The following is a 144179-nucleotide window of genomic DNA, read 5'->3' on the forward strand; positions in this document are numbered from 1 at the left end:
GGTTGGCTGTCTCCCATCTGCATCCCCTCCCATCTGCCGCCGCCGGGCTCCCTCCTCCCCTCCCCCTTCCCCCTTCCCCCCTCCCACTCCCTCCCTCCCTCCCCCTCCCTCCCTCCCTCTCTCCCAAACGCGGCCACCTTCACCGAGGGCGCGCGCGCTGATCCACGTGAGGATTCAATCCAGCGGCCGGGGCAGCAATGAGCGTTGAGCAAGCATGGCGCTGAGCAAACGTTAAAAAAAAATGTTTTGCGATTTCGTCATTGTCGTCGGTCATGATCTATCCGCGGTTGGAGGAATGCTTCCCCCAAAGCTGTCGCCGTGTCTCACGGTCTTTGCAATGCCACGATCCATCGAGCACAGATCCACGAGCCGACTTGCATCGCTCGATCTCTGCGGTGGTTCGTCCTCTCAGGCACGTTTTGTCCTTTGGCTGCTCTTGCCCTTGTTCGTGTCGGTCGCCAGAAATAATCTCTCTTCTGGCGATGTGTCCTGTCCAAGCCCACTTAGAGTTCTTAACAGTCGCAGTGATGTATCCAACTGCTCTGATGCACGCGCTCCTCTCTCTGTCCCCCGGTGTAATTACAAGCACTCACCTCTCCATGCCTCTTTGCTCACTTTTCTACTATTTGTGTGCCAGTGAATTCGATCATCAAAAGCCGCAGATCAATGTTCATGAACAAAAACGTTTGTAATCAGTGCGTTATTACCTGCGAAGGAACACGCGGATGAAGAATATGTAATTTTGCAATTTATAACGGTAATACATGAAAGCTGTTCACAATATGTGTGCGTTCATTACTGAGTGACTGAGTCATCTCAGTCAACCTTGGTCCGTCCCATGACCTCGTGCAAGCAGCGAGCTTTCCAAACTGAACATGACCTCGACGTGCACCGAGCCTGGCACAAACGCCATGGGGACGTCACCACCACTCAGTGGCAAACGGCGGCCGTAGTGTCGCGGTTAGGCCACTGCGCTCCGAAGCTGGCCAATTGAATAGAATCTCCGCTCACGACCACGATCAGGTGGAGGGCTTCACTATTCTGGCAAATCGCCCGATGATGCTGGATGCAATTAACAGCGAAACGTCGTACTAAAAAAATAGTAAATGTTGTGGATTCACTCTTCAACACACTGGTGGGCTAAAGTAGTGAACTTTTGTCTTTTATATTCTTGGTTCTTTCGGTAAAGTCACGTAGAAGGGAAAATAGTAAAATAATACAAATATAAAACAATACAATTCTCACGACGTTTCGACTGCAACACAAGCAATCATCAACGTGACACATGTTTTACTGATTGGCCGTGTCGGGTGGTGGAGGGTTGCGACACGTTTATAAATAACGCGATCTAACCCAAAAACCTTTATTATTATGAACAGTGGCGAATATTTGAACCGGTCCTGTGCCTCTCCTAGGTCGATTCAGCCATCATTACGTAGCTGGTACGATGTGTAAACACCAGCACTGGGGAGACAAAGGTGACCAGGCGTGGTGTTGTCAACCCTCCCCCATTCGTGTGCCGTGCCAGCCTTACAATGTGCTCGTTTCCAGCACTCGCCCCCACAGTCTGTTTAAGGCTATAGGGCGGATCTCTGTCTTTGTTGTTAGGTAGTGTTTGAGAGTTGTGGAGAACATTGCCATGTGGGGACAGTTTCCAGTTATTTTATTGCCTTTTTGTCGAGATGTGAACAAAAGCTGCCGCAGCTTTTGTGCCTCTGCGGCTGCAGTGGAGTCGAGCCGTGCGCAATAGCCTTGATGGACTAAAATGTAAATGTATTCCGACTCGCATTTTTTTTGTAAGTGCCACTAAGCGGTCGTGAATATGAAGATGGAGCGCGTGCTGCAATGTTTGCGTCCGAGTCGATAAAACTTACAACCTGGAACAGGAGCAAAGCATTGCAAGATTTCAAGTGCACGACTGCATGTAAATTAAGTTGTATTCGCATCCCCCCCGCCCCCCACGGCTGTGGCGTTTGCGCGCTGGGACGAATTTGCGACTGTTCCGTTTGAGTGATGCCCAATTGCACACGCAAGGGGTGGGGGGGGGGCAGGAAAACTTGAATGGACCCGGCTACAAGAGAGAAAAACGAATTCAATTAATTCCACAGGCCCACGCGTGACACGGCAACGGTGGTCGTGGGCCTGCGCTAACGCTTGGAGAAAGAGCCACGGTCCCCTCCGAGGCTGCGCCATGAACTGATGAAGGTCTCCAGAGCCTCGCCGAGGAAGGAATGCCATCGGAACTTATCTCGCCCGAGGATGCGAATCGTTCGAGCGTCCGGGCGCTCCAAAGGATTCCCGTGGACGTATCGTCGAGTTTCAGCCGATACGGACATCCTCGGACGTATTGTTGGTGTTACCCCGACTGCTCCGGCTGTCCCTGGCACTCGCTGTTGTTGATGTTGTCGGTGCTGAGTCCCACCCAGTAAACATGCCAACGTTGAGCTAACGTTGGCACGTGTTTGGAACCGTTGTACCAATGTTGTTGGCCCAACGTTCCATCTTTACTGGGCACTTGCTTCTTCTCAGGCTGTGCTGTGATGCTGTTGTTGTTTTGGCTGTGGTGGTACAACGGTTGGAATGCGTCATGTGCCAGCCGTTTGTCGGAGGGTGGGTGGGGGGCCTGGCCTTTTTTTAAAGTACATCTCTCCGCGCTCCCCCTTAACGCTGTCACCCCTGCCACGAAAACGTGGAGTGGACGAGTCTGTTGTTTTCAGATGCCCTCCCCCCCCCCAAAAAAAAAGCGCGTCACCACTGAGGCCGCCGCGGACCAGACAAACGAGAACCGAAAGAGCCAAACCGAAACACCGGAGGCACTTTTGTGTCGGCTGTTTTCCTGCAACATGAAGTGCATTTGTTATTTATGGAACGGCGCAAGAGAACGGCCCGAGGCACAATGCATTACGCACTTACTGGCCCGCTCGCGAAAGAGAACCCTGCTGGAGATTCCTCCGGGGGCTCTCTTTGTGCTCTGGGATGTCCTCAATCCCAGGGGGACATTTGGCTTCAAATTGGGAACACATGCTTTGAAAGCGGAAAAACAGGAAACCGTGAAGAGAGTCATTCATCGTCGGGGCAGATGAACTGCGTGAGGTTAGTATATATGTTTTGGTGCCTACGCAACAGGCGGAGAGGAGAAGTGAAACTTTTGTAGTCGCGGTCAAAAGCGATTGTCTGCTGATCAAATGATCCGTATTGGGGAATTAGTGCTAGTGTCCTGATTAGAGCCCTGCAGAGCCAGTGGTGGAAATTCCACATTCCCATGGTGGGGGAGAATCTCTCTCCATAGGACAACCGCTGTTGAATTCCGCGCATAGCGGTATCTATTTTGTATTGAGCACGCAGGGCTGACGGGCTGCGTCAAATCCCGAACCAGGATTTTAACTCGTAACCTTTCGACTGCAGAGCCGCTCGCGCTGACGGGGGAAGCCAGCTGGCCGGGGAACTCTTGTGGCGTGAATAAATTGTGAATTTGGAAAATTACAGACGTAATTGAATAAGTAAATTTCCGAAGGTTAAATCGCGAACAATAAAAATTGAAAAACAAAGTTATTTCTCCCCTTGCTTAGTTCATGAACATAATTTTGTTTCATGGCGTTACTATATTAATTCCCGCAAGCAATAATGTAAGCCAAATTTGCATTTCAATAAGCTTTCTCATTAAAACTACGCTTTCCACAGAGCAATAAACAATGACTCGTATTTTCTTTCCGCGCACACATTGCAATGCATACATTGTTCGGGATCTCAATTCAACTGTATCTCAAAATGTTACAAGGAAAGAGTGGGGAAATGTTCATCTTACAAAGAGCCCGTCACAATTACAGGGAGAAGAAGACAGCCTTGAGCCAGACAGCACGGACGGCTGGAGGAGGGTGGTTCCGAGTGGAGAGTGCGTGGAGGTGGAGTAGAATGAGATGAGTGGGGAGAGGTAGAAAAGTGTGTAGATGGGAGTAGAGCGAGATGAGAGGGGAGAGGTTTGAGAGTGTGTGGAGGGGAGTAGATTGAGATGAGAGGGGAGAGGTGAGAGAGTGCGTGGAAGGGAGTAGAGTGAGATGAGAGGAGAGGGGACAGGAAGGATAGTGCGTGGAGGGGAGTAGAGTGAGATGAGAGGGGAGAGGTAGGACGGTGCGTGGAGGGGAGTAGAGAGAGATGAGAGGGAGGAGAGTGCGTGAAGGTGGGTAGGGTAAGATGAGAGGGGAGAGGTTTGAGAGTGTGTGGAGGGGAGTAGATTGAGATGAGAGGGGAGAGGTGAGAGAGTGCGTGGAGGGGAGTAGAGTGAAATGAGAGGAGAGGGGACAGGAAGGATAGTGCTTGGAGAGGAATAAAGTGAGCTGAGAGGGGCGATTTCCTGAAGTATCTGAAGACAGCGAAGAGTGCGATCTTGAAATTGATCCGGGGTCGGATTGGGAGCCATTGGAGGGATTGCGGATATGGGTTAACGTGTTCTTGTTTTCAGATGCAGGTGAGGAGTCCTTCAGATGCATGTTGACAGAGAGTCGCAAGAGTAGGGATCGTGTACGAGAGTCTCAGCGGCACCTAGAACACGTCAGTGTCAGGTGGGGTGGGGGGGCACGTTGCACGAGTTCCTGCAGAGTTGAGGTCACGGGGGCAAAAAAAGGAGCAGCGCCAAGGAGTGTTTTCTCAAACGATTCTTGCGTAAGGAGTGTTTTCTCAAACACTCCTTCCTTAAGGAGTGTTTTCTCAAACGCTTCTTGCGTAAGGAGTGTTTTCTGAAACACTCCTTCCTTAAGGAGTGTTTTCTCAAACGCTTCTTGCGTAAGGAGTGTTTTCTCAAACACTCCTTCCTTAAGGAGTGTTTTCTCAAACGCTTCTTGCGTAAGGAGTGTTTTCTCAAACGCTTCTTGCGTAAGGAGTGTTTTCTCAAACACTCCTTCCTTAAGGAGTGTTTTCTCAAACGCTCCTTGCGTAAGGAGTGTTTTCTCAAACGCTCCTTGTATAAGGAGTGTTTTCTCAAACGCTCCTTGCGTAAGGAGTGTTTTCTCAAACGCTCCTTGTATAAGGAGTGTTTTCTCAAACGCTCCTTGTATAAGGAGTGTTTTCTCAAACGCTCCTTGTGTAAGGAGTGTTTTCTCAAACGCTCCTTGCGTAAGGAGTGTTTTCTCAAACGCTCCTTGTGTAAGGAGTGTTTTCTCAAACACTCCTTGTGTAAGGAGTGTTTTCTCAAACGCTCCTTGCGTAAGGAGTGTTTTCTCAAACGCTCCTTGTATAAGGAGTGTTTTCTCAAACGCTCCTTGTATAAGGAGTGTTTTCTCAAACGCTCCTTGCGTAAGGAGTGTTTTCTCAAACGCTCCTTGCATAAGGAGTGTTTTCTCAAACGCTCCTTGTGTAAGGAGTGTTTTCTCAAACGCTCCTTGTGTAAGGAGTGTTTTCTCAAACGCTCCTTGTGTAAGGAGTGTTTTCTCAAACGCTCCTTGTGTAAGGCGTCTTTTCTCAAACGCTCCTTGCGTAAGGAGTGTTTTCTCAAACGCTCCTTGTGTAAGGAGTCTTTTCTCAAATGCTTCTTGCGTAAGGAGTCTTTTCTCAAACGCTTCTTGCGTAAGGAGTCTTTTCTCAAACGCTTCTTGCGTAAGGAGTCTTTTCTCAAACGCTTCTTGCGTAAGGAGTCTTTTCTCAAACGCTTCTTGCGTAAGGAGTCTTTTCTCAAACGCTCCTTGCGTAAGGAGTCTTTTCTCAAACGCTCCTTGCGTAAGGAGTCTTTTCTCAAACGCTCCTTGCGTAAGGAGTGTTTTCTCAAACGCTCCTTGCGTAAGGAGTGTTTTCTCAAACGCTCCTTGTGTAAGGAGTGTTTTCTTAAACGCTCCTTGTGTAAGGAGTCTTTTCTCAAACACTCCTTGTGTAAGGAGTCTTTTCTCAAACGCTCCTTGTGTAAAGAGTCTTTTCTCAAACGCTCCTTGCGTAAGGAGTGTTTTCTCAAACGCTCCTTGGCAGCGCCAATTCGGGACTTTTTGTTGTTGTCAGTGAGCACTTGGGAGTGGAGGAATGGAGGAGGAGGAGGAGGAAACGCCGCGTGATTTCCGACACGACGAGAACACTACGTGAGTTTGGATAAATGTGGAGCGGACGTACGGAGTTATTTATCTCCGGCGACGTGTAAGAAATGTTATCGGATCCGTGGGGCCCGCTGAGAAGGAGGCTATCAAGGTGGTTATGCTGGGGCCCGCTGCTCTCAGATACACCTCCCCCCCCCCCCCCCATCAATTAATCTATGGATTATTGCAAAGGAAGCAACAATAAAATCCTCGGCATTATATAAAAGGCGGAGGCTCCTACTTGGGTCGTTTGATGCCTCGGCGCTAAGTACCCACCGTGCCCACCTTTTTTGTTTGTTTGCTATCCCGAGCGGTACGAAAGAGAGGTCGATTACAACCCGCTACAGGAATATTTCCTTCCAACGCGGGAACGAGGCTAATGCGCCCCCCCCCGCCCTACCCGCCCTCTCCTCGACGCGATCACGTCTCTCGTGTTACGGCAGAGAGACTTAAGTGCCTAAAGCAGGCGGGCCGAACACGCGCCGCCGTTAGCCGTGCGCCCCGAACGGCTCGTACAGAACGAGCCTTGCGTGTAAATTGTAGCCGAGATGCCTCTCGGCGAGAGCGGAGCAACCCTCATTACAGAGGTAAGGAACTATCGGCGGCTGCCGCAGAACTTTCCCCCCGCCGCAGATAAATCTTTATTATCTGTCTGGAAATGAGCGGAAATAAGGCGCGCGAAAGGCAAGCAAACAGATGCAGGCAATGAGGGCTCCGGTGGTTTCATTACGCGCGTCCCCCCTTCCCTGCGTAGTGGGCAATGAAGGGGATAATTACGAGGAGGGTTTTTATTTTTTTGCTAACGCGTGCGAGGGATCGCCTTGCCGTAGGATTCCGCACACCCCTCGAAACGGATTGCAAAGTACACTTTGGGGGGGGGGGGGTGGGTGGGGTTGGGTATTGGGGAAAATAGAACCGCTGCACGGTAGATGAATACGAGTAGAATACTCGCCAAATGAGCGGGCAGCATCCCCAATGCCTTGTTCGATGCGCTACGCCGAGGCTGCCGTACGACCGCGTATTCCTACTCGCGCGACGTAGTTTGCGTGAGAGCCAATTCGCGTTATGAAAACCGCGCGCGCTATAGGAGAGGAGACTGCGCCTATTACGCCCGCGCCTTGTAGGGGACACTGTGAGGGTTGGCTGCGGCTGATTCTTGTCAACTCCGTGTCCCCTGTTCAAGTCCAGCCTTGTGACCTTCCTCCTTGTTCCCTCCCCTCTGTCGATTCTTCTCCTCCTACCACCCCTCCTCCTCCTCCTCTTTCTCCCGTATGGTGGGGAGTTGCGACGTTCACAGGTCGTCGTGTCCTCTGCTTGTGATTGTCTCTCTCTCTCTCTCCTCGCGCGACATTGAGCACGTCCCTCGATTCCGTTGAGCGTCGTGAGTCGCGCGTCGCGATTGAACGCTCATATATATGCATACAAATCGCATCGCGATTGCCACGTGGGATGTGAGGCACTCCTTGTTGCAGTCGCAGTGCAAGACGATGAAGAAGTTGGCGTCCACTCGTGACACTGGGCGAGTGCGGACAGCATCCAAGGTAGCCGTGACGATTGATGACTCGGCGCTCGCTGATCCACTAAAGCGGGTCACTCTGCTCACCGTCGGTCAGTCACCTCCTCCTCAACGCTCTCATTTCTTCCGTCGCTACGGCCGTGCGCACGTGTGTATGTTGCCCTTCTTTCGCACCGTACGTAGCCAAGGGTGCTAACCGGAGGAGCGAGTGGTTATGTACTGTTCCCGCGAAACAGCACCCCATTAATACACTCACGCCCAAAATAACAGGAGTCGATCAACCAGATTGACTGTTTGGTCTCATCCACGGCGTGTTCAACCACCCCCACGCTGCGGGTCATCTCGCTCCTCTCTCTCTCTTTGCTTCGTCCCTCATGCTGCACCACCGTTGAATTCCCCGGCCGTCCCCAACTCTCATTTGTCTGCGAATGAAACAATCCATTGAGCACTGCGCAGCTTGTTTTGCACGGTTGGGCTGCGGTAGCCCAGAAACTGATGAAGCTCCCAGCAAGGCGAGCGAAACGTCGGACAACGCGCCGGCCAATATGCGGCTCAACCAGGAGGGCTGAATTCGTTCAGCACGCGAGCGCGAGCCAGTTCAGTCGCTCCAACTCCCCCGGTGGATTTTTTCTTCGTGGGCGAGGTTGCCACCTTTGGCTGCCACTCCGTCATTAGTCTCGAACGCCGGCCATCATCGTCCGCCTAAACCCGCCACCCACTGGTTCACACCCTGCTGAGACTCGAGGAGTAAATGCACGTTGCGCTTCTCCCGTAAGGCTGATGTAGATGCAGACCAATTGCTACAATTTCACATTGAAGTGGTCAAGCCAAATAACCGCGCCGGGACCAGCGGAGTGTAATCGCTTTGGTGTCTCATTCGTGTTTGTGGATTGAGCATTGCGTCGTGATGCGTTGTACGGTCTGTTCTGGATGGCCACAGTCGCACACGACTAGAGAGTTTTCCATTTTACATTTGTGCATCAGCTGTCATCCGCATCTGCTGCTATGGTTTTGCGCCGTGGATGCGGTTTAGGGTGGACCACGAGCGTCGCCGAAGATCAAACCCAGGGTTCTTCTGCGTTGGGTCTTTCACAACAAGGCGCATTCTTCTTTTAAACCCCATCCACAATTGCACTGCAATCTTGCTGGTTGCCTGGTCCTTCCGCCGCATTGACAGCGCGGTTTTATTGAGAGCCGCGTTAATTCCGCGGGGGCTGCGATGATCGAGGTGGAGATGCACCATCACTCGCGCGGCGCCACTGTCGGCGCGTCACGTAGGCGTCGCTTCGCAGATCGCCCCTCGCGGTGTCTGGCCACGCTCACGCAGTGCCGGGTAACGAGGGCCACACACAGCACCCCAGCTGCACCGCCTCCCGCCCGCCCGCCCGCCCGCCTACCTACCTACCACCACCTCTCACCCTATCAGTTGCTGCTAATGAAAATGAACCGCCCGGCACGCTCTGTTCTAGATAAGGTAAGGCGGGTCACCATGTTAATCACTCGAATACCACGCTCGATTCACTTTAAAAAAACTAAATAAGGAGAGAGAAAACTTCGTTGGCCGGGGGACAAAATTGGCTAACAGAGCGGCGTTGTGCACACGCCTGAGGTGGTAGAGGCAGATGCGAAATAAAGAGACACACGAGAGTCAGGTTGCGAGTGCTATTGGAAAAGTTGAACTTGATAATGAAAAGCAATTTAGTAATGCTCGGAAAAATTAAAACTTTAATTCGTCGCGCGCTACTTACTGCCGCGCCTCGTGTTTCAGAAACACGGTGATGTGTGAAACATATGGAACAAAAGGAAGCGAAGTGTGCACAGAAAAGTGGAGAGACGCATGCTTGGAATCACAATGAGAGAAAAGGGAGAGAGACGCGTTCATTAACGAACACACGCAAGGTCCGCGGAATCGTTCAAACTTCCACGGGACGTGAGTGGTGCTCGGACAGAATGCGTCAGAGAGAGAAGGGCCGATGGTCGGTGGTCGAGACAAATAATGGAATGGCAGCCAAGGAATGGAACGCGTCTGAGTGCACGTCCGCTGAAGAGACGGAACGATGGGATAAGTTCGTGTGCAGGTGCTGGGTGGATTGGCGGTTTGGTAGGGAGGACTTCATCTAGCAGTGGATTGACCATGGCTGATGATGTTGTTGTGTGCTTATACAATTAAGTTTCAGAATTTGTCTACGGGAGGTTGGTGTGGTTGCTTGCTTCTGAGCCGTGCAAATTTAGAGGCTGCAGATGTTGTTCGCGTATGCGCAGACATCAGCGTTTGTTTAATAGGATGCAATTTGTTCTCTAATGGCTTGGGGAAATTTCCATTACAGTTGTAAAAATGTTAGTCTAACGGTTGTTTCGAGCCATTGAGTTAAATAATTGTATTTAAAGCGATGCTAAAACGAAGATGTTGTTTTTGTTTTAAGCGGGAGGAAATTAATTATCGAAGGTCAGATTGTACACGTTTGTAATAAGCGTCTCCTCCTTTCCACCATAGGGGTGAGCATTTGCCGTGAGCTCAGTTCGTGTACTGTTCCCCTATCGAGGTGTGCGTGGAGAGCGGTAGTGCAGTGGTAAGCGCGCTGCGATATGAACTCGGGGACCCGAACAACCCCAGATCAGTCCCCGATCACGACCAGCAACAGTTACATTTTGATGCTGTGCGAATTGAATTTCAATTCCGCTGCAGTCTATCGCTGTGCACAAATTTTACTCTATTATGATTTGAGACAATGTAGGGCTGCCTACAAAGTAAAGATCACAAGTAAAGTGTCCTCATGCCCCACTGCGGAAAGCAACACTACCAGTGTTCAGGATATTAAATCTATTAATAGTTCTGCAGTGCTCTTCTCTTGGCACGAATTAATCAAGGTGGCACAGGATCATAATTATTAAATATAACCGGCAAGTACGATTCCCGTTGTGGTGCTTTTTGCAAAGGGCTTCTGAACAATAATACTTTCAAACGGCGTGTTTGTACCTCAGAAACGTGGGGCATTGACAGAGAAATGTGAAACAATAGCTGAATAATGCACCAAGAAAGCGTGGAAGAGATGCATTATTTTAAAAAAAGGGCAGAGAAAGGGACACAAGACACCCAAAAGGGTTGAACGCTCCCAAGAGGATGCCTGCTACAGAAACGGAGCAACGGATTTGGCCCATGTGCAACGGTCCCCGATTAATGCTTGTGAAGAGGAGTCATAGAATGGCTTAAGCACTTCTTTATTCCACCAACGCACAGCAACACTCGTTCCAAGACCAACCCCTAACACGCGTCCCACAGCCCCTTTTAACCCCTCATTCTCCGCTCCCAATACACATCTGCGTCAAGCACACCTGGTCCGGGTGACGTCACTGCCCTTTAACCCCTGACCCCCCGTCCAGCGCATCCCCGCGCGTGATTGGTGCGTGTTGTCGTGAGAGCGGAGTTGTCGTGTCTGCGTGATGCGTGTGCGTGAGGGTGGCTCGCAGATCCCTTACACTTGCATCGCGAGCCCGTGAGAATGGAGGTGGCCTTCATCCAGCTGGAGATAGATCACGTCTCGTGATGATGATGGTGACGTCTCTTGGGATGTTTCTAGAGAGAGAAAAGGGGTTGGTGGTTCCATGCACATTGCCCCACTTACTGCAAGTTTTCTTTTTTTTATTTCTCAAGAGCTTTAATTCAGAGCGTGTTGTGCGCTCAGAGCAGTGAGCACTACGTATGTCAGGCGTTGCCACTGCGGATCAATGCACGGGGGAAGCATGGCAAAGGCTAAGCCTAGTTGTGTCTGTACACATATAAAAGGTTTCACATTTTTCTAAAAGTAACTTCCCTGTATTGGGTTGTCACAGGCTCGGAATTGAAACACACACACACACACCGTATGCACAGCGCACACACGCACAGCTTAAATGTACGAGATGTAAAGAGTTTCATTCCGCCTTTGCCTTCCCCCGGGGGAGCGCAAATGGCTCGCACTTTCCTTTGCCGAGATCTGGGCCAGTCGATCTGGAGCCACCGACTCGTGCGGCTGTACCCAGAGAACGGGGCGGCCGCTTTCAAAAGTTACGCAGCGCGATGGGCAGGCAGGATAAAAACACACATCCCCCCCTGCCTGCTAACCCTCCCCCCCCCCCCACACGGTGCCAGAGCTGTAACCTTAATACGCGTATTGCTTCACGGCGTCCTGATTGTTTGTTTTATAGGTGTAATTTTAGTTTTTAATATTTTGGCATCGCGCACCGACCGCATTTGGGGATGCGACACCCCAATCTGCATCGCGATCCCACTGTCGGTTTCACGGATTTCCTTAAGTCGTAACTTGTTTTGGGTTTTTTTTTCTTTCCGTAAATGCTGCGAGTCTTTGCCAACATTTATGGCGCATGCGGCGGCCAGATGTTAACTACCTCGCCTGGTATACAGGAGGTCGTGGGTTCGATCCCGACCCTGATATCTGCTGTACATTTGGAGTTTGCTTGTGTCTCTCTCCGTGGTCGCGTGTATTTTTCTCCAAGTCGTCTGGTTTTCCCCTCCACCTTTAGAATCAATATCACGCGTTTAGAGTACGTGGATGCTGCGTTACGTTTCCACGTGGTAACCCGCTTCGTTGGGCTATACTTTGTGGCCAGGTCGCTCCTGAAAGCGAAGCAATATTGCATCGGTGGGCCCGTGACTGGCAAAAAATACAAACAGTTAGTTAGCTTCCGCTTGCACTTCTGTTTTGTTGTCCCACGTGAATTCTGAACTCGACCGGCGAGAGTTCGTGCCTGCACATTGTCTTCCCTGCAGATGAGCTTCATTATCTGCTCTTCCGCATCCCCCCCGCCCGTTCCCCGCAATGGCCGCACGCCGCCTGCTCTCAGCGACAGATAAATAAAAGAGTCGTTGGCTTTCCATGCCCCAGAGAGGAGCAGTGCATAATGCGGCGTAATTTATTTGCTTCCTGGGGAAGTGACAGCTGAGATATAATCGCCTTGCAGTGTTATTAAATTATTCAGATGACTACATTCCGCGCAATCACGGACAATTGCTGTCATCTAATTCCACAAATTTCATGCGTCCGTGGACCGAATTGTTATTCCGTTTGCTATTTACATGACGCATAAATGTCAACGGCGTACAGTAATTTTTTTTCCCTAAAGCTGAAAAATGTAATTGTGAAAAAATTAATACGGGGCATTTTGTCTCCTGCATTACCCTCCAGGGTTTTTTGAAGCGAATTTAAATTGGTTTTACGCATTCTTCGTGAATAAATAATACACAACAAAACTCAATGTGCTTTCTTCTGAGTCTCAGGATTCATTCCAGGTTTGTTATATTTCTTAAAGAGCTACGGCCGGTGGGGGGGGAGGGCGGAAGGTCGAGGTGGATTAATCCACCATCGTGTTTGTTGAGGAGGCCTACTGGGATTTGTTGGAACAGCACGTGTCTAATGAGCCATGTGTACAGTGCACTCCGTGTCTATTGTTGTGTTAATTGTTACACAGGCTCATTGGTCCCCCCCCCACCCCCCTGTTCCTACGTGCCGATGAAGTCCTCTCAAAAATCCATGCTGACGAGATGGCGGGTGGCTCAGAGGTCAGAGCGCTTGGGCTGGCACCGCTGAGAGCCTGAATTTGAATCCGAATTTCAGCCGCCCGTGTTAAAAACTGGGTTAACAAGCGTAGCGAGTTAAAGGTCTTCGTCCGGTCACCATCGTCATCGGCAATGATCAATCCACTGCTGGCTGAAGGCCTCCCTTCCGAAGCGCTCCCCACTCTCTCGTTCCGTCTGGCAGCGGCGCAACAAGCTGATTTCATCACGCGGTCTTTGTGGCGGGTGTCCTCCTCCGCTGTGTTGCCCCTCCGTCGTTTTTCTCGAGCAAGGTCGCGTCGCTGCGGTGACCCCGTCACCTCGGGGCACCCGAGGCCTTGGCAGTAGAGGTGTCGTCTCGTACGCGCGGTGTTCAGCCACCAGACTGCAGGTCACAGTGATGCAGGTCACCCACTCACACACTCGCCCACCCACTCAATTACTCACTCACTCATGTACACACCCACCCACTCACCGACTCAGTTACTCGTTCCCTCATCCACTCACTAACCTACTCACTCGTGCACTCACTCACCCTCTCACTCACGCCCATTCACCCACACTCACTCAACCACCCACTCACCCAGTCAGCTCAGCCACCACGCCGCCTTTTCCTCCCTTTTGGAATTCTCTCCAATTATCTCTTGTTTCCCAAGTTCCTGACAACCTTGATCGGCTCATGAAATGCGATAACTCTTATCGATTACAATTTGTTCACGGTGCTGTTTGTTGCTGACTGCTTGACGTTTTGGCTCTTGGGGCCTGTGTTCGACGACCTTTATCTATAATGTACATATATTCAACAGAAAGAAAAACACTGGAAAAAAACGTCGGGCATAGCCGATGGGTTGGTTTAATGAATGTGAGTCGGCAACCAATATGACAAGAAGAGCCATTTGTTCCGAATTCGGATAAAAAAAAATATATTTCAAGAGCCGCGTGCGGCTCTGAAACCGCAGGCAGCCGACCCCCTTGGTTTTCAATGTTCTGGCCGCGGCAAAACAAAAATAACCACGTGGTCTATTATTGAGTGACGTGGTTTTGGGGGGGGTACAGCGGACTGACGCGAGGTAGGAAGGATCGCGATCACTGTGCCAGGCGCCGTGCGCTCGAGACGAAGAGGAGGTCCCAGTTTGTGGATGAGGTCAGCGGCGTCTCACTCCGGCGGGGAGCCGCCGAGATGAATGGCTCTTCACTCTCAAAAGTTTTGACTGCCCTCCTGGGATTCCTAGAGGCAGGAGTGAATATGGGAGGGACGACGGGGAGGAAAGAGGGGTCTTGTACGCGGATAATGATACTGCAGACCCCCGCTCTCCCCAACAAAAATGCTTAGCCCCAAGCCTCCCGTTAAGAAACGAAAAGGAAGTTTAAATTGCCAGCGTGTGTTGTTCAAACGTTGTTGGCTTGGCGGACGAGTGGTTGGTGCACGCGTGTGCTTTGTCATCGCGGTTGTGTTTCGGAGATGGTGAAGAGGATGAGTGCGTGGGTTTCATTGTTTGGATGTGAGTGCGCTGTGATAATTCCACCGTAACTTTGGATCAAATTCAACCGTATGCTGTGTTTACGGATTATTGTTGTGCGCTGTTTATCTCGTCGTCGTCGTCGTCATTATCGAGATGTGATCAGTCCACTGCCGGATCAAACCCTCCCACCAAATGGTGTTGCCGTTCCTCATGTGATTCCGCGATCCATCTCACTCCATCTCATTCCCTGTCACTCCATCCCATTCCATATCATTCCCTGTCACTCCATCTCACTCCATCTCATTCCCTGTCACTCCATCTCACTCCATCTCACTCTTGCACATCAGCGAATGTCACTGTTCCATCTCTGCCGTGCAGTGCGCATCTTTGGCTGCCGTTTTGCCACCGGTCTTGTCCATTAGCACGCATACCTTCCGGCGACGTGTCCTACCCAAATCATTTGGCAATGGTCCGTCAGTAGTGGAGCACAAGCACAATTGCTTGACAATCGACAAATGTGTTGAGGTTGTTGTTGTTGTTGTTGTTAATATACCCAAGTTCACGTACATTCCGTACAGTCAATGCGACGTCTCGGCTGAATGCTTAACCGGTAAAAAAAAAAAAACAATTCTGCTCCGAACTCCATCTCTTGCACAAAAGCGCGTGTCATCTTCAGTTTGCGTTTCCCATTCGTGTTTCCACAAAATGACGTTTTAAACAAGTCATAACTGCTAATAAAGCATGATCGTTGGCATTTCCTTCATACATTTGTCTGGAGATGCTAAAGACATGTGACACATCTGTAACATTCGTGTCAGAGTCCGTGATATTCGTTGGCATCCGAGACATCGCCTGCTCTCCTCTGCTGCCCCCATAGTCTGGAAGTCCCTTACCCCAACCGCCCGTGACGTTGACGCCGGGCTCCTGTTCCAGTCTCAAGACCATCCTCTTGCCTTTTCCCCGGACTAACTAGCGAACTAACTGCCTCGATAAGCTACAAATGCCCCGCCGTGCCTCGATGGCATGTTGAGATATGGCCACGTGTATACATCATGTCGAGAAATTGTTGTACGAGACGGTTTAGTTTTGTAGGAGATGCAACGTCTCAGCAACCGGAACAGGGAAAGACACCGAGCATCCCCGCAAAGTTGAAGTCAAGGCACCCCCCCCCCCCAACACACCCCCAACCCCTCGCCCCCCCCCCTCGCCGCCATGTGAGAACCAAACTCGGTTTAAATTCCTTCCGTGTGGCGGCCCCTAATCTCTGGAATAACCGAGCAAAACATTTTCGTATCAAATCCTTACCATGCGCGTCCTACTTTACATCACTTTTGGACCTGACATTTCCTTTCCAGTCGACATGCAGTTGATCGATCTGCCTTGCAGACTTTAAGTTCTAAATGCTTTTGCGTGTGTGTGTTTGTGTGAAGCATTCTATTAGACTTTCTTTCTGTGTGCTGGTTGTGCCATGATGTTGATGCAATACCTTGCCATTTCTATACTTGACCGTGTGCATATGTTGTTGGATTGGTTTGTTCATGTTTGTTTGTTTTTTGTGCTGTAACCGGTTTCACTAACCGAGTCCCCATTGAAAATGAGTCTTAATTTATTTACCCGCACCACAATACATCTAACCCCTCTCATAAACCTAGTTGGCCACAGCCTGCATCCCCCCCCGCCCTCCATTCTTGTCTCTCGCTCATTGCAATTCCTGTTTCTTGCTCGCGTGCAAGGGGCCCGGATGGTACCGTTACAGCTCTCGCTCGCCAAGGTAGCTGCGGGCTAGCAGATTTTCTGGACCGGAATTAGTTCTGTCTTGTGCACACAATACAATAAAAAATACATTCCGAGCGCCGACTAGCCCCGGGGCCTTGTTTCCTCAGACAGGCTCTGTCACTGCAATGGATCGTTTATGATTGCAGCATGTAAGACGGAAAGTGATTTTTGATCACCGAAGTCATTAATTAACGAGCAATCTCTGTTTTGCTCTCAGCAATCACTTTTTGCCGGCTAATAGATGTGCTGGGTATCATGTGTAATTTTTAGCCCGGCAAGATTAAAGGTTTATTAATAGCGTGTCACTGCTTTTGGGATATAATTTGGAAGATTTATTAAACCACTGCGAAGATTTTATTTTTTGAAAGAAAAATGGCGAACCTAAGTGGCACATTGCTTAATGTGCTGTGGCTTCGGTTCCACTTTGCAAAACCAGAATGAATCACGTTAACAGTAATCGACCTTCTATTGATGGCTATTTAAACATTTAAATAAAATGCAATGACAGACATTGAAACACATATAATGGACAGTGGCAATAATGACAATAAAAACAACCCGTAAAATGCTGCTCCATTGTTAAGCCAGCGCTGGAAGAAATCCTCCTCTCTATGCTGTGCCGTATCGGTCGTAAGGATCATACTTCACCGTGCTGGACAATGTGGGTCGGGTTAAGAGGGGGGGGGGGCAGGACCAGTTCAGGGCGAGATGTTAACTCCCTCACCCGGTATGCAAGAGGTCGTGCGTTCGATCCCGATCCTGACGCCTGCGCATTTAGAGATTGCATGTCTCTCTCCCCGTGGTCGCGTGAATTTTTCTCCGGGTCATCCGGTTTTTCCCTCCACACTTAGAAACTCGCGATTAAAGAACGTTGCTGATATAAATTTCCACGTGATAAGCCACTTCGTTGAGCTATAATTTGCGATTGCCAGGTCGCTTTTCAAAAGTAAGTTAATAACTTAATGGGCCTTACCTGGTAAAATAAAAAATAAAAATGCTTGTTGTTTTCGGTTAGCCATGGCCTTAAATCTAACCCAGATCAACGGATTTCATCATGCAGTGCGCAAATCACCCCTGTCACCCACTTCATAATCACATTGGCATTGTTTGTATTTTCTCCTTGTTCATTTCTACAAATGCTCTATTGAATTCCGTCGCATTGCTACAAGGGCAGTGCGTTTAACCGCCGCAGCATGTCTATTTAATGATCTCAGCATTCTTTCCTCTTTGGAAAATAAATTAATTTGAGGTCGCACAGGAAGGAGGACATATCTAAGCCGAGCAAATACAAAGAAATATGAGCTGGCAAAATTGTCCTTAGGGGACAAAGTACGGCATTTAAAAAAAAAAAAACATTTACAAACATCGGAATCTGCGCACGAAATGAAATATCAGGGGTTCAAGGTACCCTTGTGTGGCGCCTCGTGGCTATAATAGAAATATTAATACTTTGCGATGACGATAACAATGGTCTTCTCCAATCCACATGATTCTCTATATCTCACTGTGCAATTTTGAGTGCGTACCTCTCCGCGTTTCTTCCTGCACTTTTAAGCTTTTCATTTTGTTAAATTATGTTTTTCCCCCAATGACAATGCTTCCGATTCACATTATTGTAGGTAATACGTTTCGAGATTTCAGGGTTGTGACTCGATTCGAGCAACGAATTTCCTTTTGCACAGTGGCTTCCATTTCGTTTTCTTTTGCGCGGATGGCCTGAACATGATTTGACAAAGTATATCTCTCGTGCGAGCTTATGCTCATAGCACGTGGAGCGAAACGTCGGACAACGCGGCCGTGATAAACTTACGCAGGACGCGCCCTCTCTGTTGGGTGTCAAAAAAAATCAGGGTTCGTCCTGGCAGATTCGCGTTGTTTGCAAGTCACCGTGCGACAGCCCAGAGGACCCATTCTCCAAACCACCGACACCGCGCGGTTCTCCGGTGTTTTTTTTTGGTGGGTGATGCAAACACTTTCGTTTGGGGGATTTTCTTTTTTACTGGCCAAGGTTTCATTTGGAGTGTGCGCGCGCGTGTCGGGTCATGATGTCACGTTTCCCCTCGCTGTCCCGTGTCAAGGCATTGTTCACCAAGCTGTGCAGCGCACACACGCGGCACGACACACCACATCCAGTATTATTAGTATTATCATTATTCACGTGCTACCTACTCCAGTCTAACCAGCGACCTGGGCATGATTCGGTGCGAAAGGAAGCCCTGAACGAACACAAGAGATTCGTACACTCTGGCACAAAAGCGACACCTAGACTCACCGCAGATTCCTCACGGATTCGTTGCGACCCGTGTACTACTTGCACAGGGCTGAGCTCGACCAAGATCCGTATGGGGTCGGCAAATCGGCAAAATATTTCCGCACCCTGCACGAACGCAAGTTTGTTGCACACGCCGCCATAGCCAGCCTTTGTCACTGCCATCTGAGAGTGGGGGAGTTGGGAGGGGGGATTAAATTATTTAAAGCGTATAATTAGTTTGCGTAATGCCACGTTTGGATGCAGGCAATTAAGTGCCTGATTTTTTTCTTTGCCCCCCACTCCCCCCTCCAACCATCCACTAAACCGTGCAAGTGAGCAGATGTAGCGATGTGAAAATGTTCATCTTGGAACATTTCTCACACCCACCCATGCGCCGAACACACACACACACAGACACAAACAGCGCTCTCCAGCAGCGGCGCGTCAACGCACTGCGGTGGTAATTGCGCATCCAGTCAAGGAGCCCGTTGCGTAGGGATTTAGCTCGAACGTGCAATGCGAAGAGTGGAAATTAAATATTTGGCCTACTCTTCCACGCTCGCCAGACGTCTCGGGAGAGATGCGAGTCTACTCAGACTTTACCCCACTACCACACACGAACCTGTTGATCGATTGACTCTAGCTGTGGTGGGGGGAAGGATTATACGTTATGTATGTAGAACTTCTTTCGCACCGTACGTAGCCAACCGAAAATTACAGAAACCTTCCCCATTGTTTCAACTGGCGTGCCGGGAGATCGAGTCCAACCGGTGCCACCGCCTACCATCACAGCCGGGCAACATCAGCGAGCGTGACAGTAAAAATAAAATAAAAATGTTCGTTCTTTCGGTAAAGTCAGAGGCAGACCACGCTTTCACACCTGATGACGGACGCTTGTGTTGCGCCCGAAACGTCGTGATTCATTTTATTTTCTACCTACGTGACTTTACCGAAAGAACCAAAGAGTATGGATTCCTGCAGTCACGAAAGCTTCAAATCAAGATCAAATTATATTTATTTACCTCTGCCTGTGTCCCAACAGAAACCTGTGCCCCCCACCCCCTCCACCCCCCCCACGGATACGACGACAAAAAAGGCCCTCTCTGATTTTCGATATCGATTAATTTCACTCGCGGAGGCAGCTTCCGCGCGACAGCTGTGACGGACGCTTGCTCAATTTTTAATGCTGTTTTTTTTTTTGTTTGTTTGTCCCCGGCAGCATTCGCTCGCCTGGCAAGGGGTCCCCGATCGTCGCGGGGTCCCCGCGGAGTGGGGTGAGGGGGGGTCGAGTCGTGGGCAGGTTATGACGGGTGAGGCTGCAAGCGATCAGGTTCCACCTCCGGTTCAGAAGACAATACAATTGTGCCTGGCCATGTGGCCCCCTTCTAAAATGTTTAGTGTGGGACATCGCCCTCACCACCCCAAACCCAGTTTAACACGTAGGCTTTCGCGACCAATATCATCCATAATAGAGGTTTTTTGGGGGGTTAGATCGCGTAAATATATTAATGTGTCGTCAAAACCCGGCACCACCCGACACAGCCAACCAGTAATACAGCACATCGATGCATTGGACAGCCAATCCACAACATCTACAATCTGAGAACGACGTTTCGCCAGTAATTACAACAAGCTTCAACAGGCGACAGCTAGTTGTAATTTCTTGCAAAACGTCGCACCCCAAACCCGTCTGTGTTTGTCTCTCTCTCTACCTCTGTGTCCCTGTGTCTCTCGGGCTTTTCTTCTCTCCATCTGCACAGGTCCCCCCAGTACGTGTTGAGACGACCCTGGGTGTAGCGAGACATCATCCCCTCCAATCCCATCCCATAAGGCCTCCCTACTCCCCTCCGGCACCGCTCCACAGCCCCCACCACCCCTTACAGCCCCCACCCCCCTGAACAATTTTAATTGTTCCGTGACCTCTGAGTGTGACCCGGCCGTCCGTGCTCGTTCGTGAACTGTGTGGTCAATACCTCCAGCACAGCGACGTCCACTGGGATTAACGGGACGAAGCAGCGGTTTATATTTTGCTATGGGGCGGCTGTGTGTGGAAACCTCCCCGTGTCCGGTTGCGATCACGAAATCTACGAGGAATGGAGCAGAGTGGATTGGAGCGAATGGTCCGGAAGAATATGTAAAATGAAAGCGTGGTCTTATGGCAGTGACGTTCGCTCATCTCCTTCCATGTCCCCTCCTCTTGTCCTCTCCGTTCCCAATATTATCTCTGTCTCTCTTTGTCCCTCCTTCTCTCTGTGCCCAATTAACTTTCCGACCTTTCTCCCTTCTTGTACCCCTCCGCTGGAATCAACTCCGCCTGTACATTGAGCTGCACTGCCCATGGACTCAACACTGCACCATATACTCAATACTGCCCATTGACTCAACACTACCCCTGTACATTAAGCCGTCCCCTCCTTAACCTCCCTCCGTTCCTCTCTTTAAGCCTCACAACTTCTCCGTTGTCCATTCTCTTCCTCTTCCCTCCCCTTGCCCCTCCACTCCTTCCTGTACCTCCCCTGCCCTTCCGTGATCCCTCTATCGCTGTCTCCCATTCCTCACTCCTTCTACGGCCCCTGCCAACTGCATCATTCCATTCTGTCGCCGGTAATGTAAGAAGCCGTGTCAAGCACCTCGAGTGAAGGTCCTCTATAGGTATTAATTAGATCATGATTGAACCTTTGTTTCACGTGGCGACGATCCATCCCTGAAATGCCTTGCTCACACCACGGCAAGTGGAAGGCTCTCCACGAGATGCGACGCCTGGAAAGTGTATCGGCCTTCTGCTTCCACGTCTCGGAAGAGGTGGGAGTTGCCCACACTTTACCCCGCTACGCGCGACCTGTGGATCGACTAACCGCTGTGTGTCCAGAAGCGGCGGCGGTGCCAAGGGACGATTCGAGAAGCTTGCCTCCAATCGATTCAACTGCGCCGCACCGGGCGGCAGATCACACCGAAACCCGGCGACCTCTGCGTTGGCAAGTTGGGTGGTGTGCGGACTAATTCCATCACGGCTGCATACCAGGCTTTTGTTTAGAACGATTTAAGTAAAACAAACAAACAAACAAAATCTACAAACATTATCGTAAGTAAGCGGAAAGTAAGTGTCTTCGGATCTTCATCTGCTTGATGCTGGCACGGTCCCGTGGTCACAATCTGCGCGGGTGGGCGGTGTGACCCGCATTCAAGAAAGGGAATATTTCAAATGCCAGTGTCTCTTGAAAGCCACCACTGCCCCCCCCCACTCCCCACCTGTAATTATTGTGCCTGAGCCTTATTTTGCATCGCCTCGATGGGATGTTTTTTGGAATGCAGCATTTTTGTTTTTTTTGCGGCAGGGATTGAATTTATATTGCTGGTTTGCAGCAACGGCGAGCGTGGCACAGCGGGCCTCAATCGCAGGCCACGTCAGCCCTCTCGGGGTGCATGGAAATGCCAAGTTTTATGGGGAAATCATTCCGGTCGAAATGAAAAAATATAAATACGTTTGTTTATGGATTTAGCGGAAAAATATTGAAGAGTAGTGCGTAGTTTATGGGAGGGAGGTCGGAAGGGGGGGAATCAAATTTAGAAAAGAGGAATTGCAATGCCATAATTTGCATCGGTGGTAGGTTGTACACAACAATTGAATATGCTTTAAGGAAAAAGAAGAAAAACATTGCAGAGCATTTACACGTTTTATACTTTGGAAATGTTAACACGTTACGTGCCTGTACTCCAGAAGTCACAAGTTCAAAGTTTAATTTCCCGGCGCGGCAGTTGAAACGATGGTGCGAGTTTCTTAAATACCCCCCCCCCACCCCCACCACACACACACACACACCGCTGTCCGCCCAGCGGTATAAATGGGGTCATCAAAGGTTTGCATTCGGCGGGGTTAAAGTATGCGCTCTCCCACCTCATCCGAGACATCTGGCCGGGGAGTGTGGAAAGTAAAGTAGTCGAATACCCTCCAGAGAGGCTCTACAGATATTCGGCAAGTGGAGGTCTCCTCTACTTGCAGTGGTGCGAGCGAGCAATTGCAGGGCTGCGCCTTTACCATTGTCGTTACTGAAGGACGGTGCGTAGCCTCGTGGAACGAACCCATATTTACGCAATGTAAATAGACCACCGTGCTGCAATAACCGTCACTTGCATTTTTTCCATGGTGCGCATTTCTGAATAACACATTTATTATCAAAATAAGATAAAGAAAAAAAACACCCGTTGCAAAAGCTGTTGGCAGTTGCTCCACAACGCCGGCGCGTCCAGTTGGGTGTTCAGTGGTTGAGTGCCGTGTGACGACGGCCCAATGGGGCGCTGGGGCCAGCGTCGTGCCACGGCTACAAAGCCACGTGATCCGCGCTCTCCCCTCGTGTCACCGTCTTCTTCACCCCCCCCCCTATCCACCCCCACCTCGCTTTGCGTCTTTTCCTTCCGCCTTCATTTTTTTCCCATCGAGACGACGAAGGCCAGACGGTGACACGTCTGCCCCTCGCTTAACGATAAAGCCACGCGTTCAAATCTGGCGGTACCCTAATTGACATACGTGATGTCCCCCTTGCGCTCGCGTGTGTGCGTGAGTCCGTGCGCGCGCGCGCGCGCGCGCCCTTCCCACCCATTCCTTACCTCTCGCTAACCCCGGCGTCTGCTCAAAGCCGCGCTCGCCGGAAATGTTATCGTCACTATTAGCGATAAAGCCATTGCAGTTTCGCTTTTTTGAGCGTTGCTCGAGGCGGGCACGCAAGGTGGACAGAAAGGGAGTTTTTGCGCGGGGAGAACGGGCCCGGAATGCCCAGGTGATTCCACGGCAAACCGCCGCGGGTCCACAGCACCGAGCGTCTGCTGTTAGTTTGCTTGGGAAATGTCAGTGTTTTCTGGAGCGTGTCCTTGCAAAGCACACGCGTGCTCATGTACGGAGAAACACGCGCGTGCGTGCGTACGCTCACAGACACACACACAAATACATGCCCATTTAATTCCGTTTCGCTGGGTTTGTCCCAGAACGGGGAGGCAAGTGGCTGCCTCTATTTACTGTAAACCAAATGAATGGATTGTGACACGTCCTGGGATTACCGCACGTTATTTGGGCACTCGGAAGGAAATACTTTTGTATGTTTGTGTGTGGCGCGCCGTGTTTTTAAGTAATTTCAAATAAAAATTTAATTAAAAATGTCCACTTCGCAGGTTTCTGTATTTACGTTTTTTTCATTTAGCCGCAAAATAATTCAGTGCTGTCGTCTGCTCGGCATCTTGTGAACGTTTTGACGGTCACTCGGATTGAAATGGCATCACGCTTTTTGCATCGCACGTATCTTAACCCCCTGCCCGCCCACCCGCCACTCTCCCCACGCACGGAAATCTACGTGTGTCTCCAGAGGAGAGGGCGTATCTCCTGCGCTCACTGGCTCTTTTCTAAAAAAACAAAATTTATCGTTTCCTCCCTCGGAAAATTATATTTTATATATCATGAGTGGAGTTCACATGCATGCGGTTTTATTGGGTAACAAAATCTTACGGCGTGATTTGTGATGTAACAATAATTTTTCACTGAATAGCAGCAGCAGAAGAAGACATTAATGTTTCCGCCCTTCTGTATGGATGCACTGAGGTCACCGGTGGAAACGATGGTGGGAGTTTCTCTTTTTAAATGCCCCACCACCACCTCTTTTCACCCAGCGCTATAAATGAGCTCACCACAGTTAAGTCGCGTGTGGTGGGATAAAGTGTGAGTACTCACCGCCACTTACAAAGTTTTTTTTTTAATATTAAACGCATATACATTGGGATACACGAAACTACTTGCTGTACGCTAAGTACAGCCAATGATTGGAACGAGCTCCCCCGTGACATAACGAAGGATTGTCCAACCGGCATAAACATTTTTTTGACAAAAGAACACGTGATGTAGAATAAGCCTAACCTGCGATAACCTTTGCTGTCCTTACATCCGATAGATTTGCATTACGTGCAACGTTGTTGTTTGTCACTGGACAACGGCTCAGCGTAGATGTCGTCAACAAGCTCAACAAAGTTCTGTCCAGCAGGGGAAGAGTAGGCCAACATACACTCAAGATGGCCCCTCTGGAGCTCCCTGTAGCGGAGATCCTTCGTCGAGCAGCGTCGTGAGTGGGCAATTGCAGGGCTGCGCCCTCTGCTGTCATCCGTGGCCTTGGCTGCACTTGGGGCCGTCGAAGCGATTTATCGAGCGTTGTCGATCGTGATTGGTCGAGCGTTGTCGACCGTGATTGGTCGAGCGTTGTCGACCATGATTGGTCGAGCGTTGTCGACCGTGATTGGTCGAGCTTTGTTGACGTGATTGGTCGAGCGTTGACGACAGTGATTGGTCGAGCGTTGTCGACTCGATTGGTTGAGTGCCTCTCGCTGTCCATCGCGCCGCTCGGTGAGTCCGTCTGCACCACCTGCCAGATCTCCCTCGCAGCCCTAATTGGTAACGCTGCCATGCGCGTGCAGGTGATTTATCGTCCATTAATATTTCATGCCACGTTCTCCGTGAATTACTATGAAATGTTTATTATCATTTTTTTGTTGTTGCAGAAACTCCATCCACCGCGCCCCCCTCTGCCTCGCAGCCCCCGCCTCCCGCAGAAAAACTGCACACACCTCACGCACTTCTCACAGTTGTTTATGTATTTAATTTCCCCGTCGAATCGCACATTTTCACACTTTGAAAAGTGTCCATTACCACCGCCCGAAGACATCGTTTGCGAAGAAACGCGCGGAGGCTGTAAAACAAAATGCATTCTCTCCATATTAATGCGCTGCATGAATCTATGCACACGCGTTGAAAACAACGCGTCGCGTGCTCAAGGTGACTTCGGCATCGACGGGATGCGTTTAGAGGTGATATGCTCGCCAGCCTACACATTTCCGATATGTAAATCTTGACCCAATTGCGCATTTGTGTGCGTTTACAAAAATCGTTCTCCTCGTGGGGAACGGCCACCATCGGTGCCACTGTGCGTGCCACTGTGTGCATGCCACTGTGTGCATGTCACTGTGCATGCCCGGTCCCCCGCGTTACCTTTACAGATTCCCACCGTCGCTATAAATTTCTTTATTTCTTTCCCATACTACTTTTTTGTTCACGCGCGTCCTTAAAATTGCTTTGTCTTTCTCTCCGTATGTGTATATATTTTTTTTCTTTTACTTCAAATTTCAATTTATATTACGGTGTCCTTCCATACGTTCTCGCCCATTCGTTGCTCTTTTCTGTGCGGCGTATTTCATTTTGCGACCCGACCCGTGGTTTTTTTGCGCAAAGACAATGGGGGTAAAATATGGTCCGTTCTGGAATAATTCATCTTTGTGCAATTTAATAAGTATTGCTCTCCGGGGACCGCAAGATTTATATGAGACCTGCCACCTGACGAGCATTGTAAACGACTCCCGCCATAATCCCGCGGCCAGCCCACGCCCACTAAATTTGCTGGTTGCCGTCTTTTCCTGCAGGAAATTTTCAGAAAAAAAGGAACTATTATCCACCGATTGTAGTTTTTTCTTTTTATTATATCTGATTTGAACTGTTCCAATCGATCTCTTCAACTTTTGTTTTCGCGCAAAAAGAAAAAACTTGAATGCGTGCCTTTTATTGCCGCAGGGAGTTAGAATGCACGTTTTAATATGTAGAGTAAGCGCACGGGGTTGAGTCTGGATAGTGCTTCGAAGGGGAACCACAGTGAATAACGCGTGCTGTAGGCAGCGCAGCAAACTCGAATTGTTGTACTGTACTACGCTTGCACGTCTCTACTGCCCTCTCCTTCTCCTTCTCCAACCCGCGCTAACCAACATGGTAGAGTGCTGTCAGATAACTGAAGTGGGGAGGCACATCACCCAGGATTGTATTTTAAAAGGGATATATATATTTAATGTTATATGTGCATGTGTACTCAAGCTAGAACTGAGACTGGCTGAAGAAACAATGGATAACCGTGCGCGTTTATGAATCCGAATATTACGACCTAGAAAAACACATTAATCCACCAGGCATCGTCTCAAAATCCACAACAAATTATTTAATTCTGATTTTCCTCCAGCAACTCTGTCGCGAGAGGGCTTCTGTAGAGCACCCCCTCCCCCAACGCCCCCTCTAGCGGGTGGAGGCCCTTCCACCAGCAGTGGCCTTAGCAAGGAAATTGCAGGGCTGCACCTTCACCCCTTCACCTCCAATGAAGCAATAATGCGCTCGGGACAAGTTGGGCACAATTTCCTCTTCGGAGGAAGAAAGAAAAAAACACACACACAAAGAGCCCCCTTTTTTCGTCGTCGCAATATATTGGTGTCACCAAACACGTGCCCCCTTTCTTTGTGAGAATCATTAAAATCGCGGTCTTGGCTTTGCAACATCCTTTCCCCTGCAGTGACCTTCATTGCCTGACCCCTGACACCAGCTTATTTAGACGAGCCACCCCCCCCCCAACTTCCCACCCCAACCCCCCCCACCCACCCCCCTTTGTCATTTGTTAATTGTGCACGTGCTGCGCTCCCGCTGTGCCCGCGCTGCAGATTGAGCCCGGCGTTATTTTTTAAAGGAGCGTCGTGCACTCCGGCACCAACGTTCCCTCCACCCCTTTCCCCCCCCCCACTACGGCGCGTCTCTGTGCGTCGTCAAACCTGCCCGCGGAGACACCCCGAGCGAGTCCTGTCGAGAGATTGATATATATATATCATCGGTGTTATCTATCCACTGCTGGATGAAGGTCGCACACAATTGCCGCCGCCGTCTGCCACCGTTCTGCGATGCGACAAAACCTTCCGGCGAGCTCCCGCGCACCAGCATATTTCATCGCTGCATCTCTGTGGTGGATTCTAGATTTGAAGCTTTCGTGACTGCAAGGAATCATCTTCTTAGGTTTTTTCGGTAAAGTCACGTAGAAAGTAAAATAAAATAAAAAACAAAAATCACGATGTGTTGCCTCCGAAACGTCGTGATTTTTGTTTTTTATTTTATTTTACTTTCTCTGTGGTGGATGTCAGTATTCGCCGTATTCTGTACTCGAGCTGACACTCCCTTGTTCGTCTCATAATCCCTACTCGCGACATGGCCTATGCAAGCTCCCTTAATAGTCAAATTATATTTTTAAATCTGCATGTGTTCTCTAAGCCAGGTGTTCCTCTTCCCGTCTTTCAGTGTAATTCTAAGAATGCATCTCCGCACGCTTTCTTTATCATCTCCACGGTATATCCACAGTTGGATGAAGATCAATGTCACGGCTCTAACTTGCGTGTGTTCTTTAATCCGTGTGTTGCTCTTTCTTTCTCTCAACGTGATTCAATGCATTTCATCTCCCAATGCTTGCAGAGTTGGGGTGCACATAGAGATGTGCGTGTGTGTTTATTTAGTTTTTTTTCCCTTGTATAGCGTCATTATTTACGCAAATAGCACATCACAATCGCTGAGGAACTACGGACACGCTGAAAGGCAGCCCAGCAGTGAGACGTATCCAAGCTATTTGGTCCTCTTTATATTAAGATGTTTTCGACCAATTCATTTGTGTATATACATTTGTGAGGATACCAAAGCACCCAAATAAAACCACATGCAATGCGAGGGAGCAACACACTATCCCGTGCATAAGGACACTATTATATTAGTCTGCATGCTCCTAACAAGCCAGGATATGGCTCCTCCTGGACACCCAGGGGAAGGGAATTTCGTAATATTTGCGTGGTGAGCCACCAACCCTCGCTGCCTCCAATGGCCAGGATCAGAGGCCGCGTGCGTAGCCACCGCCCGAGTTGCATGAGAGATGTGAACTGAACAGGAATCACCAACCACGTGGGTCGAGGATGTGTCGCCAGTTTCACGTCGATTTTTTTTTCCGTGCGTGATGCAGTTTCGACAGAATTCCACAGACCGCCGTGAGTGGGACACACAGAGAGAGCGAGAGATGGCACAGACACCCCCCCCCCCTCGCATGCCAACGTGAATGTCCCGGTAGCCATCAGAACGACGCGACGCACGCGGTACAAAGAACATCTACATGGGTAAACAAAACAACTCACGCACAACCTCGCTATGCACGGCAGCAAGATAAGTTTCCACGCACACTCCGTACCCGTCAGCTCGCGTGCCCGTAAGAGACTACATAGGCGGCAAGGTGGCACCCTGGTTGGAGATCTCGACACGCGGTATAGTCCTTTAAGGGGGTTATGAGTTCCAATTCTGGTCACGAGTCTGCTCGGCCAGATATTACGCAAGAAATGAGCACCGCTCTGATGATTGTCAACACTGGCCGTGCAATGAATGTGGCCGCCCATTTCAATAGAAATGTTGGGGTGGGGGGGGGGTCTGTGATTTGATTCAAGAATCGATTATATTTCTTTGACGTTGTGGTGAATGTAGCGGCCTCCAGTGTCTGCAGGGGGGCCACTCGAACGCATTGCGTACGTCGATTCCTGCGCGCGCGATTCGACGCACGTGCAGAACGAGCCCGAGCGTCATTGTCAATTGGTGAAATATTGCTCAATTCTTCTGACCAAAACAACAATTATGATGAGACAATCATAGATGCGGACCCCGTGAACCCTACCTTTGATTACTGTCGGGGAAATGCCTCCGCAGCAACTTCTCTGACCTCTGCACCGTGTTTACAAAAGGCACCGAGCTACGCACACCAACTGCTGGGGCTAGCCCAGCGGCGGTGGCGGCTGCACTGCACGTGGCCTGCATCCTAGCAGCCCTGTGGAGGCAGCAGCTAGGGTTGGGGGTGGATCAAAGACTGTATCTTTGCGAGCGACCGACCGAGCGAGTACTGTGCGACGACCGTGGCGCGGCGTTCCGAGTTTGAAATTCGCATTATTATTATTTAGAAGCGAACATCATCGCTGGACACAACATGTATCCGACACCGAGGGTTAATTCGAGTCAGGTTTTTTGTTGTTGTTGCTGCTGCTGCATCCAGCGTTATGCGTGCTCTCATCCTGCTTCTGATGTTTCGGCACTTGTACACGGACCTTGTACTCCAATGGGACAAGTCAAAGGTCAGATATTCTTCAGTAACAGGAGGATATTAGGAATGAAAGCCATATTTCATAGGGTTTTTTTTTCCGCAGCTCCCTCCCCCCACCGCCCGTCAATACACTACCCCGTGCATGTGTACAAAAAAACCCGTGACCACAAAATTTAATTACTTGTGCCGGAGGAATGAAGATGCAAAAGACAGATCGCCAATGAAGCCGCCTATTTGCACAGTCCCTTGAGGTATCCCCATGATTAATGGGGAGCAGATTGCTCCTGTTTTAATAAAAAATAATGAACATTATTCAGAAACTGCTGAGCTTTTGTCAACCTGCATTAGCATTTACCTCTCCGGAAACTTTTAGAGGCACCGGGGAAAACTTCGACACCGCATGCCGACGTATGTTGTTATATCTACATGTATGTTTAGTTGTGTGTTTTTTGCACCATTACCCCCCGCCCCCCTCCCCCCGCCAGCCTCACCCCCCGCTCCACGCCTCTGCCCCCCCCCCCCCACCGATTGTGCGCCTGTGTCCGTTCGTTTTGGGGATTAGGCAGTCTCCGTTAATCCCTGGGTAAACTCGGGGCCCTGCAGATAGTTGCTTATCTTCAGGGCTGCGCTGGCATTTCTCTCCCGCAGTAGACCGGGGGGAGGGGGGGGGCGCTGTGCAAATCAATCCCCGAGTCCCCTCTGATCGACAGTCACCTCTGACACTTTCTCCGCTTGCTTTCTCACTCTTTGTCAGGGATGAGCACAGCACGCCCGCACATCGGCTGACACCTCCGCTCCTTATCTGGCGCACCTCAGGTCTGCCCAGGTCTTTGTTTAATGTATTTTTGGATTTCTCTTTGAAAATGTTTGCCCATGGCACCACGTCCCCCCCCCCACCTCCGGCTACCCCCCCCCACCCCCCAACACAAGGCTCCCCACTCTCACTTGCGCTGGCGGTAGCGAGATGTTAACTACCTCGTCTAGTATATAGGAGGTCGTGGGTTCGGTGCGGACCCTAACGTCTGCTGTATATTTGGAATTGGTATGTTCTCCCCGTGGTCGCGTAGATTTTTCTCTGACTCCTCCGGGGTTTCCCTCCACATTTAGAAAGTGCGTCTAGAGTGTTTGGCTGCAATACAATCTCCACGTGATAAGTCACTTGGCTGAGCAATCATTTGTGGGGCCAAGTTGTTTATAAAAAAAAAAAGAGCTACAACGCTCAGTGAGCTTTACCTGGTAAAATACAATTTAAAAAAATGTCGGTCCCATTTTCCTCGTGCATTACCTCTGACCTGGCAAACAAACATTCTCACACTGGCTTCTTGCTGTAACGGTTGGCACGCCAGACTTACAATCTGGAGGTCGCCGCTTGCAATCGATCTCCCGCTGTCGCAGTCGAAAAAACGGTGCAAAGTTTATAAAACACCACCCGCCCTCTGCTCACACCCTCGACGACGAAACCAAAAGGTGGGAGACAAAATATACAGAAGCCGCTTCTCATTCAATGCAGGTGGTACACGGTGAACGAGAGGCAGGCATTTCCTGGTAGGTTCGCGAAAGCAACTTTGACGTTGTTTAAAGAAGGTGGCGAGAACGAATTTAAACAAAAAGAAATCGATTATTTAAACTGTACTTTATTTTTGCCAGGTAAGGCCCACTGAGCTATACAGATTTTTGTCCGAAGTGACCTGTTTGTCACAAATCATAGCTCATTAAAGTCGGCTTATCGCAGGGATATCTATAGCAGCCAAATGCTCTCTTCGCATTATTTCTTTATGTGGGGGTAAAAAACCGGAGGCCCCGGATAAAAATCAACGCGACCACGGGGAGAACATTCAAACTCCAAATATAGAGCAGGCACCAGGGTCAGTATCGAATCAACGACCTCCTGTAAACCAGGCGAAGTAGTTACCGTCTCGCAACCCGCCGGCGCCCATACATTCAATGCAGGTGATGCATTGAATGTGAGGGGGGGCATTTCATGGGGTGATGGTGCAAGCAACTTGGAAGTTGTTTACAGACGGTGGCGAGAAAGCATTGTAGGTGCAGTCAAGCAAATTAGGTTGGTTGTGGTAAGTGGAACACGTGCGCAGGGTGGTGTGGGAAAGGCAAGTTCCTCCAGACGGGCAATGGAGAGGCAACCCAAGAGGTCGGCGACCAGAGTGAAGACGGCGAGCCAGATGGCGGGGAGGCTTTTCGAGCCGTCCTTGGAAGGCAGCTGTTGACTTGCCAACAACGGTGAGATCTAGCAGAGGGAAGGGAGTGACGGCAACGAGCGGTGGCATTAAGGTCCACGGCCACGATGATCGCTTGACCTCACCGTCTTAATTAGTTTGAGCGATGTTAATGAGGACAAGAGGTGGAGCGGTGGTGCAGTGGTTAGTGCGCCTGGAACAAGGTGAGCCGGGTCCGAATCGAGCCACGGCTAACATCAGTGGCGAGCGATATCAGCCCCTGTCCTGCCCTGCCACTTTAACGAACCCACACTGACCATTGTGGTGAAGTATGACAGAGATGCCCATAACCACCATGGCATAGGGAGGCCCTTCATCCAAATGGTGGATTGCTAATGGCTGCATTCATGGGGGGGGGGGGGTATATTATGTTTAATTAAGAAAAGCAGATTCTATCTAGAATATGGTTCTCTCTCACAAAAAGTTGCATACAGTTCGAAGTAATGTTTGTTAACTGTTGTTGTTGTTGTCATCATTATGCAGGAAAACAAACACTGGCCAATTTGTTATCCTCTTTGCTGTAATCCCGAAAGTATGTTACCCCTTCTATCTCCGCAGGGAGGTCCCCCATAGCATGCGCGCGCGCGTGTGCGCGTGTGCGCGTGCGTGTGTGCGTGTGTGTGTGTGTGCGCGTGTGTGTGTGGGCGTGTGTGGGCGCGAGTGTGTGTGTGGGCGTGTGTGTGTGCGCGTGTGTGTGTTCGTGTTGGTGTGTGTGCATGTGTGTTGGTGCGCGTGTGTGCGTGTGTGTGTGCGCGCGTGTGTGTGCATGTGTGTTGGTGCGCGTGTGTGCGTGTGTGTGTGTGCGTGTGTGTGTGCAGTCATTGCGTTTCGTCGCACGCTGAGAAGGGGGGCCCAGACAAATGGGATACCGACGAGGAGATGTGGAATAGGTTCCTTTATTTCACCCCGGTGTGACGGTGTGCTTCCATTTGAGCCGTTGGGATTTTGTGCGCGTGTTTTTTTTAGTCGCTGCTTGTTTATATAACGGAGAGGTAAAGCATTCAACGGCTTAAAGCAGAGGTCGTGTTCGCCTCGTCGGTGGGTCTTTAATGCGACAAACTCGGCGCGCCGGCTTTCCACGTCTCGGCCGAGGCTAGCACGAAATCTCGCGAGCACCGGGCGGATTGTAACGCTCGCAAAGTCTCTCTGACGACACGAGTAGTGTTGAAATCGCGCTGCAAAGGCGCGATGAGAGATGCGAGCGGTGGATCGCTCGTCGGGTGCTCCTCTGCACCACGTGGCTTCGACATCTCCGGGACTGCGAGGGTAGACTTCCTATTGGACGCGGTTTTTCACTCTCGTCCCGTTTCCATCGCAACGTCCAGGCGCAAGGCAGGGACGATCAATCAACGATTAATCGATACATCGGGTAAATCAACCAATGTTGCAATCAACTAGGTTTTTTTTGTGGTCGACTAACTCGAGCCCCCACATTCTGGCTGTCGAAGGTGGGAAACCCCCTACAAGCCCCGCCCAGCGAGCGTGCTGATGTTGTCTATGGCGTCACGTAGCCACGCCCGCCACCTCCTGTCCAGCGGCACACGTGGGCATCCCCCCCCCCCCCAACTTATCTTAGTGCTATCAAAGTAATTGCAACTGACAATCAGTAGAGTAATCGTTTACTTAAATGCAAGTCCGATAGTCCATCCCAAATATTAACACGACTTCGGGCGGAGGTGAGCCGGTCCGCGTGTCAAACCGCGAGAAAATCAGCCCGCATCTCCACAGCACTGTTGCTCGGCATAGCCAAGTGAGCGTCAACTGCACAGCAAACTTAGTCTCTCAAGCCCGAGGGTTTCTCATTGAGAATATTATCCAGGTTGTATTCTTTCTTTTTTATTCACAAATGAAACAAAGACTCTGCACTGTACGGCAGCGGTACACATTAGTAACCCGTCCTTTAACAGTGCACGGCAGCTCTGGTTGTGAAACACACATTGGCACGCGTATATAATTACGCATTGTAAATGTTATTCATCAGCCATGATCAATCCACTGCTGGATGAAGGCCTCTTCCAAGCCACCTCTATTGTTGCCAGTCCTGCCACGTATCCGCCCACCTAGCACCTGCATACGAGCTGCATGTATCGCTCCATCTCCACGGTCGACGTTGTATTCAACATTCGTATTAGTATGTAGGTGTGTGTGCTTGCGCATCTTACCTGGTCACGTTGATTCAAGCTCTAGCCCGAGTCTGGCCAGGAAATACCTGGGCGTGGAATCAAGCAGTGGGATATTCGTCCAGTCTAGGCTGCGATGGCACATTGATTGTTCGAGTGGGGCAAGTGCATTGGGATTTTAGTTGGTGGCTTGAGCGAAATATTGAAAGGTTGAGTCGGCGAGATGAATCGGCCCAGGCGGACGGACGATGGACGGGCAGATGGGGGGGGGGGTTTGTGACCAGCGTTCTCATCTTTGGGTAAGAGCTTTGGATTTCGTCAGAGGGCGGCGTTCACAGCACCCACCCCACTCCACCCCACTCCCCCCACCCCACAACAGCTCCTGCTTTGGGCTTTTTTTTAAATCCTTTATATTAAGTTTGCTTGCTTGCGTGCTTGCTTGCGTGCTTGCTTGCGTGCTTGCTTGCGTGCTTGCTTACGACCGTGCAAATCTTTCGGTCGTTTTTTAACCCACTTCCCGTGATCCAATCGAGCTGACATTTTCCACACAGACTCGTTGTGCGAGACAATTAATGTTCGTGAAAACAAATTCCCAAAATTTTACACTTTTTAGGCAAAAAAAAATATTTTACATATATTCAAATAGAACTCATTCATGGCGTTGGCTGAACGTAACAGTGTAAGTGCCCAGAGCGTAACCCCTCCACAGGCCGTGGCGGAGTAGCGCAGTTGATAGCGCCCTTGCTTCCCATGCCAAAGGTCGCGGGATCGATCCCCGCGTCCTCCACAGGCGAATATATTTTTAAATCCTTTATATTAAGTTCGCTGCCACGCATATAAAGGAATTATAGTGAAAAACTTTGTTTTTACGGGTTATACTTATTTAGAATCTTTAAGCGAGCCACTTATTCGGGGGTTCAGGAGGGTTACGTTCAGGGGGAGGTGCAAGGCTATAAAAGAGAGTGGGAAGCAAAAAAAATGATAAAACTGCCTCGTATTTTTCTTTTGCTCATAGGAAAATTATCCTTGCTTGTGAAATGGAGGGCTCGTGAAAATGTTCGGTCAGATTTTCGCAAGATTGCGGGGGCAGTGGTGCTGAATTCTGCAACACATTGGGGGCACTTATAGCCGTCTGCAGGCCTAACCAAACGTTTTCACGAGCTCTAGAAAAATATATAATAATTGGCTATTCAAATAGAATTGGAGAAAAAAAAACAGACAGCTTTGCCAGACATTATGCATTCTTTCGTCACAGATAAAGGCCTATTCCAGCTGCTATACAGTAGATTGCAGTACGCTTGGTCTTTCTCTAACGCATGTTGACTTCCACAGTCACGTTTGTCACGGTATTAGTCGTCTCCACGCAAAGTGCACAACTGCTGCTCGAGATCTGTGGCGGTGGAATCCGGGGTGCGTCCAGGCGTCCTGCCCTCCTGGAAAGGCTTTCACCAATCTTGCGAATCCCTTCCCAACCTCCCCCACCCCACTACCTCCTCCAACCAATCACACACCAACGGGGATTTCAGGACCCGTGTTTACCACTGTAGAGTTTTTTTTGCCTTGACTAAAATTAGGCCTAACTACACGGCTGCCTCCCCAAACGCAATTCCCTTGGTGCGACGCGACCACCGCAGAGTCTTCCAATCCTCCCACCGCAGCCCCCTTTCATCCGTGACATTCCTCCTCCCACACGCCGAGCCACAACAGCGCCCAGGCTCCCTCGCCCGTGGCGAGGCCGGGACAGCCTTCCAATAACCTCTGTCCGGTTGGATTCCAATGCTGTTGGGTTGGCTGTTCTCTTAGATGGGGTGGCCAGGGCTTATACATTTTGTGGAGGATTCCTCTCCGTATATTCGATTATTTCGCTTGACTCTGTCACCACCTCCACCAACGCCAACGCCTCCCATGTCCGACGACACGCAACACTTCCATTGTTGTTCATCCTGGTTTGTTTTGTACGTGATACACGAATGATGGAGCTGAATCTAAGTGAAAAGGAACAATTACACATTTTCGTACGTGACTCGTAGTCCTACACACAGTGACGCTATGGCTCAAATTTCGCAATGACACCGCAGGAGCTTTCAGCACCACGTCTCGATCGTTCTAAAGCAGCCAACGAAGGCCCTGGGGGCTGCATCCCCCCCCCCCCCTAAAGCCCCCCGTGCTAATCCTGCCCCGAGTTCCGGTTGCGATTTCAGAACCCCGCCGAGCTTGCAGTCCGACGAGAAAGAAAGAACGCTGGGGCGTGACGACGGAGCGGCCTCGCACGACAGCGGCGGTGAGGAAGACGGATTGAGCAGAGCGCTAAAGCAGGAGCCGCGGATTTAGTTTTGTGCTTATCTGCGTGTGAATGCGCTGTGTCGGACGCACGCAGGAGCAACCCGGGGGGGGGGAGGGGTGGTGGGTGGGTGGGTGGGGGGCAGCTACCGCCCGGGCACACCGACGACGTGAACGCGGATCGAACAAGTGGCCATCTCGGCTGATGCTGTATCCATGGCAACGGAAAATTTGACGGCGGAGGAAGTGGTCGGGAGGTAAAGGGGACCACTCGCCGGGAGTCAAGGTTACGCGGTGCTTTTCGGCTGTCTGCGCGATTTCAGAGAGCCTGTGGGAAAAAAAATTGGCAAATCCCTGGAAAACGGCCGGTCAAACCGGTGCCCAACTGTGCATTGTTCGCATTTGTTGAGTAAAGTGGCCGAATTTGAGAGCACGGATTAGGAATCGGGTTAAAACTGTGCTGGTGGAAGTCTGGGTGGGGAAAATAAAAATAAAAACCTAGCGATGGCAAACAGAGCCCAAATATAAAATACAAAGCAAAACAACAATTACGTAGGGCTACAATAACAGGAGAAAGACATTCACACAGAGACATCAGCACACATGACATTTTCCACAAGAGTAAATGCTACCCTGATGCATATAAAATACGAATTCACCGAAACGTATCATTCCGTATTCCATACGTGGCGCGTTATTTGTGCGATGACGCTCTCGCGTGCAGTATCACAACACCGCTGTATTTGTAGCCGCTGTTCTTATTATTATGAATACTATTATGCATGTTTTTTTTTTCCCTCAGCAAAAACACACGAGGCGGCCTTTGTGTTTCGCTTTCACGGCGATGCCAGACTCAACAATGGCCGTGGAGCTGGCTAGATTTCCTTCCTTTCTTCGGGCTCGTCATGCCCGCGTGGCCGAAGGCGGGCAGGTGGAACTTGCAGATCGAAACAATTGTCAGCGTCCTTGTGGAGAAGATACATTTAAAAAACAAATAAAGACGCAGATGAATACCACTCCTTCACATTCCCGTCTGTTTCACGTAAACATATTGCGTTATTCATCGTTTCAGTAGCATTGGTTTATAGGCGTGCAAAACTCTGGACCGATTTTGACAGTGTCTCTCTCATCAGTCGAGTCAGGCTTGTTCGAAGCAAATCTTACATGCAAGGGGTCTCTCCGTGCGCTGCTGTGTCCGAGTTCAACGCAACAATAACAGAGTAATTCATAACTCAAAATGGTAATTCGCGTCGTTGTGGAGAATATATGAAAATAGCGAAGCATACATTGCGTCTCCTTCACACACCCATCTCTTCACGGCAGCTTTGAGTGAAGGTTCATCCTGCAGATGATAATTACTGGACACACAACCAGCCATCCGGCCAGCCGGCTGGGTTGAGCCATCCGGCTGAGTCTTTCCAAGTTTAATAAAAACATGAGCAGCGATTTAGCCACGGAAGTCCTAGCGATACAGTTGGCATTTTGTCAGTAATATTATCGCGCTGTGTAATTTTTCACATTCATAATTATTCTATTCATTCATGAAATCTTGATTAGGAAATGCAGCATCTACCATTGAAATGTCCGTGTTCTTTGTTCGTTTCTTTAATAGCCAACCATCCGGCTTTGCGTGGAGCCAGCCGGCCGCATCGAAGCAGCCGGGCAGCGTTGCGCCAGCCCACCTGCCCCCGACGGCATCGGCAGCGGTTGAATGCAGTGGCAGAGGGAAGTCAGCTGCAACAACAACAACAAAACAAGCCGCGGAGAGCAGGCAAATTCGTCGCGACGTTGTCAGCGCGATCGGCCCTTTTTTTCGTCGTGCGCAACGAGCCATCCATTCCGATGCGCTGGTTTGTCACGGCGGGACCCTCACGCGAGCCTAATACCGCAGCGCATGCGATTTCAGCAATTTCTCTGGGCAGCGACGTGAAGCCGCAGCGTCGCAGCGTTCGGGAGCAGCGCACGCGCGCGCACGCGCGCATAATGTAAGAGCATCTGTTCGTGCGATTCCTCCGACAGCAAGGGGTCACACGAAAAAGCACTCCTGGAATTCTCGCGCAGGAAACCTCAGCTGCGAACCCAACATAGCCCCTCAATTACTTTATCGGTCGGCTTTATCTGGGAGCACACGGACCGCTAATGCAAAGCGTAAGAATGAATATTGATTGGCGGCGCAGCCGGGGAGCCTTGGGAGAGGAAAACAAAATCTCACGAACTAAAGAACAAAGAAGACGAGTGGTGGTTGGGTTGGGGGTGGGGGGATCAACCCCTCCCCCCTCCCCAAAAAAAATAAAAGCTGTCTCCAAATATTTGGAGCTGGCATGCTCGTTGCGATTTGCCGTGGGGTGCTGTCGGGTGGTCAAATGTAGTTGCGTAAATTGCCGCGCCCTCCGCCGCAAAGCTTGCGAGAGTCGAGCGGCGGAAGGAGGCCGACAGACATTGCGCTAATGGTGGCGGACTTCATGGCCGGCGAGCACTTCTGCTGCAGTAGACAATCAAATGGGGGTGGGGGGGGGAGGCGACATTTATCCAGCGCCCGCTCTTTTGTGAAGGTCTTGTTGTGCGCCGGGCTTTAGCGACGCTCCGATACAGAGCAGTTGTCCTCTCCCTTTTCTCTTCTCTTGGGCGCGGAGTGATCTGCAAACAATGTGCGAGCAGAGGGGTCGCGGCTGTAAACACCGCTGACGAGAAGCCGCGGCATTGTTGACCGGCACACCACAGCAAAAAAACTGCGAGTTTTCGTTGGAATCGCTCGCAACTCCATCACTCCCCCCCCCACACCACCACCACCATCCCCCAACGCCAACCCCCTCCCCCCCACCCACCGCCGTCTCCAACCGTGCCCCGGCTTCTTTATCTCGCTTCTGGAGGGAAATGGAAAACGCGACACACGGGTTGAGCGGTGGGCGACACACATAGCCTTACAAGACGCAAGGGACTGTTTTTTTAGCATTATTTTTGTACACGGGGATTATTGTTGTAGGTACTGCGGTTTAGTGCAAAGTGGTAAAGGTTAGGGCTTTGACAAAAGGAGAGGGTTTTGAATGGGTTATTTTACCAGCGCTGTTCCGAAGGCTGATGAAAGTTCACCCGCTGTGCCCTCCCTCCCCCTGCAACACGAGCGAGGCCAACCTGAAGGACGGCTGGGGCCGAGGATACCAAGACGAACACACACACATGCACACACATACACACACACACCTACTAGTGCGTGCTCTTTCACCGGGATAATGGAGCGTTACTGGTGATGGGTTAGAGGTGGGGGTGTGCTTGTTTTGTTTTTACTTCCCTAGAAAAGAAAACGCATTTGCAACAAACGTTTTGTGAGTGAGTGCCGCTTCGAGTTTGAAAAGTTCGGAGTGTTGGCAGTGTCCGCGTGGGTTTCAAGCAGCCCCCCCCCCCAACTACCCCACCCCCAGCCATGTGTGTACTGCAAGCCGTCGACAGCTGAACATCCACAGAGAGCAGTCACCAGGAGTTGCCAACCTGCGGCTCTGTGAGCCGTCTTTGACTCTTTGGCTTCCGACTCACCCCCCCCCCTCTCTTGCTGGTAGCAGTTTTTTAAAAAAGACTTAAATTATTATAATTGTGACTTAAAGCGTTCGTGACTGTAGGAATTCATATTCTTTGGGTCTTTCGGTAAAGTCACGTAGGTAGGTTGAAAGAAAATAGCAAAAAATAGCAAAAAAATTCTTTAGTAGTTTTTGTTTAAAATAACAAAAGATAACAAAAAACTACTTTAGTAGTTTTTGTTTAAAATAACAACCTATCTACGTGACTTTACCGAAAGACCCAGACAATATTATTATAATTGATTAATTATATCGGGTATTTGGTCGCAATGGAATGTCTTGGTGACGACAAAATGTACAAGAGTCAAACTGCATTGTTCAACAATAACTAAGGGACGGGGAATAAACTAAATAGACGCGGATTATTCCACCGTCAATTTTGTCTACTTATGTCGGGATAAGTTTATCACCCGCTGTATACCTGCTGTATTTGTGTACAAGTAGCCCTGCGTGTGATGCGGCTGTCGAACAATGTTGCTCAAAGACAAAAACAAATTCATCTTCTCCGTCTTCAAAAGCTTCCCGACGACTCCTCGGTGCCCACTAATAACTGAAGGTGTCCCCTGCCAGGCTCGTCTGCGGTAGTTCGCAGCTCCGGCGTGCGTGGCGACAACGGCGGGCGGGCGGGCGGTAATTCATACACCGGGTCCACGTTTCGCAAGCGTAGAGAAGGGAGGGAATGACTGTGGCCGAGAAGACCTGAAGCTTCGAGCGGATCGATAGACCAGGTAGCTTCCACACAGCGTTACGCAACCGATGAAAATATATTGCCGCTCGACTGATTCGGAGTGAGACCTCTGCTGTTAAACTGGAGCCGGTCATAAGCACACTGCCCAGGTATGGGAAACTCTCCACTCTCTCCACAAGTGCCCCATCACCGATTGGGAGTTGTGGCAAACTGCCCTACCGATGGTTGTGCCCATGGCAACAGCCCGCCGATGATGATGATGATGATGCGATCGAGGCCATTTGTCATGGGGGTAATAGTCTCTCTCGAATGTGCAGGTGGCACAGGTGGCTTGGAAGCCATCAGCGCCGAGATGCTAAGGTCAACCATCGAGGTCTTCTCGATTATTTTGCCGGCGTACATTTCCTGCTCTGTCAAGCTATCATTTGTGGCCAGGTTACTTCTGAAAAATTAAGTTAATTGCTCAATGGGCTTTACCTGATAAGATGAACATTTGTTAAGTTTTGTGCATTTTTAAAGTGATTTGTTTACCTTCCCTATACTTTGCCCTCCTGTCGTGTTTTCGTATTGTTTGTTGTTGTAACGACCTCGTGCCCCTACTGGACAGCTGTGAAAAAAGAGCTTTTCAGCTCATCGGATTCCTCCAGAAAAAAAAATTCATAATTTGAGACAGCTGCCTGGGATTCAAAGCTGGGTTCTAGAGTAGAGTGAGTTGATGGTCACTTAATTTGGCGAAAATTCCAGGTCTGATAATCCATTAATGGAATTGGGTTGACCGTAACGCGACAAACATTTACTCTTTTGTGGCAGGGGCGGGTGGGAAAGAGGTGCCATCCACTTTGTGGATGGAACATTGGAAGGAACCTCAGAGGTCGCTCTGCGATGTCCACTTCTGTGGGCCGTTGTCGAGCACGATGGGTCGGGCTGCTCTGAGAGAGATGCTTTGTCTCGTGACGCGACGCAATTGGGATAAATTAGGAAAGAGAAAAAGTAATCTCAAATTGATGAGGCCCACGTGGAGGTAATAGACATTAAGAATGCATTTACATTCAATAAGTTCATTTGGACAAATGAGGAGCAAAATAAAGTCAGGCTGCAACATTAAACACGCCGGTAATTCTGTCTGCGGAGGGAGCTCCCACGTTGTTGGGGAATTTGACTGGAACAAGAGCAATATGCACATGGATCACACATTGTCTGCTGAATTACAATGTTATTATTGTACACACTTGTGAAGGAGCCCCGGGAGAGGGGGGGGCGAGCACAATACCCCCTTCCCTCCCCCCCACTCCTTTGAATAAAACCATCAGTTCAGTCAATCCGTGAACTCGCTAAAACCTATTCTGCACACATCGTAGAGCCGATGCCCATTTTCTTCCTCGGTGCACTGCAGTCTCCGATTAGGCCGCGTGGTTAAACTCCGCCTGCGTTTTCCTTCAGACCCGGCAACGTCGTCTCGTCACGGTCGTAGGTTGCACGCGAGTCCTTGATGGGCAGCAGCAGCAGTCGTACTCAAAGTCATCGTCATTGTCATCGTCGTCCTCATGGTCGCCATCGTCATCATAGTCGTCATTTTCATTATCATAGTTGACAGTTTTCATGGTCGTCATCATCATCGTCAGTCATTGTCGTAGTCGTCAACGTCGTCATCATCGTCATTGCCAAAGTCGTCGTCATAGTGGTCCTCATAGTCGTCGTAATCATCCTCATATTCATTGCCATAGTCATCATCGTCGTCATCATCGTCGTCATAGTCATCGTCACGATAAGTTTCGTCCACTCGCAGCAATCGTCGCCTAAAATCATAACAGCAGCGCACTGTCGACGCGAGGAGTATCCACGCCGATTCCGTCAACTAAATTAAAACTGCACAGCGGTTCCTGTGGGGTCGAGAGGCATGGGAGGCAGGGAAGGCGAAGTGGGGGGGAGGTGGAGGGGTGGGGGAGGTGGAGGGGTGGAGGGGTGGGGCTACCCTTGGCTGTTTCTCGCACGCATCTTCCCAGGCCGCAGGGAAGGCAGCGCTGCTGCATGGTGCCGGCGTGATGCGCGCGCGGGCGCCTCAGTCCCGTTGGGAAGTTGCAGGATTTTTTAATGTTTATTCAAAGTTTTTTTTTTGTTCTTCATTAACTCTGTTTGTTTCCAAATCTTGGGGTTCCATGGGGTTAGGTCTCCCCCCGCCCGCTGCGTTGGGCAACGCGCAGTGTCGCCCTTAATTGCAGCCGTGGCGAGATAACTGGCCGGCCACCCAATTAATCTAACCGCGGGAAGGTGGGTCCAATTAATGGCACAGCTATGCACCCCCAGCAGCCCTTCCGTGCTACAGGTGCAATGCACTGCTGAGCTCAATTATCGCTGTTAATTGGAACATGTTTGCACAGTTACCCACGGCTAGGCAGCGCCCCGTCCAAAGATGGATTAAACACTCGCAAGCGCTCCTATTGACTTTACCACTCGCTTATTGTTTTTATTGCTGCCCTCGACAGAAATACGGCGATTGTGAAATGATGCCCACGTCGCGACCCATTTCTTTCTGCTGCGCAAAAAAAAAACACAAGAAAGGGCCGCTCTTGTCAGCACGAATAAGTAACGGCCACGGACGTTTTAAACATAACCCCCCCCCCCTGCAGAAAAAAAATACAGGAGTGGATTGTGACAAAGTGACTCCTATTACTTTGCCAGAAAATGACCGGGTCCAATTGTTTTGCGGTTAGCCCGCTTCGAAACGCGAGAGCGCAATTTTTTTTTTCGTTTCGTTCGTCGTGACAGCGAGGCAGAACCCTTACAGCCCCCCTCTGTCTGCTCCCGCGTGCCGCTCGGCGCGAGCGCGTGGCTCTGGGGAACCGGCGGCAGCCCCAGGAGGACAAAGCGCGTGGCTGCAGCGCGCTGCGTGGCAACCAGAACCCCACAAGCGGAGGGCCCGGACGTGCCGGGTCTGTCGCGTGACAACGAGACTCTGCCCTCGCCCTCCCTCCGCTCGAGCGCAGCAGCAGCAGCGGCGGCGCGAGTCACAGTGGCTGTCGTGTGGTGTGTCCAGACGCACACACACGCGCGGCATGTCTGGGTGTGGCTGACAGACACACACACACGATATGTCTAAGTGTGGCTGACAGACACACACACACGATATGTCTAAGTGTGGCTGAGAGACGCACACACACACACACGGCATGTCTGGGTGTGGCTGACAGACACACACGCGGCATGTCTGGGTGTGGCTGACAGACACACACACGATATGTCTAAGTGTGACTGAGAGACGCACACACACACACGGCATGTCTGGGTGTGGCTGACAGACACACACGCGGCATGTCTGGGTGTGGCTGAGAGACGCACACACGATATGTCTAAGTGTGGCTGAGAGACGCACACACACACACGGCATGTCTGGGTGTGGCTGACAGACACACACGCGGCATGTCTGGGTGTGGCTGACAGACACACACACGATATGTCTAAGTGTGACTGAGAGACGCACACACACACACGGCATGTCTGGGTGTGGCTGACAGACACACACGCGGCATGTCTGGGTGTGGCTGAGAGACGCACACACGATATGTCTAAGTGTGGCTGAGAGACGCACACACACACACACGACATGTCTGGGTGTGGCTGACAGACACACACACGACATGTCTGGGTGTGGCTGACAGACACACACACGATATGTCTAAGTGTGGCTGAGAGACGCACACACACACACACGCGGCATGTCTGGGTGTGGCTGAGAGACGCACACACACACATACACGACATGTCTCGGTGTGGCTGACAGACACACACACAGCATATCTAGGTGTGGCTGAGAGACGCACACACACAACATATATCGGTGTGGCTGAGAGACGCACACACACACACAGCATGTCTAGGTGTGGCTAAAAGTCACCCACGCCACATGTCTAGATGTAGCTAAGAGTCACCCACACCACGTGTCTAGATGTAGCTAAGAGACACCCAAGCAGTGGTAGAGTATTCCAATGCTACGTCAAGCGAACGCTTCTGGTGCTGACGACGGAACCTGTCGACACAGAGCGGCGCACGCACAGCAGCTGGCTCAGCCGCTCGGCACTGAGTCAGTAGCCAGCAAGAGCTGCGCAGACCGTCATGTGATCACTGTGCGGTAGAACTCTTCTTATCCTCGATTAACGAAGAGGAGGAGAGGGGGGGGGGGTACGAACCTCTACACAGTAACTGCCAGGAACCGCTCGCGAGTCGGACACCCCCAACGCCCAAAGTGCGGGCTGCACAATCTACAGCGTGGGGTTTCGTGGTTGATCTCACCACGTGTTTCCCGACTGTACCGCGTGCCGTTCGGCTCGACGTCCGACGTTTCGCACCGCACGCTGGGAGCGTCTTCTTCTTCTTCATCGTGAACTGAATTCACGTCACCCAGATGTGGCACAGAGAGTATCTCTCTCGTGGCTTTGAACTTCCTGTTCCAAATCTGGATTCAGTCCCGGCGAGCGAGACAGCCAGACTGCATCGGCAGTGGCGGGCAAGACCGCGTCATCAAGGGGATAAAAGCAAGCTCCTCCAATGTAGTTGCCAAATAACCTTCCAGTGCTTGACGCGAAAGGTCCGCACATCGCGTCAATCAACGTGCGCTACAACCTCAAAGCGCAACGGAGAGCGATCTGACTCCGCCATGTCTCTTACATTGTTTCTTGTCAAATTGTTGTTGTTGTTGAAATTGTGGCTTTGGAACAAAACAGCCTCTTCCCCACTCACCCGCTTCTGCCCCCCCCCCCCCGACCCCCCACCACTTACACGGTCTCGGAATCGGAGACCAATTTTAAATCCGACCCCTTTTGACGTCGTCCGACTTTTGTGCGACTCCTCGGCAAATAAGCAACGCGATGTCTCCGAGAGCGGAGGGCGCAAACGCGTTTCCATGGCTCTCTCTTTATCTCTATTAGAGCCGTGTTTATTCTTGCCAGACTGACAGTAATTACGTGTCAATTAAGGCATTGGAAACTTAATTAGGCTCTGCGTGTCAAGTTTGTTTTTCAAATATTTGTTAAAAGCAACTACCGCTCTCTCTATATATATAAAACGTATCTATATGAAGACAAAGATCCCCCGGATAGCCTAAACAGACTATTGTGGCAAGTGCTGTTAGCGAGCACATATGAAGGCCGGCACAGCACACGAAGGGGGTGGATGGCCAGCACCACCCGCGCCCGGCTGCCTTCGTCTCCCGAGTGGCGATGTTTACACACCGCACGAGGTGTTCATTATGAGGCCGAGTCGACCTAAGGGAGGCCCAGAACCGCTTCAGATAATCATCACCGGTGTTGGGTCGCATAGCGCATCACACTAACCGCTCCGCTATCGCTCCCCGCACACACACACACGCGCAGTGCGTTATATAGCGCGCAACGCATGTAACGGAGGCTCCGACGCTTGTTCAACCAGAACGCCGAGCAAGCGCTATTGATGAACGGGATACAATTGTGCGGACACTTGCTTCAGAAACTCGATAGAATGCAGTGAGATTATTTAGCAATTATATCTTCGTCTGTAATCACGTTACGGAACAAGGAAGCTCATACCGGGGATGATTAAACGGAGAGATACATTAACACTCTGAACTCTTAAGTGCGTGCACACGTTTAATAGGCCGTGATGAATGTTTTTTGACTGCCGTGCGCATAATACTGGTAATATGTACACTCGGAATATTGATGCCACAGTGGCCTAATCGATAAGGCCTTCGCTTTCCTTCTCATCGTGATTTTTTTTTTACTATTTGTGACAACGCTGCACTGACGGTTATCTGGCGGTCGGCAAAAACAATCACGGGACATCCATCCGATCGTGAAGTTGCTTTGCCCTCAAATGAAAAAGCCAGGATTCCGTGTGTGGTCGGGGTGCTTATGGCTGTTCCTATTTTTTTTATCCATCCCAGTGGTAGCTCATTGCCGCGATACAGTCGACATAGTCTGGAGCCTGCCGGGGGATAAAGAAGTCTATCACATTGACTCCGAACCTCCGAGGCATTGGAAATTGTAAATAATCAATCAGAGTCAGAGCCCTCGACACCAGTGAAAATCCATAGCACCCCAGGACATCTGAAATGCAAGTCCCCCCCCCCGCCTGCCCCTCCACCACCCCATAGCCCGATCTTATTTTCGTAAAATTGTTCTCTGCCAGAACTACAGGAAGTTCAAAATAACCCCACGCTCTAGGCTCTAGCGAAGTGTGAGATGGCAGAAATATATATATTAAACCCAGTTAAAGTCACTTGCCGTTAATTCAGGAAAATGGGAATCATCCAGGTTCGTGTGATGTTTAGCTCTTAATAATTCCCGACTAAGGTTTAAAGCATTCATGCAGTAACTTTGTCTACCAGTCTCTCCATCGGTCTGTCGGTCTGTCCGTCAGTCTGTAACATCGGGTCACTAGAAGGGTGATAAACACGATCCAATATGCATAAGCTTGCGTTGCAAACGCATTTACCTCCCTGATTGTTAACCGGTCGGCTTCCGTGCCGCTCATGATATATTTACGACAAACGAACGAGTATTGGATAATGCGTCGTAGAATTCCAGGCGGATGTACGATGTTCTGGTTAATTTCAGACCCAAATTTCGTGCGGGAGGACGACACGGCAGAGACTCTGTGTGTACGTGAACCACTGACACGTGCCGATACGAATTAGCGTCCCTGCCACCGAACGCCGCGCGCGGTTCCCTCTCTCATTATGCGACGCAGTCTCGGCTCGGCGTGTAAAACACGTGCTGCGGGACACACACACACACGCAAAAACACGTGTCATATTCCAATTAAAACATGTCACACGCACCGATAACAGGCAGCTTTAATTTGACAAAGTTCAGAGTTCATCAATTTTTTTGTCTTTCAGCAGGGAGTTGGAAAGGTGGCGGGGGGGGGGCGAGGAAGGGGAGGTGGAAGACGAGACTATAGAGAGAGGAAAAGTTCGGAATGCAATTACCTGCGTGTGATTTTGTCGGAAGTCACCGATAGACGTGTTGACGTAAAACGGGCACAATGGGCACAATCTCTCAAAGCCAAATGGTGTGGGATGGGGGGCAGCATAATGAGATTTCTTGGAAATGTTACAGTCTCGGAGAAAGTGACACGTCAATTATCCTGCTAAAACGGAACTGCGCGCTCTATGGAAATGGGACAACGGGAAAAATGCGTTCCCTCCCACTGATCCATCCCATTCACTTTTCATCACGTGCGCCGAATAGCCTGCCTGCCGGCCAGCCAGCAAGCTAGCCGGCACACATTTTACGTTTCATCCGAAAACCACTAGTTGAGTCGTGTTAATTATTTCATGGCTATAGAATAATGGAACGCCTTATATCGTGCACACGGCATATTTATACGCTATCCTGGTAAATTATGTAAATGGACGTTCGCCTTTTTTTCTCATTCATTTTGCACAAAAGAAGTGCCCGCGTCGTTATAGACACTCGACTTCATGGGATGCCCCCACTGGACATAGCAATGAGCGCCGGAGAAATTAATTTAGCAATTAAAGGGAAGGTTGAGTATGATATACATATTGAATTGCAAATGAGACTGAGTAGCTAAAGAATGTAATAGCAAACACATGTTCCCGGCAGGTCCAATGTATGAAATCAAATTGGGCAGATTTACCTTCATAGCCTAAATTTCAACTGTGAACATTCATCATCATCACCATCATTCAAACACCCCTCCCCCCACCCAAAAAAAAAAAACTATAATAGCCCCGGGCCCCCACTAAACTTAATTGGCTCAGAGTATCCCACCATATGGCTTTTGGTCTTCCCCTTGGTCACTGACCTGTGTGTGCCACTCGTGCCAGTTGCCGTAACCTGCCTCTTCCATCCGGCACATTTGCCCCAGTCTGCCGGGGTAAACAAAGCAGCAGATACAGCTGAGATCGCTCGTGGTTCGAATGCACGCCGGTGCCAAACGCTCGTAACACATAGTGCTGCAGCCTGTCCCCCCCCCCTTCAAAAAAGAAGCCTACTTCGGCGACACTAATAGTTTTAAAAGACGAGAAATGTACGCTGCATAATTTATTTAAACGGCGGTCGCAACAGCGGAACATTTTGGCATTTTTATTGTATTATACTGGTCAGAAAAAACGGCTCGACTCTGCCGTGCTGCATGCCAAGCGAAGAAAAGGTTTCAACTCTTATTAAGCTAGTATTGAAAATTTAATGTCATTGAGAAGAGAAAAAAGGGGTGGGGGGGGGGGCGATATATGCAAATAGACACTGCGCCTGCAACAATTTGTAGCCGCTTGCAACCATTGGCTTAGCGATGTCTTTGAAGGTGTTACATAATTGACATTTTCATATACATCCATTTTCTCCCAGTTGGTTCGCATGCCCAACGTTCGGGCATTTATTTTACGGTAGTTTATCTTTAATTGTAGGGTGGTCATTGATACAAATCAAACAAAATGATCACTGCCTGAACGTGAGCATACTACTATATATAAGATGTTATGTTTATGATATAAGTCAGTCATATAGCACGTCAGTTCAATTATGACCGTAGTGCATTACTGCTAGAATTCAGCATCTTCATTTGGTTATGATGAACAAAAACATATAATTGATCATCAAATTCCAACGTCCTCTGCAGTGTATTCAAATGTCTTGTCTGTCTGACAAAAACAATATCTCACAACGCTCTTTTTAAATCAACGCTGAATCAATAACCTATCATGGGCGGGGGGGGGGGTGGGGGTGTTTGACCATACTTCACCCCACGCTTGTTAGTTTCGAAGTTGTCAAATTCCCCACGGCACCGGGAACGGTGATTACAAACAGCACTCACTGCCGATGTAAGTTGTGACCGGGAATTGAACTCAAGTTCAGCAGATTCTTAGGAGAAATGGGGCAATGCAAGGCGTGGCGCCACCACCGCTTCACCCTAAAGCCACGTGACAAATCACGGACGACCAAAATGCGATGAAACTGGGGCAAATGTCGCGCAAAACTTAAGAGTTTAATTTGACCGGAGCGTCAACGTCACCTTCCCCATCGCCCACCTGAAACTGTGACCCTTCGCGCTCCCACGAAACTCCACGCGACACCGACTGTCACGTCGCATCCATTCATGTTGAACGACGGGTCGCCCTCGCCGCGTTGGCAGGGGTGGGCGATTCTGCCATCTCAGCTCTTCCGACAGAGGCCGCGTCGCCTGGGCCGATGCTTTGTGACAGCGGCTTCCTGGGCCAAACCCCACGGTGGAGTCGAAGCGAGCCGCTACTGCCACCCGCTCCTTTGCTGGGCTCTGTTATCTTTTTTTGTGTTGCTGTTGTTGTTGTTGGCGTAGCGCTGTCGCATGAGACCCCGCGAGTCAAGGTCACGCAACTCCCACTGTATCGCAACGCGGTGGATTCTGTGTGGCTGTGTGGCTACAAGCGAATGCTCTCCTCCCCCTCCTCTGGGTATTTATTTGTGTATATATATCTAGGTTGCTGGGCGCATGCCCAAAGCGCCATGCGGTCAGCAACAAACAGCGCTTTCGAGGGTGTAGTAGATTGTGTTAAACAGGTTGGGTTGTTTTTAATGAGAAGGATTATACGAACCTGGGGAAATTAGATGACGGTGATGATGGTGGTCAAAAAGAAAGCCAAAGTGGAGCAGTGCAAGCGAAGCAGAAAGAGACGTGAGCTGACCTGCTGTATCAGGAGTGGGTGGGTGAGTCTGTAGGTGAGTGAGTCAGTGAGTGGATAGATGAGTGGGTAGGTGAGTGAGTCGGTGCGTGAGTCAGTGAGTGGAAAGATGAGTGGGTAGGTGAGTGAGTCAGTCAGTGAGTGGATAGATGAGTGGGTAGGTGAGCGAGTGGTTGAGGAGTTCGTAGGTGAGTGGGTAGGTGGATGAGTGGGTGTGTGAGTAGGCGAGTGGTGAGCTGGTAGTGTAGCGGTTCGCACGCTGCACTACGAACCTGGCGACCCGGGTTTGATTCCCGCTCGCTTCAAGCACCAGTGACGATTATCTAAACCGGTCCTGGGCCTCCACTCGGTCGACTCAGCCTCAAATGAGTATCTGGTGCGATGTGTAAACATCGCCGCTAGGGAAACAAAGGCGGCCGGGCGTGGTGTTGGCCACCCACCCCTTCGTGTGCCATGCCGGCCTTTATAGGTGCTCGCTAATAGTACTTGCCCCTACAATCTGTTAAGGCTATACGGGGGATCTTTGTCTTTGTAGGTGAGCGAGTGGGTGAGTACGTTAATGCTTGAGTGCACAAGTGAGTGATCAGGTGGGGTGGGTGGGCGAGTGGCTGTCTCATTGTTGTTGTGGCCTGCAGTCGTCTGATGGTTGAACACGTCAGTGTGGCGGATGAGATGATACAGATCCAGCACGGTCGGACAGGGCACACCAAGTCCTCAACACGGGTGAAGGGGGGAATCGATGACTGAAGTTTATCGGAACCGTAACCATGGTGGTGGTACTCTTAGGTTTTTTTTCGGTAAAGTCACGTAGGTGAAAAAGAAAAAAGAAAATTAATAAAAATAATTATATTTTTTAATTTTTTACCTACGTGACTTTACCGCAAAAACCTAAGAGTATGAATCCTTGCAGTCACGAAAGCTTCAAATCTAGACATGGTGGTGGTGATGGTGGGGACAGTTGCGACAGCAGTGTAGCGGTTTAGCGTACTGCGCTATGAACCAAGTGAGCCGAGTTCACAGCCAACACCAGTGACGATATATGTGAACCGGTCCGTGGCGTCCCCTAGGTCGATGTGTAAAAAAAAAAACATTGCCACTAGAGAGACAAAGGCGGCCGGGCGTGGTGCTGGCCACCCAGCCTCTCGTGTGTCGTTATGGTCGCTCACAGCACTTGCCCCAACAGTGCCCCAACAGTCTGTTAAGGCTATACAGGGGATCTCTGTCTTTCACTTTTGACAGTAGCGAGACGAAAGTGCCGTGTTTGTAGCGATCTTCGAGTCAACGGAGTGGAGCTCGGGGCTGGAGAGGCAGAGCGTTCGCGACGCTCATTACTGCCGTTGAAAAATTAAATCCTGGTCGAGGCTGTCGATAAAACAATTTCAAACTTGAATTCAAAGCGAAGAAGAAAAATTATAATTATAGATTAGAAATCTCGGTAAATAGCAGAGATGCCACCGTTTACAGCATCAACAGCTTAGCCTTGCGACATTTTATTTTTTTAATTCTGAAATTAACGTATTCATTGTATAAATGTGTATGGAGTATAAGAGCTGGAGTAGGAAATCAGTGGTTCGTGCACTGCACTACAAACTCAGTTCGAGTCCCGGTCACGGCTCACATCAGTGGCGAAGTGACTTTCAAGCCAGAAATGGTCATCCCCTTGACGTTCAGTCAACAAATGCCGATGATCAAAAGGTTTTGGGGAAGCCTTCATCCAGCAGTGGATTGACAAAGGGCTGTACATTGGAACGTGTCCTGGACGGACGTTCACCCAAGGAGATGGAACAATGCAACGAGCTCGTGTCCCTTTTCTGTGTGGATCGTCACTTAGTCGCGGAGATGGTGAGAGATGGGGACGGAGGGCCTTGGCAAGGCATTCATAGAGCAGTGGATTGAGCGTGGCTTGAGGATGACGGTTGTAAAATGGTGTGGATTGATGGACAACCTCACGCAGGCAGCAAGCAGGCAGCTGTCCCCGGAGCGTGGGCCGCGAACAAGGCGCGTCACGTGACAGCATGGCATGCCTGCCAGCAAAACTCCACGACCTCACTCCTGAAGCCCCCTCGTCGCGGCTAGCAGACATCGACGTTGGCATTTAGCTCCTTTAACATATTGTCCTAATAGGCAAATACTAGACGGGTTCACTGCATTGGTTCGAGGTGGGGTTGTCTCTGATGATGAGATGCTGAATGCCACGGTCAGTCCAATGTTTGTTTGCGTTGTGGCTGTGGAGCTGATAAGATGTGCTGCAAGAAGGCCATGCAGTTGGTGGGTTCTGTAAGGCATTTTTTCGTATTATCTTAATGTGCGGATACAAATATGGGAAGGAGGCATTTTAATATTATTTATCCACCGCATAGATTGTTGTATTGCTGAACAGAGGAGACTCTGAGCCACGTAAGATAAATGTTGAGCGACATCCTAAGGAAAACTGAATTCAGTTTCAGAAGGAGCTTCCAACACATGTGCAGTGGGTTCACTGGAGACACACACTTGACTTTGCAGGCAACACGTGTATTCTAAGACCACAACGGGATATCTACATAAATGTACACGGGATAACGATATAGGTGGTAACTACCACTGTTAACTAGACCACAACGGGGTAACTACATAACCGGGTCAGGTCAGTAACACATTGCCTGACCCACGACGCCGAACGTGACGACCGAAACCCGAAGATCGAAGAGACGCAGCACAGCAGGGTTCATTCCATAAGACAGCCCGGATCTGCTCTCGGGACCTCCCTCTTATGCCCCTGAGCGTGGCCTGGCTCCGCCCTCGGCCACGCCTTCTTCTGAATCCTACCAGAAGGTTCTGGGCCATATATCACGTGTCCTTCTCGCCCTCTCTTGGCCGCCATCATTATCCTGTCCTGGTGACGTGCCCTCTCGTGTTCACCCAGACTGTCACGTCCTCAACTGTCCTCTCTCTGACAATCACCAGAACCATGCCTCCTAGGGCCCCCTTCCATGCCATACACAGTCTGGTGCCAGAGAGAGGCTCTAACACTCACAGTTCCACTCTTCTGTCAGTAGCTGGCGCTAACACCGTAGTGACCCAATATACGTCACTACACATGGAGCGACACGTCGGACATCGTGTCGAGCAACAAAGATCAGAGAGAGAGAGAGATTGCACGGCACAACCGCAACAAACCGACACGGTGAATATTCGGTCTGAAATTCACACAGGAAGAGTCAGCGAGGGCGAGCGGGGGTGGGGGTCATAGCCCCACATTTGGAAAACACACGAATACGAGACGTCTAGACATCCCTCAATATAAAAAAAAAACGTTCATCGTCTCTCGTCGTCTCAAGATAAGGAGCTCGATACAACTCGCTTGGCATCAGTTTTGCTCTTTGTGTGTTTCGTGGGCGAAGTCCATTTGAAATGTGGTTCACTTTGGCTTTGAGGGTTGTTTTTTTTGTTTGTTTGTTAATGAAGCCCTAATGGTGCCGGAGCGGCCTCTACTGCTGGCACTGTGCATTGGCAGTCTGGTCATGTCACGGGCTCGTGTGTCTCCCGCTGGAAGAGACAGGAGGAGAAGGATGTGCAGGCGAGTGTCGCGTGCCTTCACCAGAAGCGACGCTCATTCAGCACACAGTGTTCCGAGCAGAGCTCAACGTGTCCCCCATTAAACACAGTGTTTAGTGATGCTGCGTTGGCAGTGATGCACAAGCATAAAAATGTTTTAAACTTGACACGTTCACCAATTACACTTCCTTAAAAAAAATATATATATACTCACTCTGCTTATCTGGCCTGCCTACGTGCTGTGAAGAAGGACCATTGCCCGAAACGTCGCCTATTATTACGTACATTTGATATTCAAGGCCGCAGTGTTATTGACGAAAGTATCCCCTAACGCGAGACCCGTTAATTTACAGGCTGTCAAAAAACACTTCGAGGCGTAACTGTGCACAGCGCAAAGCATCGCAGGACAAATCACGTCGCTCGCTCCGTCGCTGGGCTGTCCGCACTCAGCAAGTCACGACGCAGTGACGAACGTTGCGCCGCAGACGCTCGTTCACGTATCATCGGCGTTCAAAACAAAAAGTGCGGTGACAGCTCAAGAAGGCGGCGAAAGAAATGTCTTGCCTTTCAAAATAAACGCCGCTCAAATGCTGCGCGCACGGTGCGCCGACGGAGCCGTGTGGCATCTCTGCAGAAGAGGAGCATTTTTTTTTACTGGGGAGAGGGGGTGGTGATGGTGAGGGTATGTGGATGGGTGGTGAGTGAAGGTTACGCCATGAACGTTAGAATTACAAAGTAAAGCAATTTTCCTGCAAGCGACCAAAAATGTTGTTCCAACAGAGTCGCACTAAACACCGCGGACGATGTGCACGCTGTCCAAATTGCATGCCCCTTCCACTTTTGGGCGGCTGTAAAAAAAATATAAAAAATGGGCTTGGCGCTGCGGAATTGCAAAACATAATGACGGAGGCATGTATTGCACGCGGTCATAATTTATTTCCCTGTGGGCATGATGCAGTTATCTCACATGATTCATCCGCATTCATCGTTTCCCGTCCTAAAAAAAAAATACCCAGCAGCATCTGTTTTCCGCAGCAGAAGTGGAATTCTAAATAAGGATGTCACTGCTTAATGTGGCCACGTATAATCTGTCATGCATCACTGTGCCAGCCTGTGGGGGCTGTTGGGGGATTGTGCGGAGGGAGGGAGGAGGGGGCGGGGGCAGGGGAATTGCGGTGACAGGCATCGTTTTTTTTCTCATCGTTCTCACGACGCACAGGGCCGGCGACGAACAGGTGTGATAGATAAGAGTTCATTGCATTTGTAGAATTCTGCAAGGTTATGATAAGAACGTGAGATAAGCGATGATGGCAGGGAAGTGGAGAAAAGAAAGGGAACTGTCTGTGGCCTGCAGTGTGGTGGTGGCGGCGGTGGTGGTTGAACACAGCGTGGGTGAAAGCGAATCGCCGAGGAACCAATGAGACGAGTTCACAGGAGGGGACAGCTACGACAAGTAGCGATAGAAGAGCGATACGGAGGCGGCTGACACGACCGGTGAGAGAGCGAGTTTTACGGAGTGAATCAGTGAGTGCTATTTTGTCACTCAACCTGATTGCTTTACGGAGAATTCTGTCAAGTGCAAGTAAAGTAGGGGACCGGGCGCTCCACCCTCCCAGTATGACAACAGGCGCGGGCAGCAGTGGTAAGCCTCGCATTGTGTCGAGATGTGTCGCAGCAAGTATTGCCGGGCAAACCGTTCACACTGACGCATCGCTCGCACGAGGTGTGCGCCTCTCAGTTCCGTTCGTTCCGATTCGTACGAACTTGTCCACGGGCGTTCGCCACGCAACGCCACGGTCCAACCGTGTTTGCGGCCGATGTTTTTTTTTGTAACGTAATTTTCAGCAAAAAAAAAAACCTGAACAACAACCCAACAGATGGTCGGTCTACCGTTGAAAAAATCTTAGCTGCTGGTGCTCTTTTTTATATTATGCTTTCATAATGATTAAATAAACGTATTACCTTCATAACATTATCTTTTTAAATTTCTGGCAAAACCGCTTCGTCAAGTGCTACCTTCACACTCTGTCTAATTAATAGCAAATGTGTTGTCAAAAGAGTGTGCCCTATGCTCCATGCAACGTGTGTCAGGGAAATCCACGTAATTACCTCTAATGCAGAGCTCTTCCGTCTCTCGGGTAACCAGATATATATATCGCTTACAGAGTGCAGAGGTGAATGCCTGCTTTAGTTGTCTTGTCCAGAATGTATAAAATCACGTGTATTTATATAGCCAAGTCCACAACCCGAGCAATCGAGTCGAGCAACTTGGTTGCATGCAATTGAATCACGTATATGTGGACGTATCCGCAACCGGTTGTGAGCGGTTGCACAACCAGTTGCTCACAGCAGAGACGGGAAGGTTAAGTTGCTCGATTTCGAGAGTAATTTGGTTCTGCATGGGATCGTTCAGATGTGGACCCAGCTTCGTAATAACCTGGGTAGTAATACACTGGGTATTAATATGCTGGATAGTAAAGTCTTCGGTAACGACTTTCTTCCCGTGCTACGAGGAAGGGTCATACAGAGAAAAATCGCTAATTTTCTTTATTTTTTATTTCAAGGCCACAGTGTTGTCGAGTGTCATGAGGTTTATTGTTTGTTGTTGTTGTTGGTAATTGTGCTTGTGCACCACTGCCAGCATGATGATGATGATACTACCCATTACTCGAGGAAGCCTGCAAGAATTTCAATACTATTCTCGGAAGAGTCGTGCTACATTTTGATGCGTGGCACATTCCATGATTGAGCGTCTTTGGCTACACGCGAGAGGAAGCTGGGGTGCTAAGAAGAAATCCTACCCCGCATACGATACTCATAACTCCAGAGATAGCTTCAAGAATCCAGGTCTGTACCGGCATCTCCTGGCCACTCAACAGTCCGATGACAGAAACACTTGCTATAGTCCCACACAATCTCCCCATCTAAATGCCTACGAACCAGGAATTTAGCCAGCGTTTTGGAGCGAAACGTCGGACACTGTGTCGAAACGACGCGTGATACAACGCGGCAACAGCCATTGCGTAGTTTAACACGTAGGCTTTCGCGACCAATATTATTCGTAAAAACACTTTTTGGGTTCGCCATTATGGCGAATTGCCCGATAATGCTGGATGTAATAACCAGCGAAACGTCGAACTAAAATTTTTTTTGTAAATGTTGTGGATTCACTCTTCAACACACCGGTCGGCGAAAGTCGTGAACTATTTGTCTTTTGTAAACGTGACACTTTTTTGCTGATTGGCCGTGTCGGGCGATGGAGGGTTACGACACATTTATAAATAACGCGCTCTAACCCAAAAACCTTTATGATGAGCTATTGCGTAGATGACGCGCGGCACAGCAGCGTTGACGTAACTTGTAGTTTATTTTGTGTGACCGGATGAGAGCTCAAGAGACCAGCATGCGTGTCAATTGCAGGAGCGACCTGGTGTCATCACAGTGACAAAACTCACGAACAAAAGCGCTGTACAACAATGAACAGCGAATCAGAACAAAAACAACACGTAAAATACGATAAAAACTATCACGTGAAGAAGCGAACAAAAATGTCTGCAACATAAATCAATGTTAAAGCTAAATATTAAATTCCGCGCAACGCAAATTGGCTCAGGGCAGATTTACCTCCAAATTAAACGCGACTCAACTTACAAAACTAAGCTACCGAAACATGAAACAGCTGTAGGTTGACTCTACGGTAGTACTCACGTGTAAACAAACAAGGATACATACGAAAAGCAATTGCAAGTGGCACAGGTTCAACAACTTCTGCCAAGTTGCCACGTTGCTGCATGAGCACTGCCTATGAACAGACACATGTCTATCGGGCTGAGTGATCGCCTATGAATGTTTTTTTTTGCGTGCGTGTTGCAGCTCATGCAGGGAGCGAGAACGCAACATCAACGCAGCAGTGGCACAGAGGATAGCGCGGTTGAAGAGGATCTTGCCTGTGTAGTTAGATTAAACAAAGTCAGTGATTCCCTGCTGCACTGTCACTTATTACCTGGACCAAGTGGTCGAAATTCTGCATCCCTATGGCAAGGGTGAGTCTCTCCATTGGACAATCACTGGTGACTTCGCGACTCAGCGGTACATATTTTATCGACACCGGAGGGATGATGGGCCGAGTCAACCCCCAAACCAGGCTTTGAACTTGCAAGCTTCCAAACGTGAAGCCACTTGCCTCTCCAGCGCTTGCTCTACCGCTGAGCCACCTTGCCGATTAATCAAGAGACCCACTCCGTCTACAATCCTCCAGGGCGGCTGGGAAGCAGGGAGCCTCTCTTCCTCGCGGCGTAGCGTTTGTGCTGAGTTTTAAACAAGGATGACCCCCCCCCCTCTTCGGGGTTGGGGGGGGGATGGAGGGGGGGCACTCAGATTAACATAGGTCTCATATTCTTTAGTTTTTTCGGTAAAGTCACGTAGGTAAAACATTTAAATTAATAAAAGTAAACTTTTACCTACGTGACTTTACCGAAAAAAAAACTAAGAATATGAATCCTTGCAGTCACGAAAGCTTCAAATCTAACATAGGTCTCACCAAATGTTACGGGTCAACACCCGCAACAATAGCTGGGCTGACAGGGTGGTGGTGGTGGTATCAGCGGTAGGCACTCGAGGTGGAGGAGAGGCTGATGCTCTGTTGGACATCATCGTCCGGATCAGGAGGCAAAGGGCGCCCGGAGCAAAGGCACGGCACGCACGCTCTCGCACGGCGATGCCCGCCGGGTAGGTCCCGTATTGCCGCCTGTGTGCGTCTCTTTGCGTGGGGAGCGGTAGTGTAGAGCGGTTAGCGCGCTGCGCTATGAACCCGGCGACCCGGGTTCGATTTACGCTCAGTGACAATTATTCGAACCGGTTCCTGGGCCTCCCCTAGGTCGACTCAACCTCAAATGAGGACCCGCTCCGGTGTGCAAACATCGCCACTGGGGAGACAAATGCGGTCGGTGCAGGCCACCCACTTCCTCGTGTGCCGCGTCGGCATTCATAGATGCACGCGAACAGCACTTGCCCCAAGAGTCAGTTAAGGCTACACGGGGGATTTGTTGCTGTTGTGTGTCTTTGTGTGGGTCAGAGACAAAGAGCGGAAGTGCAGTTGTTAGCGTGCTGCGCTACGAGCCCGGAGACCTGAGTTCGATTCCTGAACCCTTAAATTAGTATCCTTGTGTGTACGTGTGTGGTGTGTAAACATCGGCGCTGGGAATACAAAGTCCTGAACAGCCTGCATCAAACCCTTGTGCACCGTGCCAGCCATGCCGTAACAGATCGCACGGAAGATCGTTGTGCGTGGCTGTGTGTTGGTGTGCATTGCGGGCACCGGTCGTGCAGAGCGGCGAGTTCGATTCCCCCGCTCACGATGAACACCAGTGACCGGTCCCGGGCCTCCCCTAGGTCGACTCAGCCTGTGGGCGACCGCGGTTACCCGGGCGGTGGCGGAGGGTGGAAGGAATCTTGGTCGTGATCGCGATGTGTTTTGACAAGCTTTTGGGGTGGGCAGGACACCACGGCGAGTGTAAGATAAGATAAGCACCGTGCCCTCGAGGGAGTTGTGGGGGGTGGGTCGGTGGGCACGGGAGGGGTCTGGGCTGACAGGTCACCCAGACAGACGCGCCCGCTGGCACCGTCACAACCTCGTTGCTGGCACGCCGCTGGCTGAGACAGATGCCACGGGACAGCAGCGAGACGCTCACTCGGTTGGGCGGCGTAGCCCCCCTCGCGTGACTCATCTCTAGGGAGTCCGGGCCCAGCCCGGAGAGATGGCACGGGCTGCGTGATGTGCCAGAGCAATGGGAATCGCAGTTAATGATAATAATAGTTGAGGTTTATTGTGTTAAATTTTTTTGTGTGTAATATTCATTTGAATTAGGCCAGGTGGGAAATCATGTTGGCGGTACAGTAGAAGAGAGTCCTGTTACTGTTATGTGAATAATAATAATAATAATGAGGATCACATTGATTTTAAAGGATTTACCTCTGGACTCCGTTAGCAATAAAACAACGCCTCCGTGTTCCCATGCAGCTGCTTTACAAATGCCACTCGGTCCTCAAGCATCTTGGTGGCAGCAGTCCTCCTGCACTGCTCGCGACTGTTATCATGATCATCACGCCGTGTCTGCCGATGATGTCCCTGTGCAATTCTAAACTAAACTACTTCAACTAAAACTTCTACTTTCATTTGACCAGGTAAAGCTCCATTGAGCTATGCAGCTCGTTTTCAGAAGCGACATGGTCACAAATGATAGCCCAATGAAGTGGCTTATCACGTGGGAAAACAACTGGAGGACCCGAAGAAAAGTCCACGCCAACACGGGGAGAGAGACACACGCAAACTCCAAATGTACAGGCATCAGGGTCGGGATCTAACCCACGACTTCCTGCATACCGGGCTCGGTAGTTAACATCTCGCCACCACGGCGCCGCATTCCTCTCGGTTCTAGTACCTCCTCTTCCGCTCCACAAGTCCATGTTTGATTTTTATTCCCGGTCGTCATCTGCGCCTGCATCGTTAAACTCGCGTTGCCATTCGTGTTTTGCTGGATACTCCGTTTGGTGGGATACTTTGGTTGGACGATTGAGTTGGGTAAGGCCAATGGGCTGAAACATCGAGCTTTCGTTTCCGGGAATAGAGTAAAATAGAATCCTGTTTTCTTTTTTTTTCTTTTTTAAACAACGATATAATAATGGTTACATTGCATTTGGAACGTGCAGATCAGCAGCAATAACAAGAGCAACACCGACAATACCAATTTCAGTATATCGATTGGAATCATGTCGCTGTGCGTCAACGGTGAGATCTCCGTTTCAGCCGGGTAACGGGAGAGAATCCCATCCTGGTTTTATTTATTTTTACTGAAATAACGATCAACATGAGCATTACATTCTTTCCCCCCTGCAGCTGTTCAACAACAAAAGCCAGTCCTGATAATAATAATAATGATGTGTATTCGTATGAAGTCATTCGACCTTGATATCAGGTGTCATTTTCAACTTGAATGGCAGAAGGAGATTTCTGATTTTAGTTTTTAATTAACCTGACCAGACATTTTTGATGATACAGTTAACGCCTCGTACACACGAGCGCGTTATATCTGATGTTTTCTTTAATTAGTCACGGTACACTGCGTTCTATTCTTTATATATATATCTCCCCTTGCAAATGGGAGCAGTTAACAATGAGCTGTCACCTAACAACAAGTATATTTCAAAGAAATGGCTCTCTAATAGCAGTCGTAACCAGCCGGCAAGGTGTCTCAGCGGTAGAGCAAGTGGCTCGCAATCGGAAGGTCGTGAGTTCAAATCCTCGTCAGGGGTTGACTCAGCCCATCATCCCTCTGGGGTCGATATTTTTAATACCACTTTGCGCAGAAGACACCACCGGTTGTCCTTGCATATATGATCCCCCCCCCCATCCCACGCCACACGAATGTGGAATTTACACCACTGACTCAGAGCTGTAAACAGGAGACGAGCACCACTAGCTCAATGTTCGTTTGAGCGGGGAGTCACTCTGGCTTACTCACAAACACATATTTTCAGGAAGAGATGCACGATGCTGAGCTTCTCGGCAATGCAAATCCAGCATTCTCTCGAGTTGAGGATCATCAATTGCTTAACTCTTTGTCAATGCAGCCATGGGGATTTTAATTGACCACAATTGGCCACGCTGGGCAGTGCAGGTTGGTGCGGAAGGAGCGTGGCCCTGAACCCAGATAGATGTCACCGTGAATGTTGGCCGTGACCAGTAATCGAACTAGTGATTCAATGATGAACGGAATTTGTAAATAAAATAATTGTGTTGGTTTTATTTATATTTTTCAGTTCATGAAGTTTTCAGTTTCAGCTCTCGTGTGTTCATTAAAACAACTTAATGTGCCTGTAATCTCCGTTACAAAGTGTTTTATCGCTAATGTATTCCGCAATAGGATTTAAACGAATTATACTGGCGATAGAGTCATTCATCAAAAAGCCTTGTCTTCTTAATGCAGAAATTCATTTAGAGTTGCTTCAGTGTGTGGAAGTAATGGCAGAGGGGGTGGGGAGAGAAACAGAGGCTCCAGTTGCATTATAGCCAGAGTAGGATGGAAGAATGTGGCCTATTCTGCAAATTCATTCACATCGAGAAAATTAGGCTCCATTAGGATTGCGCTGCCATTCAATTACAGCGGAGCGAGTAAATGTGAGCTATGCCCGTCTCACACTGATAGATGCCAGCAGCGAAGCTCGGGGCCTCTTCACAGCTGTGGCAGACACAATGCCTCCGAACCTGAGCAACATGCGGTGCTTTCTGATTGCTATTTCATTACGCATTCTTTTTTTTCGTCTCACGGTAACGTGCACACCCACGGGCGCGCACGTGCGCGACGATTTGTCTAACAACGAGGATCTCAAATGCCACGGCGCCGATTGAAGTCTCGCGCGGAGATTGCGGGAGGCTTCAGCTGTGTCGCCCTGTAACGAAAGTAAGCCATTCTCTCTCGTGGTACGTGCCTCCCATTGGCCTAGGGTTGTCACCTGTCCTGATTTTTTTTCCCCCAGGATTTTCCATATTTCTCGGGTTCATGACGAAGGCTTTTTTGGGGTTAGCGCGCACAAATATAAATGTGTCGTTAGCCTGCCACAACCCTACACCGCGATTTAGTGAGGTTTGTCACGTAAACAAAATGTGGCAATTAAGTTACTACTTCAGCTCACCGTTGTGTGTTGGAAAGTAAATCCGCGACATTTACAATATGAGTCCCTCGTTTCGCTGGTACGTGTGTCCAGCATCAGCTGGGGATTTTGCCAGAAGTTGTGAGGTTTGCAATGATAACAATCCCGGCAAGGCAAAAGCGTTGAGCAAGCAGTTGGAGAGCTGGACTCTTTCTCGTGATTCAATAGGAAACTGAATGAGCAAATAAAATAATTGCAAAAGCCTTACCGGGGTTGTTCATAGCCCTGGTATTTGTCAGTTGCGTGGCGATGATGACGATGATGACGATAACAACTCAAGATGACGCATTCACGTGTTGTGCTCCCCCCCTACCGGTATCATGAGACACTCCTCTACCTGTGTTTGGGTTCCGCTTTTGTTTGCACCGCCGATGTGGCGACCCCACGTTGGGCATGTGCGTAGAGGGCAGTTGGTCGAAGCAAATGTCTTGATTCCAGAAAGACAACGCGTTCGTCAATAACACTGCGTCGCCTTCAAATTAAATGGATATTTAAATAGCAGGCGACGTTTCAAGCAACGATCCTAATCTTCGCAGGCACGTACAGAGGCCAGAGAGGTAGAGTTTAGTTATTTTTTTTTAGTTTGGTATCTGTTCTTGTGCACCTCTGCCAGCGCAGCAGCCTCAACCACACAATCCGTCTGATTCCAGAAAGCGTCGCTGTTTCGACCGGTGTCTCGATGTGGGCAACGTTCACACGACGTCAGTCCGCCAGCGCAGTGGTCCCTGGCAGGGCTGACAGAGCGCGGGAGGGCTGCCATCGTCGCTGCGGCACGGAGGCTCGATGAGTCTCTACACGGTGAACACGTGGCAGGACAACATCCGCCAATGGGACACCGGGCGAACGACGTGCGTCTACCGTGACTAATTATTACCCTGACACTGTGTCCGAGATGCACGCTGCATCTCCTGCGAAGTCCTTGACCTGATGCGAAATTTAACGTCGGCACCGTGGCGCGCTGACATGCTTTGGTGACATTTTTCGACAAACTGCATCGTCATTTTTAGTGACGAATGCCACGACGCAGCCGAAGAGCTCCGCTCGGGTTTTCATGGAGGCATCAGCTGTGCTCTTGAAAAAAGCGAATCATACCCGGCAAAAGGCGTTCTGACGTGCATAGTTTGGCGGTTATGACGATTGCTAAGATGACAATAATTATAATGACGACCAGGATGATGATGATGACTATTGTGATGATGTTGATGACAGTGAGAATAGCGATGCCGACGATAACTGCCGACGGACATTGATGACGATGGCGATAGTTTGGGATTCTTAATACGGCGAACAATTTCAAACGGACGTGTGAAAAAAAATGAGGTCATTTCACAAAGGCCTCGTTTGGAGATATTTTCGCAGAAAGAAAAATGACGGTGTCACCACGTCGCTCGCTGTCCATTTCCTTCAAACTTCAGCGTGAATAATTGACTGCGGTCACTTTTGTTTAACATGGCATTCATCGGCGGAAGGGTGAGGGGCGGACGGGGGGGCGGTGGTAGAGTGTGGGGGGGACTGTCGCTCTGGTTCCTCCTGGGTAACACAATCTCATGAGGTTCGGTGGCTGTCGCTACGTATCGCCGCTGCGATGCTCGCCCGCTCCAGACGCCTCCTCCGCTGCTGACGGGACGAAGATTCACAGCCGAGCTCCTTCATTTTTAAGAAGCACACGACAACATCAGCAGCTGCGGGATGCGCTTAACGAGCATCATCCCGACATGAAAAATTCACGCCGCATTTCCAACGAGCCGGACGAGTTTCTTCCCCATTTTTGGAATCGCTGCACCATCAGTAAATACCCCCCCCCCCACACACACACACACCCCGCCACTGCCTCCTCCTAAATGCTGGAGTTTTCTCTATACAAGTCAAAGGTGCAGCCCTGCGATTGCTTGATCGTGCCACTGCTGGTGGATGGACGTCCACTAGAGGAAGCTTTTAGAAAGCCCCACTCGAGAGTATTTGGTCTACTTTTCTAAACAGATCAGCCGTCTTGGAAGAGGTGGGAGCAGGGCTGCCTAGCAGGGGGAGGCGGGGGTGGAGGGCAAAATAAATTCTCCCAATCCCTGCGCCACGATGGGTCGGGGTTTTTCAAACTCCGGACTAAGGATGCCCTGGGCATCCAGAAGTCTCTGGGCAGCCATGGACGAGAAGCACTCACTCTTTCTCCCACCGCACGTGACCCTACTGACCGACCGACTGTGGTAGAGCAATGTGTATATTCTGCTGGGTGGACGGAGAGGAGGGGGTCGATTTGATGAACTTGCACCATCGTCTCAGCTACCGCGCCGTAAGATCGAGTTGAACCGGCGACCTCTTGTTTGTCAGTTCGGTGCGACCCGAACAAGCATCAAAATAGGGGTTTTCCCCTTTTTTCTGGCAACAAAACTGAAACCTTATACAAGGAGTGCGCCATTGGCGTCATCTGGTCCAACACCATATGAGACTATGCTCTAAGAAAAGCTTTCGCGGGTGTGGACCAATCAATTTCAAGGACAGTGCATACATTATCAGAGTTGTGTTTTTGTTTGCATTCCGACCCCAAGTAGTGTGGTCAATGCAAACATGACTCCTTGTAAAAAAAAAGTGTCAGTTTTGTTGCCAGATAAAAGGGTAAAAAAAACAATTATCATATTTTGCTACTAGCAAAGGAGGTTCTAATGATGTCTACATTAACCACAATACATGTGCTCAAAATGCAAACAAAAGACACACTCTGATAATATATGGATTGTCCTTGAAACTGATTGGTCCACTCCAAGGAAAAAAAAACCCTATTCTTATATTTTGGTACTGGCAAAGGAGGTCTAATGATACCTAACAAGCATCGTTAAAAATTTAACTCCGTCCTTCGGACGTTGCTAAAGGTCCTCCCACCATCAGAAATGCCAGTGCAGTCAGAAAATCAGCCACTTCAACCGGATGTGTATGTACACAGAGTGTGTGTGTATCCTGCGTATACATCGCGCTGATGGAGTGGTGGTGCAGCGGTTGTCCTACACCACTGTGAATCTGAATCCGGTCACTTGATTTTCATTCCCGGGGAGAGGTGGGTGGGGGGGTGCTTTATGACCATCCTTTGCTATACTGGCCAATGGGGGTTGGTAGACGCGAGGAGCATGGAACAGCAAACCAATGGGTATTGATTGATGCACATCCTTCGACTGACAATGCAGCTCTGCAGTAGCCTATTACACCTGTGATAGGCGCCTTGAGCAAAGGCGCTCTATGCATAAAAAATAAGAAAACAATGCTAGGCGTGCATGTATGTATGCATGGTATTCGCCCGACCGAACACTGCGCGTGCCCAATCGTGCTCGGCTTCAGAGATCTGACGAAAGCCGCTGGGCGTTGCAAGCGATGCCCACCACCTTCACAATGGCAGCATCGCGTCGTCGGGAGGTACAAACACAACACGAGCTGCCCTCGCCTTTTGCTCCGAAGGGGCGTACCCCCACCCCCCACCCCCACCCACCCTGTCAAAACTTGCCGGTCAATGTTGTTCGGTTGATTGATGAGCATGTTCGCCAAACCCATAGGTCGTCATTCATCCCTCGTGTTGTTTACTGCATTATGGACGACGCGATCAGACGCGCTGCGAGTTCCACTCGCACGAGCTCATTTGTAATCGTTTGTTAGCGTTGATAACCACACCGGCGTAGCTCACGGCCCCTCGTTGATGATCTTCGTACGATTCTGCGTGTCGCCCGCTGCGACGCGGTTCGGGTAGACGTGGTTATTGACCTCGAGAAGAAATTGGAACAAAAAGTGAACCACCAACAACGACACCTCGCTGGTCTCGTGAAAGGAGCACGAACCATTACCAGGCGAACTCCGCTCATCCTTGCAGCAGCGCCTTTTGGCTGACCGTCGAACAAAGACGGCCACCGCATCGCGCCCTTTCGGATGCGCAATCTGTGGCCGTCTGGAAAGCTCGTGCTTTCGACATTAGGAACTAGGAAGCCACTCGAGTTTTGGCACTTTGAAACTCATTTAATTGGAACTGCTTTTTGTGTTTAGTTTCTTGTCCTTCGTCCGCACCTCCGATGAGTAATGTTGGCTACGTACGATGCGAAGAAGTTCAACATACACACATACATACGTACAAACATACATGCGTGATCGGAATTTACACCGAGAGACATGAGCAGGAACACATAGGGTCGAGAACATACGTTCCAGTTTCAGTTTATTTATTAGGATTTACCCGGTGAGCCATTCGGCTCTTGATTTGGGTTCAACCGCAATAAACAATAAAATACACCAAAAATGTATTGTACACAAATCTAAACATCACATACGTAAGCAATAAAATCCTACAGGAAAAGCACAACCCGTCCATGCTGCGTACAAAAGTGCGAAAAATTCCATACGTAGATCAATGGGCACTGCCTTATCGCACAAATAAAAGGTGAGCATTCTTGGGTAGGACAGGCCGTGTACATCTGGCAATATCTACGTATAATGTACTTACCGTCATTTGCATTTCAGCATGGTGAAGTATGGCCAAACAACCCCCATGATTTTCACGAAATGGAATAGCCCCTCCTGCAGCAGTGGATTGGCATGGGCGTCTGATTCCGTGTGAACCGTCGTATGTGAGCCGTATTTGCTGAGAAGACGTTGACCCACTTGAGCAAAAAAAAAAAACCTTCAACGATTTTATTCGGCCTTTCAGAATGTTGCCAAATCAGCAGTTCGAATGAAAGTTTAATACAATTCTTGCGAGCACATAGAGAGAGAGAGACAGAGAGACATAATTCGGTGTTGAAGGTGAGTGTACGGGAGCCTGTTGAAGTTCGGAGATCAATGTTTAGGCGGCGCGGGTTCACACTTATTGACAGGACCCGCCGGCAGGCTACATTGTAGGTGCGTTGCACCGTGGGCCCATCCATTATATATTTACCATTAATATGAAATGGAAACGTCTTCCAAGCTTTTTTCTAGGACGGAATTCGACATGTGTCCGCCCGTGCGCACTATGCAAACGTTCGAACTGAGAAACCGATGGAAGCGAATCTGTGCTCTCCGAACGCGCCCCAAGAGAACGTCAACTGAGAGGAGATGGAGCCGTTAATGCGACTCGTGCTCCGTGGATCGCTCCGTTCGCAGGATTGTGACAGATGGCGGCGGCGGCTTTGGGGAGGGTTCATCCAGCAGTGGATTGGCCATGGATGATGATCGTGGCGACCATTAGTATATGAGCTTATGCGCGTGTGTGGTTATAGTGATACTTAATTGACTAAATCGCCTGAAATGCGCCCTCATCTCGGCAGACCCTCAGAAGCTAAGGAGGCGTTGACGCTGGAGAGTGGTTGGATGGGCGACCACCATGAATCAAGACAGGGGTTACAGGCTGCTGCAGGGGATACGTTGCCGGTAGACGGTCGCAGTAGATCTAAAATCCACGACTTTCACCTTAAGCCTCTCACCATCATTTGCAATCAACCATTCGGCAATTAACCTTAATAATTATCAAACCGGTTAAACATGCTTGGCAGTGCTGATGCCGTTATTGTCCCGACTTAGAGGAGGGTCTCAGTTCGGGAAGCGCATTCGCATCGAGATCTGAGCTCTTGCAACAACAACCTTGACAATGCCGGGTGTAATCTCCAGCGTAACATCGCGTAAAAAAATAGCCTAAAAGAGTAGCTCGCTTTTTAATGTAAGCGGTGTTTCTGACATTTTTATTAAATTGGCACGTTCGGCCACGTGACAACTTGATTTGTTTGGCTATTTCCGGTGGTGAGCGAGAGTGCATCGCTCTAATTGAAGTTATTAATTATCAGCAAAACCCATTGTTGTATCGTACTATGCTGCAACATCTATGCTGCCCGCCTTCACCCACCAGCACTGTCCAAGGTGCTGAAGTGTAGGAAAATAACCATCATGACCCGCACATGTTTGGAGAAGCATTCATCCAGCAATGGAGTCACAGATTGGGATGCATGCACTTCCATTCTTAGATGGGGCACGACTAATCGATTGTAATGCGATTGATATAGATAGCCCTGCGGATTGCTGAAGAACTGCTCTGGTGGTTTTGTATCGGGTATCGTCACACTTGGCATTCCGTTAGCCTCCAAAGATTATGGGTAATAGAGGCGATCGTCAGAGAGCATTGCATTTTAAATATCGCGGCTTAATGTTGCGTCGCTGAAATTTTCAGCCGCGAAAGAGATTAAGGTTCCACAGTGGTCACAAATGCAGCAATTGCAAGTGCTTCACTTGTGCCTTTTGCTAAATACTTGTTTAATTAAAAACACACTTAAATGTTGTGTGTATTCAAAATGACTCGACGCAACCCAGGGCCGCCCTTGCAATAATAGTCAACGCTGCTTGTGCCTCAACGGATCTGTATTTCATCTCCTGGTAAAAAAAAAAAAATTCTGAGCAAAACAATCTCGAAATGGAAAAAAAGTTTGTTACACCTCGGAGCAGGAGAGGGAGGGGGAAGGTTGGACGGGAGCTCCATCTCCCGACGGGCGGTCCAGAGGAGGGAGAGGCACCTGCTGAGACGGCTCGCGTGAAATGCCAGCAGGTGCCGGCGTTGAAGACAGAGAGAGAGAGAGAGCAAGGGCAGCGGACAACGCGAGCCCTCGATTCCGAGTCCCCTCTGCACTGATTACACCGTTGCTAGGGCACAACTGCAATCACACGAGCACCACATTTTTTTTTATTCTTCTGAGAGGTATAATTTGATCTTCCTAGCCATTGATGTGTTTTTTTTTGGTTGCCGACATATATATATAACCTCTGCACAAGGCATTTGATATATGTATGTGTCCCATTGCAATCATACTTGTCCTTGCTGTCACATTGAAGATTCGAATAACTGGCAAACAAAACAAAACCCCGATGCATTGCATGGAAATAAGGCCGTAATGAAATAATAATCCGGAAACCCATATCGCTTAATTTTTGTCCCGAAGAGAAATGCATTAATGTTCTCCCGGTGCGGCTGTAGTAATTTAAGCATTCGGAAATCCATTAGCGGACCTCGCGGAACACGCTTCGGCGAGACGCCGCTGTGTAATGTGCACATCGTGACGATGTATCATTCGCCGAAGAGAAAACATCAACCGTATTCATCTTAACCTATGGCGTTATTAGGCGGACGTTATTTAACCGGCACGCACGCATCCACTGTCGCGGGCACGCGCGCGTGCGCGTACGTGCGCGCGCGCGTGCGTGCGTCTCCTCGCTGTCTCCGTCGGTATGTCGCGTTCCCCAGCAACGCTCCCCGGGCAAAACGCTGCGTGTTACCGGAGCCGGTGCGTCTTCATGAGCGGCGGTGGCGGCGACGGCCTCATTATAATTACGAGCCAGAGCGTGGCGGTGCATCTGGCCCTCCGTCCCACCCATTAGTGGCGATGGCATGGGAGGGTGAGCATACACATGGCTTCTCGTTGATGTGCTGCTCTGTCTGATTAGCCAAACGCCTCGCTATGCGTGGGACGGTGGTTGGGGTTAGGCTGGCCGACGGGCGGGTAGGGGATGGAGGATGGGGAATGTTGGCGGTGGACAGTGGTGGTAGTGGGGGGGGTGATGTGCTTAGTGGGCTGCATTAACTTAATTGCATTATAAATATAGTGTCCTGGATACATTTGCCAATGTGTTACACGGTCAGCTGTTTTTCTTTTTCTCCGTCGCTTTCAGCCATTGCCACCACCTCATTTGCTCCGGGACGGATTATTGTCATTATAAAAAAAATTTGTTTGGACCGCCTATTTTTTTCGCGGCCGTGCTTCAGCACATCTCTCCGATGTAGGTGCCCGAATTGTTGTGCCGCGTGTAGTTTCGGCACGACGGCCGACGTGTCGTTCCGGCACCTTCTGCGGGAAGTGAATTGAGGAACTCGCCTTCGTTCCTCGGTCGAACAGCGTCGACGACTGCTTTGTCGCCTGTGACTGATGCACGTCGTCTGGCAGGAAAGCGGCGACGCGGCTGGGAAGCTTCTTCAGACACCGACGAGAAAGTTTCCAGAGTTTGGAGGCGAAACGTCACTTCGAATTTCACGAATCAGTTGGCGGAGCGAAACGCGGGACATTGTGCCGAACATTAGCCGAGAGAGATAATTTTTTTTTTAATGCTGGGTACTCCACTCGTGTTTAGCAAACCGGCAGCAGAGGAAGACAAACTAAGCTGACCTGACTAACGTGCCAACCACCACGTGCGTGTGTACGTGCACTCGCGTTAGCTTCGTCCACAAACAACCCCCTCGCCCTCTTGCTGCGCTACTGAAGCTGCTTCACACCACGCACACCCTCCCACACGCGCACACCCGCACACACGCGCACACACTCCCACACGCGCACACACGCGCACACCCTCCCACACGCGCACACCCGCACACACGCGCACACACTCCCACACGCGCACACACTCCCACACGCGCACACACTCCCACACGCGCACACCCTCCCACACGCGCACACCCTCCCACACGCGCACACACTCCCACACGCGCACACCCGCACACACGCGCACACCCTCCCACACGCACACACCCTCCCACACGCACACACCCTCCCACACGCGCACACCCTCCCACACGCGCACACCCGCCCACACGCGCACAACCCTCCCACACACGCACACCCGCACACACGCGCACACACTCCCACACGCGCACACACTCCCACACGCGCACACCCGCACACACGCGCACACACTCCCACACGCGCACACACTCCCACACGCGCACACACTCCCACACGCGCACACCCTCCCACACGCGCACACACTCCCACACGCGCACACCCGCACACACGCGCACACACTCCCACACGCGCACACACTCCCACACGCGCACACACTCCCACACGCGCACACACTCCCACACGCGCACACCCGCACACACGCGCACACCCTCCCACACGCACACACCCTCCCACACGCGCACACCCTCCCACACGCGCACACCCTCCCACACGCGCACACCCGCCCACCCGCGCACACACTCCAACACGCACACGCACAGTGGCGACGTCTTCCCGCCCCCCCTCACCCCCGCTACCCCCCTCCCCTCAGCCCACTTTGCCAGAATCAATTTGAGAATCACGTATTTTGTCGTCGTCATAAAGCGCAGATTCGTCCTCTCTTAGGTGATGTTATTTTAATAGGTGTTCGTGACGCGTGGCGTGACATGGTTGGCATCGGCCCCTGTGGCAACGGATGAAATCGTGCCTCCCCCTCTCTCTCTCCCTATGATGTCCCCCTCTCCGTTGGCCGGTACCTTGGCCTCTTCCTGCCCATTGGCCCCATTGCAGTTGCACCTTTGGGATCCCACGACCTGTCCTACTGGACAACTGTGGGAAAAAAATAACTTCATAGCTCATCGGATTTCTCCGGTATGAATGCATATTCTGATTCTGTCTCTGTCCTCGTGTTCTCAGGATGGACCTCTTGTTAGATTAGCTGTCCTGGGAAATCTGTGAGTCTTCCCAGGACATTAAAGAGTCTCGGTTTGCAGTGGCGTTAGTAATCCACCGCTCAAGATGATGCATTAACAAGTAGTTCTCCCCTCTTTCGGAATCGTGAGAAACTCTTCTGCTCATGATTTATTTAAAAAAACACCACTTTCGTCGTTAAAATTGTATGAGGGTGACGCCTTGGGAAATGTCGCCTTATTCAGAAGGAATGGTATCCGATCCTCCGGAGATCAAACAAATTATTTGGTGATCCTGCTTTTGCCAGCGGTGCACAAGCACATAAACTAAAAAAACTCAACACATTCATCAATAATAACATTGGGGCATTAGAAGGAAAACTATTTCATAGGTGATGTTACGGAGAATGATGGCCTTTTCTTTAGAATTGCGTTTTGTGTTTAGTTTGGTGTCCTTTTCCTTGCACTTCCGAAGCGCACGGTTGGCTACGGACATCGCGAAATGAGTTCAACACGCACACGCACGCAAGTACGAATGGTCCTCCTTCAGAGCACATATAATGAGAGGCGGCAGAGAGTCGGAGACTGCACTTTACACCATGGGACCTGATGAAAATGACTGAAAAAAAACTATTTCCTGATGAATGGGTTTATCAACTGGCACTTGAATAATTGCATGTTTTACCTAAATGACAAATCTTGAGACAGTTCTGTATGAAGGCCACTGCTCAAATCATCAGCCTATTATATGACTGATCAATCATAATTTTCATCCCTTAGTCATAGTTCTTTGACCATACTTCACCGTGACAGTTAGTTCAGTGGTTTTCAACCTTTGTTTGGCTGCTATACCCCTGGTTGAATTTAGTTTCAACCGAGTGCTCCCCCTTTGCCTGAGCCAACATGGTTCTTGAAAATGAGTGTACGAATAATGAACGACAATGTCATAACCAATTGTCCAGTTTGTGAGGTATCCTATCGAGCTCGTAACTTCACTAGAATAAAACAATGAAGGCTTTGCACGCGCAACGAAATTTGTTCGCGCGCTCGCCTTTTACTCATGGAAACCGCAGTGTTTACGATCAATGAGTTTAGAAAGGTATTTAATATCGTTCTAGGTTTCCATATGGATTCAAAAAAATGTTTCATCGTAGGTATTTTACATTGGCAGATTTATACATGATTTTTCACAAATGACTCCCATGCATGATATCATTTCACACAATTATAAATCACATCACGTACCCCCTCTAGGACTTCTAGATTTGAAGCTTTCGTGACTGCAAGGATTCATACTCTTAGTTATTTCGGTAAAGTCACGTAGGTAAAATTAATAAAAAATTAAACAATAAAAATCACGACGTTTCGGAGGCAACACAAGCTTCCGTCTTCAGGTGAGACCGTCACAGCAAAATATCTGTACCTTATATACCTTATATAGGACATTGCCACGTCACCCACAGGGGTCCGCGTACCCCTGGTTGAGAACCACTGGGTTAGTGCACGTTGTTGAAGGTTGTGGGGGGGGGGTAGTTGGGTCAGATATCACTGGCCACTGACGTTACCCGTGTAATCAATCTCGGTTCGTCGGGCTCACAGTGCAGCTCACAAAGCAACCTCTGCAACTCCACTCAACTTCAAATTGAAATTAATTATTTTCTCATTCTTCGGCAGTGTTCATGACAAATGTTTGGAGTGAAAAAAAAAATGATTCGGCGATAAAAGTGATGTTGTGAATAAAGAAAGAAAAACGCATCTCATTCGACAATCTCGCTGAAACTCCCCCCGCCCTCCCCGCCCCTCAAGTAGAGACAACTCAATTGAAGAACTTACTACAGCTCAATTTAAAAGTGCGGGGGAACGTTTCTGTTTAATGAGCGGGCGCGCGTAGAATTAATATATCAGAGGCGGTGATGGGGTGTGGATGCATCTTGTTTAGATGTGGAGGCCCTTCGCACCACGGTGAAAGCCCCCCGCCCCCCGCCCCTCGCCCCGCCCCAGCACGGAGGCGGCGCTCCTGCACGTTCTCGGTGCAGACGCGAAACGTTGAATGTCGTCCACATCCCTTGCGCGGCGCACCACAGGAAGGCGGTGCCGGATGATCCTCGCAGCAAAAGTAGCTACATATGTAGTAGCTACGGGCCCCGCACTTTCAAGGGGCCCACGCTAAATGCTTTCAAGCTATCAATTCCGGTTCAGTCATTCTGAATTTGCTCTATTACCATAGTACTATACTGCCTTCAACTTTTATGAATGACTGGGTGTTTAAAGTTAGCGCTTTGGCGTATTATCTGGCTGTCTAGCAAATGAAAAAATACCATTACTTTACTGTCCTAGTTAAAATTTTGTCTTTTTACATTTATGTTTTTTAGGGCCCCTTCATAACATATGCTACAGGCCTCGCACTAGCTTCATCCGACACTGCACACCGGACATCGTCTCTTCTTACAATGTGCACCCCCCATCCCTCTGCCGAGGCTCCACTTTGATGTTCTGGACAATGGAGAAGAAGTCTTTACCTGGTGTAGCCCCTTTTGTGAATTCCGTGGTCTTCTTTCCCTGTCTTCGTTTCATTGCAAGCATCTTCCTCCCAAGTATGCTTTGCACCCTGTTGATCTTTTGTTGCGTTGTATTAGTTCGTCTCCACGTTTGTGATTCATACGTAAAAAAAAACACGAAAATAAATCACTGGATATAACCCGCTATGACAGGTAATAGATTATAATTATTATGAAGGCTCAATAATAGATACCCCCTCGCGATGCTTCCTGGTAACTTCTGGAGGGTTATCCCCAGAAGTCCAAATGTATTAACCACTCCTAAACCAACCATATCTATCTTCTTGGTTCTTTCGGTAAAGTCACGTAGAAGGGAAATAATAAAATAATAAAAATAAAACATAACAATAGTTTTTTTTCCCTTCTACGTGACTTTACCGAAAGAACCAAGAAGATGAATCCATGCAGTCACGAAAGCTTTAAATAGAAATTCAACCATATCTACGCAAGACATGCGTGGACAATAGAAAAACAGTCGAAACTCTCAATCTTCTCATTTAACAATCAAGGATACTCACCGGCCAACGCTGGCATTGTGGGAGTCATCTCACAGGAGTATGATATTTTATGCTTACAGGAGACGCACAAACGTCCCATGGATCATCTCCTGAGATGCCCTGCTGCACCACAATACACTCCTAAATATTTGGCAATGCCAACATCAGAAACGGTGGCCTGTGCAGAATATTGGGAAAAGACCGTAATGGTTGAGGAAGAATAAGCGCTATTAAAATGCGGTATTGTGCTCTCAGTAATTGTTGAATGGTATATAAAAGCAAATATACTCGTTTAAATTTGCAGCACGTTTTTTATTATAAAAAAAAATCATACAGTACCTCGCATTCTCGACGTGAAATTGGTTTATGCAGAAAAAAAATACATATGCGGTATTCGAATTGTTTCCTTTGAACCCGACCTGCTACGATATAAAAGAAAGCCACGTAACATTGGCACATATAATTTGATGCAAATGTTACATTTTTTTAAACTACATTTTTTACAACAACTTCCATTCGCCGCTAAGTGGCGCTGACGTCACCACGACGCTTGTGCCAGGCTATGTGCACGTTGAGGCCACGTGAAGGGTCGAACGCCCGCTGGCACGAGGTCACGGGGCAGATCCAGGTGCCACGGGTCGACTGACTGAGACGAGTGGCTGATGCACCACGTGTGCCCCCTATTGTGCCAAATTGCTGTGAATTATCAACCCGGCGCTCCACACGTTGTTGTGAGCATTGCTCCTCCGCCCTCCGTTGTTCGAGGGCGACTGCCTCCAACTGCCCAGTAGGGTCCTTCACGAGCCTCCTCCACAGAGGCCAATCTTGCCACCGCTGGTACCAGTCATCGGCAAGCCCACTCAGCTCCACATCCTCCTATACCACATCACTCCATCTCTTCTCTAGCCCGTGCCGCGCCCATTTAGCCCCCTCGATCTGGCCAAACAAAAGCTGTTTAGATATGCGGTGGCTGGGCATGTGGGGTACATGACCCAGCCAACGCAGCCTTGCCTGCCGGAGGAGCTCACCGATGGCACTTCGTCCAGATCTTTCAAGGATTTGTGAGCTCCTCACACAATACAGCCTGGTTAAACCCAGGATGGATCGTTGGCAGGCCAGCTTAAAAGTTTTTAACAGGGGAAGATGTTCTGTTAAGAGGCTCCACGTTTCACAAGCGTAGAGAAGGAAGGGAATGCCTGTGGCTGAGAAAACCTGAAGCTTCCTTCGGAGCGACAGACCAGATAGCTTCCGCACAGCGTTAAGCAACCGATGCAAAGATAATGCCGCTCGACTGATTCAGAGTGAGACCTCTGCTGTCAAACAGGAGCCGGTCATGAGCACACTGCCCAGGTATGAGAAACTTTCCACTCTCTCCACAACTGCCCGATCACCAACTGGGAGTTGTGGGGGTGGAGTGTCCGATGGTACAAAATATCCAGGCAGGTGCTTAGTTTTGGTGGAGCTGATGGAATCGGCCCCACCTCTTAGTGGCAAGCTCCAGGTTCAGCAGCAGCGCCTCCAACTCCTCCTCTGAGTGAGCAGCAATTACCAGATCATCGGCATACATAACATGATTGAGCGATAGGGAGCCATCCCTTGACTGCACCCGGGCCTCGATCAGCCTCCCATTGTATCTGTACCAGATAGAAATTCCTCCGGTACAGCTATTGAAGGCTTCACGAACTACGTGGTCGAAATAGATGTTAAATAATGTGGGAGCCAGAGGACATTCTTGTCGCACCCCAAGGTGTATAGGGAATGACTCCGACTCCCGGCCACGTAGTTTTACCTGGGCCCGCTCACTATCATGAAGAAATTCTCGCTTGCAACTTTCATCAGCTAACTGAGACCATGCCACTATGGGTTTGAATGGGGTCCTGGGTGTACACGCACCACCGAAATGGAATAATGGCAGGTGCATCTTACAGATGACAAGTCGATGGTCAGTGGGCAGATCAGCTCCACGGTAGGTCCTGGTGTCAAGGCCATGGGCCCGCATCCGCTGTTCTGTCGCTATGTCGTCCAGCAGATGTGCTTGCTTAGACCCAGCATGCATCCATGATGTTGTGTGTATGCATCGATGCCGGAACAGCATGTTGGTAATTACAAGCCCATGGGCTGCACAAAAATCTAGCAGCCTCCTGTCGTTGTTTTTGAGCTGATCTCGCCCATGCCTTCCAATCACTCCAGACTAGGTGCCAGCATCATGACAAACTCGGGTATTAAAGGCTGCACAAAAATCTAGCAGCCTCCTGTCGTTGTTTTTGAGCTGATCTCGCCCATGCCTTCCAATCACTCCAGACTAGGTGCCAGCATCATGACAAACTCGGGTATTAAAGTCACCCAACAAGATGACTCTATTCCGAGGGGCCACTTTAGCTCGCACCTGTGACAGGAGGTCATAGAAGGCATCTGACTCATCGGCCTTGCCTGCATCCCTCCACGGACGTTCGTCTTCGGTGGGGGCATAAGTAACCACAACCACCACTCCTCGCCTCTGGTTGATGGGAAGGCAAGCCCAAAGTAGCCTGGGGCTTACAGCTTCCCACACCTCACCGCCACGCTCCCACACCACCTTCATTCTTTTGTTCAGAAGAAGAGCCACTCCCTGTTGTTTGGCAGTCTCCTGCCCTGAGTAGAGGACTGTCCACCCCTCATGGTGGCAGGGGCCAGAGCTGGTCCACCGGACCTCCTGAATACCACAGAGATCCAGGCGGTACCGGTCCAGCTCCCGACAGAGGAGTGGCAGCCTCTCCTCTGCAGTGAGCGTTCGAACATTCCACGTGGCCACCCATAGTGGTTTTTTATTGTTTCTGGAGGAGCCCTGAGGGTAATGTTTCAGTCTCCTGGCTCCGCCAAATGGGGTTTGGCCAGGAAACGTCATAGACGCCTGTCCCCCCGGGGCCTCGGGCACAAGCTTATTTATTACATTTATCAGTCGTGGTTTGGTGGTAATTCATTGAAGGTGGAGGGGTTACCAGCCCCTCGCACCCATCCAGAGCCACTATTTGGCCATTGTGGTGGTTACAAACGCCATGAAGGAAAGGCCAATCTAAAGAGGCCCTCCCCCCACGGCACTGCCCACCACTGCATTGCCGTCCAGCACCAACGAGGAGGTAGGGTGTCGTTTTTGCCGGACAATTTTTTTAAAATCCACGGCAGCAGCCACATGTGTAATTTTTACCATTCTTAGAGCTTACATTTTTTAAATATTTTTTGTTACATTTTAACACAGCTGTTAAACTTTGGTAAACCCGTTAGCTCCACGACTGCCCTATACACGACGCTCCATTATTTTCCCAAAGCCAGGGTCAACGGTCCCGACGTCTCGTTAGCACCCAGGCAGTCTGTCCTCTCTTCCGCTTCACCATCCGGGCCACTGGAAAGAGGTGCTCCTCGTTTACCCCGCGGCATTAATTTGTTTTTTTGTGGTTGTGCTGCCGCCGTGGCAAGATGTTAACTTCCTCGCTGGTATGCTGGAGGTCGTTGGTTCGATGCCGAACTCGACGCCTGTATATTTGGAGTTTGGGTGTCTCTCTCCCTGTGGTCGCGTGGATTTTTTTCCCCTCCACATTTAGAAACGTGTGTTTAGATCATTTGGCTGCTGTGAATTTCCACGTGAAAAGCCACTTTTTTGAGTAATAATTTGTGGCCAGTTCACTTTTGAAAAAGAACTGTATAGCTCATTGGGCCTTAGCTGGTAAAAACAAAATTGTTCTAGTTGAATATGCGCACCGTAAAATGGTGGCCAATTGAACACACATAAAGGAAATGATATAATTTACAATAATACCAGGATAGGTTGCTCTGCTTTTAAATCAATTTTAAAGTTATGAGTCTATCAAAAGTATCAAACAAGCAACGCGGACTTGTATGAGAAAAAATGATAGGCTTGGCCAATAGCAAGGTAAAAGGAGATGGCCCATCTCTTGCTGCGAGAGAAAAACTCCAGTTTTAAAAATTGAGGCCATTAAATTCAGAAGTAAAACCCCCACATCATTTCCAAACTGCAGCCTTTCAGCCGCAATACGATTTAAAGATAAGAAAGTCTGTGCTCTCCGAGTTTTGGGAAGAGAAAGAAAGAAATAAAGAATAAAATTCATGTTTGAAATGAGGTTTCAGCTGGTCTCAATTCCCTTCCCGAGGCGTATCAGAGTCAGCATTTCATCATCCTTAGTGAAGCACGTTTCTCTTCACCGGTGTTGATGGCAGGCTCAAGTTTACTGTCTTAGTCTTGCGTGACAGTTACAATTCACTTTCAATTAAATGTGATTTAAAAAATAAAAATTGCACACACACAACAAAAGTCAAATGCATTGCGTTTTTAATCAAGGTGAGATTAAATACCCGGACAGTTCCTGCGAACATATATTTCCTTCACTGCATTTCTGCGCTCAACCAACTTTGCCTTCTAAATTATTTACATTTAAATCATAAATTAAAACAATTGTATTCTGGCTTTACTCCTATTGAAAAATATTATTAGCCTCAATGAATTGTCACCTGGGAGAACAGCAAAGGGTCGGTCTGTCTTGTTCCTGGATTCATTGCATTGTTGTATGTTTAAAATTTAATTAGGAACACATTCCCATTGGTGGGGGACGTTGGAGCAGTGGTTTGTTCACTGCACTACTAACGCCGAGACCTGACACTCATTGGTGTTTCGCGTGCAATTTTAGTCTTCGTTCTTGTTAATTTGCACATTCCCTCCCTGCGATGCCCTGTTACTGGCGGCACTGCTGATGGTCCAGGGCTGTGGTCTATGTGTCTCTGTGTACCTCTATTCATCTCTATGAAGCTCTGTGGGTCTCGATGTAACTCTATGCATCTATATGCAACTCTATGGATCTCTATGTAACCCACAGAGTATGACACTCTGTGGGTCACTATGCAACTCTGTGTAACTGCAGTGTCCTGTAGCTGCCGACACTGCTGACAGTCTTGAGCTGGGGGCGTCCCTGCAGCAGAGCTGCTCGGCTCAACGGGGCCTTAACCAGCAGGAATAATAGCGTCCGAGTCTGATTCGCAGCCACGGCTAACGTCAGAGGAGAATGATAGTCCTCCGAATTGCCGGGCATGCGCGGGTGGATTTTCACTCAAACCCTGCAATTCACTTGTGAACAGGAAGCACGAATCTAGACACATGGGGACGTCGTTTGTCACTCACTCATGTACCAACAGGGATGGGACGAAGGCACACGTGGGTTAGCGCACGGCGTTATGAAACCCGGGCTGCCTGAGTTCGATCCCTGGCCACGGCTAACATCGGCGGCGAGTGATAGTCCAAGAACCAACAATCCGGACTCACCGACACTGTGACTCATGGTCAAACATCTGCCAGAATGCCTTTGCCCAGCATTGAGGGGAGGGTACAGTACTGTAAATTATTGTATATATATAAAAAAAAAACATTGTATTAAACGGGATCTATAATCGGGCTGTAAGTTTTAGTATGAAAATGAAGCGCATTGTCAATTATGCGGTAGAGATCTGGATATGCCACGCAAGGTAGAAACAGTTACATCTTCGTATTTTTTTGCAGCTGTGTGATTTAAGCTGTGATAATGGCGTGCAGTAGCTCCCTGTTAAATTTGTGAACTGTTTTTTTTATGGCCTTTGTCAATGTAATGCCAGACGAAGCTGTCCTTATGTGGCGTCAGTCATAGGTATAGTTTGATCATGCATCGCCACACACTGATCAGTTCAGGTTGGTGGGTGCAGCTACTGATGTTAGCCGTGGCTTCATAGCGCAGTGTGCTGAGCACCGTGCCACCGTACCCATCATCGCGTGAAGTGGAACACGTCCGATATCCCCAAGGTGTGCCCTGCAACCAGTGGCTTGCCCTCAAAATTGACATATCCCTGTGCTTTGCGGACAGCGTCAGCAATTTGACAAGATTCACACCTCGCCCAAACTGTGGGTCCGCGGTGAGAAGTGGCGTTCGCCAAAAAAATAGCTCACCAGCCAAAGGTACGCACATCAACTCCGGAAAGCACCCAGAACGTAGTGCAAAATGAACGCGCGCTTTCGACTTTTTTCCTCCGTGAAAGCCAGCGAGAAAATCAATCCTGTAGCTGCTCCTTAAGCTTGAATATTTTATACGTTTTGTCGGCGGAGAATAATGGGGAACCCGCGGCGAACATGGCATTTCGTAGCGACGGGCGAGGCGAGAGCAAAGGACGCTGGGATGACCCCCAGCCACCCACCCCCCCCCCCGGGGTCAGAAGGACCCGTGACCTTGTTTCCCCGACAGAGACGGTCCACCACCACCTCCATCACCGAAGGTGACGCTGCCCTCTGCACTAGGCCATATCTCATCTCGTGGCTTTCTTTCGTCCCTGGCATCTCAGCATCGCACGGTGCCCTAGAGAGACTCTTTGATTCAGCGAGGGCCAAAGCTCCGCTACCTCCTCTAGGAACATCAATCGCCGAGGGGGGGGTGGGAGGAAGAAGGGGGGGGGGGGCGCGGTCGCGTCACGTTGTCGTAGAATGTGGTCATCCTTCGGCGCATCTGACTCATCGGCGAACGTTTTGCCGTGAATAACCGCGCGCGCGAATCCCCTCGACGTCGTTGCAGAATAGAAAAAGAAGATTCGAGCGCGAAGGCGGCGGCATGAAAGGGGGAGCTTGTCGCCACGTGCTGCGGATCAAGCGCTTTGCAATTGCTCAGTTACACCGAGCGGGTGAGATGCTATCGTATTCCTTTGACTTTTTTTTGTGTATTTAAAGCGACAAATAATGGCTTGCGGACAACGTCGAGAGCGGAGGAGAAATGAATCCGCACGCACAGACGTGTGTCTGAGCGGCAGCGTCGGCGACTGTCGCGGATCGCTGCAACGATTTTTAAAGTCCGAAGCCACAAATCAGCGGGTCCCCACCCACCCCCACTCCGCCCCTGCTGCCCCCCCCCGCCCCTTCGCAAACATCCGCCCCCCCCCCATCACTAGATAGTTGAGTTTCGATTTAAAGCTTTCGTGACTGCAGGGATTCATCTTCTTCGTTCTTTCGGTAAAGTCACGTAGAATGGAAATAATAAAATAATAAAAATAAACATAATAAAATCATTCTCAAGAAGACAGACCTGTTCTCCACCTGAGGACGACTGCTTGCGTTGTGGCCGAAACGTCGTGAGAATTATTTTATTATGTTTTATTTTTATTATCTTATTATTTCCATTCTACGTGATTTTACCGAAAGAACCAAGAAGATAGATAGTTGAGATGAGGGACAGAGACAGAATCACAGGTTGGCGCTGGCCGTGGGCAGTGATGTGCAGACCATCGCTACGCCGCCGTTCCTGGCAAGGTGAGGAGTAGCGAGACGTGTGTCTAATTTCCAACGCAGTGGAGCCACCTGCAGGGGCCTTGCGACGCTTCGAGGTGATGGAGGAGTTTTTTTTTTACAGTGGGAGGGGTATGAGAATATTTCCTTCCAGATCGGTTCTCGGATTGGGTTTTTCGGGGGTCGAAATTCGAGCTGTCGGGCATGATATCCGACGTTTCGCTGCAAGTACTCGGAGCTTCTTCAGGAACTGAATTTAGCTACTATCTCCCGCCCCCGCCCTGTCATCATCATCATTATTATCAAGACAGTTTCTCTGACGCGACGTGTGGTGGCCTTAGTCCAGCAGTGGATTGGAGACGGACTTTAAATAACTCCGATTTATTGGAATTTGTATTGTGGTGAAATCAAAGTTACCGCCGGCTGCTCAAATCGAGAATTGAGATATCAGTGCTCATCTCCCGTTTACAGCCCTGAACCAGCAGTGGGAATTCCTCCTTACTATGACAGGGGCGATTCTACCCATAGGATATCCACTGTTGACTTCCCCATGAAGCGGTACTCGTTTTATCGATCCCGAAGGGAAGGATGATGACGAAGCCGAGTCAACCGAGGATTTGAACTCGCAACATTTCAGTTTCAGACCGCTGTGTGTGTACGTGTGTGTGTGAGCGGTAGTGTAGTGGTTAGCGCGCTGCGCTACGAACCTGGCAATCCCGGGGTTCGATATCCGCTCACGGCCAACACCAGTTACGATTATCTGAATCGGTCCTGGGCATCCCCTAGGTCGACTCAGCCTCAAATGTGTACCTAGTACGGTGCATAAACATCGCCATTGGGGAGACAAAGGCGGTCGGTTAAGGCGCTGGCCACCCACCCCCTCGTGCGCCGTGCCCGGCCTTCAAGTGTGCTCTCTCACAGCACTTGCTTCACCAGTCCGTTGAGGCTATACGGGGGATCTTTGTCCCGTGTAAGTCGGCAGCTTGCACTATTGCCGTGTGGTTTTTCGCCACGGTCGCCGTGGTGATTTGTCCCACACGGGCGCGAGACGTCTACCTCGACGCGCGCCTTTGCCGTTGCGTGATATCTGTCATTGGACCATTCTCTCAGCGCCGCATGCTTGGGCACTCGGCACCTCGCCGCGACGCATTTTACGCGTGACGATTTTTATTTAGATTTTTACGTATATATATGTCTCGCTCGAAAAATATACGTTGAAATATTTGGAACGAGATTTTTGTTATTTTGGATGTTTCACATTTGGCATACGATCATGGATGGCGCTTTACGTTCTATCTCTCTCAATCCTCCAAAAACATTAATCACTGTACAGTCTATTTACAGCCTTTTGCTCTCCTCCTTATGTTCACACCATCTCCACCACTTCTTTATCTCTCTATCTCCCTCAGCTCTTTACCCCAAGTAGCCCTCTATCGCGGTCACTCATTCCTCAAGCCTTAAACACCCCCACTATCTAAATAATTATTTTCTGCGTTGTTTACGATACTAAGCGCCTGTAGTAAGATAGGATAATATGTATTCTTGGTTCCTTCGGTAAAGTCACGTAAAAGAGAAATAATAAAATAATAAATATAGAACAATAACATTCTCACGACGTTTCGATTGCAACACAAGCAATCATCATCAGGTGTGAAAACCACTGCAATAATCTTTTTAATGGTTATCACACCTGATGATGATTGCTTTTGTTGCAATCGAACCGTCGTGAGAATTTGATTGTTTTATTTTTATTATTTCCCTTCTACGTGACTTTACCGAAATAACCAAGAATATGAATCCCTGCAGTCACGAAAGCTTTAAATCGAAATTCAGAATAATATACTTTAAAAATGCAATGTATATATTGCATCTAAATGCGACAGGACCTCAAAATGCCGTACGAAAATAGACAATATGCTTAGTATATACAATCGAAGGTCTCTTTGTGAGTCTGTGGGTCTCCATGTGAGTCAATGGGTCTATACATGAGCCTATGGGTCTCTGTCTGAGCCTATGGGTCTCCGTGTAAGTCGACGGGATCTCTGTGTGAGTCTACACAAGATGCGGCAGCGTAATAATTTACATAAAGAAAGTGGCAATCAGTGATGGGCAGAGGTGGAGAGGAAAGCCTTGCACCTGAACTTGAATGGGGGGGCAGGCAGTCGACAGCAGAGACGGCTCAGGGAAAAGAAAATCCCAGATCACGGTGGCAGCACGGGAGAATGAGCAACTGCTCTCGTGCCTTCCTGCTCATTTGATGTGCTAATCATGCAATTATTAAAATCAATTTCTATTGAGCTCACGAACGCCAAACTGTTCCTTCTGGCTGTTCCTCTACAATGATTGTCCTTTGGAGTGTAGATATATTCACGGGCCGTTTTTTTTTTTTGGTTCTTTATCAAGCACGAGTGAACAAAGAGGGCCTAATTGGAAGTGCGCAAGAGCCGCAGATAATGCGAGGAACACGTCCTGCGCATGTAAATGTCCCTCCCGGCCACAATGGAATTGTCTCCTTGCAGGAATCGCGTCCGTGCTCTGCAAGGCAGTGCTCTTAATTGCAAAGCCCGCGAGCCACGGGCGGCCTCTGGTGGCCTTTAGTGCGGCCCCTGACTGACACGCGGCCCCCGACAATACACAAATAGTCAAAACACTCCCCCCCCCTCCCCACATCATCATCGTCGTGCTGTCAAACCCCAATGGGTTCAAATGTCGTCGCGGCCCTCACACACTGATGATGTCTTATCCGCAAAAGTGCCCCCCCCCCAACCACGTCCACTCCGGAAATGAGTGAGGAACACTGCTCTATGCGTAAGCAGTTCTGCGATCGCCCATATCAATTCGCGATGCAGTGCTTGCACGCTGATGAGAAGTGCGCCGTCCGAGGAGGAGGTGGAGGAAGGGAGGAGGGGGAGGGGGCAGGACGAGGTAGGGAGGACGAGGAAGGCACGCTGGGGGGCTGTGTGCGTTCGTGGGATGTGTGGCTCCGCCGTGCTGCCTCTGGTCCGTGTGAACCACTCACCTGCGGCGCTCTTTGTGGATCGCAGGCCGCTTTGTGATTCCTTTAGCGTCGCGCGGCCGGCTGATGTTCATTTCTGCGCGAGGGAGCACCCCCACCCCCACCCCCTGCCCGGTAATTGAATTAGAGCGCGTTTGTTTTTTTTTAACAGACTTGGAGATGTTATCTGCAGATTCGCAGAGGTTATCTTAATTCAAAAGCTGGACCTTGCTGCGTTGATCCGACACGGCTTTAAATACATTATTCTTATTTAGCCAAAATGATGTCTCCGGAATTAATTGTTTCGGGGTCAGATTGTGTGAGTAATGTGTGTGTCGTAGGCCCTACTTCACCCGACACGACCAACTCATAAAGCTGTGGCATCCAACTAATGTGTCAGGTTGCAACTGCTTTCGCACTCTGGTGCGTAAAAAAAAATGCACAGGCAGTGTACAATTGGGTACAGACGTTTCACCAACGTTTCACCGGCATCAATTATGAATCACAATATTGGTCGCGAAAGCCTGCGTGTTATGTAATAATAATAATGAAATGTTATCAAGAAATCGTCACTGAGTCTCGAGATCGTTTTCTTTTTCTTCAGGAGAGTCCTGCTACTTTGGGATTTTGTCGCTGCTGCACAATTGCGTTAACTAATGTGGGCTCGAAAAGTGCCTGGAATAAACTCACCACATATATGGGTCAAAGCTCCACACAAATTGATACAACAATAATTTTCTGGGCCACCAACTAAAGGCCATCTTCAGAAATAATTATTTTTTTTATGGTGCCTAATTGTATCAGCAGCGTAGAGCTCCATACGGTGTTAGACCAGTGGACGCCTTTTGACGTCCACTGGTCTAACACCGTTTTGAGACGGGGCTCAAAAGAAAGCCATCTCTGGTGTGGACCAATCAGTTTCAAAGACAATGCATATATTATCAGAGTACGTTTTTATTTTCATTCTGACCACAAGTATTGTGGTTAATGCAGACATGATTCCTTGTAAAAGGTTTCAGTTTGGTGTTTTAATATCTTAACACCTGTTTTGTTGCCAGAAAAAAGGGGAAAACCTATTCTCAGATCAAAATAAAGTGCCACTTTTTTTTTCGAAAAGTCCACAGGGTTTGTCATTTGAAAAAGACAAACTCAGCTCCCTCCATCACAGGAATGAGGAATTTTCCCACCAATGGCTCAGAGCTGTAAAGAGGGGCGGATGAGCGCCAATGACTCGTTCCTCGTCCCTCTTTGAGCAAGGAAATAACTTTGACTGTGACCTTGCCCTCGGGGGGAGGGGGGGGTATGATGTACGATGCATCACGGAAGGCGTAGATAGGCACGAATAATACAATGAGCCCAATCAACCCGAAGTTTAGTAAGGGTCTGCCTGGCTTGAGTTAGGAGAAGTTTAGTGACAGCAGCACAGATGTAATGAGTGGGAGGGAGCGCGTGAGCGTTGTGTGTGCGCGCATGTGCGTGCGTGTTTCTTTCGCGTATGCATCGGTGCGTCCGTGTGTGATGAATACGCGAGGTCTGGGAAATGGAGCGAGAGTTGGCCCGGGGGGATGGAGGCACGGATATCGCGAGAGTGGAAACGCAGGCCACGAGTAGCTTTAAATGCGTGAAAGTGGTGGGGGGAGGGGGGGGGTGAACATTTATTTCGTCTCTTAATGTTTTGAAAGTTGGATTTTTTTCTCTCTCCCCTACTTTGCGTAGGCAGAACTCGTTGGTCCTGAAAGGGAATTCGTCAAATTAAACAAAGTCACTGGGTATGAAGAGCACTTGTCAGAAAGCGTGAATTTTTATCCAGTTTTCTAGAAATATACGTACTTTGTTCACAGGGAACTGTTTGTCGTTCGTTATATAATCCTGACAACCTGTAGTCCATTCCTTGCCACCGATATAAGATAAACATACAGTACTGTATATTTGGGGGGTAAGCTGCTGTGTGGTGGTTAGCACGCTGTGCTTAAGGAACCCCATCGGCCAAAGTTTGATTTTCAACGACAGTTCACATTATACTGGTAGGAACCACCTGGTTCCACCAGCCCACAGGAGATTATTGTGTCCGTCGTGCATCCAAAAATGGGAGGGGTGGGGCTGGGTGGAGAGGGGAGGGTGGGGAGGGGCTGGGTGGGGAGGGTGGGGAGGGGCTGGGTGGGGAGGGGAGGGTGGGGAGGGACTGGATGGGGATGGTGGAGAGGGACTGGGTGGGGAGGGTGGGGGGTCTGGGTGGGGAGGGTGGGGCTGGGTGGGAGGTGGGAGAGGTGGGGCTGGGTGGGGAGGGGCTGGTCACCCCGTGGTGCCCTTATAAAACTCAACGTTTAACCTACTCACGCCGGCTTGTGCCCGCCCTCACAGTCGGGCAATATTTGCGGAATATACCACGCCGCTGTTGACCTTGGCCATTGACCGAGCAACCCAACGTTCCTACCAGCTCCCTCCGCAGGAATGTGTTTAAGTGAGTGACGTCTGAACCGGTTCTGGGCCCTCTCCCCTCCCTCTCCCCCCTTTCCTCAACCCCTATTGACCAGTGTGGTGAAGTATGGTCAAAGAAACGCCGAAACGGACACAGCGTGGCGAGGCTGTAATTTGTTGTTATTACAGTATAAATGTATTCGTCAGTTTCGCCAGTGATATGGTACAACTGGGGGTGCTTGATTGAAGATGTTTCGCTTCCAACTCGGTACAAAAGTCACAACTTCGAATGCATTTCAAGAGCCTTGTCAATCTATGGCTGGATGACGGTCTACCCCACACTATGTCGGCCGTGGAGATTGTTTGACCATACTTCACCACGCCGGTCAATGCAGATTGGTGAAGGATAAGGTGTGGGGGGGGGGGTATTGGACCGGGTCAGATATCACGCGCAACTGACGTTCACTGTGGCTGGTAATCAGCACGCTAACCACTTTGCCACCGCTCATATAATATATGTCGACATTACTTAATTATCTAGAATTTAATTAAAATTAAGATCTTAGTATTCCTCCATACCATCATAATTACTTTAAGCTGGCTCCACCCCCACCCCCTTTCGCCGTGTCACGTGGTGACGAAACGCTTGAAACGTCGAGTCCGTCTCCCGCTGCAAGCAACTTGGTTTGCAGATACATCCGCATGTAGGCAAAGCCGTTGCAAGAAACTGAGTCGCATGCAACCGCGACGCTCAGGTGCGGCGAAGCACGGCTTTGACGGGCCATCAAGAGCAGAACAACATCTTCTTTCACCGACGCGACAGATCGGTGATCGTGTAAGAGTCGCCGTTCGCACGTCATAGCCAAGCATTGAGACGTGAATTTCGGGGATGCCAAAAAAAAATACCAACAACACCCCAGTTGTGTGGACGCGAACATTTACCCTTCAACACCTCCCCCTTAATATCAGCTGACAAGCGATGAAGACGACGTCAAGTGTAGACATCGCTAACAGGCCATTCCGCTCGCTTGACGCCGAAACAAACTGCAACCTTGCCGCGGCAGGTACGATCGCAAGCCCTCTCTAGCGCCGTCACTCCCTCCCTCCCCACCTCCCGATTTGGATTGACACGTCTCAACAGTTTTTCCAGTTTTTGTTTTCTTTTCCTGCGGCTTTAACAGCAATGAAATGGTCCATGGGGGCAGGGGCGGGGGGAGGTGGGAGTGAGGATGGTCGCATCAATCAAATATCAGATTTTGTTTTCATCATCTCCTGATTACAGCGCCCGCTGTTGTTTGCCCTGGGGGGCCCTCCCACCGGCCGCGCGATGGAGGAATCCCAGAGCGTTGCTCCTTCACCGTTGCTCGCTCTCTCACTTCATGTGTCTGTCGTGTCAAGCGCACAGTTCCGTCGGCACTGCCCGCCCGCTCGCTCGCTCGCTCGTTACGGCGGGTCTTTAAACGGCGTCCGGTATAAACGCAACGGTGTTTTTCAATTTTTTTTGCGTTGGGCTATGGGATTGCGGTATTAAGATTTGCTCTTTGCTGGCTGTCATTCTCATGCTCCTTGCACAAGCTCCCTTGTACTCGGAGCGCTAAAAGTCATCTCGCTTGTGTTGCGCAGCAATAAAATGCCGAGTTAGTAATACGGATTGTGAGATTTTAGAAATGTATATTCTCTATGATTTAGACACTGTTTTTGGCGAAAGAGTTGCATTAATAAGAGCACGTCTTGAAAAGTTAGAGCTATTTTAAATGAAGCGTGGGAAGCCTTCTGTGTTCGTTACTCCCATTTCTTCTGTCTCCATATCTAATATTATTAGTATCATTGTTAAACGTATAAAGAATGTCAACGTGCATTTGTTACACGGAAATTCGCGCGAAGGTAGTTTCCCAGCTAGTATCGGTGGCAACGCGGCCCGCCGAAGGAGCAATAATTATTTGTGTGTTCATTTCCTGACTTGGGTGTCTTTCTGTGCGAATGTGTATGAGTGAGTGAGTGGGTCATCTTCTCAGGTTTTTTCGGTAAAGTCACGTAGAATGAGTGAGTGGGGTTTGTGTGTTCTCCCCCTGCATGGGTTTGTCCCCGGATTTTCTGGTTTCCTCCTCCCATAGCTCAACGACAAGACACACGATGCAACTGGCACTCGCCAAGATTAAAACAAATCCAAATGCTGCAAAATAAATCACACTGCCAATGACTCAATCACAGCAGCAGCAGCAACATCGCCACCCCTACCGCAAACTCTTAGCAGGACCCCTTCCGAAAAAGTTACTCGAGGCTCAGTGAAGATTTATTTGGGTAAACAAGCACGAGATGACAAAAAAAAAACTAAAGCCTACAACACGGTAAGCCTGCACCACAATTCGCGCCTGTATTTTACCGCACGAATTCCCATCTCCGCCAGCTGTCATTAAAGATTCGGTCCCATCCACCCCGGGAGTGGTGCCTCATTTCATCTCCCTCCGCCGCGGCTGCTGAGGCAGCTGTCAGCCAGCGCCTTGTTAATGCTCCTCTGCTAATGATTTTGAGGGACTGCTCGCGCCAGAGATTTAGCTGCTCGACGTGCCGTCTCTTGCCCTCCCGTGAAGTTTCCCACTATAATCTTCCTTGATGGATTTCATTTTTTTTTTGCAGATTCAGAACAAACGTAGGGGGCGGCTGCGTTGGGGAGAGCCCCCTTTTAAAGCAATTTGCTAATGTAGTGTAAGCTCCCTTGCAATCATTTTCTCGCTTTCATATACACACAAGGATACAGCGCTTGGGCAACTGGGGGTGTGGGGAGTGGTGGCTATCGGGTTGCATAACAAACCCAGAGTTCAACCCTCGGTCACGGCTAACATCAGCGGCGAGCGATATTTGAACCAGTCTTGCTCGCCCCTTGACTGACCAGTCTAGTGAAGTATGATCAAACGACTCGCGTGACTCACACGGAGTGTGGAGGTCGTCATCCAGCAGTGGGCTGTAAATTGATATTAATTCAATTATTATTCTTATAAATTATTCAACATCAAATATTGAACCCTTATCGATGCTTAAATTACTGAGTTTAACGTAATGTCACTCTCGTGTTGTTGCAAATCTCAGACTAATACAACACACAAAGACAAAGATCCCCCTCGGAGCCCTTAATAGACTGTCGGGACAAGTGCGGCTAGCGAGCAACTATGAAGGCCAGCATGGCACACACAAGGAAGGGGTCGGTTGCCAGCACCACGCTGGCACGGTGCTGATATGGACGCACCACACCCACAGGAACTCGTTTAATGCTGAGTCGACCTAGGTGGAGGCTCAGCACCGGTGTTGGCCTTGAGCGGGAATCAAACTCGGCTGACGATTGTTCGCGGCACAGCCGGATAATCACTGCATCAGTGCACCCACCGCCCAGACTAATAATGATGAGCACTATATGCATGCATGCATTATCAAACGGCAAAATAACATATGGCGATTTTTTTTTTTGCTGTCCATCTTTTGCAGTAATTACTTAGACAGGCAGAGCTAACCATCCGCTCCACGGTTGCTCAGTGTTTGGGACTTAACTGAAAGAAATGCATTCATGTAAGTCACTCCACAATGAAACGCATTACCATAATCCATTCTTGCATTAAGTGGGTCCGGCACACACGTGCACACTTAGAAAGTCCTTAATATATAGGATGGGGTATAATGCGTGAATTATTCACATCGCACAAATATAATTTACGGCTAGAATTATAATTTTTTTCAAAAGCGAAAAGAACGTCGTTATATATTAACGCGATTAGATTAGCGTCAAGATGCACGAGCTCTACAAACGGGGAAACATTAAATAAGCCGAACGAAACAAGCAAATAAAATCAACATCATTAGCACGTGCAATGAGCTATGATAATGTATCCAGTTGTGAATAAGCACACCCTGGGTTGCGTTCTCTCTGATTGGCACCCCACCCCACCCATCCCTCTCTTCCCCCCCGCTCTGATGGATGCAGTTGTGGCGGGGGGGGGGTAGGTGGGCGGGGGCCCTGCTGAAAGTTGCATGAGTGTGGGACATAAATATTTAAGGTGGGTTCCTTATCGTGCAAAATTCAGGGGAACCGCGAAAATCCCGGCTTCTCTAAAGCCCGAACCCCCCCCCCACCAACTCCCGCCCCCCCCTCCTCCTCTCCCCATGCCCCCCCCCCCCCCTGTGTATGACGGCTCTTCTCGCGGCCGCTGCTCGCAGGAGCTGAGCGCCTTCTTTCTCGGCCTTTCTCTTTTTTTGAAAATGTTTAATTGATACCCCAGACAACAACCACAAAAGAGAAGTCTGCGCCTCTCTGCAGCTATTATCCGAGTGGTTGTGTTGAAATGCAGAGGGGGGGGGGTGGAGGTTGGGGTGAAGGGGGAGGGGTAGGAGGATGTTGGGCTGTTTGTAACACACGTGGGGTCGAGGAGTGCGAGAGTTGCAGATCTGCTGCGTCGCTGCCGCTGTAGCTGCTGCTTGCTGCTTTCCGCCCTCTGTGTTTGCTAATTGTGCCGTGTGTACCCGATATGCAACAATGACAATGTCGGTATCCGGTAGGCAACAGTAGCAATGCCGGCACACGTGTAAGCATGTGTTGTTGGTTCATCGAGCCTGGCGTGCCAAGCGTTGTGTCAAGACGCCGAGACTTTGCAGCGCTATTGTTTGTTTTCTTTCTTTCTTTCAGAGAGAGAGAGAGTGGTGGCGCTCTGGTTAGCGCGTTGCGCCACCGCACCTGTGAGCGATTGCTGACAACGGCGAGTGACCCGGTCCAACCCCCATTGACCAGCGTGGTGAAGTATGGTCAAACGGGTCGTTTGACGGTAACTGACGCAGCATGGGGAGGTTGACACCCAGCAGTTGGTCGAGAGGTTTCCGATAATAATTTACATTTTAATTTTAACAATGCCTGTTACATGTTATGACGTCAATTCAGTGGCATTGTGGTAAGTATGTAAACAATAAACACGCATCGGTGTGTATAGCATCTTGCACATAACAATGCGTGAGTGTCCACACATACACACACACACTCACCAGGTCTGCGCGTGTGTGCTAGGGGGTGCGGTGGCGCAGTGGTTAGCGCAGTTGCGCTACGAATGTGGCTATCCGAGCTCGATTCCCGCTCATAACCAGTGACAGTGAACATTTAAACTAGTCCTGAGCCTACTCTAGTGCTACTCAGCCTTAAATTACGAGCTGATTCCAGCGCGTCTAAACAACATGAGCACTGGGGAAACAAAGGTGGTCTGGTAGGGGGTATTGGCCAACCACCCCCGAATGTGTGCCGTGTCGGCCTTCATATTTTGCTACTTATTCTTGGTTCTTTCGGTAAAGTCACGTAGAAGGGAAATAATAAAATAATAAAAATATAAAACAATACAATTCTCACAACGTTTCGACTGCAACACAAGCAATCAATTGTTTTATATTTTCATTATTTTTTAATTTCCATTTTTTTATGGTGTTCACACCTGATGATGATTGCTTGTGCTGCAATCGAAACGTCGTGAGAATTTGATTGTTTTATTTATATTATTTTATTATTTCCCTTCTACGTTACTTTACCGAAAGAACCAAGAATATGAATCCCTGCAGTCATGAAAGCTTTAAATCAAAAGTTTGCTACTTGCTAACGGCACTTGCCCTTACAGCCTGTTGAAGGCTATACGGGGGATCTTCATCTTTGGGGGGGGGGGAGGCGGCTCCCGTGGGTTTCGCCCGAGGAGAACCCCTCCCTCGACTCGCTCCTCCGCCTCGCCTCTCTCGCGCTGGAAGTCCCCGTCGCGTCGGGCGCTCCCTCCGCCCTCTGCCACCGGACCCACGGCTCCCTGCGAGGGGACCTCTACCGCTGACGGTGGTGAGGGTTGGGGGGCGCGTGGGTGGGGTGGTGGGGCTCGATTATTCAAACAAATGTGAACGAGGATTTACCGGCGGGCTCTCCCACGCGTGCCAAGAGCTCACGCCTATTGTCTGCTTATGATTGTTCTTCGCTGTCATTCATGCGATTGAGCCGTATTGGCTCGACAAATAAAAAAAACACACAATATTATCTGATTAGACGCATGCCACCTGCCTTGTATTTTGACTATAATACACCGTCTGTTAAATAACAACAAAAAAAGCCTCGCACCCCACCCCAACCAAAAAAAACGCCGGGGTGGTTTTGCCACAATTATATTGGCGTCGCAAAGACTTTCATTGTGCCCCAGCCGCTTTATATTTGTGTTGTTTTTAATCGCAAAAGACCGCGCGCTGCGTGGAAGCGGTACGCCCCGCGCTTATCCACACCAGCGCCACACGCGCGCGCACGAATTTTTTTGACCGACGTCTGCGCAGTCGCGCGAGTGGCAGTGGTGGCGGTGACGGTGGTATTGATGGTGGTGGCGGCGGTGGTGGTTGTGGTGGCGGTGGTAGTGGCGGTGGTAGTGGCGGTGGTGGCTGTGGTGGTGGTGGAGGACTCTCACCGTCACGCCGGCCCAGGGTGTCGCCACACCGTCGCTTTGTTTTTTTTTCTCTCCAAATGTCGTCTCACGGTCAATGACGCGGGGCACACGGGAGGACAAAAGTTGCGCCGACGGGGACGTTTGCTCGGGGGAAGAGTAACGCAGGAAGGACGGAAGGAAGGAAGGAAGGAAGGAAGGAAGGAAGGAAGGAAGGAAGGAAGGAAGGAAAAAGCAAACAAGCGGGAAAGTCGTGTGATAAAAATAAATACGATCGTATTCGTAGTTCGTCCTTTGAGGTGCGGGAACGATGGTGCGTCCGTGTGTCAACGCTCGATTGCCCTGCGTCGGTGCGCGTGCGTGCGTGAGTGAGTGAGTGGGGAGCGCGCTGCTCTACAAAACCTGACGAGCAGAGTTCGATTCCCGCTCACGGCCAACACCAGCGATGACCATCTGGATCAGTCATGGGCTTCCCCCTACGTCGACTCAGCCTTAAAACGAGTACCTGGTGCGATGCGTAAACATCGCCGCAGGGGAGATTCAAGGCGGCCCTTCAGAGGTTCTCGCCAACATCACAGTCTTTTAAAGACCACACTTTAGGAGAGGGCTGGAGGCGGGGAGGGGAAGGATCTTTGTTTGTGTGCAAGCATGAGCGCGTGTGTGTGTGTGTGTGAGCGAACCCCGTGGAGGTGATGGAACGGTAATGGGCGTCGCACCCCTTCCCGTGCGCTGCTCAGCGTCGTGGGTGCTGAGCGGCTCTGCACGGGGAATCCGTGGACAGGTAATTAAACCTCTCAGACGCTGAAAACTCACTTCAGGCACGCCTGCGCACTCACGCTTTACGGAACGATGCCTCGGGAGGCGCGGAGGGTGCTGGATGGGGGGGGGGGGTGATTCCTCGTCACAATTTTAAGGGGGGAGTGAGTTCCCTCAATACGTTTTTTTTAAATTCCATTCCGTGCCTTCGATGTTGTCACGGGACGAGGCGTCATTTCGAGGCACTCGCAGCGCGGATACGCGCACCCCAAGCCCGTGCGTTAAGATTAACGGATGCCCCGCAGAAGGGGGTATCGGAGAACTTCTTGTGAGACGTGAATAATTAATCCATAAAGTCGTCAATCACATTCTAGATTTGAAGCTTTCGTGAGTGCAAGGATTCATAACCTTAGGTTTTTTCGGTAAAGTCACGTAGGTAAAAAAAATATATGATAATTAATAAAAGTAAAATAAAAATCACATCCTGCTTGTTTCGAGAATGTCCCGCGGAAGGTGATGTCGCGGAACTGCTTCTGAGACCCCTTCAAGTAACCGTTGCGTTAACCCACACACTGGGGCGGGGGGGGGCGCACTTATACCACATGCCCCCCCCCCCAGCCCCTTAACGGCTGCAGAGAAATAGCCATCGAATGGCAGATACATTGTTATTCTTTAATGCTCAGAGTTGTCATTTAGCCAAATACGTGTAATTTATTGTTTAATGATTGACCAGGCTGAGATGATCAACTCAATACACTTCAGAGGCATTCAACGCGAGTCTGTTGTTGCTTTGTGTGTAACTCGATGGATCTCTGTCGATTGTCTGTGGGCTCGCTGTGTAAATCATCTGTGACCAGACCGCGACCATCAACGCGCTAGAATCACGATTGGGCAGTTGAAGCCTGCACTCAGCACCCAGGATCTCAGCTGTGCTTGCTCAGCATCGTCACCACCACCACCACCACCATCGTCGTCGTCGTCGTCAGGATCTGGAAGTCAACAATGGACCGTTGCATCCAACCGGACGAGGGAAACCTCGGACGACCTCTGACACCGGAGCCACTCGGCTGCCCCCCCCCCCCCCCCTGCTCTGATTTTTAACAAACCCCCCCCTCCTCGCAAAAAAAAAAACCTCACGTCAGCGATTTCATGCAGGAGCTCATTGAGGAGGCGGTATTCCGCCCAATCCCCTTGCGTCGCTTCAGCGCAGCCCCAACACCAACCACTCACTCAGAGCCTCCTCGTGCACTTTAATTGTTGCTCGAGGGCAAGTGGGACGGGTGGGGGGGGCGGGTTAGATTACAGTATTAGAGGTCTCTGTTCGGGCGAGATGATGGGAGATTGAGTCCCGGGCTTACTCGAGGCGCTTAATGACACACGGCACGCGGGACTGCAATGAGCCCCACGAAATTCCATTTTGAGGGGGCAGCCATTGGAACCGGCGTAACGTGAGTGGGGGGGGAGGGGGGTAGCAATCTCTCCTTCGCAGTGATAAAACACTCTACCTGCAAATACCCAGTGAGTTTGGCAGGCGAACCAGTGTGATCATAATGTGTTCCTGTTTCTTCTTCTTCATTCAGGGAGAGGATGTTTAACACCCCCCCCCCCCACACACACACACCGCACGCGTGTTTTACCAAGGAAGCAAATTTTTCCCGTCAATCTGTCGCCGCTGTGCGTGTGTGGGTTGTACCGCACGCGTGTTCATCGGCGTGCCTCGTCTTACGTCTGGCGAGCAAAGGCTACGACACCTCCTGGACGCACAGGGCCAGGGGAGTTTCGCTAAACTCGCGTGCGTGTGGCACGGCGAGTGAACCGCGCCGTGGACCCAGGGTTCAGAGTTCACCTGAGGATGAGTCCGCCATGAGTACAGACTGCGGTGAAGTACGGAGACTCCTGGGACCCATCTAAGCTCGAGCAACTGAGCCCTGCATAGGTCCCCGGTGATCATGGAAATGTGACGTCGTTAAAGCCACACGTGCGGGCGAGTGGAGCGACCACCACGTGTGTCCATGCAGAGCCCTTTAGTCGATCCCCTGCTGGACGAGGGCCTCCCCACGCCATGGGGATCGTGGGAAAACACTTGGCCCTCCTTTGGTCAGTGCAAGTAGTTGAAGGTGAGAAACGCGGACGTGGGAGCAGAGAAGTAGAGGGCAACGTTGGGCGTTGCGGCACTGCGCCCTGCTGACAACGTAGCTCCGTGGTAGTCTACGACAACTGCTATTGCGCGTGTACGCTGCTCACGCATGCAAGCGCTATCCCAGGCTACACCCTGCTCGGCAGGGACGGTTCGTACCGACGTGATTCGTACGACGCCTCGTCTCACGAGGCCCAAATATCCGGAGCGAGCGAGCGAGCGAAGCCGTCTTTTTGAACACCGCCCGCAACGGAGTCAATAACCACCAATCAGCTGAACGGCGTCGACTATCAGTGGAGAGCAGTTGTGGGGTGGGTGGGGGGCTATGCACTCACGTCCCCACCCCCCTAAGCTGTCTGTGCATCCGGTCCAGTTATATTTATCCAGGCTCAAAAAGTGGCTCGTTTGGTCCGCGAGGTTTTGATCTTTTTAGCTGCGGGGGTGATTGTTGTCGCCGTCATCGCGACGTTAAAACGCGTGGTGTCAAATAAAATAAAAAGGAAAATTAACGGCGATGAAATTCGAACGTCGTCCGCAGCGCTCGCCATTCCATCTTCTCGTTGTCGAACCAGTGGCGCGGAGAGACGTGGGGAGACGGCTCCCCGCTCGCTGGCAGCACACGGGCGCTCGTCCCTGAAAACGTCAGCGTTGCCCGTCTCTCGGGGGGCCCACCACCGCTCACACCTGGCCGGATTTCAACCGCTTTAGCATCGATTTTTTTTTCTATTTTACGACTACAACGTTATTGTTTTCTCTGGAAACAGAATCCAGCAACTTATAGGAGAGGACAACGTGGCAGCTGTCTCCTCGAACCCCGCCTCTCTCTCTCCCTGGGAGCATTTGTTAAGGTCCGGTGCATCAAGAGGGCAGCAGCAATTGAATTGGTACAAAGCAAACAATAAAAAAAACATCGGCTATATCTCAGACATCATGATATGTAACACGTAAAATAAAAATTCAGCCGTGTTTAAACCACCCATTCACGAACGGCCTACCCCGCCGTGTCAGAAATGTGGGGTTCATTTTGACCATACTTTACCGTGCTGATGGGTGTAGGTTGTTGAAGGTGAAAGGGAAAGCAGCGCCGGCTCTGATACCACTCGCCAGCGATGTTAGCCCTTCCCGGGAATCGAACTCAGAGTTGCCGGGTTCACTGCACGACCACCCCACCCCCTGATTTAACACGCACACGGTCACTGCCACCACATCCAGTAATGAAACCTGGTCTCTCAGAATGTTTGCGGTGGTTGTTGTTGCTCCGATGTTGCCTTGTGTGTGTGAGTCTAGTTTTCGAGTGAGGGGGCTTGGGGGAGTGGGTGGAGGGTGTGTGTGTGGGGGGGTTAAGGGTTAAACCACTATTAAAGATGACTCTCACTTTGACATCAACGTGAGAATCAGCGAGCAGAAGTTCCCGACGGTGCCAGACTTGCGACAATTTGAAATGTGTTTCAGATTCTCGACCGCCTTTCGTATTCCTCGCTGCTGCTGCTCCTTCTGCTGCTGCTGTTGCTGCTGCTGCCTATTAGCGAGGAGCGCCGGCTAAAGCATTCCGGCAGGACAGCGGCGCGCAACACACGCGCGCACGAGGAGCGAGATGGCTCACAAATTGGGCTACAAGTTGGACTTAACGAGGTCCTTTGCAAGGAGCGAACGATGGAGGGGATACGACACGCGACGCTTGAGCGGTCCAGTTGTACTTGACGCTTGATCATAAAATGTCATCGTCGCGGGCTTTGGAACTCACGGCCGTGTGATTTCAATGGCTTTGCCGATCGCTGAAGCGTCAACTGCGTAACTGCCAAGACAGTTTTTGTTTTATACACCCCTCTCACCCCCTTCCTTTTCTTATTTGTTTTTAATGATCACGTTGTTAGGGAGTCTCATTAAGCATTAAATTCCCACAACGAGCCGCGATTGCCTCTATTGGCAATAAGTTGCGTCTCGCGTCATGCAAACAGCGCGACGCGATTGTTACACAATCTTGCGCGTTGCGTCTTCTCGCGTCTCCACCACACGTGGTCCCACTCAGCACCACGCCGCTGTCCACAGTGTTGATCGTTTCCACTGCTCATCCTGGAATTAAAGTGTTTATGGTGTCGAGGATGTCACCAGAGATAATATATTTATATCGTCTTGGTTCTTTCGGTAAAGTCACGTAGAATAGAAATAATAAAATAATAAAAATAAAACATAATAATATAATTCTCACGACGTTTCGGCCACAACGCAAGTAGCCGTCCTCAGGTGGAGAACAGGTCTGTCGAGAGACAGAGTCTATATAAAACAATTTCAGACTGTCTCCTCGACAGACCTGTTCTCCACCTGAGGACGGCTGCTTGCGTTGTGGCCGAAACGTCGTGAGAATTATTTTATTATGTTTATTTTTATTATTTTATTATTTCCATTCTACGTGACTTTACCGAAAGAACCAAGAAGATGAATCCCTGCAGTCACGAAAGCTTTAAATCGAAATATAATATATTTATAATTACGTATGTATTCAGGAGAGTCGAACTGAGTCCAAGGGCTCTTTTTCAGGAGGGTCTTGCCGCTGCATTGGATTTTTATTTCAAGATATTTTTTTCAGCCACTTAACGAGTTGCGTTTTTTCACGTGGGGTGAAACCCAAGCACCCTGTGGAGAAAATAAAAACGCAACGCGTACGTACGGATGGAAACAAGTGGCAATGGGTCTACTTGCTCTACTGCCTTTTCCTGTAGAGCCAGGTCTACCGCACTTCCATGCCCACGCAAACGAAGTTTCGCAACATCTATGTTTGGTGATCCACCGACCCTCGGTCGCTGCCAAACAACGCTGGATCACAAGCCACGTGCAGCGGAGCTTCCAACACTGCCCGGCTACGCACGCCCATTTCTAATGGCAGTTATTTTTTTTTCTTAAACGTTGGACCGATGAAAATAATTAACAGCATCTCGCTGCATTCAAGTTCAAGCTGGGACGATCACAGTCTATCGAATAGTCTTATTAATCGACTAAGAGTTATAATCGACGACCGCTTTCGTTAAGTCAATTACTCTGGCTTCGTTTAAAAATACGTTGGCTACCCCCACATCCTGCTTCACGAAGGCAGGAAACCCCCAACTAGCCATGACGTGGCGATTATTCCGATGGCGTCATCAAGTCCCACCCACCGCCTTGTCGAGCCATCGAAGCGATAATCCGTTGGGTTTGCCGATTATCTAAATGATCATCTCGCCCAGCTCGAGGTAAAACAATCGCCACGGACACGTACGAGTTGCGGCCGAGTAAGAATCACACAGTTGGCGTGGGTAATAAAGACTTTGAAGGCGGTCGGGACGCGCGTTTGTTAAATTAGCCACGCTAAGATGATGATGATGATGATGGAACGGGCCGTATCATTAAAATAATTCCGATGAAAAGTAAAAAAAAAACGAACGGGACCCATGCTGGGTTGAGCGGAGAAGAAGAGAGAGAGAGAGAGAGAGGGAGGCCAGCGTGAATAAGTCTTTAATGACCTGAGAATTAGCTTTGAACATTCCCCCGGTTTTGGGGTTTATGATGAAAAAGTGCATCGGTCTCTAACGTCCTGCACAGACGAAGCCAACTCTGCTTTTTTCATTCCCATCGTCTTCTTCTCCGAGGACCCTTCCCATCGTGAAAATAAATCCCATTCGCGAGGCCGGAGAAGCGAATCCGATGCACGCTGCTTTCACCATACCTCGTGATCCCAGTTCAATATCCAGCCACGGCTCACAACAAGGTGAGTGATGTCTGAAGCGAGGCAGGGTTGCCCCTTCCCCAATCTGCACTGACAAGTCTGGTGAAGTATAGTCCTCTCAACCCTAACCCTATAACAGAATCAGAATCAGGATATGTATTTATACTGGAGTAATCCGATGAGCTATAAAGCTCTTTACCACACATGTCCAGTAGGGGCAGGTCAGATCGTTACAACAACAAACAACACAAAAACACGATAGGAGTGCAAAGTATAGGGAAGGTCAACAAATCTCTTAAACAAACACAATAACATTATTTTTAGTATACCAGGTAAAGGGCACTGAGTTATTTACTTATTTTTCAGAAGCGACCTGGCTATAAATCATAGCTCAACGAAGTGGCTTATCATATGGAAATGTACAACAGCAAAAACGAATCAAAACAATCAGAATGCATGTTTCTAAATGTGTAAGGAAAAACAGGAGGACCCTGAGAAGAAAAAAAAATCCACGCGACCACAGGGAAAGAGACACCGCAACTCCCTGGCGAGCACAAACAATCAAGCGGGGGCGGCAACGTGGCCATGCGGCAGCGCATTCGCCGATTGTTGCAGAGGTTTCACGGTTCGAATCGACTGGAAGCCCTGATTAATACCGCGGTGTGTGTCATAACCCCAAAACAAACTACGCCGCCCTCTGCTCGACAATGGACGGATGTCAAACATCGCGTGGCGTAATTCGCAAGAGGAGGCCATTGTGTGCCGGTGTCGTGGTGCAAATTTGCCAAATTCGAATATTGACCCCGTAAAATTACTCAGTTGGGATTAAACAGAGCAAACATTGGCCCCGGTCCGACAGACGAATGCTCCAGGTCACTCTGGCAAATGAGACTCAAACTGGTCTCTTGAACACTTGAGGCAAGCAGGAAAAAAGGCATGACCGCTTAGCTTCAGAGATCTGAAAAGATTGGGCCACACTCAATATTACGTGGTCAATATTAAACCCACCTCGTAGGTTCATTTGCAGGCAAGCTTATTCATTCGATACATACCTTTAATAGATCACTGCATTGAGATTTGTTAAATGTGATCATCATCATCATCATAGGCCATGGTCGATCCACTGCTTGATGAAAGCCACCCCAAGCTCCTGCCACATATTTGCTGAACGTACATTAGTAAAAGGCACGCTATCTTGTGATGCTGCTGCATTGGCAGTGGTGCACAAGCAACATTAACAACCAAATACATAACACATTCGTCGATAACACTTCACAAATATGAAGATATATTACATGTGTAATATGTAACGTGTCGGGTGATAGCCCTGATGTGCCATGAAGAAGGCTCATTGCCTGAAACTTTGTCCGCTTTATATATATTTTATTATTTTAGGGGCACAGAGTGTTATTGACGAGCACGTGTTGGGTTTTATTGTAAAAAAAAACAGATGAAACAATTCAGAACTTTTGACACAAAAATACAATTCCCAGAACACCGACCGCGAAAAGTGGCTTAACCCAATCCGCAGCTTTCAGAGTATCCTGCTTCGCCGTTACAATTCGCATGGTTCGATATGTTTGTGATTTCGGTTCATCTTGTTTTGCAGAGATTGTTTTCGTTAATAGTTTGCCAGCGATTGCTTAAAATATTTATTTATTTATCTTAACAACATTTCCATTGATCTGTAAAACAAATACACCTCCGCGTAAGGTCACGCTTTCGCGCTCTCGCGCGTAGAGGTGAGTCGTGGTGCAATGCACGCGTTCAGTCCGACGTTTCGAGTGCGCACCAGGAGAACCGGCGCGCCGCATGGCACGAGCGAGGAGTGCAGGCTGAGCGAGACAATGGGCAATGTCTTCCCTGTGGTCGAGAGGACCATCTTGTTGGGTTTGAATACTTTCACGAATCGTGCAATGTTGATGAATGTGCGTTGTCTTTGTGTCGGTGTGTGTCGGTGCGTGTGGGGAGTGGTGGCGGTTAGCGTGCTGTGAACCCAGCGACCCGAGTTTGATTCCCACTCAGAGCTATCAAAACCAGTTAGGAATGGGCCTCCTCTAGACGGACTCAGCTTGAAATGAGTACCTGTTGTGGTGTTTAAACATCGGCACTGGGGAGACAAAGGCGGCCGGACGTGGTGTTGGCCACCCACACCTTCGTGTGCTGCGCTGGCCTTCATAGGTGCTCGCTGACTGCACTTGCCCCAAAAGTCTGTTGAGGCTATACGGGGGATCTTTATCTGCGTGGAGCTGAGGTGTAGCGGCTGGCGTGCTGTGCAACAAACCCAGCATCCAGAATTCGATTTCCGCTCACAGCCAACATTGGTGACGAATATTTGAACCTTCATACTAATTTAAGTCTGAGTCTCCCCCAGGTAAACATTTTCGCATTAGGGAGACAAAGCTTGCCGGGGGCGAGGTGCTATCCACATTGCCCTCGCATGCGTCGTACCGGCTTTTAATAGATCCTCACTTACCTGCCCTTTCCCCAAACAGTCTGTGCACGCGAAACGAGGGCCTCTTCCAAGCACCAATGTTGAGGATGCGGCGATTTCGCAGTCTGCGGAGATTTTTTTTGTGCATCGCGATCGTGGACACACCGGCGCGCACTTCAGCAGCGCGTGCATCCCAGCAGGTTCAAAGGTCACACAAACGTTTATCCAACCCTCCAGGGTGAACGGTGTGTGGGGGGGGAGGTCTCTGTCCTCACCTCCTTTCACGCCGCAGCGCCATCGTGCCGCGGGGAGCCCTGTGTCACATCTGGCAGAATCACTGAGCGGCGGAGATTTCTGCCACTTTGCGTGAAATAATTATGCACGCTGGGTTCTTCTTAATGGGCATCTCTCTCTCTCTCTCTCACTCTTTCTCTCTCTAGCTCTCTCGTTCACTCTATCCCCTATGTTTTGTTTTATTTAAATCACGTTAGAGATGGAAGTGTGAAATTGCTCTTTAATGTGGGGGCGGTGTTGACTTCTTGTTTGTTTAATATTTATGAATGGTCGGCATGGCTTTTATTATCGGGGCGGAGGTGGGGGGAGAGGTCACGGGGTGACTGAGAGGATTGAATCTGAACTGTGCTTGATGAGTGTGGCGTCGGTGGGGGGGGGGGGGGCTGCGCGTGATGGGCGTGAAGAGGGTCGCAGGGAGTGGGGGTGCGTGGTGTGGGATTCAGAGAAACCGGGAGTGGGGGGGGGCAAGGGTCACGCTAATTGAGCTTTCGCGCCGAACGCACTGACCTCTCGCTGCCCCCCCCCCTCCCAGCCCGCGTACGCCCTGGAGACGTCTGTGCGATACATTGAATCGTTTCATCCGTGCACCTGGGAGGTGACATCGTGAGAAACGGAACGACTCGACGGAGCCCACGTCGGTGAACCTGCGGGGGGGGGGGGGGGAGAGGAATGGCGAGGTGGGGAGGGAGGGGGGGTGAGTACACGCGGCACTGCGTGGCCGCACTGGCGGTGTAGACAGGCCGGCCGGGGGGGGGGAGGTCACAGCTAAAGGCTGCTCACGCGGACAGAAGGGGGCCAGCCCACGCACGTGGGTGGGGTGGAAGAGGGCGCGGGGGGGGGGGGGTCGTGCGTTCAAAGCGGGGCACGTCCGTGTCCCATCCCCGCGGACAGCTTCACCTCCCTCTCTCGCTCGCGCGAAATTGCGCGCGGGTGATGAATAAGATCTGAGCGAGAGGTGCTGGTGCACGGACGCGCTCCTCTCTCTCTCTTCTTCTTCTTCGCCGACGCATTCAGGGCTCTGCAGCCTGACAACCGGACACACTGTCCCCTCTCCCCCACACCTTTGGCTGGGGTATAGGTGACACCTTGATACAGCAATCGTGCTGTGACGGTTCCATCTGAAGACGGAAGCTTGTGTTGCCTCCGAAACGTCGTGATTTTTATTTTATTTTTATTTTACTTTTATTAACTTTTTTTTCTTTACCTAAGTGACTTTACCGAAAAAACCTAAGAATATAGGTGACACCTTTGTGTCTTTCTTCCTGATAATAATAATACGTCTTTTTACACGGCCGCTGGTGGTGACATGTCCCAGCGGCAGGCGCGCCCATCGCTTGCTGCAGCCGTTCTGGGGTTCGAATCAGGGCAGGCCGCCCTGGTTATCACTCGCGGTTTATTCGCCGTGAAATATGCGCTCGGACGTCGTCGAAGATCCCATCACGTCATTCAAAAGCAGTCGACTGTAGTGTGCCGGCGGCGAGGACTGTATTTGTCAGCATTGAATAAGTACACCTCGTCCTATTAGGTTTTTTCGGTAAAGTCACGTAGGTAAAAAATACAATTTAAAGTTAATAAAAGTAATAATGGAAATAAAATAAAATAATAAATCACTACGTTTCGGAGGCAACACAAGTCTCCGTCATCAGGTGGGACCGTCACAGCTAAAATTACTGCATCATCACTTATTTTATTTCCATTGCCTCCGATACGTCGTGATTTCTTATTTTATTTTATTTCCATTATTACTTTGATTAACTTTTAATTTTATTTTTTACCTGCGTGACTTTACCGAAAAAACCCAAGAGTATGAATCCTTGCAGTCGCGAAAGCTTCTAATCTAGAACTACACCTCGTCCATTGACTCGATGGGGATTGCGCGTCGCAACGTCGTGCCCCAACGGGGAAAGTGAAACGACTCCAGTCTGTGTCAGTGAACCACGGCACCTCTGTGCTCGCCTTACGCTCTACCAATGGAGCGAACACCAATTGTACCAAGTTATTAAATAAATCGTTTTTTTTCAAGAACACGTCTTTTCAGATTCATCTTTTTTTTTAAGGAGGGCCCTGCCGCATTGGAACGGTTGGCCAATCAATCCTATTAAGTGAGCGTTTGGCGACACTTGAGGGTAATGCCGAGCGGGTAGCACCTCTTACAGGAAAGGGTTTGAAATGTTCACACGGAGCCGACGCGGACGACCCCCACGTCGTCCGCGTCCCATTTTGGAAGCCTCCGCGTCGACAGCCTCTGGCGAGGGGGTGCGGTCCAAAGTGGGATGGGGGTGGGGGGCAGCAACAGCCCATAGACAACGAGGAGGCGTCCTTCAGAGGCAGTCGGCCGCTCACAGAAGCTGCAGGAGGCCGCTACACAACCGCATGTACAAACTGGACGCACCGATGGGTTTTCGGGGCGTCAGATTTTTAAGGACAAATTTCGGATCGGTTTCCGGATCTTTTCCACAACTGAATAGTTCCCCCCGCGCCTGCGCTCTCCAAGGACGTGATGTCACCACCCACGCCCCATGCAGGGCCTGGGGATGGTCCCGCCGCCCACTCACAAACAGGCTCGGTCTTGAACTCGGACGTTTGTCTCGTCCGAGTAAGAAGCCCACGGAGGATCTTTCACAAGGCGACTCGGGCGGCAGGCACCAGCGGCAGCAGCAGAGGCGTCGCTAATGACGAGGTCGCGCGTGGCTTTACGAACGAAGGTTAAGTATTGCGGCGGTGTTCGAAACGCAGTTCTTAAAGTAGCTTCACACTTGATGCGACATTTTATTCTCATCACGTCCCACTGTGTAAAGAGCTCGTGTTGTCCGCTACCAATGTCTCTCGCCACTCTATTTAACGTGACTCCTGAAGAAGGGAAATGGCCCAAAACGTTGCCCATTTGAAATTTAAGTCCAAACTGCGTTATTGAAGAAAACCTATGTAACCTATCTTAAACTAAAAACACGACGTAGTAGGACCCTGTCGAAAAAAAGTCTCATACGACTCAGCGTAGCTTTTCTGGAGACGTAAGAACAGCAAACCCTCACCAACCACGGGTTCTCCAACATAACCCCCGCGGTTGGCGAGGGATTTATGTAAGCATATGTACGTGGACATTGGTTGGTTCGGGTGGCTGCACTCACCTCACTGTTGGGGGTGCTGCTTGTATGCACCTCCTCCACTTGTGGAGGAGGTGCATACAAGCAGCAACAGCGAGCAAGAGCAAGCAGCAGCAGGCAGCAGCAGGCAGCAGCAACAATCAACAGCAGGCAGCAGAAAGCAGCAGCAACATCAACAATCAGCAACAGCAACAAGCAGCAGCGAACAGATGCAACAGCAGCAAGCAGCAGCAGGCAGCAGCAAGCAGGAGCAACAAGCAGCAACAGCAACAATCAGCAACAGCAACAAGCAGCAGCGAACAGATGCAACAGCAGCAAGCAGCAGCAGTCAGCAGCAGGCAGCAGCAAACAGCAGCAAGCAGCAGCAGAAGCGGACAGCAGCAACAAATAGCAGCAGCAGCGGGCAGCAACAGCAGCAGCGATCGGTCGCCGTTCCGAAGCGGTGGACGATGGTGCCACCAACAGCTTCCTTGGCAGAACAGAGCGCCGCGAGGAGCAGCGGTGGGGCCACTGATGAGGCTTTCTTTTTTTGCCGCCTGACATTGAAGAGGGGGATAAGTGGATGCGGGCTACGAGGGGAACAATGCAAGGGCAATGGCAGGGGCCGGGTGATGCCGAACCCCGCGAGCCGTATGCACGTGGGGGAGACCCCATGAGGCCGTGAGACGCGGAGTGTAAATGGTTTGTTTATTGTGAGAGCAGATGGCAGCTTTTGGCCGAGTAACTGTTGATAAATCTCCCATTGCCTCATTAACCTTCTGCTCCCCATTTAGTGTTCCCGGTCCCTCTCTCCAGGAAACCTTCCGTTTACTTTTATTGACAGTTCGATTTGTGTCACCAGGTTGTGTAATTTACTTTCCCATTTTTATTTTTTCTTAAACTAACACGTAACATTAACGTGCAAAGTTACACTTGTTTCAACGCACGTTGGCTCAGCTCACAATCTCAAGGTTGCAAATTATAATCCTAATTGGGCGCGATGGGGGTGGGGGTGGGGTAACCTGGCCCATCATCCCTCCAGGGTCGTGAAAATAACTACCGCGTCGTGGGGAAGTCAAATGGATGGACTGGGTCCTGGCATATGAACGTGGAATGCCAGGCACCACCTCAGGGCTGCAAACAGGAGATGAGAACCAGAGGTGTGGACTCGAGTCATGTGACTTGGACTCGAGTCAGACTCGAGTCATGAATTTGATGACTTGCGACTCGACTTGGACTTGCATAACAATGACTTTGTCCCACCTCTAATGAGAACACTGGGTAACAATTATTTATTTAGTTTTTGTTCCTGGGTAGCAAGTGTTCTAATTGCTTATGCCTCAAAAGTACAGCAAATGGCCATTATTCCCCACATACTTTGCTTTTGTGACGAGGACAGTGATATTTAAAAAAATACCTATTTACCTAATTTACCTAAGAATATGAATTCCTGCAGTCACGCAAGCTTTAAGTCAATATTTAAGTCAGGATTTTACCTATTTTCCAGAATATTTTGGATATATTCAATGCTGAGTAAACTTGGAGTAACTTCTAGAACATTCTAGAACTTTCCAGTAATATAAATAGTAGTATACATACAGGGGCCTTAAGCCCACCAGTTCAATTTAGTTCCAGCTGCCTAAGTGGATACATATCTGCATTTTTCTGAAATGCCATCAAGAGGCTGCAAGCATCCGGCAGACGCATTGTGCTATGTTTGCGGCCAATTGATCAAGACAAGAGCGAAAAAGAACTCTGTGGAAGCATCTACTAAGATGTGTGAGGCCTACAAGGCATATTTCGGCATGCCTGTCGGGGATCAAGACAAACCCTGGGCACCTCATTTCACATGTGAGCAATGCAAGGTAAGATGGACAATTGTTGCTCGGAATTTTATGTTATAATATTTGTTAAAATTTGAAAAAATATATCATTTTAAAAAAGAAAATCGAGAATCTCTTACACATTAGTCATGGGTTAAATAAATGTATTTTTGTAGGATGGTACATAAGGGAAAAGAGAGGCATAAAGTTCGCTATCCCAAGAATTTGGCGGGGACCCACTGACCACTCAAGCAACTGCTACTTCTGCATGGTGGAGCCTTCCAAACGTCGGACTGGCAAGAATGCACCTGCTATCACGTATCTGGACCAACCTTCATCCATTGCCCCAGTGCCTAACTGCCATGAGCTCCCTGTACTCACTCCACCGGAGAGAGAGCAGCCGCCTTTAGAAGAGAGCAACAAGTCAGAGAGCGAGGAAGACGTAGATCCAGATGACAATTTGAGAGGTGGAGCTGAGGAGAGAAACCCATACTACCCCAATCAAAAAGACCTCAACGACTTGATCAGAGATCTTGGTCTCACCAAGTCCAATTGTTGGATGAAAATGCGCAAGTCGCAGATCAGAGGAAGCATCACCAACCTTTTTGCAGCTTCTTCACCCGTCAAGATGGGCTCTGCTTCTGCCAAAATGTGACCAATCTGTTCGAGGCAATTGGCATCGCCTGTAACCATAATGAGTGGCTCCTCTTCATTGACAGCTCATTTATGAGCCTCAAAGCCGTGCTGCTCCATAATGGTAACAAGTACCCATCTCTTCCCCTGGCTCACTTGGTGCACCTCAAAGAGGATTACAACAGCATCAAGACCTTGCTGGACGCCTTGAAGTATGATGAGTACGGCTGGGAGGTCATGGGAGGCTTCAACATGGTGGCATTCCTGATGGGTCTCCAATGCTGTTTTACCAAGTTTCCCTGCTATTTTTGTCTTTGGGACAGCAGCACACCAAGGTGCACTACCACAGGTGGTACTGGCCACAGCGGACCGAGTTCTGTGGGGAGGAACAACGTCAAGTGGGAGCCACTGGTGGACCCCCGGAAGGTGCTGATGCCACCACTGCACATCAAATTGGGCCTTAAGAAACCATTTGTCAGAGCTGTAGAAGAGGAGTCGGCAGCCTTCCAGTACCTTCAAGACTTTTTCCATAAGCTGCCTGAGGCAAATGTCAAAGTCGGTGTCTTCGTCAGACCACAGATAAAAAAGATCCTGGAATGCAATGATTTCCCCAAGAAGCTCACTAGTAAGGAGAAAACGGCTTGGAACAGCTTTGTTGCAGTGGTTCGTGGCTTCCTGGGTAATCACAAGGTCGAAAACTACATGGAGCTGGTTGAGACTCTGGTGAAGAACTACAGCACAATGGGCTGTAGGATGTCCCTCATAGTCCATATCCTTGATGCTCATCTTGATAAATTCAAGAACATGGGAGCGTACTCGGAGGAGCAAGGCGAGCGCTTTCACCAGGATATAATGGACTTTCAACGCCGCTACCAAGAACAGTATAACGATAACATGATGGGAGACTCCATTTGGGGGCTGATTCGGAAAAGTGATTTACAGTATAATCGTAAATCTCAAAAAACTACTCACTTCTAAATCTATTGTAGTAAATGTCTATTACCTTAGTATGAATACATGTTAATTTTGATTCATATGTTGTTTTTTTATGACTTTATGTGAACGAAAAGACGCAGATTCGCCCGTTTTCTCATTGAAAATATGTACATTTCTAAATATCAATGTCCTGGTCACAAAAGCAAAGTTTGTGGGGAATAATAGCCATTTTCTATGCTTTTTAGGCATAGGCAATTACGAAATAACACTTACTACCCAGGAACAAAAATTGTGTTGCATCGTGGAATGAATGCCTCCATTACTCATTGGAACAGCAGGAGCTCTCTCTCTCTCAATCGCTCTCCCTCTCTCTCTCTCTGACTGTGGAGGTTGTTTGGACGTGAGCACGTTACGTGTGTACACGGTGTTGTGGCTCAATCAACAATACGAGGGCATTTCACGTGGTGCAGAAGGTTTGCGTGCGTGCGTGCGTGCGTCTGTGTCACGTGTCGTAGTGTAGGTGGGGAGTGGTTAGCGCGCTGTCCTTTTATCGAACCCCGGGACTCCGCGTTCGATCCCCGCTCACGGTCACCACCAGTGACGATTATCTGAACTGGTCCTCTGGGCCTCCCCTAGGTCGACTCAGCTTCAAATAAGTGCGTGGTGCAGTGTGTAAACATTGCCACTGGGGAGACAAGGGCGGCCGGACGTGGTGTTGGCCACCCACCCACTCGTGTGCCGTGCCGGCCTTGATAGGTGCTACTCGCTAGCAGAACTTGCCCCAACAGTCTGTTAAGACTATACGGAGAACCTCGGTCGTTGTCTCGCATCAACGAGCAAGTTGCGCGCCATAGAATCGACGACGTTTGGCACAATTCGCCACCCGATCGATGCACGCTCCCAAGTGGTGGTGGAAAAAAAATACGTCTGCCAAACTCCATGAATTTATGCATTCGTAAGATGTATTCATTATCGTGAAAAGGATCATCGTGCTCGCGGTTTGAACACAGTAATGAATAACCCTTTGCTTGGGCGATGTCCACCTTCCGTGGCGTCGAAAAGTAAACGCCGTGAGTGATATCCTGCTCAAGTGAGCATTGGAGCCATTGGTGCTCATCTCCTGGCTACAGCCCTGCAGAGCCAGTGGTGGAAATTCCACATTGCTATGGCATGGGTAAGTCTCTACGTAGGACAATTTCCAGCAATGGATCTTAGCCGTGGGGTGCACGCCCCCACTGGGGCTGCGAGATGCCTTTTCTCGAGGTGCGGGACATGGCCAGATATGTTTAGAAGGCAAATCATCGAACACACAACTTATAGCACGGGCACGTAAGTACAACTTAATTTGTTTCATCGAACCTACGTATTTATTAACATGATACTTGTTTGTTTACGATTGAGAACCAAAGTGGCGCAGGCTGCAGTAAAAGGTTAAGAACTAATAATGATCTGGAGGAAAGCAACGACTAACACCCATCCCCCCCCCCTCCTACAAAGTGGTAACTCATTTTAACAACCCCAGAGAGATTGGTGGCTTTAAGTCAACCCCCCCCTCCCCCCGTAACCCCCCAACGAGCCGCTCACTCTGCCCTCCCGCCGTGCCGCACGGGGATTTCGCAGCGATTTGGAGCAAATCATCTTCGCCAGGTAGCCCACCTGCCAACTTGACAACCCAACGACCTCCACCCCCCCCCTCCCCCACGAAATGAAAGAAGAAAATCCTTCGCATTAGCGGCACGCAGCCTCGGGCCAAACACCTCAATATGTATGCACGACAGCTCGCGAATGTCCCAGGCACAGCGTCAGTGCTCAGTTTCTTATACCGAAAAAGTGCAGCTCAGCAGTATATTGACAGCGCTGCACTGTGGGCCAGAAGTGTCCGCAGGGGTTGGTAGGGGGGAAGGGGGGGGATTGGGGAGCCATGGAGGTGGTGGGGGGGGGGGGTGGGGGCTTCAGGTTCGGCTGTTCTCAGTAATTACGCCGCGTCCCATGATAAGGCTGAGCAATGTGCCGTAAAATAGCGCGTCGCAAGACTGATGGAGCCCATTAGTTGCCCAGGGATTCCTCGCGTCTTCGCACGTGTAGTGGCCGGCGGAGGTCGCTGACCCTGAAGCCGACACCTGAGAACCGGCGAGGAAAGAGGTTCAGTGACGGGTTGATAGGGTGCCCCCCCGACCCCACCCCCCCCCCCCCCCCGAAGTTGCGGTGGGTATCGTGGGACGCGGACGCTGTGACGATGGTTTTCATGGCTTCGCGTTACTCGAAACGCCGTTGCTGGGACGGTCGAGTGGAACTCCCCCGCCGCGGTGAGTTGAAACAAGTTCCTAAAAATGTGCCAACCCCACAGGTGGCATGCGGTGGGGGGGGGTCAAGACGTCTGCCGTAGCCTCCAAATTACAGAGTAACTAAGAACACCCACCTTGGGAAAGGATCTCCTGAGCTCACTCGAATAGAGGCACTACCGCCAGCAGTGACACTAGCAGGGCTGCACCTCTACCGTGCTCTACTCTTGTTCACGAAGCCCGTGATTATTTGAAGATCAATCTTGAGTACGACTCTATTCTTGTGCCACGGCGACACGGGGGAAACAGGGACGACACGGGGACACGTTGGCACGGGGACACTGTGACACGGTGGCATGGGGACGCAATGACACTGGGACACAGGCATACTGTGGCACGGGAACAGGGGGATATGAGGACACGATGACACGTTGCCACGGGCACATGGGGACACGGCCACATGGGGCCACGTTGGCATCGGGACACGGTGGCACAGGGACACGGGCCACTTGTTAGCCACGACTCCCACAAGGAGCTGTCACGAGTCGCTCGCGTTCGCGAGATCGGCGGCAGCGGCGACGCGGTGGGAAGACTCGGCGCTTAATAAGTCACCCCGCTCAATCGCGCGGTCACGATCGAACGGAGAGAGGCAGAACGCGGACAATGAAAGCGCCGCTCGGTTAGTTTCGCGCGACGATGGGTAAACAGCGTCCTCACAGGTCTCGGAGCGGATCCTCCTTAATTAACCCCCCCCCGCTACACGCCCATCAGCCTCCTCGCTCCCCTGGCTCGTCTGCGGAAAGTAATTGGCTCTCTCCTTTGTCCGCGTAACATTGTTCCACTGACCCGGCCATCGTTGAGATTCATCGTCGCGCGATCTGAGTCGTGTGTGACAAAGCACATCTGACAGCCGCGAAAGGCGCGCGGGGCATTCCGTCATGGTGAAATTGTAATGAGAGAGACTGTTCCCAGTCACATGTCCGCCAGCGCCTTTATATATCGAGCTCGAGGCTGTGCAAAGTTAGATGCAATAATGACAACTTATAAAGCGCCGCACAATAATCACTCACCCTCCAAGAGAGAGGAGGAGCCGCGGACAAGCGGGAGAGGCAGCCAAACATTGAGCTGGCACCAGTAATCGCGCAAGCTCTGCGGTCCTTTATATATATATATGTTAAGATGTTTCCATCCAATTGTTGAATGTTTAATTGTGGGAGGAAACAGGAGCACCCGGAGAAAACCCACGCATGCGAGGGGGGAAACTGTATCCCATACGGATGGAACAAGCGGAGTCCACATTTCGCTAAATAAAATACTATTTTAAAATAATAAAAATATTTTTTTTAATTTTAATTTCAATTTTTTACCTACGTGACTTTACCGAAAAAACTAAGAGTATGAATCCTTGCAGTCACGAAAGCTTCAAATCTAGAACTGCCTGGCAAGCCATGGCATGGCTTCCTCAACGCCCACGGGAAGAGAGTTTCTCCGAGCCACCTTAACACGTAAGTTGGGCGTCGGAGTTTCACGAAATCTACGTGGTCAACATAACCGTGCCTCCAAATCGCCGGATCGCAGACACGTGCCATCACACTCGCCCCATAACTCGTGACGTATTATCCGGGCGGTAAGAGGCTCCGGATTATTGCACGCACTGCAAACGTTATGCCCGATGGGAATGAGTTCGACTAATGTGACAAAGACACGCGCGCGTCCCCATCAGCTGAATGGGGTTCACAAGAAGTCACACACTCCTTGTGAGAGAGAAAGAAAAAAAACGCGACGGAGAAGATCTGCAGCTTCGATCTTCCGCGAAGAAAATTTTGGGCCACAACCCTAAAGCGCATCGGCACATGAGCCGTGGAAGTAGCAGATGCGGTTATAATTAATGATGATTGATGATGATTCACAATTGGCAAATCAAATAACTCTCCGGTCAGTGTGCAACGACTGTGGTCACCCAGAACAGAACCGTGTAACGTGGAACGACTTGACGCCAGACTGACAAATATGGAAGAGGATGAATAGGAGACATCGTCACAGCGGACATTCACCACTCCGCTACTCCTGGCTCCGCAATCATCTGACTCAGCCACCTCACTGTAGAACAACGACAGTTGTTGCCCCACGTCAAATATCCTCCGTAGGAAGATTAATAAGATTTAAGACGCAGAGAAACAAGTGTGTCTTGTGGTCTGGAAAATATGGTATTTGTGGTAAACGTCATCCCGTGTGCGAGAGAGAAAGAGAGAGATGGTAACACGTGGCAATGCTGCTAGCCACAGTACTCCCTCGTGTGCCATGCTATCCTTAATAGGTGCTCACAAACAGCACTTGTCCATACATCCTGTAAGGGTAAACAGAAGCTCTTTGTCCGCGTGCACAAATGCTCTGTTATGGCTGTGTGTGTGTGTCTGTGGGGAGCGATGGCGCAGCAGTTAGCGCGTTGCACTATGAACGAGGTGATTTATGTTCAGGGCCAACACCAGCGATGATTATCTGAACTGGTCCTGGGCCTCCCCTAGGTCAACTCAGCCTTAAATGAGTAAGTACCTATTGCTGTGTGTAAATATCGCCACTTGGGAGACAAAAGGCGGTCGGGCGTCGTGTTCGCCATCCACCCCCGAATGTGCCCTTTCGTTCATCTTCATAGGTGCTCGCTAACAGCACTCGCCCCCAAAAGTGTGCGAAGGCTGAAGTTTTCGTGACTGCAATGATCCATACTCTTTGGTTCTTTCGGTAAAGTCACGTAGGTATAAAAAAAAACATTCATTAAATTTTTGTTTAATTTTTTTTTTATACCTACGTGACTTTACCGAAAGAACCAAAGAGCTTATGCTAAGGCTATACGGCGAATCTTTGTTTTTAAAAGGTTGTGCGATTCCCAACCACAGCCAACATCGGTAGTGATTATCTGAACCAGTCATCGGCCTCCTCTACGTAAACTCAGCCTGCAATGTGTACGAAGTGCAGCGTGTAAAGGTCACTACTGGGGGGACAAAGGTGGCCGGGCGTGTTTCTGGCCACGACACCCGCCTTCTTGCGTGCTGCGCTGGCCGTCGTGTGAGCTCGCTAACAGCACTTGCCCCAACAAACTTTCGTAGGCTATCCGGGGCATCTTTGCGTGCGCGCGTGCGCGTGTGCATGTAAAACAATAGAAATCTCTACATTGTGTGTCAATAAGGGCATTCGTCAGGCCCCTTGTTAGTCACTGCTGATTGCACGCACGCGCGGGTGTGTCACGTGATGCATTCTTGGCAATACCGGATGTGGCACTTCGTCGCTTTGCGTTCGCAAAGACGGATGGCACTAGTCTTGCGCCCAATTCAACTCCGAAATGTATCCAGCGCCGTATGTACGTGCACGACGCTTCGTCGTTCCACTGCTGGATGACGGCCTCCCGTTGCCTCGAAGGTCTTAGGAGGTACTATTTTTGCCATACTTCACCACGCTGGTCAGTTGCATATTGGTGAACGCAGGACGCGTAGACGTTGGAGCATGGGAGTACGGTTCAACGATCGATGTTGTCGGACCCGCTCTCTGCTTGCCCGCATCGGCCACCCGCACAGCAGCCAATAGCACCTGTTGCCATTGGCGGTCACCCATCCAAGCACTGCCGAGGCTTCAAACCTGCTTAGCTTCTGAAATCTGTCAATCATAGACAGTATCGGGTGAATTCTCCATAGCCTCCCAGCGTAAAATAATGAGACGAACAAATCTGCGCAATTTCACGTACTTGGTTGCGCGTTGTTTTACAAGAGTGCCGATTGAGTAGCGAGTGGGCAGATACATCGCTGCGTTGCCACCGATTAGTTCCATCCAGGTCTGCCCTTCCGTCACACACCACATCCAGCGCACCACATCCAGCGCACCTCTCCCTACGGCTTTGTCCACGACGAGCTTACCTACCACGTGCGTCCGTAACATATATCCACGAATCCGGCACACCGCGTCCAGTTCACCCCTCGTTATAGTAGTCACAATCCAGCCCGCTCGAGTCGAACATTCGGTGGGAAATTAAATTCCCCGTGCCGTCACCCACGGCTCGAGCGCGTTGCAGTGTGTCCGGGACGGGAGCTGAGTCGGGAGTTGTCACTTTTGCCCACTGCTCTAATTAACTCGTTAACGTGGAGATTTTTTTTTTTTCCCCGCCGCCGCCGCTATCGAGTTCCCGTGGCCCGCCACTCTTTCCCCCGCCTCGCGTTTGATTTTCTCGGGGTGATTGCTACGAGCCGCCACTGCGGAATCGACATGGGAACTGGCAGCCTTTAATTAGGCGCAATCGATCGGGCGAACTTCAGCGGGATTTATTGTGAGTTGTGCGCGCGCGGTGCGTGTGCGCGCGTAAGTGGTTAGCTGGACTGCGCCACAAACCCCGGTGGGTTAAGTTCGATTCCCAGCCACGGGTGACATCCGTGGAGGTTGTCTGAACCGGTCCTGGGAATCCCCGTATGTCGACTGAGCGACCTGGCGTGCTCATGATCAAACCACCATGCTGACCTTCATTCGTGAGTTCGATAACAGAGCACTTACCCCAACAGCTGTCATATTCGTGGAGGGGATCTTTGTCCTTGTTTCATATTTTTGTGTGTGTATACACTTGTGATGCAATAAACCAACGTCTATCCCTAGTTTAAATCTTTAGCATTTTTTAATCCATTTCATTTTTTTCACGAAGGTATTTTCCTGAGATTTGGTTTGCAATTTCTTACGTTAGTTTATTTTTTGTATTACTGTTACTGCATTCGTTGAAATTTGTTTCCGTTCTCAAACTCTGCCGCATTAAGATGCTATTGATTTCCCCTTTTGTGTGGCGGTGTTAGACATCGTGGGGTAATGGAAGCGAGACTCGTTTATAAATGTTCTGTCCATACTTCATGGGTCAGCCGTTCCCCGCGTGCTGAATTGATGTCAAACACAATCGAGATGTTGCGATTCGCTCCGATGGAGAGAGAATGCTTCTCCACCCTGGCCCAGACCTGTTGTTCGGTTGGCGCTAACGTGAATCAGATTTTCTTTTTGCGCAAAACAATCTCATTTTGTGCCACGAAGAATGGCCATTGCCAAAAACGTCACTAATTATTGTTGTTTTATTTACTTAATTAAGGGCCACAGTGTTATGATTTATGAATGTGAAGTTTAGTTCGGTTTGCTTGTGTGGGGCACCTTTGCCAATGCAGCATCAGCAGCAGATTGAATTTGTGTTATCGTGGACAAAATAAAATTTGGAAGAAAATGTATTTATGGGAGCTCTAGCAATTGCATTATACAGGAAATTCAAATGAAACGTACGTTGTGTCTGCATGCATCTTGCTGAGTGGGGGAGCAGTGGCGTAGTTGTTCGTGCTTTAATCATGGACACGGCGACAAATTCCTTCCAAATCACAACTTCCAGCAAATCACAATGAACACAAATATGATCTAATTGAAACGTCTAATGTTGGCGCTTACAGTGATTGTTTTAGCTTGGAGGATTCCACACCACAAAACACTGCCAAAAAAACCAATTGCTTTGGAAAATTTACATTCGAGTATTCGTTCGCCGCCTTCAAATGTTGAATAATTTTTCATTATCCGTGTCATTCTTTAGTTCCATCCGACGATGACAAAATCACAGCGCCACCCCCACCAACTCCCCTGCACCGCCTCTCCCCCTACCAGGCCCTGCACGCGCGCGTTAAGTCGCCATATTCAGGCACGCTGTGCGCTCATCAAACCCACCCGAAGAATTTGGTGTTTGCCAAATCCTCATTGCGGCAACAAACAAACAAACACACACACACACACCTTGCTCACGCACCTGCTACACCGCGTTTCATTTTTCGCCGGTTCTTTGAGCACGGCCGAACAAACCCTCGACGATACCGGCGGAATGACCCCACGATCACATCACATCGCCGCGTGGGAACGCTTCCACATGCCGTCTGAGTTTTTTGTTGCCCGCCACGTGTGACGAGGGCCTCCCACGGCCCGATCTCGTCAGATCTCGGAAGCCGAGCAGCACACTTGAACCGGCAGAGTCGTCTTGTCCTTGTTTGAAGCGGTGTTGGGTTGGGGGGGGGGCTTACACAAATTCTGCGGGGGGGGGGGGTGTGAAGATGGGGGGCGGGGGGGAGATACGACACAGTAAATGTTAAACAAACTTGAAAGAAATGCTAAACAGACAGTAACGATATACATCATGCATTCTGCTCTGGCTCTCACCACTCTGTACGTATTGTATCAACATTCTTTGACTAGGCTATGAGAATTTCAAAGGCGAGCTGAGCTTCAGCAGGGGAACGAGGTGTGCGGGAGGGGGGCATGAGCGACGCGGGGCTGGGCCCCTCTCTCGCCTCGCCTCAACACACGGGATCTGTTTGGATTGTTTTCTTGGATGGACGACTACCCGTGGATGCGCCGCGGGTTGTTTTAGGCTGCCGTTGCTGATGCTGCTCCTGCGGCGAGACTACTTGGCGGAGAAGCAGGAGGAAAGCGAGGCAAAATCCATGGTTGTACTGCACTTCTACGCTCGCCCCCCTTTGCAGCCTGCGAATGGAGCGAATGGCACACTGCCGTAAAAGCGGCGTGAGAGCTGTCCGGCTTATCACTGCGCAATCAGCTCGGAGTCGTCTTGGCCGAGTTCGATTCCCGCGCACGGACAGACAAGGTCGGTGACGATCGCGTGGACACATTCTAGGCCTCGCTTTGGTCGCCTGAGCTCCTTCTAAGTTCCCGGTGAGGTGTGTAAACAAGATCAGCACTGGGGAGACAAAGGCGGCTGGGAGTGGTGTTGGGCACCCACTCTTCTCGTGTGCCGTTCCGGCCTTCATAGGTGCTGATCGCGAACTGCACTTGTCCCAAAAAATGCTGCTAAAGGCTCTGCGAACGATCTGTATCTTTGTGGAGTTTGTGTGTAAAAGGGTGTTGTTAGGTTGGAAGCTGTTACAGCCCCATGCACAGGTGATATAAAAATCATTAGTTTTTTGTGTGTATGCGTGTGTGTTGGGGGTTGTGAATTTAATCTGTGCAAACGCACTGCTCCACGGATGCGCCGCCGCCGTCTACCCCCCCCCCCAGCGCTAAATAAGTTCCGTCACTCCGCTGTCAGCGCCGGGGGGGGGAGGAGAAGAGGGGAGACGCCTCGGCGAGTGATAGCCAAAAACAACTCACGCGGACGTCGCTCGCAGCCAAATCTCCACCTGGCACCTCTCTCCCTCTCGACACGTGCTCGGAGGTGTGGCGGTCCCGTCAGGCCGGGTGAGCCTGTCATTAGCCGCCTAATCTAAACGAGCTGATTGTGGGATTCAGGCTGAATTTTAATAGACAAATTACGCTCCGTCTTCTCCCCCCCCCCACCACCTCCGCCACCCCCGCCCCCCGCCCCCCGCCCACCTCCTTTGTCCTTCAAGCCACCAGTAGCGCCACACCTGCCACGCGTTCCTCACTGATGAGGGGTGGGGGGGCGAATTACAGACGACTTGCTCGTCTTCAGGATACGATGAGTCAACTTTGATTGTAAGTGTACGTACGTATGTTGAACTTATTTCGCACCGTACGTAGCCAACCGTGATGAATCGGAGGTGGGAGTGCCGCTTACCGCCGGTGCTTTGTCAAGGCGGCGGCAGGGGCAGTGGTGGAGAACCGGTGAATGCACTGCACCAACTAACCCGGTAAGACGAGTTCGATTCCTAGCCACGGCGAGACATCCGTGACATACCATTCACCTGTTTTTTTGTTATTATTATGGTGGCTGAGGATAGGCAGCAGTGCCCAAAGCACCAAGCAAGGAGGGGAAACGGTCTGCACCAGTCCGGCGACCAGAGGGAAGACCTCAGAGCAGATGGTAGGAGACCGGACGGGCACGGCGTGGGGGTAAAGGCGTGGGGGTCACGGCGTGGGGGTAAAGGCGTGGGGGTCACGGCGTGGGGGTCACGGCGTGGGGGTCAAGTCGTGGGGGTCAAGTCGTGGGGGTCAAGTCGTGGGGGTCACGGGGCTACCGGTCAGCAGCTGCGGGGATGGTGGAGAGTGGAAAGCGTTCACAGGGTGCGGTGGTTGTGGTGGTTGCATCCACGGCTTTAGCCACGATGACTGACATCTCGATCTTGAATATGTATTTTTTAAAAATCAGGGTTTGCTAAGCGCAGCCCCAAAAAGCACAAAACTCCAAGCGGCCAGCAACGCAGGGCATTAATGAAGGTGCAAAGGATACGAGATCACATGTTTCTTGAATTGAGCGAGGTTATTGTAAGTTCTTGGAGGGGGGGGGGAGAGACGACGGGAGGGAATTACAAAGTGGAGGGTGCTCGGGAAGAATAAAACGCAGCGGGAGAAGGAGACGTGTCGATGTGATGGAATGGCACAGCACGACGTCCTCGTGTTTGATTCCTGGCCACGGCTAACGCCGATGGCGAGCTAGGTCCGAAATTAAATCACGGAGAAGAAAAACGCTTTGATCGACGATCAGAAACGGAGGAGAGAGAGAGAGAGAACGATAACGGCGCGAGTGAACGCTGCACAGAGAGTCTCGGCCAGAGAAGTAGCGGAACATCTGGAGGTCTGCTGTGGACAGCACAGTGCCGTGGTTGCTGTGTGTTAATCTGTTTTGGAAGAGGGGTCTCATTGTTAAGATGGAGTGCTCTTGCCGATAACATCATGATAACTCGACAGATTTTTGTTGATCAAGCCGGATTCTGCTGATGGGAACCAGAAGGTCAAAACTGGGACGGAGTTTTGCGAGCGCAAATAAATGCTGCTGGATAACGCCGGTCTGGAAAACCAGTAGGCTAATGTGACTAAAAACACACGTGTGTATTTACATGTTAAGGCACAGCGAATTCCGATTACACTTTGTCTAACCCGGTGGTTTTAGCTGCTACGGTAATTTTCTAAATGTTGCCAATCACCCTGACAAACCACAACAACAGCGCATTCGGACGATCTACCGTGGATGTTGAACGATATGTAACTAGCCGACGTGGTGAAGTATGGCCAAATGACCCCACTCCACCACCCCACGGCCACCACAGCATGGATGAGGAATCCATCCAGCAGTGGATTGACAAAGCGGTCGTCAGTGCAGTCGGCGGAGTGGCGCGCGTGTTATTCCCAGGGACTCGAAGCCGAATGGAATCAGCAGCAGCAGGAACACATTTTAAATCAACTACATTTGTCATATTAAACGTGTGAATTGCTAACAAGACCAATACGTCTGCAGGGTATTACATGTTATATTGTACGTCAGCGCCAGTGTCGTTGTTTATGCCCCTGCCTCCCGGCATCATTGGGCGCATTATCGGCGTACGGGGCTCCGCTCTGTGCAACACTGCGGCCTTAAAGGGGCCGTGCTTGTAGCCAAGAAGCGACCTCATAGCAATTGGGGGTATGGGGTAGAGACCCCCCCCCTCTCCAGCGCTGATGAAGGGTTAACCACCCCCCTTCCCCCCCTTACAAATACATTCTCAGCTCATTCACCCCTGCTGAAGGCTCAGCCCCCCCCCTTAAAAAATGACAATCATAATATAATGCCAAAATTGGTACAATTATGCCATGGGGTGTTGCAACCATTTTTCGTACACAGTAATTGTAATAATTAGTTGTTAACGCAGGACAGTCACGCTGAGTTTAAAGACTCCGGTTAGCATAGTTGGCAAGGAATGGTGCGAAATAAATTCAGCATACACACATATCCTTGTCAGCAGAGTCACTGGCACATCGTGATGCATGCCCAACACCAATGACATTGTGGGGGGTTTTAGCCGTGGGAGGAGGAAATCAGAGCACCCGAAGTAAACCCATACACAACAGGAGGAGACCTACATCCAAACTCCGCACAGAGAGGAGCCAGAGTCAGGAATCGAAGCATGGGTATTTGGAATTTGCATGTCCATCTCCCTGTGGTCGCGTGGATTTTTCTCCAGGTCCTCCGCTTTGTTCCCCGCCACGTCTAGAAATCGACGCGCGTTCAGAATCTCTGGCTGCTGCTATAAATGTCCACATGATAAGCCACTTCGTTGAGATCGCTTCTGAAAAAGAGCTACACAGCTCAGTGGGCCTTACCTGGTAAAAATAAAACATATCAGTAATAGCAGCAGCAGGTTATGGCGAGACGGAGCGAGGAAGATCGATACACGGGCCAGCCGAGGATACGCGTTGCCTGCCCCGCTCGCTACTCGCTATCAACACCGTGGCGGCCGTGCTTACTTTGCGCCGTCAGTACAGCTGTAAACTCATTGTAATATTTAAAATGAATTGTTGTTGTTATAAAAACAATAATGTTTACTTTTGTTTTGTTATTTTGTTTTTTCCAAGTAAAAGTTCGGAGGCGATAGTGTGTTCGCTTGCCTTCTTCCCCACTTCGTGTCGTCGTTATGGAGCTATCGGGGACATGTTAGATTTTTTTTTGAAAGGATTTTCAGTGTGGCTCTCTCTCTCTCTCACTGTATCGGAATGGCGTGAAGGACCCAGGCTTACAGAATAAAGACCCAGGAACTACACCCACAACCCTTGGGAATCCAGCAATGAGCCCTCACTCAAATATGTATTATGTCTGGTCCCGTCAGAAGTCAGATAGAAAGAATGTATGAATCCTTTGCCAGTGGGAGCCCAGTGAGCGAGGACATCCGATATAGCAAGGCTGCATTAAATACGAGGGAGGCTCCCTGGCGTGCACCATCGAATTTGTTTTTGTATTTTTTACTTTCTTTTAAACACGTTCTATGTTCTTTGGCTCTCTCCTCGTTTGTGTTGCGATGGCAAAATGAATTAGAATGTACGAAGGGACAACATTTGTCAAGCTGTTACGGTTCTTGTTACCGCGATGGAAAGATATGCGTGTGTTACATGGTATGTATTCACTGCGAAAGGGGGGGGGGGGCGTTGCAAAACGCGTGGGGTGCATTGCTTTTCAATGGACAAGATCAACTAAAGGAATGGCGGTTCGATGGTTGAGGTGGGCGGCAATGAGTTAGCGAATCGACGAGTCCACCTGCTTCATGTCCACTCTGCCCGGTGAATCCAGGTCTCATTAGCTACGATTGGTGCCAGAGACATTTCTGCAACGGCCCTTGAATACGATTGCAATCTCCTCCCCCCACTACACCGTCAGTGTCAAGCTTCCCTTGCTCGTTTTTGTGTTTGATGCAAACCGCACGACCTATGCATTTGACAAGGCCTTTAGTTCTTAATTGTGTATTCTTATTTAATGATTTGTTGATCATGATTTGCAGCGCGATGCCAATCCACTGCTGGATAGAGACATCTCCCCATGCGGTCGTGGGGCTGCTCGACTGGACCGTGTTGCGTGGTGAGGGTCAGTGGAATTTGGGAGGTCAGTGGAATTTGGGGTCGGGAGGGGTTGGGGTCAGTGCAATTAGGGGGCCGAGGATCCGTTCGGATGTCACTCATCACCCACAACAAGCCATTGAACTCAAGGTTTTGCCGGGTTTGTAGGGGATTACAACGACCGCTGCAACGCTGGAATTCGCCAGAGCAATGCTTTCCGCGACGTCTCTGAGTATCCTCTTGTTCTCACTTGAGGCCAGCACTCTCCCACCCACTCGGCTCTACAGAGTCATTCCCATCGTACGCACGGTGAAAGCGGTGTCTTTAATCGTCACCGATGGAATGCAGCCGAGTTAAGTTCCAAAGCAAATTTAGTATGGAGGCTTTTTTTGGTGGGGGCGGGATGGTAGTGATCAAGGTGACAGAGCAAAGACCATCACCTCAGGTCAGCATCATCATGAGGCACGAACTTAAACTATCAAATATTTTATTTTTATATTTTCAAGAAGCGGCCAGGGCACAAATGATAGCTCAACAAAGTGGCTTATCATGTGGAAATGTATAGCACCAAAATGTTATCAATGCATGTTTCTAAATGTGGGAGGGTACAACCGGAGGACACGGAGGAAAAATCTACGCGACCACGGGGAGAACGTGCAAACTCCAAGTATCCAGGCGTCAGGGTCGGTATCGAACCGACGACCTCCTGTCTACCAGATGAGGTAGTTGACATCTCGCCACCGCGACGCCACTTCTCAGAGCAGAGCGGTCCCCGCGGGACGCTTCCAGGCAGGCGATCCGACCCCACGGCTCGCCCCCACGCCGAGTTCAGACCAAGGCCATGGCAGTGGTGGTGAAGATCAGGCTAGGTCGAGCTCAGTATATTTGATCAAAACAAGTTATAATATTGGGGTTATGAAATATATTGGGCACGACAATGCCTTATTTTCAACATCACCGCCATGGCCTTGGTCTGCAATATTATAACTTCTTTTTATCGTCGGCAGCTTGCCCAATATTTGAACCCGGTGTCTCATCGGTGCCAGCTCCACGCTGTGAACCAGAGTCGCAAACGGGTTTTGATTCCTTATCCGTACCCGTACCCGGCCGCACCAGGGTCGCAAACGGGTACCCGTACCCGGCCATACCCGTACCCTACCCGTACCCAGCCGGGTACGGGTAGGGTACGGGTATCGGGTACCTGATTGCGACCTCTGGGATGAAACCATGTTGCAGGCGCGGGTGGGTTGATTCTAGGAGCTTGAATTGTGAGAAGAGACAAGACGTTGGGAAATGAGTGACAAACAGTTACTCACCAGTGACTCACGGTCTACCCGTACCCGGCCGCACCAGGGTCGCAAACGAGTACCCGTACCCGTACCCGGCCGGGTACGGGTAGCCGGGTATCGGGTAGGGTACGGGTATCGGGTACCCGATTGCGACCTCTGCTGTGAACTCTCAGCCAACCCGGGCACTCTCAACCGTTCGTGTTATTGAATCAACTGCCAGGAGTTGGCTAATTCTTCGTTTAACATTCAATAGCGGCGACTGTTCACGCCGCAGAACGAGAGTATTCGATACAAAAAAAAAACCTCCTTGTTCAGCAAACGAGGCAACGCAATCGATATATTTACTTATTTGAAGATGGAGAAAACACACAAGCACACGGACGTATATTTTATATTTAATTTCTGCATAACCTTTGCCCCAAAACGGCTGTTTTAAACTTGTCCGTGAGCTCATTACAAAGACGTACTGTCTGCGCGCCACTTGCAACTCTAATCCATTCTCGTTTACTCGCGGGAGAGGCGGTCATTATTGGCCGTCCAATTTACGACAGCGCCGAGTTTCCACGATACTTTTAACGGGTTCTTGTTTGCGCCACGGGATTGTGGGGGGAGAGAGGGTGGGAGGCAAGGGGAGGGGGGAGGGGTGGGTGCGGAGAGGGCATTCGGGCTTCTCCACGAACACTTGAAGGCGTAATCGGTGTATTTGTGTAAATATTTAACTGGCCGTGCGGCATGAATAAAGTCCGGCACCGTTATGTGCCCAGGACATGGCCGGCTTGCGGCTCGCGTATTCAGGGCTCAGATTTCGCATGGAATCTGCAGCCCACCCCCACGCCCATTCTTCCGCACTGCTGTTTGCGGGCAGTCAAATATTTCCAGGAGCTCAGCCCCGGACAGCTCCGGCTTAAACGAAGCCACGCGCGTCTACATTACGCAGCGCATTCGCAGTTATGTATACGACGTTTGGAAATTGCCTCATTCCGGAGCGTCACAATGTCGTATCGTCGCCGTTATGATTCACTTTGCGGGTCTCAAAATCACAGGGGGATGGTAATTTCCGGCATTTGGAGTAAAACGCGACGTCAATCACGTCGCCGAGTTGGCGTTCGCACGCGCACACGATATTCGGGCACCCCGCGAAACCGTGAAGTCAAGAAGCACTATTATCACGTACGGCAAAAAAAAAATGTTCGCGCAAGCACACAGAGGCGGCCTTTCTCTCCTCTTGCGCGCAGCCCCACAATGAGTCTGTGAGTTGGAGGAGAGCACAACACGCTTTACGACGACACCGCCGCCACCGCCAGCAACGGAACAACACGCGGATAAAGAGGGCTCTAAATACCCCCCCCAGGATTACCCAAAAGCTCCTTCAGAGGCCCTACACTTTTCATTAATTGCCCTCCCCCTGCATTAGTCTTATATTTCCGGGGCTGGATGATGCTGAGCCCCCCAAGCCCCCCCCTCCCCCCCCGGTAATGCGGGCCGTGTGTTCAAACACGCCGGGCTGATGGCTATTGATCGCCGGCGGCCAGATGAATCGCTGCTCTGCGGCCGGTCACATCCCTCGCAGGATTAATTAACAAATCCGCCCTCGACATGCGTCGGGGATGCCTCCAGCGGTGAGCAAACACGCCAGCCTGCCCGCCCGCCTGCCCGCCCGCCCGCCCGCCCGCCCGCCTGCCTGCCCACCCGCCCGCCTGCCTGCCCACCCGCCCGCCTGCCTGCCCACCCGCCCGCCTGCCTGCCCACCCGCCCGCCTGCCTGCCTATCTGCCCGGTGCGGGCGCCCGGCGGATGGACGGACGTGCCTTTCACCAGGCCGTGTCTTTCACCAGGCCGTGTCAGCACTCGCGAGAACGGAGCGGCGATTGCAGTCCCTCGGACACTCTTCTCTTTAAATACATTTTTTTGCCGTTTGAGCTCTCGCCGAGAGGTCCATGAGATGCAGAATACCGTGAGAAAAGTCTCACAGCGGAGTGCCCCCCGCGTGTTGGAGGGTAACTACTCTACTCTTTACACAGGCTTGCACTTTTTGGTGGGATTGGACTAGGCTGGACAACATCAACGCAATACGTTGTTTTGTTTTTTATCTCGTGGAATCACCACCGGTGGGCTCGTTGCCCCGAATCCAATCCATCATCTCAGCGGTGCCAAGCTCGGCGCTTCCGACCTCTGGGAGCCACGCACTCGCCCACAAATCTCTCGCGTCTGCCACAAGTGCGTGTCTCCATCGAGATGGCACACACCGGGAAGAAGGTTTCGTCGCGATCTCATTGCGACGATTGTCTCCATGGGCAGGGCCTGGGACTTGCCTCGCGAGCGGGCGCGTGGGGTGACCGCGGTCAACGTCGTCCACGCTCAGAAAACCGTCCGTCTCTCCCGCTGCGACGTCCATGGAAATGTTTTATCAACAAACAAACTAAAAATCCCTTTGGTGAAGATTCAAGGAACCGGCGGGTGGAGGGGCGGGGTGGGTGCGGGATGGGGGGGGGCGAGTTAAGCCCAATTCTGCGGCTGGCCGCTGTTTAGCGCTGCAGCTGCCGACTTCAAGAATTGATGTGAAATTCTTGGGTGACCTTGGGAAGCCCTGAGCTAGAGTCCTGTATGCGGCAGTCCATCTCGTCCCTGTGTGCCTTCAATAGATAAACGGCTTTGAGTAATTCGTGATGGTCAGCGTGTGCCTTTCTCAAACCTGCCCCGACGCTTCTCCCATTGGCTGCGCCCCCCAATCCCCCCCCCTTACCGCCTTCAACCCCCCCACCTCCTCCCACCCCAAATGTTGACGACAATGTTTATGTGGCTCCACAATTCTTTAAACAATGGCGCACGTGCAAGGGGATTGTTGGCACGTCACCGTGCAGCCAAAGAACGGGCATGGGCGAGAGAGATTTTGCTACAACAGAGGCGAATCTCCATCCTCCTCGTGTCCCCCCCCCCCCTAATCCCTTCACGAATTTAAAAGCAGATGTTTGATCTTTTGCTGGAGTTCTTTTTATTTTTTTGGGAGAGGCACCGGTTGCCGGTACACATCGTGCCGTTTGCTTGTGCGGGTTGATGAATACTCGCTCAAAAGCGCCCGCAGCTTTTAATGAATAATTTACCCGCCATTTAGCATTCGCTGACTGACAGCTGATTTATGCGCGCCTCTTCCAGGAATGGATTTGCTGCATCATTCTCTTCCTCCCCTAATTAATTTCTTCTGCGGGAACCCTTTTTGTGTTGTTGCCTCTAGCAAATTCACAAGTTCCTTGCCTCTTCCTCCTCCTCCGGCCCAAATGTTACGTTGCTCCCAAATGTTCCCCCCCCCCCTGATCTCGGCTGCGTCTCCAGTATCATTTATGTCACAAACAACTTCGAACAGCAGCAGCTGCTGCAGCTGCTGCAGCTGCAGCTTAGACGAGACCTGCGAGCAGCGGAGGCTTTTCCACCAGGGCCATGAGAACCACGGGTTAAATCTGCGGGCCATGCCTGAACCCTGCCTCGCGTACACCTCCGCTTAGCACTGTTGGCCAAGGTACGGCGCGAAAGAAGTTCAACATACATGCGTGCATACGTACACAGGCGGCGGCCGTTGCAGTGCGAACCTCGGACAAGCGGAGGCTGCTCGACCGGGTGATGGTCGATGGATCCGAGTGGTGCTGGAACGCGCATCCTAGAGGGTGACTGCCGCGGAGATGGAGCGATGGGATCAATCCACGCGCACGAGTGAGATGAATGGTAGCAGCAGTGGGCTGTGGGGGGGGGGTTGCGATGGTGTGGGGAAACCATCATCCAGCAGTGGGTAGATCATTAGCTGACGATGATGAAGCCATTTTTTTACAGTTGCACCCCTTTGTTAATCCATCGCTGGACCATAGCCTGCACAAGGCCGTGCGAATAGATAGAGGGTGAAGGCTATTTGACCATACTTCACCATACTCTTTGGTTCTTTCGGTAAAGTCACGTAGATGAAAAATAAAAATTACTGTAGTAATTTTGCTGTTGCTGTGGTTGTTCCACCTGATGACGGAAGCTTGTGTTGCCTCCGAAACGTCGTGATTTTATTTTGTATTATTATTTTTCCATTTTTTTCTACGTGACTTTACTGAAAAAACCAAAGAGTATGGATCCTTGCAGTCACGAAAACTTCAAATCTAGAATCATTCTTCACCAGGCTGGTCAGCACGACTTTTTTTTAAAGTGTGGAACATACAAATTTGGATGTTCGAAGTGCAGTGCCACAATTATAGTTTGTTCCCCACGCTGTCCTCTGCTAACCGCGGGCTCACGGCCACCAAGCAACGACCAGGCTCAAAACTGCGCTTTGCTTCGCGGGTCTGTGACGAGACGCTGAAAATAAACTCCCTCTGACGTGTGCTGTAAAGCGGACTGTGAGCAACGATGTCACTTTAACCAACCATGAGCGTCGTCATGGAGACTATAAATAAAACGAATGCACAGGGCAATACATCTCCTGCACAAATCCATCTCTGCACGTAAACAACGCACAAGTATTCATTGCACTGCCCATCGGCGGCACGGCCTTCTGGGAGAGAGGAGCCGTACGCGGTGGCACCGTGACTGCATCATCAGCACGGGGAGTGCGGCAATCGCTTTGGTGGGGGCCCTCAATATTCGATTTGTCTCGCGCGGTCGCGCCTCGGCTATGAAAAATCGCGGCTCCTCTTGGCCAATCGCATCGTCGTTACGCTCACGGCCTCGAATATTTAACGCTGTAGGGGCGCTCCGTCTCCGTGTCGCCACGACTAAATGAAATAATTTTCAGGATTTTTTTTTGCTAATTGAAACCGCGTTTTAAATAAGTGTGTTGTTCTCTTACACTGTTGTTGAACAAAAATATATCATGGTGGTTGTCAAAGGGGCCCTAACTAGTAGCTTTGGCCACCTGGGGGTGCGGTGGGGGAGGGGCAAGGTGCCCTCTGCCTGCCCCCACACTCGTTACGCAACTGGCTGTACGCTTTCGTCGCTCGCTGTCGACTGTCTCCTCTCTCACCCTGCTGGGCAATCAACAATCCAAGGGCTCGCCAAGTATAAAAGACAGACAGGCAGACAGCAATCTATACCGGTGCGTCTCCACTCTCTCTCTCTCACTCCCTCTCTCTCTCTCCCACTCTCTCGTTGGCATTTGCTTCTGTCTGCGGCTTCTGCCGATCTCCGTGCGGGTACAGAGATCACGGGTAACGTGATGTGTCTCAGCATGCAGGCAGGACAATGCAGGATCCTCTCGGGAAATGACTGGAAATGACACTTCAGCAATTGTTTCTTGCTGTGGTTGTCCCACCTGATGACGGACGCTTGTGTTGCGCCCGCAACGTCGTGATTGATTATTTTATTTCTATTATTATTTCTATTATTTCTTATTATAAATGTATATTATTTATTTTTACCTACGTTACTTTACCGAAAAAACCTAAGAGTATATGAATCCTTGCAGTCACGAAAGCTTCAAATCTAGAATTAATGACGTGTAGACCCAGGACTGGTTTCAAACCCAGGAGACCCTTATCACAGGGGTGTGTGTATGTGGTGCTGGCCACCTACCTCCGCGTGTGCCGTGCGGACCTTCATAAGTGTTCGCTAACAGCACTTGCCCTAACGGCATCTTTAGGCTATACGGGGTATCTTTGTCTTTGTGGGTGTGCGTTTGGTGTGTGTGTTTGAGTGACGCAGCGGCTAGCCACTCTGCGTTTTGAACCCAACGATCCGGGTTCGATTCCCACTCACGGTCAACACCAGTGACGATTATTTGAACCGGTGCTGGGCCTCCCCTAGGTCAACTCAGCCTCAAATGACGACAGTACCCGGTACGGTGTGTAAACATCATCAACTAGGGAGACAAAGGCGGTTGGGCGTAGTGCTGGTCACCCCATGCCCTCGTGTGCCGTGCTGGCCTTCAAAGGTGCTCGCTCATAGCACTTGCCTCAAAAGTCCGTGAGGCTATATGGGGGATCTTATGTACGCGAGAACATGCATGAGTCTCGTACCAATGCTTCCATTCCGATGAAAAGCCATGGCAAGGGCACTTTTGTCGCGGCTGCAAAGTTATCTCACAAGCTCCCCGTCACGGTGTGGGACGCGTCAATCACTTAGTACTCGGCAGTCATTTCTGGGCTTTGTGAAATGTGTACTTCTTTAGAGCACTTGTTTAACAGTTAGCATGTATTTATTTACGTGAAGTTACTTGCTTTAGTTTAACACGTAAGCTTTCGCGACTAGTATTATCCATAAGTGTTTTTTTTTTCTTTGGGGTTAGATCGAGTAAATGTGAAAATAAATGTGCCACAACCCCACACAGCTAATCCGTCAGGTGCTTCACGTCATGAAAAAACATGACTTGCTTATCATTTCTCTATCTTGCTCTCGTATCGTTTTTTTATTGTTTGTTAATGTTACTCGCTGACCACCCGGCCCCTATTTGACATCTTCGAGTGGGGGTGGGAGAAATTCTCATCTCCATCGGATTCCTCATCAAGTCGAAATAAAGATTCTGATTCTGATGTTCACGAACCCGTGGGCTTAGCGCGTCGTCTGTGTTGGGCAGCTTTAGCAATTATATAACAAAAAATCAAATTGCATATTTTCAGTCGATAGCTAATGTGCAAACGTGTGTGCAGATGGTGACATTTTTCAAGTGCCTCCGTTCCCTTTCGTACGGCGGTGCAATAAGTGTGCTTCGGTGATTTTTTCGCCCGGGAATGTAACACGGTTTATTGCTCGCCAAATAAAACCCGGGCAGGTTCAGTGCCCACGCAGATTTACTGGCGTTGCCCGCGATGTCAGCGCCGTAAATGAAAAATCGCGGATGGCAAAACCGTGGGCCTCGCCAAAATAGTAACGGCGAATTAACATTGAGCCGCCTGGGAGCCGCACTCAGCAGCAGCAGCAGCAACCGTGGGTTTAGTAAAGTGCGCTGTGACCCCCCCCCCTCCTCCCTGCGACCCAACGTGTAATGTCACCACGACGGCTCATATCAGTGGCGAACAATAACTCGAAGGTGGTACCTGCCTTCACCGGCACACCAGGCCGGTGAAGTACGCTCAAAGTAGGGCCGCGATAATTCTGATCCGGAAAAACCAACCCCTTATGTCAATTTCACGTTGGTTACTAAAATAATCGCGTGGGGCTGCGCCGCAGCCGCCGTGGCTATCGCTCCTGTGCCTCCTCACCAAGACACCGTTCAGGGAGAGCGGCCTGCGCTCGGGTCGGAGAAGTCGTCTGGTGCCTGGAAAGGCGTCGGGTGCCGCGTCTGTGCGGCGGGCGGCGTTTAGTTACCGCAAGCCAAGTCAGAAATCAATACCTGGCGAGGATTGAATGGAGGTTCGAGTTAAAAGCCAAAGGTTAAAGAGATTTTTTTTAGAATTGAGGCCACGTCAGCCTCACTTTAGCGCATCACTCAATCTTGTCGCCGGATCAGACGGCACGCTGAAGGTCGAGCCATTTACAGAGAGACGTCAAATAATTGGTGAAGTGATATCCATCAGCGGGAAGGGGCCTCGACGGCTGCAGTCGACATGCAATCCTCGATCGGATGTCACTGCTGGTTAGAAAGGAATGGAGAAAGAAAACCGACTCTTTCTCATTTATATTTTTCTATCTCTCTGTCCGCCCTTTTTTTTAGTTGTTTGTGATATTGTTTACCCCCCCCCCCTCGTTCAACTTAACAGTGAATGATCATTTGAATTGCAAATTAGGGCTCACTGTGTGCATTTACAATGGTGATGCTTATTTCCATTCTGTCGATTTAATTGATGCCACTCTTGGACATCTCAAATATTCAAGCTCCGATTGGATGCACCGAAAGTGTTCATATTCATCAAGTATAACTATTGCTAGATTTTTGACGTTCTTATTTTTGGTACATTCATTGCAAAATGATTTTTTTCTTTCGCGCAGCCCTGCAGTTGTTCGCTCATGCCCCTGCTGGCAGGAAAGGTTGCCTCTCCTAGAGGGATCTCTATGGAGCCCCTCTGGAGGGTTGTTTTGAGGGAGCTCTATGGAGCTATGTGGAGCCCCTCTACCAGACTACTCTTCATAACCACCACTTTAACTTAACGAACTTACGGAATGACTTGACCTCACCAAACAAATGTGGAATTTCCACGTCCGCTTTAGCAGAGTAGAAAACACACCCTGATATGCAAATTATTTTGTCAAGGCGCGCTTCGCCCCTCCATCCCAGCTTAAATAGACGCTCCAAGCCTGGAGTGTTTCATTCAGACGCTGTCTTCTCGGCAGACCTGTTCTCCACCTGAGGACGGCTGCTTGCGTTGTGGCCGAAACGTCGTGAGAATTATATTATTATGTTTTATTTTTATTATTTTATTATTTCCATTCTACGTGACTTTACCGAAAGAACCAAGAAGATGACACCCTGGCTGTTATTATTACTATAATTTTTTTTTACTTAGATACAGAGATTCACATTGGGTCCGTGTTTACTCATCGTGCGTGATCCTCGTTATGGGTGAACGCGGTGCCGTGCGGCGCAGTGGCGTGGCCCAGGCCTCCATCCGCCACGACGGGACGCATCTAGGCAGCAGCTCGCAACCCCTGGCGCTCCCTCCCTCCCTCCTCCATCACCAAGCCAGGGTCGCGAGCAGATCGATGCCTCGCCAGACGATGTTCGTGCGGGGTTGCATGCCCGTGTGTCTGCGTGTTTTTTTCTTTTCTTCAGTGAACAAAATTTTACAATAATAAAAATAATAAATGGCAAGCACAAATAAGTAATACAAAAATAGAATGCCATTTTTAAAATACAAATAATAATTATTATCGTCGCTTTCTGTTGTTGTTGGTTGCGACGACGACAGTTTTGTACCCGTGTTTGAAATCGCTGTCTCGTCCAGTGATCTAAGCGAGGTTTTCTCATCCCAGCATCAGAATCTTTATACGGCATCTTTATTTGGACTGGAGGAATCCGATGAGCTATGAAGCTATTTTGTCTACAGATGTCACAGTTGTGGGCGGGTCAGCGAGTTACATTCCCATTGTGGTGGTGGATGCGTTGGGAGACGGAGCCACGGATTGCCATCTATGCTCTTCCCGGGCATTGTGAATTGCTGTCGTCTCTTAGAGAGGAAATAACAAGGAGAATTGAAGGCGCAAAAATAACGCTGCAGGATGTAATGTTGGCTCTGTGATAATCGCGGTGGTGGAATATAACGGCTCATTATTGCCGCTGGCATCCAACTCGCGATACTGGTGCTGAGCCATGCAAAGAGCTAAAATATGTATCAATGAATAATGATCATAATAATAACAATAATAAACACCTTTACAGCACAGCACGTGAATTTATGACAAAATGCACCAATGGGCTCGTTTAAACATTGACATAAAAATAAGCAGCTGCCTTGTGTGCACTCTCACGCTGAAAGCTCTCTCCCTCTTTGTACAAACAGATAAAGACAATGATCACCCGTATAGCTTTCGCAGACTGTTGGGGCAAGTGCTGTTTGCGAGCACCTATGAAGGCGGGCACTGTACACGAGGGGGTGTGTGGCCAACACTACGCCTGGCCGCCTTTGTCTTCCTAGTGGCGATGTTTTACACACGGCACCAGGTACTCAGTTGAGGCTAAATGAACGTAGGGGAGGCCCATGACCGGTTCAGAAAATCGTCCCTGGTGTTGGCCGTGAGTTCATAGTGTCGCGAGCTATCTACTGCCCCCCCCCCCACACACACGTGCACACACACGCACGTGCACACACACGGACACGCACACGCATGCATCTCAGGGCACTTATCGATTACTGACCAAGACGTTCCATTATTTTAAACATTGCAGAGGCCATCTATTTAACGTCAATTTTTGGGATGTGCGCTCGTTCATTCATTCACACGGGGAGTTGCGCCCGAAACGTCTTGATTTATTTCATTTTCTACCTACGTGACTTTACCAAAAGAACCAAAGAGTATGTATTCCTGCAGTCACGAAAGCTTCAAATCAAGAGTGCTGTAATTGATTACTGGTAATTAAATGCACCCTGATTTTGATCGTCAGTTGACACACCTCTGATGTAATTTTACCCCATGTCTGACTTTCTCCTGAATGCACCGCGCGCGTGTATAACAACGAATAATATTCAAACCTCTGGCAATCCACTGCCGGACGAAGGCCTCCCCATGCCGTTTCGGTCAAAGGGGGAGGAGGTGAGTCTCACAGCATGTGTTTGCGTGACCTGTGGAACAACGGAGGGTGGAGGAGCGACGCTCACAACAACGAGCGGAGCGCCGGGTGGCTAAAGCACAGCAAGTTGGTACAGTAGGGGGCACAGGTGGTGCATCAGCCAGTCATCTCGGTCATCTCGGTTAGTCGACCCGTTGCACCTGGGTCTGCCCCGTGACCTCCTGCCAGTGGGCGTTCGACACTTCACGTGGCCTCAAGGTGCACTTGGCCTGGCACAAGCGTCGTGGTGACGTCACCGCCACTTAGTGGCGAATGGCGGTTGTTGTTTATGTTGTTTGCGTGACCCACCGACCCTGACTGCTTCCTCCACAGTGCTGAATCATAGGCGAGCAACGTGCAGAGCCGCCAATGGAGAGGGCGCATCTGCATTGCGATGTCCTGAATGCGGTTTGTCTTCGACCATCCTTTCCTACCTCTCCGTGTCGAAGTCCCGGGGATTGTATCGTGGGCGTGTGCGGCGCGGTTGCGAGATGTTAACTACCTCGCCTGGTATACAGGCGCGCGTAGGTTACATCCTGACCATGACGCACGTACGCGTGGAGTTTGCGTGTCTTTCTCCCCGTGGTCGAGTGGCTTTTTCTTCTGGGTCCTCTGGTTTTTTCTCCTCCACATTTAGGATCATGAGTTTTAAAATTTGGAGATGTTGTCTACGATAAATTTCCACGTGATTAGCCACTTCTTTGAGCGATAGTTTTTGGCCAGGTCACTTCTGGAAATGAGCTACGCAGCTTAGTGGGCCTTACCTGGTTAAAAAAAAGTGAATAGTTAGTTAATTCGTGTTGCGATGCAGTTGTTGTGGATGTTGACTTGTCAGGTGAAGTGCGGAGTGCACACAAACCGCTGAGCCATTGCTTCCTGCCAAGTATATCACGGTGAAAAAAAACCAATTCATCAAATGGAATGGAAAAATAAACGTATGAAAAGTTAACGGTTAAAAATAAATAAAAAAAAGTTTAGAAGAATTGTGTCCCAGAGGGGCTGTCTGCTCTCACCGAGTTTGCCGTCTTCTTTAAGACCAATTGTGTCGTGAAGGGTCTGTTGTTGTTTTTTTTTCTATTTGTCTCAAAAAAGGTTTAACCGGTGGGTTTATCCAGGTCACAGATTAAAGGGGGGAAAAAACTACGCAACGAAAAGTGTTCTTCACTTTTAGCCCTCCCTTCCCTCCCCAACACTGTTTTCTCTCTCTCTCTCTCTGTCTCTCTCCGATAGTGGCGGCACTTTGCGAGCGAGCTTGTTTCTCCGTACGAGTGGCGGTGGCGGTGACGGCGAGAGGTGCGGTGACAATTGAAGTGGCGGTTGGTGAATGCTCCCTCGAGTGGAGCCATCAGGGTTTTTCATCTTCGCCTGTGTGTACGGCCGAGCATAGCTTCACATTAAAGGCATTTAAATAACGGCGGGACGATTTGCACATGAATGCCCGATGTGTCAGAATGCTCAGGTTTATGTGCGTGTCTCTCTGTGTGTGTGTCTGTCGGCGTGTGGCATTATTATTATTTTCAAAGCTTTCATATTATTATACAGAAAGAATAGGATGTGGATTACATTGAAGAATAAGAAGAGATATTGGATATATATATACATATACCGCAGACAAACCAAATGTAGAAATTTGAAAAAGGAAATGTTCACCCCGATAGTTGGAGTTACCAACACAATAGCCTTGTGGGGCTTTGTATGCACGCACGCACATACGCACATCACATCGCACCAGTCCACACACACACACACGTACACAGTAAACGCCACGCTAATGTATACGCCAACAACACGTGCAGCAGTGTTGTGGTACTCTGTGATGGGCAAGCAATGAGCGGTGGTGCAATAATTAGGGAACCGACTACCCGATTCCTATTCCTGCCCGCAGATAACCTCAGTGGCGAGTGAAATCTGAACCATTCCTGGGGGCCCACCACCCCTTCACCAAACCCGCACGGACCAGCGTGGTGAAGTAGGGTCAATCAACCCCGCTTAGGCCGAACGACCGTGGGACTCCTTTATCCAGGCCGCGCGCACTGAAGAGAGGGCCGCACTCGTGTAAGAAGCAGGCGGAGTGAGTGAGCGGAGGATGACGGGCAGCGTTTGATGCCTGAACGTGGAAGTGTTTCTCGGCCGAATGTCAAAAAAATGGTGAACGCCGCGCGCGTGCATTTCGTCCTTGTCCGTTTGGGCGCGCGCGCGTGCTATGCGTGAATGTCACGGGCATTGCCACATGCAATTCTAAGGGAAGAAACAACGGGCCCTGGGCGATATTGAGTGCGTTCCACTGTGAGCAGTCTTTCATCCCCGCCTCTACGTCGCCTCCCAAGCTTGCCTTTATAATACAAGCACTCGACTGCTGCTGCTGCTCATGCTGCAGTGTCGCAAGTAAACAAGCGTCGCGGTCTCGTGGATATTGGTGTCACTGGGTGGTTTGTTTGCTAGTTTGCTTGTTTGGTTTTTTTCCACGTGGATTTTGCGTAATTTATTCTTCCGTACAACTCTCCGATGCATTTTTTTTCAGAATGTCCCCGCGTGTGGCTCGACACGGAGTCCGACGTTTCGCTTCACGTGTCTGGGGGTTCGTTGTCGGCCACCTAAGCAAGAGGGTCACTCGCTACCTATGATGCTAATTCTCGTCATCATTATCGTTGTCGTCACCCAAAAAATTAAAATATGAATGTTTGAAAAACGTGTACAATCACCATCACTGACATCATCCTCATTAATCGCCGTCATCATGATCATCATAAATCAAAGCATCAGTGGAATGACAAGGAGATTAATTGCAGGATGGATCTGTGAGCTGTGAGTCTAAGGAACTCCATTCCGTTGCTGAAGAAGCTCCCAGTGCGCGGAGCGAAACGTCGGACATCGTGCCGAACAACGCGCGGCACGAACCGAAAGCACGCGGAGAGCCGTGCACAGCAGCGTCACCGCTACAACCTCCGCAGTGGCGCTGCCGTAATAACGTGGGATTTAAGATCCTTGTTACGGCTCCCCCCTCCCGCCCCCCTGCTTTTTTATACCCATATGTGTGGCAATACGGCGATGAGTAACTGCCACTTCAATGCCGGAGCGTGCGGTTTTTCAAAATGCTATTACACTCCGTTAAGGGAACCCTGCGCAGTGTGCGGCCCCTGAAGTGTGATCATGTTCTTTGATAAACTGCTGCTCGGAGCAAGGGCCCCTTTTGTTCTTACCCCTCTCCTATCCCTCCTCCTCCTGCTGCTGCTGCTGCTCCTCCTGTTTCGTGTCTCCGCCAGCACTTGGAAGGCAACATTGGCGCCGGGCGAGCTCACGGTTTCACCCTAAATCGCATCCACTGCACAAGCCGCGGCTGCAGCAGACGCGGATAGTTTGATGCACAAATGGAACATGTAAAACTCTCCAATTGTGTGCGACTGTGGTCATCCAGAACAGAACCGCGTAACGTACAAGGATGCAATGTCCCGGTCCACAAATTCGACAGAGACGTCGCGGCGATCACACTCCGCTGCTCCTGACTCGGTTGTCTGGCCTTGACCACCTGAATGTGAAATTGTAGTTGTTGCTCTCCATCTACATCGGCCGTGGGAAAGCAAGGGGAGTCGGGCGAGACGCGAGGGTTTTCCGCGTGAAATGTTTTGGCGGATTGGCAGTGGGCAGGGGGCAGGATGAGGGGGGGGGGGCGGTGGAGCGATTTGGGGGATGGATGCGGTTGGAGGGTTGCGTTTCACGAACATCGAAAAAACCTGTTCCGTCTTGGCGCTGGTTCTCATCGTCGTCGAACCCCTCCTCTCCCAGCGTCGCCCGGCACGCGTCTCTAGATCGAGCCCGGGAGTGCGGAGTGGGAGCTGTGCGCTCAATTCACTTCACAATACCCTCGCGCGCTTTCGTGCACGCATGCCACCTGCAGTCCCGACCACAGCGGTCCTCTCCGCAAAACAACGCTCTGCCGCGATGCGATCCAAGATAATTAAACTCGTATTTAAATTGCCTCGGAGGGGTCCGATTGTAGGTGACTCGTATGCGTGGCTTTGCGACGCAGAGCCAAAATAAGCAGGATTTTGTTTAATGTCGAAGGTGATCCCTTGCCGATGTTTGGTTTCGTCATGACGATGATGACAGTGATTTAGATCGTACTTTTTTTTTAAAACACGTTCGACTTCCCCTTCATGGATGATGATGATGATGATTTTACAATGCAACACGTGACGTTTTGATGAGAACAATAACATGCATTAAACGAGAAAGTGCACGCAAGGCTTGTTTATTCTCGTATTCTTATCAAATACAGATGTGTAGTGGGTTCCACGGAGGCACACACTCGATCTGTAAGACAACACGTGTATTACAAAGACCCAACAGGGCTACTACTTAAGTGTAACAACCACGTTAACTAGACCCCAACAGGGTAACCGGGTCAGGCAGTAATGTACTGCCTGACTCACGATGCCGAACGTGACAACCGAAGACCGAGGATCGAAGAGACGTCGCCCGACCGGTTGATTCCAGAAGACAGCCCCGCCCGGCTCTCAGGACCCCTTTTTATCCCCTGGGCGTGGCCTCCCTCCGCCCTCGGCCACGCCCCCTTCGAGATCTTTCCAGAAGGTTCTGGACCCTTACACCACCTGTCCTCAACCATCACCTGTCGGCCCCCCTCGTGATCCTCTCCTCGTCACGTGCCCTCTTCGGTTCACCTCGCCTGTCACATCCTCTGGTGCCAGAGAGAAGCTGTGACACGCAGAGTTCCACTCATCTCTCAATAGCTGGCGCTAACGGAATGGTGACCCAATATACGTCACTACAGATGTATTTAGCGCCTTCATCCAAGGCGCTGAGATAATAGTGGTTGAGATGATAAAGAGTCGAGTTATTTAAAGTGGTGGTGTAGTTATGGTGACATGAGAACAGGCGGGAGTGGTGAAAAACGGGTTGGGATAGTGACAGGGGTAGGGGTAGTGACAGGGATTGCAGTAGTAATAGTGATAGGGGTCGTGTTAGGGGATGGGGTAGTGATAGTGATAGGGGTTGTGATAGCGGTTATGGTAGTGATTGGGGTTAGTGATAGGAGTTGGAGTAGTGATAGGAGTAGTGATAGGGATTGTGGTAGTGATAGGGGTAGTGAGAGGGGTAGTGATAGGGGTTGTGGTAGTGATAGGGGTTGCGATAGTGTTATGCTAGTGATAGGGGTAGTGATATGGGTAGTGATAGGGATTGTGGTAGTGATAGGGGTAGTGATAGGGATTGTGGTAGTGATATGGGTAGTGATAGGGGTAGTGATAGGGGTAGTGATAGGGATTGTGGTAGTGATAGGGGTAGTGATAGGGGTAGTGATAGGGGTAGTGATAGGGGTAGTGATAGGGATTGTGATAGTAATAGGGGTAGTGACAGGGGTTGCGATAGTGTTATGGTTCGGGCTAGGGCTGATCGCAGCTGGGAAGAAGGCGGGCAGGGGGTGGTAGGAGCAACAGGACAGGCTAGGCCGGGGATGCGATGGTGGTCGAGTGACAGTGCCCAGTGACCCTTGGCTCGCCGACGATGCGAGCTCACCACGTGTTTGTTTACAGTCCATAAATGACGGTGATGGTGATGATACATGCTTTATAAGCATCCTTTTTAAATAACGGATGATTGATGATGATGATGGTGGTGATTGTGCATTTTTCTTCTGAAACAAATGTCACCCCTTTTTTTCACTTTTCCCCGTTGTGATCTGTAATGAACGAGAAGGGAGAAAAATGTGAGCATGGAAATAGATTTTGCGTGGAGCAATGCAAATGACAAAAGGGCGAGTAAATCACATCCACTTAAAAGTTTAAAATACCCTCCGTGGGAGCTTAACGTATTAATGCTCTTCATGCCTGCGACTCTCGGTCGCTCACTTGATGTGAAAATTACCAGACGGGGTAAATGGATTCAGTCGTCGAGTAGGAGATTATATAGACCGGACGAGACCTCATATTCTCGTGCAAAACTCCCAGTTTCATCTTTACTTAGAGGGCAGAGGGTGCACGGAAAATTACTAGAACGTCACTCTGCCACTCAGCTCCGCTTGGAGTATGGACGCTGCTGGTAACAGTTATGATGATTATTATAATCATCATTATCACGATCATAGCGACAGTATTAAAATGAAGATGATGGTGATAATGCAATTACCATATTGTCTTCTCGACGCTGGTATGAATGATGATAATGGAAATGATTCAATTTATAATTACGATGATAATGATGATGATGAGCCCATACCTGCCACTAGCCACTATGCCAATTAATGTATGATGATGATCGTGATCATTATAAATAAAATCACGTTGTATTATGGTGATAATCATGACGATGATCATAATGATGATGATGATGATGCTGACGAAGTCGATATCAACAGAGAGCAAATTATTATTGATTTGAAGTTTTCGTGACTGCAAGAATCCATACTCTTTGGTTCTTTCGGTAAAGGGACGTAGGTGAAAAATAAAAATAAGAATAAAAGAATAAATTAATAAACTTTCATGAATTTTTTTATGTTTTTATGTTTCACCTACGTGACTTTACCAAAAGAGCCAAAGAGTAGAGAGCGAATTGACCAGCTTCAGAGTGAGCAGCCATGCATTGCTCTTAATCAGTTGTCGTTTTTAAGCTCGTGTCTATTGTGAAGCGAGGGTAGATGAGGTGGTTGGGGGGGGGGTGAGGGGGGAGTGGGGGGGGGGGCGATGGGGCCCAATCGTGTCGACTGGCGAGACTCGCTTCAACGCATGAAGCCTTCATCTCGCCTCGACAACTCGAACCCTTCACACGCGGCTCTCGCGAGCGAGAAACACCACGCAATGCCTCCGCATGGCGAGCCCCTCTAATTTGTGTGGCGAAGCTGGCAAGAGGCCACCGGGGTTTGGCTGTGATGTCGCGGGCGATATACGACGTGGCGTGAGAATGGGGATGGAAAATCAATGGGAGGAAAATTTGTCGGAGCATTTTATTTATTTATTATTATTTTACTCAACAAGGCCGCCCGGCCCGAGCCGCGCCTGCTCAGGGTTTACTTTCGCACGCGAGACAGCGACGCGCTGTTTCAAATCGCCATGCACATTTTTTTTTTGCGCGTAAGCCACCGGCTCGGTGGCAGTGGTGGTGGTGGTGGCCACGCTGCCGCTGCGCGTGGCCTGCCTGTAGATCCAGCGATGTGGTGGCGACAGCGTGGGTTGGGGGATCACCTCACGAACGTTGCGAAACTCCCTTCCCGTGGTTGTTGAGGAGGAGCCATACCCCTGGCTCTTGCCAGGAGAATGCGGCACAGCAAATCGCAGACCGACAGTACCCGTCCCTCCTGTAAGGGATAGCGTGTTGCCCCCTCGCACGTGGGTGCTCCGGTTTCCTCCCACGCGCATTATAAAAACTCATTGTTTGACTGAAAACATATTCATATGTAGAGGACCGCATAGCGTGGGCAATTGTCGGTGGCTGCCGACTCATCGCCTGGCTGCTGCCGTTTCTAGTTTTCAGCGGTGGTGAGCTACAATAAGCATGAACGATGACGCAATGTAACACGGATGATTATTATTGTGTAGATTATTTATGGATGGGTGCTTGGTGGATGGTTACGTGACATGATTGTAAGAGATGGAGACGGCTTGGGGAGACCTATACCCAGCCGTGGATTGATCGTCTAAAATAATTAAGATTACATGTTTAAAATCGTTTAGAATCATAATTCTTGACTGGGGGTCAGGTTGGTCAAAACAAATGGAGTGGCTGGCAAGGAATGGGACGCGTCCAAGAGCACGTCCGCCAAAGAGATGGAGCAACACAATCAGCTTATGTGCAGGTGCTGAGCGGAGTATTACATAGCGGGTTCACGGGAGATGGCAACGGGTTAGGGATGGCCTTCATCCAGCAGTGAATTAATCATGACTGGTGATGACGAGGATGATATTTTACCGGCACGATGACTGTCCAGCGACGCGACCTTGCATCGTGCGGATCGCAAGTTCTTTATCCCTGCCATTAACGCCGTTATTAAGAGCTGAAGGTCAGTCAACCGCCCCCCTTCTCCTCCTAAAGTCAACTCATCAGAACATTCAATTAACTCGGGGCCTAGCCGGGAGCCAGAGCCGTCCATCACTTGGCACTAATCACGACTCGGCTCGCGCGCCCCCGCCCCCCCCACACACCCCGCGCACTCCCGCGACCACCTTCATTACCGGCGAGTGACGCCGTGGCATCAGTGTAAGCCTATAATTAATAGCGCTCGAGCTCGATGCACAATGCCAGCGGACGTCGACAAATGGTCACCTGCCACACGTGCGCGCCACGTTGGCGGAGGCTGTGATATCTTAAATGGTGTCTGCGTGCGTGCACGCGCGCGCGCGCGTGATCTCGCATTGGCGTCAGGCGGTGTTACAGTGACCTCCGAGTTCGATTTACGCTCACGGCCAACACCCGGTTACGATTTTCTGAAGCGGTCCTGGGCCACTGCTAGGTAGACTCAGCCTCAAATGTGTACCTGGTGCGATGTATAAACATCGCCACTGGGGAGACAAGGGCGGCCGGAGCGTGGTGCTGGCCACCCACCCACCCCGTGTGCCTTGCCGGCTTTTATAGGTGCTCGCTAACAGCACTTGGGCAGTGGTGCCCAAGTACACGTCAGAGCAACTACCTCGCCGCGTCGTTCATCAATAACACTGGGGAGCCTTAAAAGAAGATAGATACGTAATCGTGAACGTTTTAGGTAATGGCCCTTATTCATGGCAGAGAGAAACAGAGACGTTGACGATCGTATTTTTACAGGACTGACGTGTTGAGTTATTCACAATGCCTTCGTCTCATTGTCGATTGTGCAGGGTGCGTGCCGCAATTACAAGGGGCCATGGTCAATCCACTGCTGGATGAAGGGGTCCGCGAGCCGCTGCCATCTCCGCGCGAATCGCGCGATGACGAATCACTCCGCGCGGCTCCAGCGCGCGAGACGATTTCGTCGCCGTCGTCGCTCCATCTCCGGCGGCGGACGCTCCCGAACGGACGCGTTCCAATCTCGTCGTCGTGAACGATGGAAATACATAAATAATGGAGATGGCAAATGAGCGAGGGAGCCGTGTGTCGGGCCGCGACGACCGTGGGATTAAAGTACGCGGCCCGTAACTTCACCAGGCTGGTCAGTGGCGGTCGATGAGATGGGAGAGGCGTGGCGGGGAACTCATCAATCACAGTCAGGTGACCCCCAGCTATATGGAGAATAATAATAATCATAATTCAGATGTATTAATAACAAAGGTTTTTGGGTCAGATCGCGTTATTTATAAATGTGTCGTAACCTTCCACCACCCGACACGGCCAAACAGTAAAAAAATGTGTCACGTTTACAAAAGACAAAAATAGTTCACTACTTTAACCCACCAGTGTGTTGAATCAACATCATTTACAATTTTTGAGTACGACGTTTCGCTGGTAATTACATCCAGCATCATCGGGCAATTTGCCAGAATCG

The sequence above is a fragment of the Lampetra fluviatilis genome, chromosome 19 (assembly GCF_964198595.1).
Source record: "Lampetra fluviatilis chromosome 19, kcLamFluv1.1, whole genome shotgun sequence".
Taxonomy (NCBI): domain Eukaryota; kingdom Metazoa; phylum Chordata; class Hyperoartia; order Petromyzontiformes; family Petromyzontidae; genus Lampetra; species Lampetra fluviatilis.